Below are 121317 nucleotides of genomic sequence, written 5' to 3' on the forward strand. Positions count from 1 at the left end.
CTAATAGCATGTACGCCTCGATACATTCCTAACAATTGCCTGCTGTAGAAATATCTGATTAAAATCCGATCCACAAAGGCAGCTTGACGCTCTTACTCAGACTAGGTCTCTCTGGGGTCATTCAGGAAACCAAACTGAGCCTGGGAGATATTCGTTCGTTTGGGCCCAACCCACCACAAGCAGATCCAGACCCTGACATTGAATACCCCAAAGTTTGGAGGTTCAGAAATGAGGCCAGTGGGGATGGCGGGAAGTGGCGTGGGCAAGGGATGTGCTGGCTGCGGCTTCCCACCACCCCCATTGGCCTGGGACAGTGAACTGCAGCCAGTGGAAGTCGCAATCGGCCAGACCTGCTGACGCGGCAGGTAAACAAGCTGGCCCAGCCCGCCAGGGTCCGTGCCAGAGGTTGCCAACCCCTGTTCTAGCATGATACAATTTACTAATTAATTAGTGCCCTTAGACCACTGACCAATATTTATGTCTCATTGTTTCCTTGTGCTCCCCATCTGTATCACCTGTTGTCTCTTGCTGGGTTTTTTGTAAGAAAGAGGGGGGAAAAGAGCCTGCAAGTCTAATTCCCAATATGGGACCAGAGTCATAAATCACATATTTATATATTTCACAAGGCTGAAGATTTCACTGGACTGCCCAGCATTTCTGGATCAAGGCAACTGCACTGTGGCCTGTTGTACATATTCTATTTAGAGGACAGCTTGCTGCAGGGGCTTTGTGGAATGTGTCTGTCTGTGCAACAAACTAACTTTAAACTTTCTATGTACATGGCAACCTACTGTAAATACCATCTCCTGTGTGCATAGCCATTGTGCATGCTGGGACAAATCCTGGCACTGCTTCTGTTTTTAGGGCAGCAGTGACATTATAGTCGTCATGTCTCATTCCCGGGCCTGATCCAAAGCCCACTGAAATCGATGGGAGTGTTTGGATTGACTTTGCTGAGTTTTAGATCAGGTACCTTTCTGACCCAATCCTGCAGCAGGTACAGAATAATTCTTTACTCAGGCCTCATGTACCCGTGTAAGGACTAACTCACACACGTAAGGGACCAAAGACTGGGGCGTCAATCAAAGTCCTTTGCAAACAGTCAATTAGAACCTGATTTTGAGATCAGTGTTGACACACCCATTTCTTCACCTGAGCACGATCTGTCCCTCAGTCTTTGCTACACCCCTGAAGTACTGGTAGGTGTTACGGAGTGTGGGGAAGTCAGGGCCCTGCACCCCTCTTCCTGAGATTCACCATGCATGACTCTCAGCCAGCCAGTAAAACAGAAGGTTTGTTAAATGACAGGAACACAGTCCCAAGTGGAGTGTGGAGGTACAACCAGAACCCCTCAATCAAGTCCTTCTGGGGGGTTTAGGGAGCTTGGAGCCCAGTGTGGGGTTCCCTGTGTTGCACTACCCAGCCCAAGACTGAAAACAAAACCTCCTCCAGCAGCTCTCTTCCCCCTCCCCCCAGCTCCTCCTCTCCTTTGTTCAGTCTCCCAGGCAGAAGGTGTCACTTCTCCCAACCCCCTCCTGGCTCAGGTTACAGCTCAGGTAGCTTCCTTCAAGGGAAGTCCCCCATTCCCAATATAATGCTCCTGCAACATTCCCAGGTCAAATCCGCCCTGCTTCCTGCTCCGTCACAGTAGGCAGGTGGCGTTATCCACATTTAGCTGTGGCAAAGCTGACACAGAGAAGAGAAGTGACTCACCCAACGTCACAAATGTCATTGGAGTCAGTCTTAGAAGTCAGCTTCCCTGTCTGGGTTCAGGCCACCATACTCAGTAGACCGGATTCTCCTTTATGCTGACATCACTTTATATTACGATGGTAGTAAGGGGATCAGTAAGTACAATTACACTCGGGTTAGGTACGTCTTCACTGCAGAGTTAATGCACGCTCTTATTTGCCCCTAACCTCACTCTCCCATTTGCACACAAAACCCTTTCACCTAAGTGGTGCTTTTAACCCTGGCTAGCTGGCCCTGCTGGTTGGTTAGAGTCTGGGTTCTGCTTTCACTTGGGCTGGTAACCCTCCCACTTTGCAATGAAGATATAGATTAAATCACAAACCTGCTGACAGTCAGTCCTCCAACGCCTTCCCACAATTCCCCCACATGCCCAAAAAGACAGGCAAGCTGTCCCACAGCTCACTGAGACAGAATCATAGAGTAGCTTAGCTTACTTCAGGGCTAAGAACCAAGGGACAGATGTGCCCCCAGAAGCCTTAGGGAAACATATGAGTGAACACAGCAACACTATGGTCCCAGTAACTTGGGTAGGGCTTTGCAGTGTGGCTACTCACGTCTGGGTTAAGCTAGCCCTGGTGTCCACCACCTGAGTTAATGCTGCAGGGAAGCCATACTCTGTAAAGCCTCTTTACACTGCGGCACACCAGAGCAGTGTAAAGTGGCCTTACAGTAAAGAAGACTAAAGCTCAGCATGATTATTTTGGGAGAAAACAATCAGAACCTCCCTGAATTCTTGGTTTGAGCTATCTTGAAGCAAAACTTTCATGAACTGTCCTGCTTTAACTATCCACACGTGTAGTAAAGTGGTACAACCCCTCCCTAGTGGGGACCCAGCTATCCCTGTATAAAGATATAGCTCATTCCTAGATAGGAAGGGGAATAAGCTATCTCTGTATAAGGCACCTTTATAGTGACATAACTGCATCTCCACTAGGAATGAGAGCAATTTAACTACATTGGTAAAATTCAATAACAAAAGCCCTGCAGTCCTAAACTTAGTTATACCAGGACCAAAACTGTGTGCAGACTGGACCTGATATTCAGCTCCACATTTGAGGTTTTCTAGGAGACTGGAATTTGGGCTACTCATTGGCTAAGCCGCTTTCCACTCTTCCACATGTTATAAATATTGTCTTCCAATCATTATGGACCTACAAATCTCATTTTCTGGGATTTTGTGGGGAAAACCAATTGTGTTGATGTGGAAGTTTTGCAAAACCACGGAGATTAGAGGACAGGGCAATGCTGCATAAGAATCCTTCATTACAGATGGTAATGCCATTACTAGAAGAGCCCTACCCTTTCCTTCCTTCCTCCCTCCCTCTCAAGCTATTTTGAAGAACGAGACTATATCTGGGTTTTAAGAAATTAATGAAGTAGCTAGATTATATTACATTGACCAGATGTATCATGTTAAGATTTGAACAATACTGGGAGCAACAAAAGACACCTTTGTGAACTAATTGTAAAATAACCTGTCACCCTTCAAGTACTGTGCTAACTTACAGAACCAATGTCAAGGGTATTTAACCTCCTACAAGGCTGGAAAATGCAATGCCTCGAACCAAGTGACTCTTACTGGGTCAGAGCCTCAGCTGGTGCATCAGCGCAGCTTCATTGACTTCAGTGGAGCCCACTGAAACCAGCTGCGGAGCTTGCCCACTAACTAATGAATTCCTCCAATACCACTAAATGCCAAGTCAGTATAATTAACCTCAGTTTAAAAGGGGGAAACTGAGGCACAGGGTTTAAATGACTTTCCCAAGATCCCACAGCAACAGGGCAGCAGAGACAGGCTTTGTTCTAACCCAGAGTCCTGTGCTCAAGACAGCAGATTACACCTCTGATTCTTGGGGCCTGATTCTTCTCTGATATCAGTTTGATGTTACTGTAATGCCATTGACTTCATGGAGTTACTGCTGATTAATACCAGTGTGAGAGTGGGCTAGTCAGGCCCTCGGGGCTAACCTGACCACTGGCGTAAGTGAGTGTTGCAACTCCACCAACTTCAGATCATCCCTACTTTCTACTTGAAACCCAACCAGCCTTGAGTTACAACAGTCATGGCCAGATACAGTTGTAGTAGATAGTCTTGTCAACGGTTACCTTAGTAATACGAGACAAGAACCACATTCTCTTCTCAGCGGTAACCTGGAGCAAGTCAAGAGAGTCACTCTGCAGTTAATTGCACTACTGTAGCTCTGTGCAGAATCTGGCCCAGACTGTGATATTGAATTGTGGCAAAATTGTGTCCGGAGTTAAAGTCACACAACCTCTTTTAACTGGGTTGATATAACTGACAAGTAAACACCCCCTCCCCACCCTCACCCAATCCAAGTCAGTTACAATATGCACTTTTGGCACAAATCTAGATCCTGATCGGGCAAGCAGGTCCCTGCAGGTGTGCTGGTGTCTGCCTGCTTGGAGCCCCTTACAGAATCAGGGCCTCACACAGTCTGACGACTGCTAGGGTTGCTCAGAAGAGATGCTGGGGCTGCAGCAGCAAAGGCTGACTCTGGAGATGAAAAGGAAGGAGGAAGGCCCCCTGTGGCACTGTGGCCTGTTCCAAGGGAGATAAGGGGCATGATGTCACTGCACACACTGACGTAAATCTTGTGAGAGAAAACAGACCGGCAGCCCATGGGATTGTGACAAAGGCTGGGAGCCTCCTTTTGTAACCCTCTGTTGTGCTGCCTCGTTCAGAATAAAAACAAACCAGTAGTTGCAGCCGCTGAGTTTTTTTCTTTCCCCACCCTGCCCTTCCGAGAGGAGAACAGAGAGCAAGTTCCACCCTGCAGAGTTTCGCAGCCCCTGAGCAGGAATAGCTCATGCAGGGGGCATCAGATTAAGCTACCTTAAAAGAAAAGGCCTGTTGAAATCACAGGAGTTAGGCTCATGTAAAACAAGCATCAGGCCAGGCTCAAGTCCAACGTGTACTCCAATAATGCTCAGAGTAATTGGTAAACATGTATGGCAACTGGATTGGATGGATGTATATTGTATCAGTTTACACATGCTGCTGAGGACCTGGCCCAGAAACACAAGGATTGACCAGTGTCTGAACCCCCCTCCCTCCCTTCCCACTCTAACTATTTGGTTGTGCCTGGGCATTGTATTCTGCCTCATGTACATCTTCCCCCAGCTGATCCTGCTCTGCACATTGCAATGTACACTACGAATGCTTATTGACCAAATTATGCCCTCATCAAATATGTATCCAAAATGCCAAATACAATATCCAAATATTATGAAAACTGGAACTAAGGAGTGAGCACACGGAACCCATAACAATCAACTTGTTTTCTTCCCACAGATTCCAAACTCAAATTTCAATGTTCAAGGGAACATCTGAAACGCTGCAGAATTTCTCCTTGCCAGCTAACACTGACTTAATATTTGTTTTAGCTCTATGTTACACAGCTGATTGAATAAAAGGTTATTTTATCATCCTCTATACATTCTAGCAAATAACCCAAGAATGTAAGTCAATTGATATCATTTGGATTTACATTTACTGATGGTATGTACAGGGGTAGGAGTTAAGTGACTGGATTAAGTTTAATTTGGATGATTTCATGGCTGGGGGGATGTGCCAGATTTTCACTCTCAAACCTCAAGGAAAAAATTTTGAAAGCTTTATAGCGACTAATAAAGCTATTTTTGTCTAACATTGTTGTGTGCTAGCACTGTTGATATCAAAGATTCCAAACACTGGAAAAAAAATATGGCACTGGGTCAGCATAGATGTGCCAAAATAGCTATATAGGTTGTTACAAAAACACATGCACACAAAAAAAATTTGGCATTAAGCTTTAACATGAAATAACTGTTGGAACATTTACTAGATTAGGTAATATAGTGTTCTTTCCTGTCTCCCAATCAAATAAGACAGATCTTTTTTTAAAAGGATCTAAGCAGGATTCTTATGAACTTTGTGGAAGTGTTTACATTCTATATTTCAAAATGATTGTCCAGCTCTGAAGGTGCAATAGTAGTTGAAATATGATATGGATCTACTGATGAAAGAAATTATCAGGGGGAAAATATATTTAAATCTGATGAACTCTCCTGTCAAACATTAGGGAACAGCTCAGGCAACCTGCAATTCTCAGACAAATATTCCTTATGGGAGCAGATCTATTTGCAATGGGATTATTTGCATGCATGTTACTTGCATGAATAAGGGTGAGTCATCTGACTAAGGCTTACAGGATTGGTTCTAAGAAAATTTCAGGCTCCCTAAAGGTGCCCCACAGCTGCCAAAATATTAAAATTGAATTAAAAATTTCACATGCATGTAAGTAAGTTGATGCACTGGTTCTTGGAGTGCACAGGAGCAGTTTTGCAGGCAATATTCTCGCATGATCAGCACTACAATCTGAAACAACAGAAAGACTTTGAGGTCCAGGTCCCACGGAGTGCTGAGCAGCAGATTCAGATCCATTTTTGTGTACACTTTCCAGGTGCAGATGCAGGCAGGGCTGCCCAGAGGATTCAGGAGGCCTGGGGCAAAGCAATTTTGGGGGCCCCTTCCATAAAAAAAGTTGCAATACTATATTCGTGTGGGGGCTCCTGTGGTGCCCGGGGCCTGGGGCAAATTGCCCCACTTGCCCCCCCCGGGCGGCCGTAGATGCAGGGTTGTATAGCGCTAGCACATCATGGGCACTATCAGAAACAAATACTAGTGACATTCCACTTCATGCAGCAGAGATGGAACTGGGTTCCAGTCAGGAACTCCTTCGCGAGACCACTGAAGGCAGTGGGTTTGGCCAAATGTCAATGAGGGCATAATTGGGTTTGTCAGCCCTTTGTCACCTCTAAAGATGTGCAAGATGGAATGACTTGATTCTCAGAGTCCAGGCGGAGTTTGCTGGGCTGGAAGTTATTAAAAACAGATCTTTTCATGTGTAAGCCGAAAGCTGAACACATTTGATCTGCAACCCACTGAGATGCAATAAGCCCCACAATGCCACTTGCAGAGTCACTTTTCAGAGCAGAACCTCTCTTTGAGCCCCTACATGCCCAAAAGCTCCAGCTACGCTGGGTATTTAAAACATGTATTGGAATCGCACTAATGCCCGGATGCTATAGTGCTAGGTGATTTAGAAATGCAGCAAAATCCTTACAGAATATACACCAACATTCTACAGTAATAGTCCAGACAACCGAAATAACTGTGGTCATGTAAACTGCGGTGTTTGGGATCAGCGCAGTATTTTTCATAAGGCTGGAGAGACAATTCTCATTAAACCATTTGGAGTATGGTTTGCTTGGCCAGCATAGATGGGGCAAAGTAATTGCCACACTCTGATTAGAAGCCCAGTTCTAAATGCAGCTCACACTTTTAAAATGGTTCGGCTCCCAACCACGCTGGTCAGCCAAGCCATGCTCAAAACCATTTCAGCTGGAACTGTATTTCACCACGGTTCTAAAACCTGGTTAAAAGCCCAATGTAGATGAAGGCCTATCTGATGCTGGCAGGAAAAAAAGGTTGATTTCATTATACTGAACAGATTTCCAGAAGTGTCTCATTTGGAGAGAAGAAACAAGCTAAGTGGGTTTTGTTCTAACAAGATGGCACGGTACTGCTGCTTCGGGGCATTGTTTGCTTCTCTCTAATCTAGGCCTCTGTTTGGCTTGATCCTAAGAGGAAGAGCACAAACAACTAAGGACAAGAGTGTGTGGATACACTCCCACAGACTTTGGGGGATTTGTCTCAGGCACGACGACCTGCATTATTAGATTTAAAAAAAAAAGTCTTATTTTCAGGCATGACTTAAAAAAAGAGGCGCAGGCAGAAAGAACAAAACTCAGATTGAGAGCAGATTTTCCAAGTTGCATAGATTTGGACACAAAGTTCCTAATGGGATTCCAGCATCTAAATCCCTTAGACAGCCTTGATGGTTTTGGACAGAGTGTGTCTGTCTTCTCCCCCCTGGTAATGTTGCCCCTTGGTTTATTTATTTATTTTATTCTTGTGTTTGTTTTCGATATTATCTGTTTCATGATGGTTTTGTCATTGTTTGTGGCCGGCTGCTACATTCCCAAGGCTGCATCCAGCTGTGATGCCTTGGAAGAGGGAGATTTCAAACAGAAACAAAAAAAGGCCGGGCATGATTCAAACAGCAAGTGTCCCTCATTCTGAGAGAGAGAGACACTTTGAGACTGGATTTTAATTTCTTCCAAAATCAGGAAGGGCCCTTCCTTCACATTGCTGTATTTACTGTATTGTACAATGTTCCACATGCATGAACAAGGAGAGAAGGGGTTTTATAAATAACATTATGATGTAATTATTCTTTACTCGTCGTGGTCCAGACACACCAAAAGAAGTGAATTTTCTTGGAGCAGACATGTGCTGCTTAGGGCTTGTTGGAAAATGTCTATCAAAACTTTCCTTTTTTGACTGAAAATTGAGCTTTCAACTGAATGAAATTTTTCATAAAAAGGTGGTTTCTTTCCTTGTATTCTTTTTTTTAATTTTTGTTGGAAAACCCAATGCCTCCAAAATTATAATTTTCAGGTTTGGGCTGAAAGAAATTTATTTTTTATTTTTACTGAAAGTCCAAATTTTCAATGAGAAAAAAAGGTTCTGACCAACTCCCCCCCCCAAAAAAAATCCCAAGAACTGGCTTAAAAATCATGAGATTTTAAAAATGAATGGGGAATTCTTCTTATTTACCTCCTTTTGATTTGGAGCATATAGTGGTCACTCTGCCAAGCTTTTCTCTTGCAACCATGAGGGCTAGAAACGTACTTTAAATAAATGAAAGCTGAAGTCCCAGCTAACATCCTAATTCTTGCAGCTGAAGTCTTGGAGAAAAACAAACAGAATCTTAACCCTGACACAGGGCAATGCTGTAATGAGCCCATTTTTAAAGCTGGCTTTGCAGGAGTCACCCCAGGAATAAACTTGGCTTAGCATAGCCCCAGCTCTGCCCTGATTTACACGTGTGGGCATACACACGTGGGCATACCTCCAGGCAGTACTTAACCGAGTTTGCAGCTCATTCTGGACTCCACAGTCTTCGGGCTGCTGCTGCCAGTCAGGGGACAACTGTTGAGCGCTGACCTGCTCCTATGGCAAGAAAGCATCTATTGTCTCATAGGCCATTGGCATTTGCTTGTAGGGTTGACTCAGAGCTGTGACTTGGGCCCCTTCTTCCCGCAGATGGGAGAGAAGGGAGATGAAAAGGGGGTGTTCACACAAATCAAGGAGGAAAGAGAAATCAGTGGGGATTGAAGGTTGCGGCCAACTTCGGTAATGAGTCAATACCATAAATAAATGCAAACATACAGAAGTGTGTGTGTGCCTCTGTAGATCACCCCCTACCTCTGACAGGGACTCAGATCTCTGGAAACACCTGCATGGGCTGCCACACCAAGACTCTCCCTAGGCGTGTACTGGTGGGCATGTGGCGCAGGGAGCGCGTGTGCAGCTGTGTCTAGGTGAGGGTCTCCACGTGCCCGTGTACAAGTTGTGTGGGAGAGTGTGTGTGTGTGTCTTTACTCTCCCAGAATCCAGTCCCCTCTCCCTTTGCCTCCGGGCTCCCCCAGGGAGCGATAAGGAATGTTTACTTTGGCAGCAGCATCCAAGCAACACAGGAAAGACCAGATATGCAACCCCCTGCTCAGTCCTCTCCTCTGGCTCCCCCTCATTCCTAGCCACCTCCTCCCACAGCTCCCGCCCCACCCATAGCTTTTCCCTTCTGATCCTCCCTCCCCACCCAGCCTGCCTCTCTCCCCCATTGTCCCTTCCCCTCCTCCCACCCTGGAGCATCTCCCCTGCAGCTGCACAGCTCCTCCAGTGTCTGTGTCCCCCTGCGAGAGCTGTTGACAGAGCCAAGCAGCCCTCTGGCAGCTGTGAACAAGCCAGCCCCCCTCTCCACCCCTTTGCACTGTCCCCTCCTGAAATTGCATCGCCTCCTTGTAGGAGCCGGAGAGAGACACACAGCCAGCCCCGCTGCTCAGCCTGCTTCGCTCTCGCTCCCGGCCAGGGCTCCCTCAACTTCGCCCTCCCTTTGCTTTTCTGGGCAGAGCTGCCGGGCTGGAGCAGCCTCGCCCGTCCTAGGGCACCCGGGGAGCGGGGAGAATGCACAGAGCCAGCTGGAGCCCCGGGAAGTGAGCGCGGGACTGCTCCAGGCAGGAGGTTGCCCTGCAGCAAGGACTGGGGCTTTCCTTAGCCCAGTGTTTCTCAACCTTTTTGATACCAGGGACTGGCTTGCTGCCTTCCTCAACTGTGTCAGGGAGATCTCAGGGACCGGTGCCAGACCCTCTGGCTTTGGGGTGTCCTGCGTTCGCAGCCCCCAGCCTCGCTGGCTGAGAGTTTGCCCGGAGCTCAGCAAGAGTCCCCGGCCCCCCCAACATGGACACGGTGGCCAGCGACATCGCAGACCTCAGCAGCCAGGACGCGCAGAGCGTGTGCGAGGCGCTGGGGCGCTATGAGGACACGCTGCGGGGCGCCGTGCGGGAGATCCACGTGGACATCCAGGTCTTCAAGCAAGGGGTGGACCGGCAAGTGGATGAGGTGCTGCGCCTCGCCAGCCCGCTGGCCCGCACCGTTGCCGAGCTGCAGCAGGAGAACCAGCGGCTGCGAGCACAGGTGGAGCGCTTGGCCAAGCAGGTGGAAGCCCTCAGCAGGTCAGCGGGGCTACCGGACAGCTGGGCTGTGGAGTGCGGGGCAGCCGGGGGGCCCGTCTCTCCAGGAGCTGGCACAAGGCTGGCCAGGTTCTCCAGCCATGCTACCTTATCCATGATGGGCAAGAGCCAGGTAAGCATTGCCGGGAGCGGGGACCTGTGCTGGGGCGCCCCCTTGGGCGTGGCTGGGCATTGCAGAGTGCTTGGGAGGCAGGGGCACATACCCCCAACTGGGGAGCACCCGTGCACAGGAGGGACTAATCCAGGCATTTTAAATAATCTCAGCACCCCTCTCCACTTGTTTTGAACAGAACATTTGATAGACTTAGCCCATTTGTGAACCAGGCCTGATCAGAGATTTCACTCCCTTTAACAAAAATCAGCTGGCAAGGCCAGATCAAGGATAGTGCAAAGGTCCTGCCTCCGCAACACCCTGTTTGAAATCTGGTGATGTTACTCTCCGATGTCTCTCTGAACAGAAGCTCATCTCAAGATTGTTTCTATCTCTGCTAGTTCCCATCCATAAATGGTTTTAAAACAAAATCATTGGTCTTTATGCATGTGGGGCCAGGTCCCCAGAAGTTATAAATTGGCATAACTCCATTGAATCAGGCCTCTTGGGTCAAAGGGGGTTGTCTGAATGAGGAAAGACGTTGGGAGCGCCATGGCTATGTATCTAAGGCCCTCATGCTTGCCCAAGGAATCCTTGCCCAAGGAAACTGTGTGCGCCCCTTGGTGTGCTCCAAAGACAAAATGAAGCCCTCTCTGCATGAGCCTTTTTATGAGCAACAATTGAATTCCTCCCAGTCAGGGGTGATTTAGTGATCTCCAGAAGGGGGAGTCCCTAGGCACCCACCTCCCTGCAGGACAGTGGTATGACTCTGAGAATGGGCCCTGGAGGATAAGGCTGTTAAGCTGTCATTCCAAGGTCATAAATTTGAAGAGCAGATAAAAGTGCTTTCTCAGTAGCTTGGTACAGGGAAACCCCACAGAGTTGAGCACAAACTCTGCCCAAAACATGATACCCAGACAAATTGTTTATTACAGTATTAAGAACAGAGGATCAGGGGACAGCCCCTACCACCTGGAGGTTGCAGTCAGACAATAGACACCTTTCCCACCCCATCAGGACCCCCACGTCGGTCACAAGGATCACCTGATGCCCAATAGGTTATGCAGGGGCTAGGGAAGGGAGTCTAAGTCAGTGGAGAAGCACAAAACTGTTCTGAGGTAACTGAGGCTCTGTATCAGTGCATGAGTGAATACTAACCCTATTTAAAGGGCCTTTGGCTGGGAACAGTTGAGAGCTTTTTAAAGAGCTTGACCATGGGCAAATGTCAGCGTCACCGCCTCCTGCAGAGCGATCTGTAGGGTGATCTGGATATCAAGTGACTGTACTGGACTGAGTTGAGCCAAGATTGTTTTATGGGGCAGTTTCATTTGTTGCAATCTTCCAAAGGCATCGCCCTAGGAAGATTTGCTCACTCTTCGCAGTCTCACTGCAACTCATTTCATGCTGCCACAAAGGTCCAACAAACCCAGTTGCTACAACTAACTCCCAGAATGCGTTGTCAGACTTCACTCTGTCCTTAGGGAAATCTCTCGTTGAAGATAATGGAGATTTTCTTATAGACTAGATCAGTGGTTTTCAAACTGTGGGTCATGACCCAGCACTGGGTCACGGAATGGAAGGCACTGGGTCGCGGCTGCTCTGGTCAGCACCGCTGACTGGGCCATTAAAAGTCCCATTGGCGGTGCTGCCCAGCTAAGGCAGGCTAGTTCCTACCTGTTCTGACACCGCGCTGTGCCCCGGAAGCGGCCAGCAGCAGGTCTGGCTCCTGGGTTGGGGGGCCACAGGGCTCCGTGTGCTTCCCCCACCCCAAGCAGTGGCTCCACCCTCCCATTGGCTAGGAACCATAGGAGCTAGGGAATTGGTGCCTGCAGGTGAGAGCTGCGCAGAGCCGCTTGCACGCTTCCGCCTGGGAGCTGGACCTGCTGCTGGCTGCCTCTGGGGCACACCATGATCCATGGTGCCAGGACAGGCAGGAAGCCTGCCTTAGCTCCTCCGCTGCGCTGCTGACAGAGAGCCACTGGAGGTAAGCCCACACCCCAACCCCCTGTCCCAGCCCTGAGCTCTCTCACCCCCAAACCTGGAGCCTGCTTCTGCAGCCCAAACCTCTCATCCCCAGCCCCAGCCCCGAGCCCTCACCTCCATCTCCTGCCCCAGTCCTGAGCCACCACCAAACCTGGAGCCCCCTCCTGCATCCCAAACACCTCATCCCTGGCCCCAACCCAGAGCCTGCATCCCCATCTCAGAGCCCTGACCCCCTCCCACACCCCAAACCCTTGCCCCAGCTCACAGCCCCCTCCCACACCCTGAACCCCTCATTCCTGGCCGCACCCCTGCACCCCAACCCTCTGCCCCCTCCAGCCCTGAGCTCCTCCCACATCCCAAACTCCTCATCCCCATCTCCATTGGGGTGTGGGCATCAACAATTTTCTTTAACTGGGTTGCCAGAAAAAAAGTTTGAAAACCACTGGACTAGAGAAGTGCTTAAGGATTGGGCCTGTTGTATATACATAAGAAATCTCACAGCTCCTGATCCAAAGCCCACTCAGTTCAATGGGAATCTTTCCACTGAGTCCAGAGGATTTCAGGTCAGGACTATAGGCCAGAAAGAGATCAGCTAAACTCGGTATCATTAACCCCCACTATAAAAAATATAAATCACAAGATTTTAAAAAAAAAAAAAGTTTTTTTGTCATCTGGTTTTTGAACACTTGGGTCATGTTTTCAAGTTTTTGTCTACAGCCCTGGGAACCAGACTTTTTTATTAAAGGACAACTGAGATTCTTATGTAATCAACATGACTCCCAGAGCTAAGGCTTCATACATCTCAAGACTTGCAATGAAACCAAACCAAACCACCACACATAGGTAACGCGGGCAGCTAGAAACAATTTTTTAAAAGTCTCATGGCTGTTTAGTAATGAAGAGAGATAGCTCAGTCGTTTGAGCATTGGGCTGTTAAACTCAGGCTTGTGAGTTTAGCCCTTGAGGGGGCTACTTAGGGATCTGGGGCAAAATCAGTATTTGGTCCGGCTAGTGAAGGCAGGGGGCTGGGCTTAACAACCTTGCAGTTCTATGAGCAAGGTAAATCTCCATGTATTATTAAGAACCACATCCAACAGATGCAAATACGCTACTGGGAGGCCCTCAGATAGCATGGTGCTGGATAGAGTATCATTCACTGCCTGGCGAGAACAAACCAATATATGTTCTAGTTACAGTTCTATTATGATTAGCAATATTCCCTTTTCACTGCTAGACATTAAACACTTTGGAATCCATCATTTGGTGTTGAATCAGTGGAGATATCTCCAGTTCACTAGGGCTGTGCCTGATATCTGGGCAGCAGTGGCCTGACTCTTGTTCGTGAATTATGTTATGCAATATGATACAAGCAAATAGAAAATAGTTGGAGGGTAGTTCATATATTTTCTTTGACTGAGAAGTAGCTACTATTATTGTGGGACACGAGTCCTAGGGTGAAATTCTGGCCCCATTGACTTCACCTCCAGAGTAGGGAAAAGAAACACAAGAATTCCAAAAACTGATACACTAGTATTGGTTTTGTTTTTATTACTAATGCATGTATTTCTGGGTCCAATTCTGCTCACAGTAAGGATGAGAATAGTTCAGAGAAAAAGAATGGTCCAGTGATTCAGGTGCTAGTCTAGAACCCAAGACCTTGGCACAAGTCCTTGCTCTGCCACAGACTTCCTTTGTGACCCTGGGCAAGTCATTTAATCCCTCATCTGTAAAACTGGAATAGCAGCACTTTCCTACCTCATAGGAGTATTGTAAGGCTCAGTATAAAGATTGTGAAGTGCTCAGATACTGTGGTAATGGGGCCATAAACAGACCATGTCCACTGAAGTCAGTAGAAATATTTCACTTCAATGGGCAATGGATTGGGTGCTCTGACACTAGCTACTCTGTCTGCCTCAGTTTCCCCATCTTTGAAATTGGGGATGGTGGGGAATTGAGATTTAAGCATTTTCTTAATGTAGCAAAGGAGTGATTAATAGAAGTGTGCAAAACACATCTTAAAGGGCAAAGCTGTGCAAATCTCTTCCTGTACATTGTTATGAATTAAAAATAGGAAACGTTCACAATTCACTAAAGAACAAGGATGCTTTAAAAAGCAAAAATTGGCTCATTTTCAAACAAAAATGGTTTTGCATCCAGTAGCGTGTAAATGATCTTTTTGCATATTTGTGATGTTAATATCAGGCTTCTTTGAACACAGTTCTGCAAAATTAAAATATTGCATTTTTCATGTTATTACTATTAGGTGCTACTGTCATGGCATTCACGACTAAAAGACCCAGTTGAGAACAAGGTCCCATTGTGCTAAGTACTGGACATAGACACAGTAAGGGGCAGTCCCCATCCCAAAGAGGTTACAGTTTAGAGGGAGAAGATAGAGATCAAGTGACTTGCCCAAGGTTACACAGCAACCTAGCGGCAGGGCCATGTCTCCCAAATCCCAGTGCAGGGCCGTATGTAATTCACCGTGCTGCCTCACAGCTCTATTCCTCCCTCTTTAGTAAGTTGCCTAGCAGAAGAAACCCACCCTGTTTATTTCTCTGATGGAAGCTTTCTTCTCAAGGCATCACACTCCTCTGTTCTGCTGCCTCTTTATTTTGCCACATGCACGTGAGAATCGAATTTAACCCTCTGAGCACCGCCAAAATGCAAGGTTGGGCCCATCATTTTGTATTTTCCAAAGAAGATGGTGAAAACTTATACCAGAAGCGTCTTGGACTTCCATTATTTACAGCAGTACAGTTTCCCCGATCCCAGCTGAATGTTGATCTGCAGTGCATGCTGCTAGTGCTATGAAAATGGGGTTGGATTTCTTAGCTTCAGCTCACTGCAGGTCACTGGTTCTGTACTATGTTTCAGACAGCTTTTGGCCTGAGCTGTCATTCCCAGTTACCAGTGATGTCATTCAGAGCAGCTGGCTTTGCAGATCCCCTGGGGAAAGGTGAGAAAGCACTTACAGCTGGAGCTACCTTGAGCAGCTCTAAAAGACAACAAAAGTATTGAATTTACACCAATATGATGGATGGCTTTGACTTGTGCAGGGATGAGTGTGCCTGGTATGTTTCTGTAGTGCACGCTGGCTGCTGAAGTCTTAGGGAAACAGATGGAGGATACCAATTGTTGAAAGTGATTTTTAGGGATCAGTTTCATTTTTAAGCATGCACATCACCGGAGACCATCACAAACCCTCTGTGGAATTCTGCTCAAGTCAGCAGTTCAGTGGAAATGCCTCCAAAAGAGTCCCCCCTCCTCTATTGGTATGTCTATACTGCAGCTGGAGTTGTGACAGTAGCAGGTGTGGGCACACAACACACACATAAGCTTTCATCCAGCTACTGCAGCTAAAAATAGTAGCAACACCACATTAGCATAGAGCCCTGGCAGGCAGGCAATGGATATGTGCCCAGGGTTCTAGGCGGGCGTTTCCAGGGCCGGTGCTACCATTTAGGCGGACTAGGCGGTTGCCTAGGGAGCCAAGATTTGGGGGCGCCAAAAAGTGGTGCCCCCCAATTTTTTTTTAAGCATTTCAGCTGCTGCTGAGGGAGAGGGAGTCTGTACTGCTGCCTGCAGCCCAGGGCTTCCCCTGGGTCAGTGCACCACCGCCGGCAGCCCACAGCCCAGGGGTTCCCCTGGGTCAGCGCGCTGCCAGCAGCCTAGGGGTTCCACCGCACAGTCGCTGCTTCACTTCTCCCGCCTCCCAGGCTTGCGGCGCCAATCAGCTGTTTGGCCCCGCAAGCCTGGAGGGAGAATTAGAGCAGGACAGCATGGTTGGGGAGGATGCGGAGCAGAGGTGAGCTGGGGTGGGGAGTGGGGAAATCTGCCACAGGGTATGGGGAACTGCCACGGGGGCAGGGGGGCACACCTCAGGGTGTGGGGGGGACGGGGAGCTGCTGCAGGACTGGGGGTCGCAAGGTGGAAGTTTCGCCTAGGGTGTGAAACTTCCTTGCACCGGCCCTGGGCATGTCCAGTCCGTGCCAACATCTGCGCTGCTGCAATTTCACTGCTATTTTTAGTGGCGCAAGCTGGTTAAAGCTGTGTGGGGATGCTTAGACTAGCTGCAATCACTCCTCTGAATACAATGCAGACATACCGGAAAGGTGAAATACTGGCCCCACTGACACCAGTAGGGAGTTTGCTATTGACTTCAATACACCCTTGATTTCACGCTCTGATCTCATTCACCAGCCCTGGTGGAGAGGGAAGGAAAAAACGACTTTCTATGTGAATGAAAAGTTAACATAGGCCAGATTTTCAAACATGGGACCTTAACAGGATCCTGTCCATTTTAGGTGCTTCCAGGCCAATATGATTATTCAAATGAAAGATTAAGGTTCTCATGTCTGGAAACTCCCCCTTCAAACAGCACACATACAGCACCGCTGACATACTACCTTTTATTTAGGGTGATTTTTGGTTGCTCTGTTCTAGTGATGAACAGAACCGTATGCATGCAAGCGGACATCGTTCTTGTGTCCATATAAGCTAGAAAGAGGAGCCTGTACCAAAACTGCTGTGAAAGGCACCGTCCTTTACCCTGCTTGAATCCATCACATGCACATATGTGCGCACAGAATTAGTGTGTGAACACAGCCCTCGGCCTGGGGTCCCTTGACAGCAGTTGAAGTAACTGTGGGAAGAAAGCTAGGCTGTACTGGATTTTTCTCCAATGCCTCTCTGTCTCAGACTTTAGTTTCCTCTCCCGGAAGAGTCACTCTCACCTCCCAGGTGGAGTTAATGAGCAACACCTACCACAGAGAGTCAACAGGAATTCTGTGTTCGACACTTTACAAAGTGGATCAATAGAAGAACCTGCCCCCGAACTGTGAACTCTGGGGAAGTTCCGATCTAGAGTGACACACCCACGAAAGCTCATGCTCCAAAACATGTTAGTCTATAAGGTGCCACAGGATTCTCTGCTGCTTTTACACTCCCAATGTTTGGGAAAATTCAGGTTTGAACTTGTTAGACCCATTCTTTAAAAGTGTGATCGTGTCTGTCACCTCCAGATTTTGGTTCTTCACTTCCCACTGCAGATCAGGCAGGATTCTAGAGCTGGTTGAAGTTTTTCAACCAACACAAGTTTCTTGCCCCAAAATGGAGTTTTATCTAAACCAAAACCTTCCACAGGAAAATGTTAGGACTTTTGTTTTTCCAACCTAAAGTTTTCCAAAAATATCAGATTAGTTTCTCCTTTTTACCTGTCTCCCTTCACCCCCAGTACAATAAAACAAATAAGTGACAGAGTAAAGAGAAAAATGAAACTCTGTAACTCTAGCTTTTCAGAAGCTGAGGAAATTTTGAAAATTTGGACAGGAAAAAAGCAAAGACAAAGAGGAAAGCAAAAGATTCCAGACATACATTTTCAGAGTGGGGGCAGCAGGTTACCCCTATCTGCCTACTCTGGGGTTCTTACACCTTGCTGCTCCTGAAGCACCTGGCACCAACCACTGTGGGGGACAGCATCTTAGGTTAGATGGGCCTGGGGTCTGATCCAGTCTGGCAGTTCCTATGTGCCTAGTGCATTCAGTGCTAAGAAGTGGGGGGACCCCCAAACATCTGAAATTTTGATATCTATTTTTTGATAACTGAATCAAAACCAATGCCTCCGTTCCAATTATTTCAAAATTTTCCCATAAAAAAAGTCACTTTTTCAAAAAAGTTTAATTTTAATTTGAGACTGGACCGGGGTGGGGAGAACAGGTTGGAAATAAACAGGTTTTTCCAACCATCTCTATAGCAGACACTTGCAAGCACTTGGACTTCTGTTACAAGACTTTTCTACCCCCCCCCCCCAACCCCCGGCACCAATCCATTCACAACTTTGGGCTACCCAGAGAAAATGAGCCAACGAGGTAGATCAATATATCTCCCTCTGGCTCAGTTACTGCCAAGTAGTCCTATGCTGCAAATTGATGTGTTCCTGAAAAAAAATTAAAGATAAAATTATGAGTGAGCAAATGCAGCCATATACAGGGCCAGATTTAAGGGCAGGGGACCCAGGCAATAGCCTGGGGGTGCCAGGCTTAGAGTGCTGTTTTTGTTGTTAGTGATAAAAGGGAAAATAGGGAATACTTGAAACATGTTTCTTCAGACATTCTATGTGGATTCATTTTTCACTAACCTCCTAAAATGTTCTGGACCTTAGTAGAACCTTGTGGAACCTTCCAGACTTTCTGAGAACTACATTTTCCTCAAACCCGCTAGAATGTTGTCAGCCTGCCCTCGCGGGTATATAAGGAGCAGGGCGTTGCCAGTCAGATATAAGAACCAAGTGAAGTGAGAGCCTAGCTGTGATAGTGTGAACCTTGTTTTACTGTGTAATTGTGAAAGTATACTTGTGTTTTAAGATATGAAGAGTGTAAGTAGTGACTAGTAAAAGGACATATTTAATGAGATGCCAGAGATCTATCGAATCCCTATCTACACAATATAAAAGAAATACCGTTAGTTCTTTTGCTATGCTTAACACAAAATGCGGATCATAGACTTTTGCTCTCCCTAATACCGTTTTACCCTGCAGAAAATAAAAGATGCTCCTGAAGAAGTCTTCAGGAGCCCAGTATAGGAAGCGAAAAGCTCAGTTGCAATCTACTTTGCAGCAAGGTGCAAATTTGATGGGAAAAATATCTGAAACAGAACACCACACACTGGGCTTTAGGCAGTAGCGATCGTCCCAGTAGAAGAAATTGAGGAATTTATTTGCTTAAATATGGCATGAATAAATACAGATTTACAGATCCTAGTGTGCAAATGTATCATCTTATCTGACAAGGATAAATCATGCATCAAAGTTGTGAAATGGCCTACCAAGGCAATGCAGGGGAGGGGGCACCAACCTGTTCCTTGCCTGGGGCCCCATTTGGTAAGGATGACCAATTGCTCCTAAGGTGTGAGCTTTTTGGGAGGAGTGTTTATAGTGTTCATTACACAGTTGTCAGGAGGTGATCCACAGCTTAAACTTAGTACACCAGACCCTCGCTAGAACACACGTCTATATAGCGCGAATTTGCATAGAACACAGTCACAGCCATGGATCCCAAATGTAATGACTTTAATTGCAATTCATTTTAATGAAGTCCCCGCGTTAACGCGGTACTGCACATGGATCCCAAATCCCACGTTCTAGAGAGGGTCCGGTGTGTCCTGAGCTACCATGTACTTGTTGCTTGTTCTCCTGCTTTCCTCAGCGAATTAGATTTTAAGCTAATTGGAGTGGGGGCCCTGAGTGAAGATTTCACCTCATGTCTTTATGTCTGTTTGTTGCAATATCCTAGCACAATGGATCGCTGCTCTTGTCTAGGGCCCTTTGGTGCGACTGCAATACAAGTAATAGAAAATGTGCAGATACAGGTACAGCAGCTCCATGACAAGACAGGAAGGATGACCAGAATCCACTCTCGATACAGCTGAGCAACACTGCCGAGAAGTCACTAACCCTCCTAGCCATCTATGTGGGGATTTGAGTCACCTGACCACCCAAGCTGTGGATTTCAGTGCACCTGATCTGTTCTCAAGTCCTGCTCGGCACCAGCTCATTTGGAGCCAGCCTAGAACCTGGCACTGGAGGGCTGAGTATTCCTTTGTCTGTGCTCCCCCACGCAGGGATTACGTGGTACAGAGAGCCATGTCGGAGCCCATTATGTCAGGCTGAATGTCACCCTGACTGGATACAGGAGAGTATCTGGAGTTGGGAAGGAAAGCAGACGTGACTCCATCCATGTATTTTACAACAGCTCATGTGTAATGCCTTTTTAGGTCTGCTGCATAGAGAGATTTATTGTACTGATTAGGCGGGGGGGGGGGGGGGGGGGGGGGAGAACCCTCTGAGCTAAAGCAGGTTTTCTGATAAGGCTGTACGTGTATTATTCCACTGCAGAAAGGCCGCATGCAAACAATGTCAGGTTTGGGTTCAGTTGGGGCATTAAACCACAGCCTGCAGCAGGAACAATGCCCTAGTGTGTGCTGGGGAAGCACACCAGGCAAGCACAGCTGCTCTACCACCTTGGAATAAAGTACAAGGTGCACTCTTCCCTGTGGGACAAGCACTGCTGGCTGGCATGCTGGGCCCTGGGATCACCATGCGGAGGGCATAGTGAGGCTGGCACTAGCTTATTGCAGCACCCCCCTTATACTCTAACTTTGTTTTGAGGGTTTAGGGTTCAAGGGTCTGTACCGTCACCCATCGGTGCAGTACATGTTTGACTTCTGCTCTTCCTCCCTAGTGCACCTGAGCAGGGCTAGGTGCAACTGACCCCATAGGGATAGATTCCACAACATGCTGAATGCCTCCTATGAAGCATTCAGTGCTTTTGATCCCCACCGACATAGGCAGGGGTCACTGGGCACTGAGAGATGGTGCTAAGTACCATGCAGGATAGGGCCCTCATTGAAGGAGGCCGCAGTGTTTTGTTATAGGTAGTGTTGTTGCAGGAGTGCTCTATAAAACAGATCTCTTTCTCTCTCTCCTTACACAGGAGAGTAGTTATTAGATAAGCTATAACAGATTGCACTCAAGAAGACGCACTCTTACTTCTCTGCTGCCTTCAGAGCTGGGAGCCCAGCCAGCAACCACTGTTCTCCAGCTGCCCAGCTCTGAATGTGTGCTGTAAAGTTCCCCCACCCCCCCAAAGCTCCCCAGTTTGAGAACTACTGATCAAGACCATCTCTGACAAGCGTTTGTCTAACCTCTTCCTAAAAACCTCCAGTGATGGAGTTTCCACGCTTGTCCTCGGTGATTTGTTCCAATGCTTAACCACCCTGACAGTTCAGAAGGATTTTTCTAATGTCCATTCTAAATTGCCTTCACTGCAATTGAAGTGTAGGTCTTTACATGCAATTCTTAAGTGTCAACTGGAGCTGGCTTGTTTTTACTTCTGCTTTAGGCTGTCGACACACTGCCACTTTCAGCGCTAAACTTTGAGTTGTTCAGGGGTGTGAAAAGATCCCCCCCACTCCCCTAAGCAACAAAAGTTTTAGTGCTGAAAAGCGTCAATGTAGACCATGGTTTATTGCCGGGAGCAAAGCTACCACCTCTCATTCGGGGTGGATTTTTTTTTTTTTTAAATCGCTGGGAGTGCTCTCCCCTGTGATAAAGCAGGTCTACACTGCCTATATCACAGCGCTGCCGCGGCTGCACTGTAACCTGGTCAGTGTAGACAGACCCTTCATGCCTAATTTGAAGAAACTGATGCTCTAAAGTTCCATATTAAAGTGCAGATCTACTATGAACAGTGTTTGTGCTGACTTGGCACTTTATCCACCCACCAGGCCTGCTCCCTCCCTGCATATATTTTGGGTCTTATCTGTTTACTGACCAAAACAAGTTTCATTACACTTACTCTTGCTCACCCTGCAGAGAAACACTGCTCTGGGAGAGCAAGCCAGGCTCCGTTTTGGCTTGTGCCCAGTCAACAGAGTGATTATCCAAGTTCCAATGGCAAAATCTTGATTTATCTCCCAGTTGATAGGATCCATGCAAGGATTTGTTGAATTCAGTGATTAAGGCCTACCTGTGTACCATTGGGAATTAGTGCAGAGATGTGACATCCATTTACCAATCAGAATGAGCTCTGGACATTAAGGACCTGATTCCTCACTCTTTTACACTGCTGTAACTACTGCTTTCAGTAGCATTGCTCCACACGTACAGCCATGTGAGGAAGTGGAGAATGAGTGCCCAGTATTCAGAGACAGACTCTAATAACACTAAAATTAGACACTGGGTAGCAAAACTGTTCTGTAAGGTTAGTTATTAAGAAACCTACAGATCTCCACTTGTTTGGCTCCTAGAACTCCTCCCATTCCATTAGCTACATTAAACTGTTTAGTCTCTATAACATTCCTATTTGGATTTTTAAAAAAAAATCCTTAGGATTTTCTTTTTGAAGGATATAACTGATTTGACACCAGTTTTCCAGTAGGAGTAACTCCACTGACTTCACTTCCCCTGAGAAAAGATACAGAATCATAGCCCATTAGTGTGTCTTCACAAACAAACCAAACTCTGCTCTTGCTTATGCCACGCCAGTCATTCCAGCAAAATTCCTTCAGATAGGGCCAAATTCTGCCCTCCTGTACCAGTGCTTATTTACTTCAATTACATTTGAAATGTTGCAGTGAATAATGAAAACAAAATGGTCTCCAGGGACCCTAAGACACTTGCTCAATAATGCAGCAAATGTCTGAATCCCAATTTCTGTAGTTGAAGCCATCCAGGAACAAGTTTCTCTCTGTTTTTGCAGGCTGTTGGCCTGTCTCCAGATCACAGAGGATTAACACCACACCCAGAGTCTGCTCAGGACCTTTCTACAGGGCACTATGTACTAGTAGGACCAATAATCTTCAGCCCACCCCAGAACAAACCACTTCAACATAAATCCAACAGCTAATTTCCCCCGACCCATGGTCTTCCTTACCAGTCCTCCTAGAAAACACCTGCCAGGGAATTCCCATGTTCTAGAAACCATCGTACTTCCTGGAGCTTCTCCTATACCCACTCTTACAGCTTTTACAGGAAACAAAGTGCACCAGGAAATCAGCTGTTCCCTTCCCAGCTGGTTCTGATCACTCCCTCTGCTGTGCCCACACACCTGTTATTACAGGGGCACTGCCTCAGCACAGGGCTGGCTGGCTCCAGGGCCCCTCTTCTTCCTTTTGGAGGCAGACCACCCTGTTGCACTGATAAAAGAGTTAAATACTTGCAGTGAATTTGGTAAGAATCTTCCACCAATGTTTGAATTAAATTGTTTTGTGGTAAAATCTGGTCATGTGGCTGAGTGATCTTTTGGGGCCCAGTTCTTTCTGTTCCAAGGACCTGATCCTGCACCTTTTTTTTTTTTGGCTCAGGAGTGAGGCTATGGAGAGGCATATTAGTAATGTGTTGGCAGCATTTGTCTGGACTCATTTGAGGGCCATTTGTCACAGCCCCGCTGCATTTGGCCCTAAAACCTTGGCCATGATATAACGGCATCAAGCAGTTCCCAGAATCTTTTCCCTCCACATGAAGTTTGTTAGAAAGCTGCTGTCTTAATGCTGTACAAATTTCTGCCTTGAGGGTGCACAGTCTTCTAAAGTGGGAGCCAGATCATTTAGATAACCTTTTGTGGTACACGTGCTAGCCAAGCTGTCTGGAATCTGCATACTCTGCATGGCAGGCAGTGGGTCGACCTGGCTTCAGTTACATGAGAAGTTACACCAGGTGTGAATTCGGCCCAGTGGGCGCTCTCTCTGTCCTTGCCGCCTCTCTCTTTCTAGATAACGTTGTTTGCCTTGTTCTCATTTTCTTTTCCAACCCACGCCCCTCTACATTTTTGTACCATTTGTCTTTGCTTCAGCCCTTTACTCACATCACAGCTTTCCTTTTTTTGGTTTTTCTTTCTCCAACAGTGGCAAGCCAGCCCCTTTCACCAGCACTGAATTTGCTAAGGGCCCTGTCCTGAAGGCAACATTTCTCATGGGCTTGATTTTGAGAAGGGCGGATAAGCACCCTGAGCTATTCCTGAAGTCAGCAGGAGCAGTGGGTGCTCAGCCCCTCTGAACATCAGGCCCATATCCTATCTTCTAGAGCTGGAAGGGGCTTTGAAAGGCCATCGAGTCCAGCCCCCTGCCTCCACTAGCAGGACCAAGTACTGATTTTTGCCCCAGATCCCTACGTGGTCCCCTCAAGGATTGAACTCACAACCCTGGGTTTAGCAGGCCAATGCTCAAACCACTGAGCTATCATATTGATGTCAATGGAAATGTTGCCAGTGTTAGAAGTGCAAGATGGGGCCTGGAAAGGGGAAAAAAATAATCTTCCCCCTGATTATTTTCAGAAACAAGTGACAGTCTCACCATGAAACCTTATAAAAGCAAATTTGACAAAACCAGATATGGTAAAACATTCTGGGCATGATCCTGCCCTCTGGCCCCAACCCAGCGAAGCACTTACATACATATGCAGTCTCGTTGACTTCAGTGGGACTAAGCATATGGTTAAAATTAAGCAAGTGCTTAAGTGCTTTGCTGGATTGGAGCATGCTCAGCACCATCCGGGACTGAACATTTAGGCCCTTTTAGGAATCTTGCTCCCTCTGTCCCCTCATGGGTTAAACAGGCTGTTTGGGACAGGGACTGTCTTTTTAAATAAGGCTTTGTACAATGCCTATAACAATGTTATGGAATTTCTAGTTAGTTCACATTTGTAAGGTATTGTGCACATGAAAAACCAGTTGGAAGATTGCAGTGTGACATCCATTGCAAGACTGTCTCTCTAAATACCTGTTTATTATTATTCTATGACTAATTAAGATTTTCAAGCATGATTTTGCATGCCTCCATTTTTGAGTGGCCAACATGAGACACCTTAAAAGGGGCTGATTTTCAGAAAGTGCTGAGCACCCACTCTCTGAAAATCGAGCTGCTTTCAGTTGGGCAACCAGAATCGCTAATCATGTCTGAAAATCTGGGCAATTAGTAATCATTAATTATCCACCAAATCCTGTGGTCCTCAAAGCAGGCAAGACATCCATAGAAGTCTATGGGCGTTTTAGTCAAGTAAGAGCTGCTGTTTTAAAGAAATTGAAATTGTTTGCATTCCCAAAATGCCCCCAATCCATTAGTCTCTCAGTCAGTCTGCACCTCACTCAGTAATCAAGGGTGTATCTGCTCTCATAGGTATGTTATGGGTAAATTAAAGCTATATTCAGAAAGCAAGGCAATAGGTTAGAGCTGGTATGTCTACACTGTGATAAAGACCTGCAGCCTGGCCTGGATCAGCTGACTCAGACTGCAGGGCAATCAAATTGCAATGTAGATGTCTCCCCCTCCTTGTGAGGTCTTAGAGCCCGGGCTCCAGCATGAGCCCAAATGTCCACACTGCTATTTTTAGCCCCAGAGCCTGTGCCCCGAGAGCCGCAGTGAGCTGACCTGGGCTCTAAGACTCAGTGCCGTGGGTTTTTTATCACAGTGTAGACATACTTGGTGTGACTTCTTCTGAAAGAGAGAGCACACATTGTGCAGTAAAAGCCTTGATGAGGTTGCATGTTAGGTCCATGAACTGTAACTTGTACAATTGTATTTAACACCATGCAAATAATCCAGTATGGTGCAATCAATAAAAACAACAGCTGTGCTTTTCTGTCTGCAGGAAACAAATCCAAGTGTCACTTACTAAAACCCTATAGCTCCCAGGGTTTAGCGCTAATGTTTTATCTTTGCATTTGCCATGTTGCTACCCTGGCAGCAAAGGCCACTTGCTTTCTGTTTTTCTATGTGTAGGAGGTTTCTATGGATCAGTCCTGAGAATTCCTCCGCTGCTGAACATCAAGGGTCAAAACCTGGTTTCTGAGCCAAGCAAGATTTTATCTATGGATCCCATTACCGTTGGGATCACAATTACAAGTATTTCTCCTCCCAGTACCCCTGCAACGTAGGGAAATATTTCTGTTATCCCAGTTTTACAGAAGGGTACTGCTGTGATGGTTAATTTGCTATCACGTGTGATAAAATCTGATCCGATGCTGTGATGATGCCAGTGCTTTGGGCACAGGAGCATGCTGCACTGAGGTTTTCTAGTCTTGATAAGGTGCACGCTGCTGTCCTGCATTGATCACTAGCTAGGGGAAAAGTGTTAACACCTGCCTAAGCAGCACTGCATGCAGTCAGAGAGGTGCTAATACAATTGCCCTTTTGCCAGTATGGGCTGTGTGAGGGGATTTCCTCTGCACTGCACACACTTGCCTGTTGTTTAATCCTCGCAGTTCCTCTTTATTCTGATCAACAAAGCCTCTTGTCCTCAGAAGCCGGACGGAGCTATTTAAAGGAGAGACGGGCCAGTCCACACCTCTGTTTGATTGATTTGTGCACCTCTTTGATCCCATCTCTCAGACTTGAATTGGAGCTGGTGTCAGTTCATTAACCTCCTGCCATTATATCTCCTGCTCTACCCGACTCTGTTTTTCCACAACCTGAACAGTCTGATTCTTTCGAGTTCATCCATTTTTCAGTAAAAAGTATCCCCTGCAACAGTGGTTTTCAACCTTCTCAGACAACGGTTTGAGACTTGTCCCTTTCCCTTCCAGCCATCAGCCTACACGTGTGGCCACTTTCTGTTCAGTGAGCATTCTCCTACCTGTACTTGCCTGGGGAACTGGCAGTCTGATCTATTCAGCACATTTCAACTCACCATGGAATGTCAGCGTTTCCAAATGCCTGCTCACCCTGAGTCCTTCCCAAAGTTCAAAGGGGTTCAGATTTGAGATGCCGGGTCTGGTCTGACCCTAGCAGCTATTTTTCCTTATTTGCCATTATTTTCTCTGTTAGCACCCTAGCATGAAACTCTTCTTGCCAATAGAAACTGATGTCAGAGAACCAATAAGGGAAGCTGATAATTACTCCAGATGTCTGCACCTCATTGCAAATTTGTAGCTACCAGAAAACATGTTTCATGAAAAAAAGTGTTGATTTATGATGCTTCAGAATGAAGCTGAATATTGGTGTTAAAGGCCCACCAGGTGACAATGTTATGGGGTTGTGTAAGTGTTTTCATGTTAACTTAGCACTACTACCTTCGGCGATAAAGACTGAGATATTCAAAGCTACCTAGGGGATTTAGAGGCACAACACTCATTAATTTTGGCGTGAACCATGTGTCTAAGTTCCCCAGGCAGCATTTTAAAATCTCAGGTAGGTGCTTTCAACTGCATATTGAGTCTCGATAGCATATTGAAGGGTCCAGATTCATCTCTGGTGCAACACCATTGAACTTCCAGGGAATCATTTAGCTCATGATGGAATAGGCTGAGTACATCTGCGTGCTGACAGAAATCTAAATGAAGAAAATGGCAGGTCATTTATTTCTGACAGAAAGTATTGACAAGTGATTAATTTTAACTCCCATTATTTCACATACAAGTGAAAATAAACAAGTTTATGTTAGGGCTAGAGCTAATGTGAGTATTTCATTCAAGATAAAGATACCTTGCATGTATATAGGTTTCAGAGTGTTAGTCTGTATCAGTAAAATGAACGAGGAGTTCCTCGGATGCAGTGGGCTTTAACCCACAAAAGCTTTTGCTCAAATAAATTTGTTAGTCTCTAAGGTGCCACAAGTACTCCTGTTCTTTTTGCATGTATATAGCACCTTTTCACAGAGGCTGTCTAAGAACTTTGCAAAGGTGGGTAAGTATGATTACCCTTGTTTACAGGAGACGAGACTCAGACAGAGAAGGTCAGATTCTGAGCTCAGTTAAACTGGGTGTAGGCTGGCATAAATCCATTGTCTTCGGTGGACTGACTCCTGTTCTACATTGGTGAAATCAGAATCAGGTCCTGGGTGAATAAGTGTTTTGACCACAGCCATGTGATAAGCCAGGGGCAGAACTGAGAAAAGAACCCAGGTTTCCTGACTCTTCGTCTCCATAGCAAACCACTCACCCTGCCTCTGAGCTACCTTGACTTCTGGGATAGTTTGTAACCTACCAGCTCTTGAGAACTACATCTGAAATCAGTTTTTTAAAGGCCATTTTTCAAAACTTCCCATAAAAAAGGAAATCAGATGCTAACAGGTTTCATAATATTTTTGCAGACTACCTCTATTTTTTAAGAAAAGATGTAATGTATAAATGTAGCAAGAACAGATGTCAAGTCTGGCATCTTCTCCATCCCTCAGAGGGAATGCCCAAAGGTATAGCCACAGAGGAGGAACAAGAGGATACCAATATATAGTCACAGAGTTTTGTTTCATTCAGATTGCCATCCTTAAATCTGGTCATGCAATAAGATGAATATGGCATATGGGCAGAGAGAACACAGAACATGAAATAACTACCTCCAGTCTGGAGCTCAGCACTTTTCTTGCCCTGTCCTGCTTCTGCTATTAGAGCAGAAGCTTTTATCTTGCACATCCCTGCTTCTGCCAGTGATCTGCTTTCTTGGCATTAAACTTTTTATTTGACACCATAATGGACCCATATCAGGGGGCCACTGTTGTGAAGGTGGAGAAGAATGTCATGTGTTTGAAGGATGATTTTAAAAGCAGACTGCTGGAGCAACAGCAGTGCTGCTGAGGATCAACTCCTTGTTGGGAAATCTGTTGCTGTTTGTCAGATTTTTTAATCCCTACATTCCTCCTCTACCTACCTCTGATTGTTAGTGGAAGAAGAAGTCCTTTGTCCTTTCTCACTAATCATCTCTGACATGTTGGTGGTAACCCTATCGCCGATGATCTTTCTGTAGTGTTTGTAGTTGGGCTCCGCGCCTGTCTGAATAGGATAGTGAGTCTAAAAATGTAGCAACAGTGTTCTATTTGGATTCTGTTGTAGGAGAGTCCCCTTTCATCGTGTTTAACATGCCGTCCACCATTGCATGGCAGCAACTTCATGAGTCACTCCAGTGTTCCTCCGGCATGCGCCACATGCTTTCTTCACTCCAACTGGCAAACAAGCTTGGCTGAGTCAGGGATCACGGTAACTCCTTGCTTGTATGTCCCTTCTTGGAAAGGCCTTGGGACAGCTGTCAGGGCTTTCTATTAAATACCAACTGGTGGCATTGGATGAGGAGCGCCTCTCCCACCATTCCTCTTGCACCATTGCAAAAGCCATGCTCAGGGAGATCAGTTTGCAAAGCATTGCTCATAAGGTTATTTGGGCCGGAGCTTCAACTGGTCAATATTTCCGGAACCAGATGGCCTAATTGTCATTTGCATCCCTAACTCTGGTGACAGGGTACCTAGTTGGGTTGGCAGAAGATCAGCTTGTCTTGCATTTGCAGTTATCGAATGGTTTGCTGTAAAGAGATGGCTCTGTATGGGTAACCCAGTGAAATTTAATGGCTGGTGATATATAGGAAGACACACTAGACCACTAGTGGGCAACCTGCAGCCAACCCATGGGCTGCATACAGCCCGTCAGGGTAATCCGCCAGCGGTCTGTGACACTGTTTATTTACATCGACCCTCCACAGGCACAGCTGCCCACAGCTCCCAGTGGCCGCAGTTTGCCGTTCCCGGCTAATGGGAGTGGCAGGAAGCAGTGGCCAGCATATCCTGTGGCCCGCGCCGCTTCCTGCAGCTCCCATTGGCCGAGAACAGCGAATTGCAGCCACTGGGTGCTGTGGGCGGCCGTACCTGTGGATGGTCAATGTAAACAAACTGTCTCGCAGCCCGCCAGCGGATTACCCTGACGAGCCGTGTGTGGCCCACAGGCCGCAGGTTGCCCACCACTGCACTAGACCATCGAATGGTCCTTTCTGACCTTAAACACTATGAACTCTACATTCCCGTGTTTGCTACAGAAAACCTGGATAATACATTTTTCTTCCCAACATGCCATGTAGACCAATTGCCTTTTGTATATGGCATGCACAGTGCTTTATAAAAACAGATGGGGAAAGCCTGCAGGAGGAGTAAGGAATAAGCTTCCTGTTGATGTTGTCATGGAATCATAGGGTCAAGTTTAGCTCTCAGCTCCAAAATGGGAGAAACCTCACTGACCTAGGTGTGGTTTCTCCAGATTCACAATGGAGCAGCTTAGAACAAAATTTGGCCTTGTGCTGGAAAATAGCTAGTCCACTCCTCTGCCAGTGCAGGATCATGCCTTATTCTACACTTACTGCTGTTTTCGCCAGTCTAGCTTTAAAAAAGTGCCAGGAAATGGGCCTCATGTTTCATCTCTTGGGAGATCATTCCAAGGACAGTAGCAGTGCAGATACATTCACTGCTGAGGGCTTTTTCAAAGCTGCAGGGTCATTTGCTGCTGGAGAATATTAGTGTTATCTAATAGATCATTTCCTTTAATGGCTTCTTACTCTGACACATGACTTAAGAGGGAATGACCATGTCATGCTTCTTCCTCACCTGCTTGTGTTCCCCCCACCTCTTGTGCCCTTCCCCTTTTCTGTAGTATCAGTCATCTGCGATATGCCAGGCATAGAGGATGAATTCTTGGCATGGTTGAAATCCAGGGCAGTTCTGCTGTTGTTTTTTCAGTGCCTGTTGCCCAGCAGTAAAGTGGGGATGATAACATTTTGCTACCTCACTGGGCTGCTGGGAAGCTCCCTTCATTAAAGTTTGCAAAGCACTTTGAGCTCCTCCGGAGGAAGCAGTTAGAGAAGTTCAAAGCACCATTATGCCATATCGCCAATGCCAAATGTTCAAAAATCATGAATCAGACCCCTACAGTCATGAGATTTTTCCGAGATATAACAAGTGTTGGGTTCTTTTGATTTGCCCTCTGGTTTCTGAGCCTTGAGTGTGCCCTGAGGTCACATTTTCAAGCCTGTCTCTGCAACCACGAATGCTAGACACGTACCTTTTTCCAAGGGAAGCTCATACTGTCACTGAATCTTATGCCTCCAGGAGAGGGGGCTTTCATAAAAACACCAGCTATCAAGAGACTAACAATTGCATCACTAGAATTGGCAACAGGCAAAGAGAGATTACAGGATGCACCTAGGGGTGGAATCAGGAATATAACTCAGGAGCCTGAGCTTCTTCTCCTCTCCTGTAATCAGGTCTTCTCTCCCACTCCCATCATTATTCTGTGCATCCCAGTAGCACTCAGAGCCCCCAACCAACACCAGCACTCCATTGTCCAAGGGTCTGATTTACACACGTATGGCATATCAGAGACAGCCCCCAAGAACGGACGATCTAAATAGGCAAGACAGACAAAAGCAATATGGTTGTCCCCATGCCAGAGATGGGGAACTGAGACATGGAGAGGTTAAAGGCCAAACTTTCAAAAGATCCCAGGAATAGATTTTCAAATGCTAACTGCCAAATGTTCAGAATTGCTCAGCTCCCAGTTAGGTACCTAAATAGCAATACTCTGCCTGGATAGCAACAGAAATTGAAGCCAGATCTCCTGAATCCCAGATCACTACCTTAACCACAAAGCCAGCTTCTCCTTTAACACTACCTCAGTTTCCCCCACACTAAACTGATATATGGGACACTGTAATTGCCAAGTGTGCCTACAATAAATCCACGGAACAACGGTCAGCATGGTAGGAAATCAGTCTAATGGGTAGGATAATGCATTGTCTGCAAAGAATAACACCTAATCTGCCTGAATTCTGTCTTGCTGCTGTCAGTGAATTCACTAACCTATTCTCAGCCGTCGTGGGGTGCATCAGAATCAACACCTACCTCCATCTGGAATCTGTTTCTTTCTAAATGTTCATTTAAAAAAGAATGACTTCTTTTTAACTGGAGCTCCAGTGTCTTGGTAAATATGGATTTGAGAGAGACTGACAGCTCCAGGCTGAAAAGGGAATTTTCTGGGCATATAATTAAGTGTCTCTCAGGGTGTCTCAGGCAGATGTTTGTTCTCTCAGCTTTTCCAAACCATATAGCAACCCCAGGCAGCACATTCCTTGGAGAGCGATGTCATCATCACCTGTGTTCCTACTGGGGCTCATCCAGCTGAAACGAACCTTTCTGATGCGGCTTTAAAATAAAACCATTTCATCTGAGTGCAGGGGAGCTCCGGGGTGCAGCACAGAGAGAGCGGGAGGATTCGGAGCAGCTCTGTCAATCGCCTGGCTTTCATTAGAATTGTACCTTCTGTCCAGGGGTCATTTCCCAGTATCCTGGGCAGTAGGAAAGTATTGTTTTACATGGGAGGAGAAAAGCATTCTCAAAAGTGGTCTTTAAATTTGAGTGTATGAAATTTGAGATGCCCAGCTCTGGACACCTGGAGTTTACATTTCAGAGCCATTGAGCACTCATAACTCCAGCTGAAATCAGTGGGAGCTGCAGGGGTCAGCACCTAGGAAAACCAGCCCCGCCCCCCCCAATCTACAGTTGGGCACCCAAAAGTAGAGGCTACTTTTGAAAACTTCAGCACAAGTGACTTGCCTGGGGTCGGTCACAGAGGAAATCCATGGGAGGGCTGGGAATGGAACCCTGAATTATAGACAACCAGTGCCCTCTTACACACATTCAGGTCACAACTGTGCTATTCGTAGGTCTCATGTGGTCTGTGTACCCCATGCTGGTTCAGCGGACAAAGCAACTGCCCGTCTGCTCAGCCACAGCTGATTGGCAGACCCACATGGCAGCTGTGCTGTGAAGATAAAAGGGCAGCAAGACAGGCAGGCAGGGAGGCTGCCAGAGGGACAGAGGAACTGCAGAGAGAGGATCCCAGAGAGAGGGGAGACGCAGCTAGACAAACCAACCCACCAAAGAGGGAGACGCTGTGGGGACGATTACAGAGGTAGGAAGTAGCTCAGGGAACACCAAGGGTTTGAGGGGAGGCCTGGTCTGGCTGTCCCTGACAAGACCCCTGAGCTGGAACCAAGTGGAGTGGGTGGGCCTGGGTTCCCCTGTGTATCCCATCGAGGGGCTGTCAGAGAAGAAACTCCTAAGTCCTGGAAAACTAGAGATGATTAGCCCCTATTCAAGCCATGGAACTTCTGCTCCCCTTTATCCTACGGGGCAGAGTCCATTGAGGATCCATTCAGAAGGGATTGGTCCTTGACATGGACTTGACAAATGCAGAGTTAGGTGTGACGGCAGAGAGGAGGACAGAGTCAGGTGGGCAAGCCTCTGCAAGGGGATGCCAACAGATAAAGACCCCCCTGAACAACTCTAACCAACAATGAAAAATCCATTCTGCGCGTTTACCAGCCAAGGGCCAGTACGTCCCATCAAAGTCACCGTGAGTTCTGTATAGAGAACAGTAGCACCAGAGTGTTCTTTGGCATTTAAAAAAAAAATTCAATCCGGCCACTTTGTACAAAGTGAGTGAAATTCCAGCCCCATTGAAGTCAACAGGAATTTTATCTTTGACTTCAGTAGGACCAGGATTTCACCTTTCCCTAACTAAACTGTGTTTGAGTTGTTGCAAATTGGAGAAAGTGAGTGTGTCCACTGTCAGAGGCATCCGTTTCTGTGCATGCCAAAGCAATGAGCATGCTTTAGAAAAACGCTTGGGTAAGCTGCACTTTCTGTTTCAGTGGAGGTTTGCTGTTATTTATCTTGCGGATACAGCATCATGGGGGTGTTTTTGTAACTCCTATTCTGCTTGCCTCATCTGTGGCAAACAAGTCACATATAAATATTTTGTCAGATGAGAGAATTATTCCCTACAGTTTGTAAATTGACACTATCAAGGGCAGAAAGAGCCAGAACTGACCTACCTTTTTTGTGTCAGTTCGCAAAGCTTGTGGAATTCTTTGTTGGGGTTTCCTTAAAACAAAGAAAAAGAAAAAAAGTCAGTGGTTTTTGTAAAAATTTATTATAAAAGGATGGGATTTTCAGAAGCACTCAGCGCTGGTTTCCCTTTGCTCCCATTGAAGCTGATCGGAGCTTAATCATTCACTTCAATCAGAGCAGAATTAGGCCAGTACGGAGCACTTGTGAAAATCCCACCCAAACAGAGCAGCAGCAGCTCAGCATTCAGGAGGAGGCTGTCATCAATAATAAGCTGCTCTGCAGGGCTATCGAGCGAAGTTTGATCTTGAATCCTGATTGCATGCTGCCTTGTGCAGCACCACAGAGAGGAGGCAAACAACCTGGCCAAAGTGTAAAGGCAGCAAGTCAGAACAGCAGGGCATAGCCTGACCGCCATGTTACATCCCTGCTCACTGCATGGTCAAAACATGGGACCTCCAACACGTTAGTGACTATGAACCACTATTGGCACTGATGTGATGTCACTGAAATCAGTGGAGCTACACCAAGGACGATTGGGCACATCTTAATTGTGACTTGTACAGATGGGAACCATGTGTGGAGTCCACTTTACAACCTGTTGAAATCTGCAGGTAGATGGGCCATTATTTAGGATCAGACTGTCTCTGGCTGGTGCCAGAGTGCGATAGCCCTTTCTCTCACTCCTTCCCTAGGACCAAGAAGTGCAAGGGTAGAGAAAGCTGTCTCTAGGCAACCCCCAGGAAACAAATGTTGTTCCCCCCAGCAGCGCAAATGTGGAGTAACTTCACTAAAGTCAGTGGTGTTGCTCCAGTTTTACATTGGTGTAATTGAGCGCTGAACTGGCTGAGGACTGTCTGTTTACACTTATCACATAATTAATTTCAAACATGTGAGTAGTTCGATTGAAGTTACGCACATTGCTTAAGTATTTTGCTGGACCACGGTCTATGTCAGTAATGGGTGGAGGGCAGCATGCTCTTTAGACATCAGTGCACAGAGCCCTGGTAAAACATTCCAGTCCTCTAGGTGAAGATGCTCCATGTTGTTGAAGGCTACTCACTGCTGGTTCCATGCTTACAATGGATTTTAGTGGATAATAGCACATTTGGACCATGGGGCTTGCTACTGCATGGTGCTGAGAGGGAGCACCTCATCCAATGGGAGTGCTGAGCACTGCTGGAGAGGGAGCACCTCATCCAATGGAAGTGCTGAGCACCGCCTGAGAACGAGCACCTTGTCCAATGAGAGTGTTGATCCCCCTTCTTGTGGGGCACATAGTACTTTGCGGAACTGGGCACCATTAGCAGGAGTTAGCAAGAAAATAGTGATTCAATTCTCCAATTTTTAAAAACTGTATTTTGTTTGTTTTTAAATAGTCCCTTCAGATGCCAGCCCGCTCTGAACATTCTGGGTCTCTTTATTTTGCTTTTTTTTTTGGTTGGCTTTTAATTTCTCATTGACAGGGCTGGTGCATTTTCCTCTTAAAAAGACACATTTTGAGTCTAGAAACCAGGCCCCATCAGAGCATAAAAATTTAAAATCGCTTCTCATCTTTTGACAGCATCACTGTAAAACATGGACTCTGGGAATCAAAACTGTCCCTTAGTCAGGGCCTGATCTAGCTTGCACTGAAGACAGTGAGTGAAATTCTCTCTGCCACTTAAGCAGCACAGCAGCCTTATGCTGGTGCCATGCTCAGGGGTGACTAGCATCCCGTGGAGAACATGGTGCGGCCACTCAGTCCTTCCTCAGGCATAGCTCCCACTGAGTACAATCAATGAAACGGGAGACTTCCCTGAACAAGAATGTCAAGACTTAGCTCTTACAGGGCAAAATCTTATAAGCTGGATTCTCAGCTGATGTCAACCAATGTAGCTCCATTGAAGTTACTAGAGCAACTCCAACATACAGCGGCTGAGGCTCTGGCCCTCCTTGTTGTGTAAGGCATAAGTACAGAATAAAAATACGACTGAGGAAGGATGATGTTTGTTGTATTTTTCTCCAGTGAGTCCTGGCTAGTCACTGTGTTTATTCATGCAAAATAACTGCTGCTAATCTCAGGGTACAGAGAAGTTCCCAAACAACTTTTATTTTTAAAAAAGTTATGAGGTCCGTGTACAATGTTACCGATTTAGTTTAGCAGGAATAAGTCAGATGCAGTCTCATTTTTGCCGTGTAAGTACAAAGAAATGTTCACCTAGGGAATAATAGGTGCTCCAGTATTAGCAACAAAATGTTGTTATTTTTGATTATGAGGAGGGACAAAATAATATTTTGTTAAAGGTGCCATTTTCCGGCTATATTTGATATGCTGTAGAACGCGAAGTCTAAGGGCTGGATTTTCTAAAGCGCCCACCACCCATTCGGAGACCAAATTACGGGTAATTCTGAACAGCCCCCTCTTCAGAGCTCCTTTGAAAATAGCACCCTTATTTAGGTGTCTGTATGGGAGCAGAGCTCTTTTGAAAATATGACCCCGTGTAGCATAGATGGCCCTGGACAGGGCCGGCTCCAGCTTTTTTGCCGCCCCAAGCGGCAAAAAAGAAAAGATAAAGCCACGATCGGTGGCACTTCAACAGCAGCTCTACCACACCACTTCATTCTTCGGTGGCGATTCGGTGGCCGGTCCTTCCCTCCGAGAGGGACCCGCTGCCAAATTGCCACCGAAGACCCAGACCTGCTGCCCCTTTCCACTAGCTGCCCGGAGCACCTGCTTTCTGTGCTGATGCCTGGAGCTGGCCTTGGCCTTAAAACATGTCGGATGCTTTTAAGAAAGTTTGGATGCTGGAAAAGAGTGAGAGCTTCCAAACACACACACTTTTATGGGAATTATTTTCTCCTACATTTCTTACTAAAAAAGTAGTGAACAAAAGTTTCCTGTGCGCAGATCCAGTACACAGCAGCATCTCAGCCTGGAGCTGGAAGAAGTACCTCCAGGGAGGATAAAATTGTTGTTGTGTGTGACCATCCTAAAATCCCAGGAGCCAAGAGGATTTTGATGTGGCAACCAAGGAAAATCTGAGTGTGTGTCACTTTTGTTATTGAGGCTGTAAACAAAGTAGTGGTAAAAACCAATGGTGCCTTTTCATAAGCACATTAAACTAACAAAGGAGGCATGTGTTGCTCATGTAGATTGATGGTAAACAGTTTGGGGAATATGCTGGCACATTCTTTTATACCTCAGGCCTTGATCCAACAAAGTATAAAAACGCACGTGTAACTTTAAAAATGTGAAGTAGCCTTATAACTTCAAGCATGTTACCACAATGGGCGTGCCCAGGTGCTTAAAGCCGAATGTGTGCTTACATGCTTTGCTGGATCAGGGCCTTAGTCTTGATCAGAGTTCTAATTCCGTGTGAGCACGGGGCAGGGGTTTCAAGTGACTAGTGACTTTGGGGGCTTTGGAAAATCAGATCCCTTTAATGGTGTCTCAGGCTGGGCACCCAAAACCACGAGCCATTTTTAAAAATTGTAACTGTGTTCCCAAATTGTGCCATGCCCTTGCAAAGTGTAAGGTTCAGTCATGATTGGGAATATAGGACCCAAACCAATTCTCATTAAACTCAAAGGAAAGGCTTCCACTGACTTTAGTAGTGCAGGATTTTAACCATAATTTTATACTTTGTTCCCAAATTGCACTTAAACTACCATTGTAACAGGATCACCTGACACTGTAGGGTATAAAGTGCAGATGGGACTCCAATCCCCAGAACAGATCATTATGAGCTGGTGAGGATTTGGATTAGGACTAGTAAAACTATAAACATCTCAGGTAGTGGAAAATACAATGGAAATTCCCAGTGAATTAACACTGAAGAGAAAGAATGTGCTTCATTTAAAAGCTAACAGTAAGGCAGGAAAGGTCCTTGTCCCATGGTCTGAGTGTATGATGGGCGAGGATAAACAGAGGTACGCTAAAAATCAAATAAGGGCCAGGAAACCACATTTTCTGCAGACTTACCTTGGGTTGATTGTTTGGTTTCTGCATTTTACATGCAATGTGTTTTTTTTCCCCCCACCACTGAGTTATTTTAATAGCTTATTATGAAGCCACAGCATAACTATGTGAAATCAAACTATCACTTTGATTTCCTCCACATGAAAACCAAATGTGGATGCAGGGGAAAATTATTACTTATCTGTGCGCTGCCTCTTTCCTTTCTATTCTATATAGGTTCTTATACCGCCCTCATTACCATAGTATTTGAGTGTCTTCCAGTAGTGGATTAAGCAACATGATTAACATCTGTGCAAAGTAACTTACTGTATAGCAAAAGCCAAAGCAGAAAGCTTGGCTAATGGACAGAACACAAGTCAGAGGTGTCCCCGTTTATGTTAACACCTGGCCTTTTTTATTTTAAAATGAGCCTTAGGGTTCAATTCTGCAGGGTGTTGGGGGCACAGGTCCAAACGGGCTAACTACTTAAGCCCCAGCTTAACTTTAACAGGATGAGTAGTCCCACTGAGGTGAGGAGAGGCTGGCTTCTCTAACATTTTGTATAAATCACAATAAGTAAATAACTAGTGGCAAGGAATTTGGATTTTTAAAATTCTGTCACTTCTAATAATGTGCTAATAGCAACAGAGGTAAAATGTGTTTGTTTCTAATACCTGAGGCCAGATCCTCAGCTGCTCTGAAAGAGTGTAGTTTAAATCGAGTGTTATGGAGCTATGCTGATTTACACTGGCTGAGGATCTGGCTACTGATGTATAAGTTAACAGCATTCTAGGCTACGCCTACATTTACAGCAGGCCCCAACTAGCTAGCCCAGGTATAAATAGCAGTGTGGATGGTGAGGCACTGCTTAGGCAAACAGAGCAAAGATACACCAGAAGCTTAGGGTATATATATCCTATATGGCTCGCTCTATACGTACACGCAGGGCCGCCTATGTCTATGCTATTTTTAGCAGTGTGGTGTCAAACTGCCCACTGCCCTGCTGGAGCCTTTCACTGCCATGTGTAGCTACACACCACAGTGTGGATGCAGCCTGCTTTTTACTGTGGTATATAGCTACACCTATCCTACATGCTGTCACACGTGTAAACAATAAAGCGCTATATGTTGGGCTAAACTCTGCTCTCACTAACACTGCAGGTAAATTCTGGGAACACCATTCAATCCACTGAGTTGCTCCAGATTTACACTGGTGTAGGGGGGAATAGAGCATGCCCCCTATGCAGTTTTGCCAACTTCAAGAGTTCACAAGTTATGAATCAGGCCGTAAAATCATAACATTGTCTTAATCATGATTTTTTTTAAAAATAATAATTAGGAGTTATTTTTCTTTGTCTCCTGATTTCTGCATCTTTAGATCACACTCAGTTCACATTTTCAGGCTTTTCTCCACAACCATAATGGTTAGAAATTTCCATTTAAAAAGAAAATGAAAATGGAGACTCATAAAATCACCTGCCTCTAGGAGCTGAGGCTTTAAGATAAACATCAAATATTGTGAGGGTTGGGATAAAATGATGTGAGTGGGTAACTCTGCCTCTGGTGGGATTTTTTGTTTTGTTTAATCCTGCAGTCTGAATCCAGAGAGAAAGAAATTGACACATAACTTTTGCATCTAATGTGACAACCCAGTTGCACAACGGACTGCTTTTTTTTTCTTTCATCATTAGTTTAGATTGAGTAAACACACAAATGTGTTGCAGATTTTTAAAAAAAACTTTTGGGCCAGTCTGGTGTAAAGTCTATTTACAGTGGCCTCAAACTTTCCCATGGACTTTAACTTAGGGAACTCGCAGTTTCCCATAAACAGGTATAAGTACCACAACATTTTTAATAGAAGTAATCATGTGACTGCAAAAAATATTCTTGCAACCAAAAAGTACGTACTTTCTGCTGGATGATAAAAACAAAACGTTCTTGGCTGATTTGCCTGGAATTAAATTAGCAAACATCAAAAAGTATGTAGTTTTCCAAAAACAACATTTCAAAAGTTATAAGTGGTAACTCAGTCATGAAGTGCTAGGATATTTACTTTTCCCCTAATACTCTTTCCATATGTTATCTAATTGTAATGACTGTCATTTTAGCTGCCTTAAGTAGAGAGAACTTGTGTAGAACATTAAGTAGTTTTATGCAATGTCCTGCAAATGTTGTACGAAGAAGATTCATGTGTAAACATAAGGGACTCTTCAAGTTAATGTTGAGAAGAGTTATGGGCTTTACTCCACAGCTTGTCCCAGTGGAAAACTTTTATTGGCCATAAATTATACCACTGTTTTACATAAAGGCCATTAAATCATTCCTAAGGTAAAAATACTAGGTTAGGATTTAGACTTACAATAAGTTAGAATCAGCAATTGGATTGTATGTGTGGAGAAAAAGTTGTCTTTATTTTGCCCATCCTGTACAGGAGGGAGTACAGATTTACTGGGATATTGCTGTAATAACTTGGGCCTCACTCCTGCAGTCAATCCTGATGCACATGACTAACTTTACTCACAGGACGAGACCCGTTCAAGTGGATAGGGCCATTCAATTTAGTGACGTTTTACATCTGCATCAGCGCTTGCAGAATTGGGCCCTCACTCTGTTTCTGCATTTATTTTCATAGCGTGCATGCAAATCCTGGGTCTGATCTTGTGAGGTGCTGAGCACCCTAAACACCCAGCATCTCTTTTAGGCCCTGATCCTGCAAAGGCTTAACTTTACACATGTGAATGGGCCAACAGGCTTCAACAGAATTACTCACATTTGTAGAGATATGCACATGCTGTAGCTTTTGCAGGACGGAGATATTGTGTTGAAGACAGCACAGAATAATTCAGAGACGTGACATAGTTGACTATAAAGCAGAATAAATTAACTTTGTACAGAAGAACAGTAACACATTACTGATATGTGCATCTGTGAAGAGGATCACACTCAGTTCACTGAAAGGTACAGACTCTTGTCCTGGGGTGAGATCTTGGCACTCTTCAAGTCCATGGGAGTTGTGCCATTGATTTCAGTGGAGCCAGGATTTCACCTGTGGTGTGCATACCACTGATCTAAGGTAGACAGCACTGATTTTGGTCCTGCTGCTGCTCCCAAAGAAATCAACAGGAGTTTTGCCATTGACTTCACTTGGAGCATGATCAGGCTTTATTTTCCACACTGTGTTAAATTAACAGCAGATGTGCTCACCTACAGTTCCCCTCAAGTGGATGGCAGTGGTATTTGCTAATATTAAAAGCATATCAGACTTAGGTCTGAAACAGCCCATCCTCTCTGTGTAGCAGAGGGCTTTGTTTTAAGTCACAATACAATTCTGGAAGGTTGGAGGGGGGGAGCAGGGGGAGGAGCACCAGGACTTCCAATGTATTAAAGTAGCAGAGGGTGGAAAAGGCAAACACTGACCTGTGTGATGCCCCCTGTGATTACAGAAAATGCCCCACCTGAGCACAGTGTATCCTCTATGTGCCACAGGAAGGGAAACCCCTAGTGCTTAATTTGTCATGAAAGAGATGCCAGGGCTCAAGCAATTTTTTTACATTCATAACTGACAGCAAGCCCAGAGGTGCTGGGGCTCTGAACTGCTAAGCCTAGAGGTGCTAGGGCAAAAATTAAGCACTGGAAACCCCTCCTTTCTGCACTGGGTCAATCTGCCCTTGGCTACATATCCGAAGGTTGGATTTAGTTCTTTATCACCAGTGCTCCTTTTGCAGTGGGCAGCAGCCAGACCGTTCAGATACTCAGCGTGATCCTGAATGATTTGGCTTTTAGGGGTAGGTGCTGTCTCCCACTCTCTTGCATGGAGACTATCACAATGGGACCTGATTTCAGTTGGGACCTCTGGGTGCTACAGTGACAACTACCATTCATAATTTGAAAGCCAAACCATCATTCAAGTATTGTGTGCAATGTTTTGGCAGAGCGTGGACCTAGATGACCACAACGAACCTGAGACTAGAAGAGCTTCTAATTCCTCCATAGTTGAAAACGGACACCAGTCTTTGGCAGGTAAGAGAAGAGAAATGCTTGAAATGAGTCTTTTCAAGATCGACTTTGAATGCAAAATACTGCTTCTGGTCAAGAGCTCAATTCTGTCTACTGAGCAGCTCTCTAATGTCGCCAGTGTGTTACTCTGGAACTGTTTCAGCATGAATGCTGTGCTAAGGCCCTGATCCTGAAACACTTAGGTACATGCTTGATTTTATTACCATGAGTAGTAACCATTAACTTGTTAAGCACGTGCCTAAGGGTCTGCAAAATCGGGGCCTAAGACCCATCATCAGCATGACTTCCAGTTACAATAACAGGACTTTCTATTCTGAATGCCTTCCTGTCCATACATTTCAAAAGACTTTGCAAACTATTAATTAACTCTCACCACCTGTCTGTGGGAAAGGTCTTATTATCTCTATTTCTCAGAAGAGGAAACTGAGGCACAGACGCTTTAAGTGAACCAAGAAAGAACAAAGGAGTCCTGCCTCCTAACCCCCAGCAGCAGGGCATGAGACTTAGTGGCCCTAACAGGAAGCATAGTAGACTAGTCATCTGAAGAAGCTTTTCTAATTAAGACTATTAAAGAGTAGAATATGATCAGTTACTTCCAATTTACATCTGAGTCTGTGCATAAATGACATAACCGGCTAGGGGGAAATTTGGTTGTTATTCCCAGGCTTTCCTAAAATAAAATTAAATAAAGCCATGGTGCATAGATATCGTTTTGTATTTTTAAAGATATCTGTCAATAAAAGTATTTCTCTTTCCTTGTTTCCTTTAATACCCTAGGTCAGGCAAAAGTCTCACAGGAAGTGACCTCTTCCCTTCAGATGTCAAACTCATCCCCCGAGGAACATGCCCCTGCAGTAACCTTACGCATGCCCCACCTTCCTGTTACTGCAGTAACAAGAGTACCAGAGAAGTTTTCAGGAGAAACCTCTCTCTTATCAGGAATTAGTAATACTACCAGTGGCCTGATAGGGCAGAGCAGGAGCCAGAATGAGGCTGTGATGAAAACTTCCAGCCAATCAGGTAAAAGACATTTCTAGGTATGGAACTAATTTGCTCACTGAAGCCAGCTCTGATTTAAAAAAATAATGAAACAGAAGCTCATATAATTTGATTCTTTTTCACACTATTCAGCGTTCTTCTTTTCTGAACCGCACTTCATGCAAAGGTTAGCGGCTGTGATGTTTGTATTCCAGTTTATCTGAGCCTAAGTCACACACTGCAGATTTTACATAGACGTTGCTCCCATTGGGGTTAGATAGGACCTGATCCAAAGCCCGCTGAAGTCAGTTAAAGTCTTTCCATTGACTAAGTAGTTTTGGGATCAAGCCGTAGTGGTTTACGCACAACTTCCCCATGAGGAAGGTCTTCTTGTTTCTGTTTTATAGATGAGGAAACTCAGGTGCAGAAAGTTCCAGTGATCTGCCTGAGATTTCAAAGAGGAGTGAGCAATGCGGCGTGGAATAAAACAAAGGAGTCCTGACTACAGCGGGTTGGAAAATAGGAGGGAGGTTGGTGCATGGACCTGATTCTTCTATTGCAACAGTCTGACACTGATGGAACACCATTGAACTCCTGATTTGTGAAAGGAAGGGTCCAGCCCTGTTGCCAACAAGAGAAATTGTGTCCATTTAAATCAAAAATCCCTCCTAATCGCCCTTTTATTAAAACAAAGAAACAAGCAAACCCCTCCTCTGTCTTTTTTTTGCTTTTCAGTGACTGCTGTGAAGACCTGGAATTCAAGTTCCGTGAGAACAATGGGCACCTCCATAGCTGCAGGTGGGTGTTATTTTCTCTGCCCTTCAGCATGGAAGATATATCCCAAACCCACATTGAAAGACATAAATTCACACCGTGCAGAGGCCAAGCATAGGAGTTTATTACACATAGCACTGACGGAGTGTCACCTGGCTTATTAGGCTTAAAGACACTGTCAATTAATTGATTACAATAGAATATATAGATTTTTTTATGGGCGGGGGAAAGTGACAGGGTAGGTAGTTCCACACCCCAGGATAGGTTTTGCAGCAAGATAAGATAGCACATTAGCCAATGGTTAAAAGGTTACATAATGTCTCCGCCCATGGTCTTAAGTTAGCAAGTTAACATTTAATTAATACTTTGATAAAATGTTATTAGTATAAAATATCTATGTTGAATTTTGATTTGGGGTTCATAGGAATGGAGCAACTTCTTTGATTGTTCAACAGGTATATTGCTAGGGGCTAAAGCAAAGAAACAGTGAAAGTATATGACAATACAGATTGTCGTCTTTATGTTTTAAGGCAGGCATTGGTCCCTGGGAAGGGAGGTGGAAGGATGCCATATTTTATGACATGTGCCAACTTTTCATAAACTCAAGGTTGGATCTGTGGGAAGAACATTCCCTACAGAAGAGACTGAAACAATAGGAGCAGGGATCCTTTGTTCAATTTGCAACTCTGAATAAGACACAATTATTTAGTTCTTAGCTCCAACACCTGGCAATTTGCTGACCAGGCCTATTTTAGCAAAACAAGATTATGTTGTTTACCCCAGCTGTCTCTTAGCTAATTACTATTTGCTAGGCCTTTGGTCTCCAGACCAACCTCTGGACTTTGGGTCTGAGAAAGAGCTGGCACAATCCATATGCCAGGTTATTATATAAAGTGCACATGGATTTTAACCCTTCACACATAATTATGCTAAACAATACAAGGAAGCCAATGCTGCAGTGCTTGGGGCTTCAGATCTGGTCCCATCTCTACTGAGTAGGAGTTGTCTATCCACTAATCTTTAATTGGATGGTTATATTACATCAGTATGTAGTAACACTAAGAGCGTTACAAGGCTGCATGCAGAGGTCCAATTTGGCCCCACTGAAGTCAAGGTGAGTCTTTCTATTGACTTCAGTGAGACTCAATAAATCAGTTCTTAGCAGAGGGCAATGGTCCATTCAGACTCAGGGCATGTCTACACAGCAAAACCTGTTCATGGGCTAGCCTACCCAAGCTAGCTTGAATCTAGCTAGAGCAGGTAACGGCAGTGAAGATAGTGTCGCTTCAGACTTCAGAGATGGCTAGCGTGGCAAGTACATGCCCAGGGTCTGTGCTAGTCTTGAACTACTTGCGCTGAATCCGGTGCTATGCTGTCTTCACTGCTATTGTTCACCTGTGTTAGCTGGATTCAGAAGAGCTCCGGTAGACTAGCCTGCGCACACCTTTTGCTGTGTAGACATGCCCTTGGAGTACTTTGCCACTGGGGTCTGGTTTTACAGACCCTGAAGATGATCCAGACACAGCAAAGAAAGGCCTTCAGTTTATTTTGGATTTTCCACAATGCCCTTTGTCCTTACCACAAACACTTCATAAATCACACTCTTAGAAGGGAATTTATTCTCTTCACTTTCTAATGGTTTGTCTCGCACTGAGGCCAGGGTGCTACCACATCAGACTGATTTTTGCGTTCTTTGCTGTACATTGGGGCAAACATGATTTTCTGGAGGAGAAAACAACCAGACCTCTCAGCTGCAGGGAACGTGGTAGGAGTAAGAGCTGTGTGAAGCTGCAGCCCGGAGATCTGGTGGGAAAAGACTTTAACATAGGTGGTACACAAATGAAGGCAGATCAAACCCTGGTACATATCAGGAAAGCTGCTAAACAATGCTGCTTTGGGAGAGCAGCCACACAGCACTACCGTGGCATAGCAAATTCATTGGAGGAGCCTAAGGGATGGGTAGCATGGTTTGAAAACGTAACTTTTCAACATCTGACCCCTTCTTCAAGTCACGAATGTGTAAAAGGACAAAATGCCTCAGACTCTTAATTCATGGCTAAACAAATGACTTGAACGCTGTCCAAAAATGCTGTTAGTTCACATCACCAAGCTATTACTCTCTGTAGACAACAAAGCCATTTGAAACCGATTTACATTGTCAGTCCAGCAGGGATGCAAAAACGACATAGCACAAACGGCTCCCACAGGCTTGCAAGGTGAGGATCCAGATCAGCTCTGGGCAGAAGAGCACAGGAAAACTTGTCCCTTCACAGTCCAGGGATTAAACCTGAGATGAAGAATCTTCACATTCAGTTTCCAAAGGGCAATTAAACGTACATTTGAAAACGTAGGGCCCAACTGCCTTTTCATTTACAGTACCAGGGAGTATATCAATGAGGTCAATGCAGGTACATGCATATGAAACTGATGGAGAAGATAACCAGCCCCTTACTGTTAACGCTTCATGCCCGAGCACAAGTACTGAACAGGGCAGAAACCCTGGGCTGTGCCTCTAGGACGCATGACGCAGAAGATGCAGCCCAGGGAGAGGTAGGGGCAAAGCTTTGTTATAAGCCATCTTTGCATCCTGCTGAACCTGGGCTGCTCTGGGGGCTGAATGGCCCTTGGTGGAACTAAAGTAGCCTGCAGTGCAGCTACTTTAAATTATATTAGCCTCCCCACAGCTGCTTATGGCCTGCCAGAATGACCATAGCAGTCTGTGATATAGTACCTTTTCCCTCCTGCCCTGGCTTCATCTCCAGCATGCCCTCTACTCTGGGACTGGCGCAAGGGCCAGTGTAGGTCTGCCTGTGGAGTCCCAGCACAGTGTCTGCACTAGGAGAATTGTCCTGGGGTCCCTTGGGAGTCTTTATTGCCCCTGTATGCAACTATAGTGATGTCTGGTGCCTGGGACAGTGGGGAGAATCTCTCCCCAGGAAATCATTAGCTCATGCTGGCAGAGGTCTTTTATAGAGAAATCTGCAACTTTTCATTGCTGTAAGAATAAATGTGTGGCCACATGTCAGGAAATAGATTAAAAACATGTGTGGGAAGAGAAGAAAATACTTTCAACACTGATGCATCTTGTTTTTCTTGCTGTTTATACAGAGAAAAGCACTTCCGTCACAAAGTCTATGTCAGCCACAAGCTATGGATTGACTAGTGGAACCAAAACTAGTGAAAGGTAGGATCTTCCCTTGACTGTTTCAGTGAGACTTTTTCTGAATGTGTTCAACGTAGCCTAAATGCAGAGGTGCTCTGTTGACTCACCCTGGCAGCCAGACCAAGTGCGTCCTATTGGCTCCAGTCTACAAAAGGGTTTGAGTGTCTCTGAGGCAGAAGGAACTAGAGACTGGAACAAAGAGAGCTCCTGCAGGTTTTCTCAGGAACTGTCAAGCTCACGCTGATGCTTAGACTGAGATTAGTTTGTCACATAATTTAACAGTAAAGGCAAACCCAGAAATGGGTTACTGTGTTAGGAGCAAGTTGGGAATAGCATGTAGTTAGCTGCCCTGCATTATAGGATAAGGGAAGGATGGGCTTGTGTGTCACATAAGGCCGCATAAGTACCAAGATAATTTGATAACCTTTCATCTAGATGGTTCCCCCAGCCAGTGCAGGATTGTTCCCTGCAGTAGATACTTTATCATGCTTTAGCTAGGCTAGTGACCTATCTTCACACATGAAGTGTTCCACTTTCATACAAATCTCACTGTCAGAACGCACCAAGTTCAGAACCTTGCTACTGATTGCCACATTGCCAGCCCTGTTCTAATCCCAGCGTGAACAGGCACAGATGGGATGTAAAAAGCTTAAATTGACGTTTAATAGCCATGCCCGGGCCTCTGAAAACTCCTTTTAAAGCACTCAGCTGTGTAAAAGTTGTTATTTTGGGTCTATTTTTGGCACTTGAATGCATGACCCCTATCAACCATCCTTAGTTTGACTGGCCTCCAGCTTAGTTTACAGCTTTAAGTTTCTAAACTCCTTACAGGACACACTGTGACTTTCTGCCTTCACTCCTAAAGGCTGACTACCACACCTTTTTGAATAACTCAGTCAGTTGTTTAGCAGAGGATTACACAGTATCACAATTACTGTCGCAATATCAAGGCATCCTCAGCATGCAAAACCTCATCAAGAAAAAGGGTAGTACAGATTACATAACCCCCTTAAACTGGGCTTGCATCTGCCCTGAAAATTTCCCTAAACAGGGTCTTACATTTCTTATGAACAACTAATAAGTTAGGATGCGACACCAGCTCTTTGGTAGCTAAGTCATAGAAGAATGATCATCATGGGCTTAATATATGGGACTTAGAGTCAGTAGATCTGGGTTTGACTCACAGCTCTGCCGCAGATAATGTGTGATCTAGAGTCAGTCAGTGCCTCGATTTGTGCCTCAGTTTCCCCCGGTTGGAAATGGTGGTAACACACTCTCCTTCACATATGTGCTATGTAGCTTAAATCACTAATGCTTTGGGAACCTCAAATAGAAGTGCAAAGCGATATATAATTCTACATAACAGGGGTCAGCAACCTTTCAGAAGTGATGTGCCGAGTCTTCATTTATTCACTCAAATTTAAGGTTCTGCGCACCAGTAATACATTTTAACGTTTTTAGTAGGTCTCTTTCTATAAGTCTATAATATATAACTAAACTATTGTTGTATGTAAAGTAAATAAGGTTTTTTAAATGTTTAAGAAGCTTCATTTGAAATTAAATTAAAATGCAGAGCTCCCCAGACCGGTGGCCAGGATCCGGGCAGTGTGAGTGCCCCTGGAAATCGGCTAGCATGCCGCCTTCAGCACATGTGCCATAGGCTGCCTACCCCTGCTATATAATATAATCCAGCTAGCCTGCTGGTGTAAACTGGCCTGGGTCCATTGGAGGCAGTGGAGCTACACTGACTTATAGGAGCCAAGGATTGGGCTTGGTATGAGTGACTTAGGAGCCCAAGTACCAAAAATGTGACTTATGCTCTTAGATGCCTAAATCTCTTTGGAAATTAATGAGGATTCAGACCTTACGTGCCTAACACTTAGATTTTTAAAGAGATTTAGGAGTTAATCTGCTTATAATTACAATGCCTGATTTAGATGGCTAAGTCCCATTTTCAACAGTGACTTAAGCCTAGATATTTATTTAAGCACTTAACTCCCACTGATTTCAATGGGAGTTAGGCATCTAAATACCCTTGGGGACCTAGCCTTTTGCAGTCTACATCCTATTGACTTTCAGTGAGATCTAGGTTCCCAAATACCTAAGTTACTTTTGAAAATGGCTACGTTATTCACATGCTTTTGAAAATATTTATTCCATGTGTTTAGGTTGCTGAAGTTTTGCTGTTACTGATCTCAGTGCTTTCTGGTGATACCCAATGTTCCGGATAGTTTCTCTTAAACTGTTTTTGGTGTTCTCTTTCAGCAATACCATTGACAGTTACTATGATGTGACACCCAAATCCTGTTCCCCACCTCCGACTGTACATCGCCAAGTAGAAAGGAGACGAGAGCTCGTGCGGTCTCAGACATTGCCACGCACTTCAGGAACGCAGGCCAGGAAAGCGCTCTTTGAGAAACTTGAGCAGGACAATGGAAAGTATGTCACTCCTTAGTCCCTCTCGCATCCAAAGGGGGCTCAGTACTGGGAAAATATTCTGCTAATGACTTATAGCAGAGGGATCTCCAGACTTGGAAATTTGAGCAAAGGAAATCTGGGGGCCTGATCCAGCTCCACTGAAGGCAGTGGGAGAATTTCCAGGGGTACTGGCTCAAGCCCTTGGTGGACATTCCAACCGAGAATGAAGCTTCAGTAACGTCAGGGGGTCAACGGAAGACAGGAAATTCAGAGCTCAAACTGTTGAATATTCACCCTCCTGGCCCAGCGGGTGTTGTTCAGAAGGGAGTGTTGTAATAACATCCCTCTGGCTCGCTCATAAAAGGAGATGGATTTCATGGTTTTATATTGTTACTTGAGAGCTAACAATGTGTACTGTGCTTTACAGGACATGGTCCTTGCCTCAATGTTCATCCTGTAAACAGAAGCTAGAGGTGAAATTCTGACTCTTCTGATCTCAATAGGGGTTTTCCCTTTAGCGTGATTAGGGCCAGGATTTCCCCGATGCATGCCTCACATAGGCAAGGGGTGGCCAAAAAAAGGTTGTGTTTATGGGCTCTTTACTGTCTCTGTCAGGGCATGAAACTGCGAGGAAGATGTTAGGATTAGTCTGCTCTCGTCAAGGTTTTCTCCGTTTTCTTCTTCTAGAGGAAAAGGAGAGTCCAAAGCAAAGCTGAAGCGGTCACAGAGTTTTGGGGTCGCCAGTGCAAGCAGCATTAAGCAGATTCTACTGGATTGGTGTCGCTCCAAAACCATAGGATACAAGGTGAGAGGATGTCACTGCTTTCCATTTTAATTATTTCTGGGAACGTATCTGAGTATTTCTAGAGAAACTTCACTCAGAAAGTGTGTTCCATAGCGAGTGACTCTGAAATGCACTAGATAATGGGTTACATTTATCACTTTTCTCCAATCCCCCCGAGAAAATGTGTGTGTATTGCTTAGTTCATTTGAAGTCAATGAGACTACGCACATCATTGAAGTTAGTACTTAAGGGCTAGATTGTTTAAAATATGTAGGCACTCAACTCGCCCTAGGAGTTAGGCGCCTAAATAGCTTTAAAAATCTGGCCCTGAGTGCTTTGCTGGACTGAGGTCTGGATTGTGTGTGTTTACAGGATCCGTCTTACGTTTGTGCACTCTGCTAATTGCAGCGTGTGCCTCCTTTATTATATATAATGAGATGCGGATAGGGCTGGCGATTAGTCGGTAATACTATTACCTGGAGACCAATGTTCTGCCGTAGACCAGACTGCTCTATATTGGAATTAGAGATGTTTAATCAGATTAAATGCTTGAGGTTAAATTCTCCCAGTTTCAGCACATTGCCTATGGGATGGCTCTAGTGTAACTGAAGAGAATCTGGCCTGGGAGAGGTCCCCTTAGAGTTACATAGCATTAAACTGCATTGCCTAATGCAACTGCCAGGGGAAAGGGACAATTTCCAAGAATTATAAGAACAAAAGAATGCCCATTCCACAGTTTCATTCTGAGAAAACAAAATATAATTGTTGTTGAACTCTAAACTCGGGGTATATTCCAACCGATAATGAAACCATCAGGTCTGACTTCTGTACAGTGGGGAAAAGTCTAGCACTGCAAGGCAAAAGAGCCCAGTTCCATTTTGTTTCGTGGGTGCAAATACAGAATGACTGGCTCTTGGCTGTAACGGCCAAAGGGCCAGTTTCTGCATGGTCCTACCCTGTGTGCAGTTCCAGTGGGCCAAAGTGTCCCCTCATTTACCTTCAGACGACGCCCTTTAAGTTCACAGAGCTATTCAGAGAGCCAGTCAGTACTAATCTGACCCTAAATGTACAGCAAGCAGTACAGGTTAATCTTTATATGACACTAAGCACTGCACAGAAAAATACCATCCTCCAGTTAGTGACTACTCCATAGGGTTAAGTAATGCTCTCAGTTTAGAGTAGACAAAGAGTCTGATCCAAGTTAATGGCAGTCTTTCCATTGTCTTCATTTGGGCTTTGGATCAGGCCTGTGGACTACACATCTGCTTTGCACCTGCGCTTTCACAAAAGGGCTGAGGATGCCAATTCTCCCCTTAGCCCAAATAACGTAATGAGTGTACAAACAAGGAAACAAAAAACATAAGGCATCTGCTGTGTACTCTGCATGTTCCCTTTGGCGAGTCAGAGAAGGTCAAGTATACAGCAGTTCCCAGCTCTGTACAGAGCGCTGAAGCTCTGTTTGCATTCTGACAGCACCTTGATCTGCAGAACTTCTCCTCGAGTTGGAGTGACGGGATGGCATTCTGTGCCCTCGTGCATTCTTTCTTCCCCGAAGCCTTCGATTATAATGCGCTTGACCCAGCTAACCGCAAGCAGAACTTTGAGCTGGCTTTCACCATGGCTGAGTGAGTATCATTTTAGATCTCTCTGAAGTGCATCCAGTTAAAGTCTCTCTCATACTTTGCATCACAAGCTCCCACTTATAATGCCAAAAAAGGGGAGTAAGACTTTACAAGACATCACATAAAGCAGGAGGCTCAGGAATCGAGAGGCATTTTTAGCAGATGACTGGTAATCAATAAGTTGTTGCAAAGAAACTCCAGAGCTCTGTGTCTTTGGATTTATGCACTCAGATTCTTGCCTGCCTGCTCCAGTTCTCTCTATCAACCAGATTAATCCCAGAGTTATAGCTATTATATACACAAGGGATTTAGGAGCATCAGGACCATTTGAAAATCTCCCCTTCAGCTCTTAGGAGCATCTCCCTCCATGACGGTTATCTACGAAGCACTTACCACTGCAGCTTCTAATAGCTGGGTCCTGCTTCCATAGCAATCTATGGCAGTCTTGCTACTGACATCCATGGGAGGCAGGACTGGGTCTTCAGAGTGTGGATACGTGCACTAACCAGAAGTTCTGATGCACTTGATTTAGGTCTGGAAATTCATGGTTTTCACTTTAACACTTTCTGGAGACGTAACTTGATCTTTCTATTGCACACCATAGAACTTACATTCGGGTTCCATTCAGTAGCTTAAGTCAACCCGGGCTGTTGTCTAATTAGATGTTTTTCCCTCTAGTCCTTTGAGGGAAATAAGTTAAAATAGCTTTTACAACTTCTGCTGACAGTTATTACTGCATGTTCCCGACAGGTGCTTTTCTAAATCCATGTAAATACCCATCTAGAAAGCTCTAAAACCTTATAAATTTTATTAATTGAGATTTGGAATAAGACAGACATGGTCTTAAGATGGATTACTAGTAACTATGACAAAGTAACCAGATCAGACCATATGACTCTCAACCATTGACAGTCTATTGGATTTCAGTGTAGCAGAGGACAGAATACGTGCACTTTCCTTGAGACAGCTGGAGGGTGGGTTGTACAAGGTGACTTACATGCAGTGGAAAATACAAGCAAACTGAATTTAAAAGAAGTTGTTATTCCATTGTTAGAAAATTGGGTTGCTTTAAAAATTATTCGCAGCCAGATCCTGTAAATTGGCATAGTTCCGTTGACTTTAATGGTGTTATACTGATTTACAGCAGCTCCGGATCTGCCCCTCCAACTTTAACTTAGGTGGTCAAGGATTCTTTGCCTTTGAGTTGAAAAGTTTAGGATATGGAACCAGGAACCAAAACAACAGTCCCAAGAGTTGTGATACCATGGTGCCTAATCAGTCAAACTCACATTTACAGTACTCTAACTCGGCAGGTAGGACAACTGCCTTTTGGCATCCCCTGCAAGGGAACAAGAGTGGCTACTGCAAGGACACTTGCAATGAGAGATTTATCCCCCTCCCACCCACCTCTCAGCGAGCCTGTCATGGCAAAGTATGTGCAAGACACAGCCGATGTCTATTTTTCTATAGCTGTAAAAGGATGTTGATCTGTGAAATAAACACAATATTAAGTGGCAAAACAAATGTAAAACATGCATCAGTCAAGAGGCTGCATGTGAGTGGTCTTTGAGCAGACACTAGTTGTGGTGTTAACACAGGAGATAGCGAGTAAAGTGGAATGCAGTACCAAAGCTCTTTTACCGGTCCTGCTATGCATGCTTACAGCATGGATAGAACCAGTATGCCGCTGACATATACATAGCATGATTCTGTGTACTTGCGTTTCTGCAATGGAGTTTTCTTGAACTCAATTTCTCCTGACTTTTGGATGACTAAAGAACAAATGCTCAGACCCTCACGTTTTGTTTTTGTTTTAGTGGAATACCATTGTTATGTAGAGCAACACTTATTTTGCTTTGTGAAATACTGTTAGGAGGGAGGAAAGTTATGTCTGTACACTCTTATCATTGTAAATTAAAGCAATTAAAATGTCAACAACAGAGCCCTAGGCTAACGCACACATTTGTCTAAGGGCCCCATCTCTGCTGGGGAGTGATTTGTACCAGTGTAGTTAGACAGGCACAAATCTCAGTGTAGATGTGCTGCACCAGTGCAACTTAGTGTGGTTTGAAACTGGAGTAAGCTGCAGCATGGCTTGTCTACACAATGCGTTAGTGCGCATCAGTGGGGCGTGAATTGTAGTGTACACCAGTATGTTGTATGCTAACTGGCCCACATGCACCCTACACTGAAAGCGAACCTACACTAAATGTTCCTTAGTGAGTGCTGAGTCCTGTTTCAAACAGTACTATGTTAACACACACTAGGGAACTTCTAATGCACACCAGCTGGCTCCACACAGGCCAGTTACTGTGTAACATGTTAGTGTGCACTAGAATTTACACCCCACAGATGCAGACTAATACACAGTGTAGACAAGGCCCCAGTATTTATCAGTGCAGTACATTTACACTAGTAGTGGCACTAGTGTAGCTACATTGGCACAAATAGCCTTTAGGTTGGTCTATATTGGGGTACCTCTACACAGGGATAAAAAACCTTCGGCTGGTCCGGGTCAGCTGACTTGAGCTCATGGGGCTCAGACTCTGTAAAACTGCTGTCTAGATGTTCAGGCTTGGGCTGGAGCTCAAGCTGAAGGACCCTGCAGAGATGGAAAGTCCCTATGGTCTATGCAGCAATTTGTAGCCCTGGAGCCGGAGGCCAAGTCAACTGACCCAGGTCAGCTGCAGCCATGCCACGGTCTTTTATCTCTGTGCAGACATATTCTAAGTCTCTTAACTAGGACTTGAAAAATATTCAGTACTATTTTGTTCCATAGATGGTAGCAAGAAAAGAAAGTCTACCAAGAGATGCTGTCTGGTGATTATAGACCACAGAACTCTCCCAGTGTCACATGGAGCACAGGTTCACTTGCTATTAAAGGCCGAGCTGAGTTAATTGTGTTTCCCAGCTGCAAAGGTCTGCAGATACATCCCTCCAGACTCCTGCAGCTGTTTCTTCTATTGCAGGCCAGTGGGAACTTCAGATGATGTTTCCTCTCTTTCTTCCCAAGAGTAAACAGCAGGAACAAAGCTTTGGCATAGTCAGTACTGTCAAGACCAAATCCAGGCTAATGAAGGCACAGATGGCCTAATGGAGAATGTAGCATTAGCAGTATTCTTGTTAAAACCCTAGTATGTGCTAGCTTATTGTAGCTTCATAAAGGACCTGATGTCTGAAACTCTGTGCTGTGCTATAAAAGCTAATCTTTCCCTTATGCCAGAAGTCAACATGTACTGGGAGCGTTCAAAGTTAAAATCAAGAACCAGACAGCAGTCAAAGCAAATCACAAGGAAAGCTCTGAAGTGCTACAGTTTATGGAAGGTGGCTCATTTTAACAGTTTAAAGCATTCCATTATATTCTGTTCTGCTGTTTTCTGCATAGAGAAACATTTACTGGTCTTAACGGGTTTGACATTAGACTGAAGCTTTATTAGGTAATTGCTGCAATGTAAGTGTGTCATCTGAGTGGGATGATTTTATAAGCACTTCATTTAAACCAGCCTTACAGTGTTATTTCACTGCTCTTTGGGAAATTGGTTCTATATCCTGTATTTGGACAGAGAAGAAGAATCTATATCCTTTCTAGCCTTTTATGATACAGGTAATAGGGGACTCTTACTGAACTTTTCTAGTAACCATTAACAAAGAAACTGAGATTTACAGAAGCCTCAGGGAGTTAGGCATCCAAGTCTCATTGACATTCAGTGGGAAGTGGGCAACTAATTCTTAAACCCCTTTGAAAATCCCACACTAATACCCGATTTAGATGAGGTTTGCATGCAAATCTAGCCTCTCTGGAAAGATCAAAAGGATGCAGCAAGTGGTTTAGTTTTCTGGAGTGAGATTTGCAAGTCTCCTCCTATTGATGTTCATGAAAGTTGACTTCAGTGGGAGCAGAGAGTGGCTAGCGTTGGGCATTTCTGAAAAATCTCAGCCCTGGTTGTTAGGGGAATCTTTGTAAAACACATAGAGGGATAACACCATGCAGTTGCGTCATCCTGCGTGTTTTGGCACACCGACTCAGTGAATGAGACCAGCCAGGATTTGCTAAATTCATAACAAAGGGGAATTTTTCAGCTATTTGGAAATTTTGTTTAAATTACAGAAGGAAGGAATTTTTAAGCTGCTTGACCCAATGTAAACATGACTCATACGCAGTTGCTGTGCAGTTTAACTCGGGTAACAATAAGAATGCTCCATGGGGTACACAGTCAGGTTCAGCATGCTCTTTCCAAATAATCACAGGATGCAGTAATGCACGGCTACAGGCACCTACAACTTTTGACATACAGTAGGGCCCCCTCAGAGTGAAGTTTTTCAAATCACAACTTCACTAGAACTGGAATCACCATTTGCCATGAAGCGAAACTCTCACCATAAAGGCCATGCACTGTATTTGAGCTCGCTGCAAGCGAGGTCAGTCACAGATAAATAAAATGATAGGGGAAGATAATCTTTCCCACGCCTGCGGCTGATTAACAATCACGAGAGTGAGCGTCATGATTTTTTAGCAGGTTGATTTCTGACATGAACTGTAATAGAATGCCTTACGTCCCAAGTGCCTCTCATTGCACGGGGTGGCTCTGTACAGCCTGGTTTAGTCTTCCCCTTTTCTCAGGACTCTCTTAGGTTTCCTTATGGTTAACACCACCCCAGCCTAGGGCTGGTTTAATAATATTTGTGGTTCAAAACAAAGTCCTCAAATAAAGTCCATCACCACCACACATAAGTTCATACTCAGCTTTAGCATGCGCAGCCAGTTCTGGAGCAATTTTTCTGTGCCCATTGGCTCTTCACCAAGCAGCCACTCTCAGCCTTCCTAGCTGGAATTCAGCCTTCTCACGCACTAGCCCTCCCACAGCAGCCTCACCAGCCTGAGCTGAGAGAGATCAGTGGGTAGTCAACCTTCCCCTACTATTGACTGCCCCTTTATAAGGCCCATGTGCTTTCCTTTAAGCCCAGTTGGGTAGCAGGTAATCAGTCCCAGGTGCACTGGACTTCTCCCTCCCTCTCGAAGGGACCAGTCATCCTGTGGTCTAAACCGAGCTTTTTTCATAGCCAAGATACATGTGGGCTGGACCAGAAGAGACTCCGCAAATTCAGTAGTAACCTATTGGATAAGAGGTGCCTGTGGAAATGTCAGCTTCCCCCAGCTGTTGTTGAATCTGACCTTGGTGCTTTCTTTTAGAGAAAGATTGGTGTGTCTCATTTCCTTCCACGTCACTTGGGCTCAACTGGACAAACCTTTGTCTGCCCAGTGTGCATCATTCCACAGTTCTTCTGTCACCCCTGGCCTCAACAGACATCTCCCCTTCTGCCTGATCTTGGATCCTAGCCTATCAGCCCTTGATGCTGATGACCATCCAGGACTGCTGCCTGGGTCACTTCACCTAAAACAAACATCCAGGCCTTCCTCATAAATTCCCTTGCCACTTCACTTACCCCTGGTGTCCTCTGCAAGCATCCCTACTGGCCGACAGAACAGCCCCTGGGTTTCCCTCTGAACAACTGGAGTGACCCAGGCTTCCTGCCAGTGGGAGAAGAGGATTTGCAAATCTGAGGGACCCTGCTTGCTGAGGCCCAGCGAGAGGCAGGGGAACCGTGACATGATGAGAGACAGGGATGCATCCAGAAGAGCATTAGGGGCTTGATCTGAAATCTATTGCAACCAATGGGAAAAAAATCCCACTGAGCTTTGAATCAGACCATGAGTTAGGGTGACCAGACAGCAAGTGTGAAAAATCAGGACAGGGTGTGTGTGTGTGGGGAGGGGGGCGCGGAGGGGGGGGGGTTTAATAGGAGCCTATATAAGAAAAAGTCCCAAAAATCAGGACTGTCCTTACCATGCGAAAAGAGAGAGGTGGAACAGGAATTTTCTCTTGTTACAGAAAATGGCAGCCTTCAAACTTGACCGTTTCAGTGTTAACTACAATGTTATATAGATTTCTTTGAGAGAAAATTCCACTGTTCGATACAAGCCCAAGTGATTCCAATACTGGGGTAGCAAATGGATACTGGAAATAGTTGGCGATAACCCTTTGTTTGATGGCTCTGTTTTGGGGTTACTGCAGGAAACTGGCTCACTGCGACCGCCTGATAGAAGTGGATGACATGATGGTGATGGGACGCAAGCCAGATCCCATGTGTGTTTTCACCTACGTACAGTCACTATACAATCACCTGCGCCGCTTTGAATAAACCCACCGGGAAGCTTGAACACAACCCCATACTGAGACGACTCTGGTGTTCTCTCAACAAAAGGAGAGAGGTGTTTTGAGAATAGAGCGCGGCCATTATTGTTCACTCAGAAGCTTGTTATCATCCCTATGCTTGCATTCAGTCATGTCACTGCTTACACGGTTACCAAGCAGGGCCCCAAAGTGTTGATCACAGCAGTGGGCCAGTAACACACAAAGGGAAAGCATAGGGAAAGGCAGAAATCATCATTCTGGTGCTAGCAATAAGTTGTTTTAAATACAGTTGTGTTAAAAGATTGAAGAAAACTAAATTATAAGTCTCCTTAAAGTCAGCTTGGGACACATGTCTCTGTATGGTAAGAGCATCTTTGCTTCCAAGTCATTCTCTCCTACCATAGTTTAAGCCACACAGGATAATGTAGATACATTTTCTACTCCTCTGTCCAGTGTAGCACACAAGAAACAGAAGGAAGTTTACACCAAGACTTTACAAAGGAAGGCAGCCTCTGCTCTAGTGAATACAAGTTATCACTGCCCTCAGAGGTGTTTATTCTGTTGTGTGTGTGCGCACACACAACATAACCGCTGGTGGAGGTTCTTACAAATCAATGGCCCATATGGGGATTGAAACCACAGCACAGGCCTTTGCCACGTAAGCTAAAGGAGTTACACACTTCATTTGCAGCAGTAGTAGGCTATTATCTTTTATCTGCATCAGCCACTAGAAGCAAGGGACACAACGCACTTAGCATCTGAGCTCAAATCCCCATATAGGCTATTACTGTGTAACAAACTCCATCAGCATGTGCTGGAGGGGGGGGGTCAAACCTAAAATCTTTTGCTCAAGCGGTTGGTTGAGGCTTAAATCCTTGCTAAGGAGGCACGGGAGGAGCAGGGCTGTTACTTGTATGCATTTACGTGCACGTCATAACTTCAGTGCTTACAAAGCGGCGAAGATTAACTGCTCAGGAGTCCTATTTAACAGATATAACACAGACAGCAGCAGAGGAAGCTGCCCAGAAATGTGCCTCCATCCCAGCCCTAGGAGCGAACTCCATGACCCATTCCATCCTCGGCCTCCCTGCTGAGGGAGTCTGCTAAGGTGCCACTAAATGATTTGGGAGTTTTGGATCACCTTGGACTATTTCTGATCTCAGTTAACCCTCATTAACCCACAGTAACCCCATTAATTTCAGTGGTGTTATTCGAAATTTACACCTGTGGAAAAAAGATCAGATTCCACCCTCTGGCTTCTGTTCACTAGATCAGCAGCTTTGCTTTTTGCAATGAATGTAAAAAACTCAAGTCCCATCCCCCACAAAACAAACTAATAGAAAGTACAATAGAAAGCCAGGCAAGCAGATTGCTCTTGCTAAAGGATGTTTTTTTACCTGCATCTGTTCCTGTTCCTCACAGATATTTATAAAAATGACTTTGGTTCTGTATTGATGACCATTTATAATAAAATATATGTCAAACTCCTTTTGGCTGAGTGCTTCTGGCTGATTGGAGGATACAGTGGGAAAGAGATTCCCGAGAAGTTTTTTCAAAACGGAAATATATTCAGAATTTAAAGGAAAAACAACACACTGGGACCCATTGTGATCTCAGTCATAGGGCTGTAAATCCAGAGCAACGTTGTTGGCTTCAGGACATGACTGAAATGGCTGGGTCCTACTTCAGTAGGAAGGATGGTATATTTAGTAGGCTACAACTATTTGCATGGTAGAGACTATCACAGCTGCTCACTCTCCAAGTGTTGTGCTCCCTTCTAAGTCGCCTCCTTCATCTACACTGAGATGATCCACTGCAAAAGATAGCAGCCTAGGACTCAGACTGAATTCAAGTCCCTGCTCTGCCACTGACATCCTGTGTCCTGGGCCAAGTCACTCTCAGCCTCAGTTTCTCATCTGTACAACGGGAAAAAACAGCACTGTCCTACTGCCCAGGGGTGTTGAGAGGATAAATATAATAAGATGTGCAGATACTATGGTGATGGGAGCTGTATGTGTAGCTAAGATAGATACAGCTCGGATTCTGTCCCATAGATCTTCCTGCGTCTCCTCAGTTGGCTTCTAGAGCCAGCAACTGCTGCCTGTCCCCCTTCCCCACTTTACAGAAAACTGGCAAGATTTTTTTAAAACGTAAATCTTAGTTGAAACTACAGTTTTTAAGCATGTGCAGCTCAAACGCCAGACCTGCTAAGTATCCCAGGCCAGATCCTCGGCTGGGGTCAGTCACCATGGCACCAAGTCAATGGAGCTACAGAACTTTCCAGTGTTGGAGCTACAGCAATCTGGCCCAACTACGTCACTGCATTTCCCTTCTGCACAATGCACAAGCGTACTATTGAGTCATCGTAGAGGGACAGGAGGCTGGACTGTCACTGCAGGGTTAGGAGCCAGCCCAGGAGGGATAATGATGCTAACACTGATTGCTAAATGTACCATCCCTGGAGAATTTTCACTACTTTGGCCACACTCCTATTCCTGTTGAAGTCAATGAAAAAACTTCTGTTGGTTTCAATGGGAGCAGGATCACACTCTTCCTTATAAGAACTACACTGCCTTAGCAACCACTACAGAACCAGTACGTGTCAACGTCCATGCAACTGTCGAAAAAAATTACTAAGCAGGCTGAGATGGTTCAGGAAGGTCTAGATCTGTTCGTCCAATGGATTGAACTCAGCAAACGAATTTATATGGTCGGGTCATAGTTTGCTGAGTTACAGATCTTCTCCCCCTCACTGTCATGTTGTCTCATCTTATCCAGCCTCTTTTGTTCCAATGTCTGAAGCAGGACCTACAGATACCATACAGAAATAATTACATCACAAGCCTAGGGCTGAGCCCCTCCTGTGCCCACTGCATAGCAATGACCAGGCAATAGCTATGTATTCTCTCACTACAACAACTTTCTAAAGTTTGGTTGTTCTAAATTGTGGGCCAGTGGATAAGCTGGTGTAAATACGGGAAACTCCATTAATTTCCAAGGCGCTGCTCTCAGTTACCCAGACTACATTTGGCCTGAAACTGTGAACAAACCAACATATGGGGATAGGGGGGAGGTCAACAAGCAGAAGAGCTGTTGACTATGTAGTTACAACCCCCCCCCCCACCACCACCACACACATACGTCCCTCATGGTTTTCATAGAGAATCCCTCAAACAGGAAACACACACTGAAGTTTCCTAGTTGCACTTCAGATGTGAAATGCTTTGTAACCCCTTCATACTAAAAAGTGTTGCATCAATTCAATCAGAGAGATGAGCTCAGGCTACACCATTCCAATCTGGGTTTGAACTTCCCCAAAGTTCAGAAGGATTTGGATGGAGAGTTTTCTTCCAATCCAAATAGTTTGGACAGAGTTTTGGATCAGGTACCAAACAACCCAACGTTCAATGGCGTTTGGACTGGGAGTTTGGCTCAGGCCCCATCTCTTGTAGAATATATTATTGCCCAATATAAACAAGGCGGGAGCTCTTGCTTTTCCAGCAGACTGAAAAAGAATAAGGAAAAGCCATTAACTGAATACGTGAACTGACAGTTCAAGCTGGGGAGCATCCTGCTGTTTATAATGCAGATATCCTGTTGCTAATGTCACAGTGGAAGCAAACAATTTGAAAGCCTTTATGCACATCTGAAAAATATAAGGTGCCACTGGCGCCGCATCCCGGTTACCGCTACCCTTCTAGCTTTTACGGAATTGGACAGAGGTTTGGCATACTTTTGCATACTTGTCAGATAACGTTTTGGTGTTCAGAGTTTTAACACTGTCTTGAATGACCAACATCATGATGGAGATTAAATGTATACACACAACTATTGCTCAACAAAACGTGTTCTGAGTAAGAAAGCTCTAAATTTCTATTTCACAGTAATAGTCAGTCTTTTTCCTGTTGAAATGCTATGAGAGAAAACTTGTCTTTAGAGCTGGAACTTACTGTGGTTACAGACCCTTTCTCACAGCACAGCAACAGTATTTTCTCTATTAACATGGTCAGTAGGGCAATACAGTGTAATTCTTACTAGCCATATACCTTGCACCACCCCAGATTCATTCATATAGGCCCCCACTCAAAGGGCTTGCGCTCTGTTGATTTCAATAGGACATAAGCATGGAGTTAGGTGCTTTGCCAAATCAAGGCCAAATGCAAATCTACTGAGGCGCAGAAACCTGAAATGACTTGCCCAAGGTCCTCCAGCAAAACTGAGTTATATTCCTGGCTCTGCTACTTGTATGCCCCAGTTTTCTCATCCGTAAAAACTGGGATAATGATAGTGACCTGGTTTGTACAGGCGGTAGAGATCGATTTTTCAGGGATCAATATATCATGTCTCATCTAGACGTGACTTATCGATCCCCGAACGCGCTCCCGTCGACTCCGGAACTCCACCGGAGCGAGCGGTGGTAGCGGAGTTGACACGGGGAGCCGCGGACGTCAATCCCGTGTGGTGAGGACGTGAGGTAAGTCGGAATAAGATACGCAACTTCAGCTATGGGAATACCGTAGCTGAAGTCGAAGTATCTTACATCGACACCCCCCCCCCAGTGTAGACTAGGACTGAGATACACTGATGAAAAGCATTACTAGACAGTATTTGGTCCTGCCATGAGGGCAGAGGACTGGACTCAATGACCTCTCGAGGTCCCTTTCAGTCCTAGAATCCATGAATTAGAGAGAAGGTATATTCATGAAGCAGTCACAGGACAAACATTGTGCAGCACCAGACTTCCTCTCCTTCACTGTTTCAGACATGGCCACTGACTTTGTCTTTTGCATTTAGCTAGCAGCAAGTAACTATTATCTTACAATTAGGTTATATTCTTGGACATCTGTTTAAAAATAATAAAAATATTAGCGCTCATTATAAAATATGAACCCATTTTCAACTAAATTTACCTTTGTCTGAAGTTCTTTTTTTTTTTTTTAAATCAACATTGGAAGTTTTGAAAGTTTTCAAACCAGCTTTAAAAACACACACACACACACACACACGTACGTATGTTGCACTGGCAACTTTTACTCATTCTTCATTTTGTCTGCTTTCTCAATTTGTTAATAGTATGTGATCTAATTTATAATGAAATATAAAACTAGTTCTGCATGTGTTTGCCCTAAAACTGAAGCCTTTAAGTGACACCTCTGCTGGATTTCTTTATATTATTTTTCTGGCACCACAAATACCTATTCTTAGAAAGGGAGAATAGGAGACCGGCATCTAATGATGAGTATAAGATCTAGAGATGAATATAAGTGGTATATATCAGATTCAATCGCAAATGGCAGTTTTGAAATAGATGGCTCAAGGGTTTTCTAATGTCCTTCTAAAACTTCAGAGCCAGCCCACAATGCATACAAAAGAGCAATCATATTATTCAGTGGCAACTCGAGCCTCCTTGTAAGGCCAGATTGAATGCAAAATAATTTCTAACACTCAACATGTTAATTTTTCCTTTTCAGAGATTTCCTGGATCACACTGCAACTCATTAGGGGGCCCAAGCCTGCAAATCCTCACTTTTGGGAGCAGGGTTTGCAGACTGAGGCCTTCAGTAAATATAGTTATCAAATTGTAGGCTCCTTAGGATAAAGATTTGTCATGTTTTGTTTGGTTGTAAAGCAGAGGTTGGCAACCTTTCAGAAGCGGTGTGCCAAGTCTTCATTTATTCACTCTAATTTAAGGTTTTGCGTGCCAGTCCTACATTTTAACATTTTTAGAAGATCTCTATAAGTCTATAATATATAACTAAACTATTTTTGTATGTAAAGTAAATAAAGGATTTTTAAATGTTTAAGAAGCTTCATTTAAAAGTAAATTAAAATGCAAAGGCCCTCTGACTGGTGGACAGGACCTGGGCAGCGTGAGTGCCACTGAAAATCAGCTTGCGTGCCGCCTTTCACACACGCGCCAACTGCCACAGGTAGCCTACCCCTGTTGTACAGGGTCTGCCACACTTATCTAAACAATACTAGATCAGCTGCATAGTACCAATAACAGTTACTGAACATTTCCCTGCTGTACATCTAAGCATTTGCAGTAGAACACTGACCTCTAATGGCTAGAAATCAGTTCAAGATCACTCTGTGTAGTGCAAATTCAACTATGCAAATCATCTGAACACATTCCCAACCTGCATGTACAGTTTAGAGGATTGTTTGAAATATCTGTAATGATGTTTAAACAGTGATCAATAGTAACTTTAATTATTATATCAGAGACAAAGTAAGGTACACGTGCAGCACCAGGGGGATCTGAATGAATAAAGGAGACACGCCACATTGCCAAAAACGCCAACCTTCAGTGCAGCCAGACCCTCACTATCGTGCCTGCCTCCCATAGCGAGTGCAACAGGCAATACTCAGAAGAACATGGGTTTCACTTTCCATTCCCCCAGACTCTCTCAAACCATACCCCTATGCAATCCTGCTAGTGAGAGGTGAGAAACCCATTACAAGACGTTTGGGAATGCATTCATAAAAGTTGTGTACACACTTCCATTTGGAGTGCTTGAACATTGTAATCTGATCAGTATAGGTTGTGAATATGCATATTCATACAATAAATTTCTATACGTCAATTAGTGTGCAGCCTACAAGGAATCCCCATATCTAGATTTCAAGAACCAATTACCATTGTATCTATTTAAGGGCCCCAAGTGTGTCTCCACAGTAAAAATGCAGGGATAGAACAAGTAAACAAAATTAAAAAAATATTCACCTTCAATAGCTGGATAGGTGCTTCCTCCCTCTGTTCCATCCAGTAGTTATGTGGCGTTTCTAAGGAGAACACTGGCGGTGATGCTGACTGAGAAGATGATGTCCAAGCATAATTACTTCCCCATCCACATAATTTTACTGAATTTCTGAGATGGTTTCCTTCTGCACCATCCAGCTGTGGAGAATACAGAGGTATATAGAACAAATCTCTTTTGCAGCAGGGATTCTGCTTTAGTTGGATATATTTACCCAAATAATATGAACTACATCACTAATCAGATTACAGTGCGCAAGTTCTGCTCTATTTTATTTGTGAAAGCAACAAGATTGCATTGGTTTAAAGCAAGAGCAAAATTTGATCCATTATCTTCTCACCCAGTGATTAACACTTCTGAAATGTATCAAATTCTCATTTGTTTTCCCTGATGAAATCCACTTAAACAGAAATTTAAGAAGCTTCATATTTAGATGTTTTTATTTTTTTTTGCAAGAGAGATAAGATTGAACTTGTAAACAATTATTTAACATTAAAAATGTAGCAAACAAGTTAGGAATGTTGAAGAAACACCAAAAAAGGCAAACATTAGAAAGTGGCTCTCCTTGAAACATTGATCTATATAGCATTCCCTTGTTACGTTGCCCAGTAATAGATAAAATTAGAAACCTTCTAGTAATTGCATGTATTACTTACCAGACCAACTGGCAAGTCCCTATTCTACTGACCCAACCAATACTAGGTATTGTACAAATAAGCTTAACTATGCACAGTATTTTTACTTGCCAATGTATAAAGACGCTGTCTGTAGGTGAACACAATCATTCTGATTTTGCCACAACTGAAAATGATGTGTTTTTGTTTCTGGTCCAGCAGATTCAGGATTTCAAAATAGGTGGCTTATGAGCCAGTATGACTAAGTGAACGAATCTAAACACTAGTCCCCAAACCCACATACAGCTGTGTTGAGTTGTATTTCTAAAAGTCACCACCCTCAACATTTAAACTTCATGATCAGACTTGATGCTTTCCTGTCACTTCCTCAGCTCTCCTGTTTAAGCTTAACATCCTAGTATTTAAAGTTTTATTGTTATTTCTATTTGATAGGCCAGAGTCAACTCCCTTCACATAGCCACTGTTCTAACTATTTATGTCACTGTAGTTTGTCACCTTAGGCGTTGCTTCCTCCTCAGCTGAGCTTTGAAACTAAATGGCCACTAAAGCCATTTTTAGCAATGAATCATACTTAGGCTCTGTGGCAATGAGGAACTTGGACAACATTTACAAAGGCTTTGAATTAGTTACCTATACCAGAGTTGAAGTGGCTGATGCAGCTATAAATGGCAGACCGCTTAAGGTTGAAGATAGAGCTGTAGAAACAGAGAACAGTCGGCCAAGACAACTCACCTGGTGTCCCTTTGATGGCGCAGTTAAGACAGACAGGTCACTGAGGATCAAGAAGTTTTGGCAACTACAGAGTGATTTTAGTGGACACAATTTTGGTCAATGTGCAAACTTCAATCAGTAGTGCATGAGGACAGCCTTGCTGTTTATTGAGACAGTAAAGAGGGTTGTAATGACTTTGGCAATAAAATTATTCTTTAAGTTATGAAGGTGAAAGCCCTGCCTATTCTGGAGGTACCAGTGACTATGTAAAGGAACCATGTTATGGCAGATATGAAGTAATGCATATAACTTTAGAGCTTAATTTTCATAAAATTTGAATAATTCAGCAGAAGTGTTAAATACAGTATACCTTGATGGCCAGTTAAAAGCAACACCTGTTATATGTCTTAACATGGCTCCCAATTCTAGAGGAGTTCCTAATATGCTTTGTATGTCCCCAACCTCGACAGCATGTGCTTTGTATTCAACAAAATCCAGCAGCAAATTATCTGCAAGTCTCAGATTACAGAAATACTTTGATATCGAATGTAAATGGCCAATTCACAGAGAAACATGCACCACTCGGTTGGCCAATGCTTGCTGAGAGCAAGTGAGAGTAGACTGGTACAAGTTTCCTGTACAGTAAAGGAAGCTTCTACAACCAAGTTTCCAATTTTAATTGATGCAATATGGCACTCTCTTGTACTTGGTGACAAATTCAACCAAATGTTAGTGATGAGAACCACAAGAGGAAGGGATGTTCAGATACTATAGGGATAATAGGAGACAGGACAGTACCTTTGTTTTGACATGATCCTTGGCCTAAATTGTCGGGAGTTTAGCTCTAGTTTGACATTTTCTAGCTTGTCCAAGCCTAAATGCCACAACAAGTCTATGCTATAGGATACAGTACGTTAAATGACATTTTATCTACACTGATTTGGTCCTTTCCCCAACTTTTTTTTAATGCTTGTCTTTTTTTAAACTGTATGCACCTCGGACCCAAATTATCTTTAGATTCACTGGTGCAACCCTTGAAGTAATTCTGAAATTACACTAGCGTAAGAGAGAAGTATTTCCCCCACCTCCACTCCCCGGAGGATCCGTGCTCACAGATTAAAAAAATGTCTTCAAATGCCTTAATGATTAACGTACCACCAAAATAAAGAGGTCAGTTGGGATCATTTTTGAAGAACAAGTATTATAATGTCTGAAGTTTATTCTCTCTTTCAGGGACAAAAACCCCCATCTGCCATGCTCAGTGTTCCAGTTTGGCAGGCTGATTACTAAAGCATATATTAAGAACCAACGTATTTATCCATTCATAAATATAAATACTACAAAATATGTTTTAGGGCATTATCTAACCCTTGAAGATGCAGCTCCCTGAGTTCCTATTCCAGACAGAACATCAGAGCAACTTTCAGTGGATGTCCCTCAAGAAGCTGGAAGCAGGGGCTAGTGAAATCTGGGGCCAGATCTCTAGTAAGATTGCAATGGCAAAATAAAGTTACTAGAATACAAACAGAGCATGAAACACTGTAGAAGTTTTGGAAACTTTATTCTGCAATTTCAGAATAGGGCTAGACCTGCAGTCCTTACTCAAGTAAGACCCACTGAATTCAACATAAGCTTTACTTAAGTAAATATTATAAGGGCCCAGTCGTGCTATAATAGAGATGTAAAAGGTTAAATGGTTAACCAGTAAGCATTAGGCTTACCGTTAACTGGACCTTAACCGTTAACCCTGGGGGCTGGCTGTGCTGGGCCAAAGCAGCCCGAGCTGTGTCGGGCTAGCTGACTGGTGCAACCCCAGTCCGGCCGGCTGGTGCAACCCCAGCCTCACAGTCCCAGCCAGGCCCTCAGACCCAGCGGGACCCCTGAACTGGAGTGGCGTCTGTTAACCAATTAAATGATAAAATTTTAACAGTTTAACGGTTCACTTTTTTAACCGATATTTACATCCCTATTATATGCCAGTGATCTGGTCCCAAGTATTCCTTGCCACTTCTAGTGCCTCCCATCAGAAAGGTGGACCAGCATTTTCATAGCAGGAGCCCACAAGGCAGTTTCCTCCTGGCCCAGAAATCAAACTCAAAAGTAAAAATAAAGAAAGAAAGAAAGTTATTTACACAGTTGCTATTCAGCCTGACAGATGCTGTCAGTCAGCATGGAAAGTGCGCTCCCTTCTCCAATTTTTCAGAATATGTGATCTTTCAAGAAAAGCGTGACAGACTCTGCTTTCAATTATACTAGTGTAAGTAAACAGTAACTCTATTGAAGGCACCCAAGCCTTGTCTACACACAGAAGTTGCACATGTTTAAGAATCAGATTACCTAAATCTGTTTTGGAACCAGTGCACTTTTACTTAGACATAAAACTAGTTTATGTGGTTCACACTGCCTCAGGGTAAATTTAGCTATACAAGTCTGGTTTAGATTAAAAGAGAGAGTGTCCATATACAGCTTAAAAGTTTAACTAAAATACATTTAAAACCCAAACCAAACAAAAAACTTTTAGTTGTTTAACACAGCATTGTGTTTAGATGGGGCTTCTTTGGAGTTTAATAGTCAACAAAATAAATCCAGAGATACACACATGTAAACAGCAGAATCTGGCCAAGTGTTTTTACTTTAATTGGTTTTCTGCCTACCAAGATCACCAATTTCAGCTGTGTTAGGAGCCAGCACGTACGCAGTTAGTAATACGGCTCTACTAGCCTTTTCTCTACACCATACAATTTATAAACTTTGAACTAGTGTAATGTCTGGATTACAGGTTTGTCACTTTAAAGAATGAAGATGGAATGATTGCGTTTGCATTTCAAACACCTTTGATAATAAACCATAGGCAGTAAATTCAATTGACATTTGCACTCATTGGGCTTGGCTAGCCAGCTATCCAAACTGTCCTTGTTAGCCTTATAACAGCAGCATCAGGCAGTTTTCCAGACCTTGTTGAGAACATTGACCACTTCTTCATAAATAACAAACACAATTGCTACATCCAAACAGACTCGGCCAAGACGGGGAACTGTTCCTTTGTAAAATCTGTAGGTAGAAGAATTATAAATAAGAAAATGCTTCACAAAAGTAAGAACATATTTTTCGTTTTGGGAATAAAAAGTCAGACGACTTGAACAATGAAGTTTCGAATACAGCTATAAATCTATTCCACAAAGTCAACTTCAACAGCAAGTTGAACTTTTACAGTTTTGCAAATAGTTTCAATAAGTATTCCTAAAACAAGTTGCCTACAGTAACTGATTGCCAGTTTATGAATCTGATATAATCAGTCCCATTTGCTGGAAAATAGGCAACAGTTCTTATAGAAGATCACCATCATAAACTGTTCCAGACGCGTGTATGGAAAGGAGTGAAAGCTATCAAATATGCTTCCACCTTCTTTTCCTCTGTGATCAGCGTGCATGTGACAGATATAGTCATTTGGGACAGGGGAGGGTAAGGCGCAGTAGTTGTAAATGGTATATGCTAGTTTTAAACTGCACTAAAAGTGAACTCATGAAGAAAGACACCAAAACAACAGTACTAAGATAAATTCCACTTCAGCAAAGAGGTGTAGGCTGGGCTAAAAAGCATCACCCATCAAAATATGGAAAACAATAGTTTCACTGAAATATTGCAGCTATAATATTGTACATATATAGACAATAGTTGAATCTACTTACGCTAATAAGCCCTCCTTTTTGAGGATCTGATAGGCACAATCTAGTGTATTTTTATATTTATGGGCTTCCAGGCCCTGAAATGCAAAATATAAATGAAGTGAGCTGAGAGATTAGAGATCTCAGCTTTTAGCGAATTCCAGTATGAACTGTAATTAAGAAATGGCTTTTTGGAAAAATGTCACCTCCCTGCCCCTCAATCAGAATCCCAGAACTGTCACAGTACCACCTGCTAAAATGATATGAACAGTGGAAAAACGTGGGCGGCCCAGAGAGAAAACTGCAGGATTTCCACAAAATTCTACCTGCCACTTTGGATTCGTTTCTCTGTGAAAAAAATCTCAGTCACAAATTTTGAAGCTTTTATGCCTAGTTTTCATTTTTAAAGACAAATCCAATGACATGCCATCACTAATACACCTTTCCTTGACAAATGGAAATTAAGCTTGTAAAGCTTCAGCAGAAACCAAGTAAATCCAAGGATTTCTTCACAAAATGTGGTTCCCTTTAGGGTAGCTGTGATGCAAAGTACCTGACAAAGCCACTAGCACAGCACTATGCTAGATCTTTAGTCAAATGGAAACTTTTTGGTTAAATGAGTCTTTTTGCACACTGTTCCGTGCACAGCACAATGGGGTACTGGTCAATGACTAGGGCTCCAACATACTACAGTAATACTAATCCTCAAGGGTCACACTAACCTAGATAGAGCGTAGGCGTAAGAAACCAGCGTACGAGGTTTTTACTGCCTTCTTAAATGAAACATCAGAGCTCTGCTAAGTGTCCTGATATCCAGGACCCAGTTTATTTTAAAATTAGTTTCTATAGTGATTTTTACCTGCATTCTGGTTTTGATGACATCTAATGGAGTATTGCCAAAGACACTGGCTGCACCTGCAGCAGCACCAAATGCAGCTGTAATAAGCGGATTCATCTTTCTGTGGGGATTATCACCTGATCAAGCACATATAGGAGATAAAGCAATTAGACCATATACCTCTACAAATGCTAATGTTCTTAGAAATAATTTAGAATATATTCTCATATTCAATTAAGTGGTCAACCGTAGGAAGTACTGATCAAACTTTTATAACATCGCCATTTAAGCAAGTTTAAAAAAAATATTAAGTAAGATTTTATCTACTTCTCATAATACAATTAAATTGCCAGCATGACTCATTTTACCTAGATACCAATTTCGAAGGGAAGTCATCACAAAGAAACGGATAGCCTGGTTTGAGCCTTGTTTGAGGACTGTAGCTGTCAGCCCCTGATATGTTCCACGTAAACCTGTAACAGATTACATAATTTTCATTTTATATATAAATTTTAGAAGTGTGAGTGAAAAATCAGACAGCCAGAATGAACCTGCCAGTCTACTGAAAGACTGGATAATTCACTGGAACAAACCGTGTTCTCTCTCAACACATTTATCTTATATAATTAGATTCAAATAGAACAAAGGATGTTTATGATTCCCCCATTAAGTTATGTGGAGATAAAAACCCACAGTAGTTTTTGCTGCACGATTATACCTTGTTCCCGAACAATCTCACGGACACCTTGGAAAAACCCTTTGTACTTTGGATTTAAAGAGGACTGATCATGAATGAACTTCACCTGTAACAATTTAAAACAAAACTTTAAGCACAACATTGTTTCATGACTATTATCCTCTAGTCCAGTGGTTCCCAAACTTGTTCTGCCGCTTGTGCAGGGAAAGCCTCTGGCAAGCCGGGCCAGTTTGTGTACCTGCCGCATCCGCAGGTTCGGCCGATCGCAGTTCCTAGTGGCCATGGTTCACCGCTCCAGGCCAATGGGAGCTGTGGGAAGCAGTGGCCAGTACGTCCCTTGGCCCAGCCTGCTTCCTGCAGCTCCCATTGGCCCGGAGAGGCGAACCACGGCCACTGGGAGCTGCGATCGGCTGAACCTGCGGATGCGGCAGGTACACAATCTGGCCCGGCCCACCAGGGGCTTTCCCTGCACAAGTGGCAGAACAAGTTTGGGAACCACTGCTCTAGTCCATCATTTAACATGAATAGGGGCTATTTTGTTAGGTTTTGGAATACTGCCAACTTATGGGAAAAATCCCTCTCCTGCCTTTTAAACAAAAATATTTCATAAGCTACACAAGTTTGCACAGTAAAGTGATAATATTTTTGTCTAGTTGCCCAAAGATGGATGAAAATGGCCTACTACATTTTAGCTTGTGGTATTTTAAAAACACAATGAGGAAACAGTAATGGACTTGTTTAGTTGACAGGAAGAAGTTTCCAAGAAGTAGATGATGTTATAGCCTATGAATATTAACATTCTGCCCACCTTTATAGTTTCCATTGGACAGACTACTAGGACAGCTTCTGCAACACCAGCTCCAAGGCCACAAAGCAAACTCCTTTTGTTGTCTAGTTTCCCACTTGAATCCTTTGCAATATTGCTGAGGAACTCAAACATGCCAAATCTGCAGGAAACAGAAGAGCTTTGCTTTCCCCATCACAGATTTTCTCGAATGTAGACAGGTAGCATCTTGAACGACAGTGTCAGAAGTATCCAGCCCACTGCTCTATCCTCTCTCTTTTTCAAAAAAAGGTAATATCCTCAGCTATGGATGTTCAATTACTTTTAATGAGGACTGGTATCCCAGCAACTCACCAAGACTAAAAAACCTGTGGTTTGGAAAACTTCTCTCTCCTTCAGTCCCTTAATCAAATCCTTCTATTATGAAAATAAATCTTTGCCAATCAGAAATGAAATAGCTAAATTAAATGTGCCATTCTCCTCCCCAATCCAGTGTTAGTAAAGTGGAAATGAAGACAAGTTGGGGGTGAGATTATGACTTTGCCACATGCCCTGAGTGAAGGGCAATGAACAAATAAGCTGCCCAAGGAAAAGAACAGACCACAGTCCTGCTCATAGCCACAGTATGATTCCATGGTCCCACCATACCCTGGGAGGGAAAGGGAGCAAAAAGAGACGCAATCTGTACCAGCCCTATACCCAGGACAGATTACACTCCCCTCTGTATTGGTAGAACACTGGGGAGACGGAACCAAGGCTACACTGACTCCCCACCCCTGCCCTACCACTCCTTAACTACTTACACGGGAGCCGAAGCACTGTCCAGGCCCACATTGCTACTTACAATCAAGGTAACCCACACAGGGACTGAAGGGGACACCTAACACCACCAAGAAGGGAGAGTAACAATCTTACCCAGTGTGATTTGGTATGTTTCCCTTGATATTACTGAAGTAATAACTATCACAAACAAGTCAAAAGGAGACTGTGCTATCATAACAGCCTTATTCCAAGTGGTAAAGCTCAGTAAAGCACCAGCTAAGAAATGCAAACAGAAGACAAAAATACAGAATGAAACAATATCACGTCTAAATAGTAAAAATGTCATCTTATTCTTACCAGCAGTAGTCAATAAGATAATGAAACTGACATTTTACAGCCATCACTATCCGACCCTGGAACGTTTGATCCAGTGCATACCACAAATAGCCTCGCGATGTTAAATCTATAGTATCTACTACTTCATTTAAAACACTATGATCCCAAACTGGGTCTTTATTAAGAGTGAAAGAGTATAAAATGGACCATTCACACTATTTTCCCCTTTCAAACTGTGTAATAGTCAAACTAAAATTATGCTTTTTTTTCAGATGTTCACCTGGCCTAAGAATCTGCATAAAGTTTCGATACAGAACATTATTTTTCCAAGACCTATATTGCAAAGCCAATAAAATACAGATGGAGCTCAAGAGAGAGAACTGAACTGAGCACATCAGTCCTTTAGAAAATGGGGGAGGGGAGGTGAAAATGGTGGCAAATGATATAGTTACAAATAAGATAAAAAAGCAGTCTCATTTAGCACTTTGAGATCTATAGGTGAAAAAGCACGCTATAAAATTGATAAAAACCTATCAGTGAAGTCCTTCCACAAATTGGACATGTTTATTATATTTACGAATAATAATTTAGAGATCACCTTACCTGACAGCAGATTTTGGAATAGAGCCATATAACAAAGAACTTAGGCCCCTGTACAGACCCTTCACACCATGCTCCTGAATGGTCAGCCTCACACAGTGACCTGCAAGACAATTTCCATGTCTAGATAATCAACTTTTACTTTACAAATGAATTATAGAGATTTTCCTGCTAGGCTAACAGTCTACTAGAAACTTTGTTTGATATTTTAAAAAGCACACACATAGGAGTTGTTATCCTCTTACCAATGCTTCTATACCGAGGGGGATTTGCTCTTTCATCCAATTGTAACTGTGTTTTCACATATTCTGTGGGAAACGTGATACAGATTTCAATACCTCCAGCAATGCCACCTGCACAGAACAGAGAGGTAGAAATGTTATGCTGTTATTTTTATATAAACAAAAAGTAAGCAACACACAAATTGTGCCATACTGCACTGCGCCAATCCACGTTGAAAATTATCCTATTAACAGTTTTGGCAACAATGCAGTAAGTACAGAAACACAGCAGAAACATTTCAAAACCAGAAGACACCCAGGGGAAAAAAAAAAACTGGCTAACTATTACAAACCAAGCAGCCAAGACAAAAGGGGAGAGGATCAAAGAATTCCATAGAGACAATGAGAAATAATTCCTAAATTACACATGCAATACACCAACAATCCAAAAACAAAAAGAGTGGTTACTTATAGTGAAGTTTAAGTGTAGTTAGAGAGGAGAGATTCCATTAAAAAGTCAAAATATTAACTATGGAAATCACAAGGATGGTGGTATGACTTTAGCTTAACACCCAGCTCACATAGATCATTCAACAAACCAATAAACATGACATAAAAACCAACAGACACACCAATACAAATCCAGTGGACACACTTCTTGATTTTAGTGGGAGTTGGATCAGGTGATTTTCACTTTAGACTTCAGCTGGAGTTGTGGGTACTCGGCATTTGTGAAAATCTGGCTCAATATTTTAGATACTCATTTTTGGAAATTTTGTCCCCTCGCCCACTTTGACTCTTCCCAATATTCAATTGAGTTTTATTATTCTTTGGACCACATCTATACAAACTTTAAGAGGTCCCCTTTCTCTCTTCTTCCACAGAATTCTTCGAGTAATACGTTACTCAGCAACAATTAACCAAGGAATATTTCATCTCAGGTTTCTGCTAAATTCAAAATAACCTTTTAGAAGCCCTCACTGAAATGTGAGATCACTTTTCAGGATCTCCCACTGAAATTAAAGGCAGGATTCCAGTTGACTTTAATGTTAGAAGTATCAGGCCCCTAGTCTGCACACATGCTATCCACGCTTTTCAAGAGATCAGTCCTGATTTTTAAGCTAACTTACCATTTTTACCCCCGTTCCATTCATCCAGAAACCCCTCCAAGTCATTATATTTCAGTTCAGTTCAAGGGTGTGTGTTTCCATCTTTCAAATGATGGATATGACTGCAAATCAATTTTTTTACACTTCATTCTCCACTGACTTGTAATCATTTATTCCAGTACAAAACAGTAAAGCTCTACTAAAGCAAAACAGTAGAGTTTACATGCACTCTGAATATGAATTAGTGATTAAACAAGGTGCAAAGCAAGGGAGATTACGGCCCTTACTTGGGTCCCTAAATGGGAGTTTTGAAAGTCTGGCCTTCAGCACCAGGGACTGACAATTTCTTGCAGAAGGGAGAATGAAGGAAACCCATATGGCTCCACTCACCCCAAAATTCTCTCTGCATAACACAGCCCCCTCCTTGAGACCATTCCTTACCCCTTGGGTGAAGCTCACTCTATGTCACTAAAGGAAATGAACACAAAACGAAGGGGGACTCAGAGGCCAGGTCAGCACCACTGTCTTTGGAATGAAGCTAGAGCAGCAAAGAACCAGGAGCAACATCAGTGCCACCTTCCATAGCTCTCCTAGTACACGGTACATTACAGCTATCATGAGCCTGCCATCACCCCCTTTCACCTCCAACCAACCACCCCAACCCTACTGAGACCAGTTCCCCCCTTCCCCAACAGGTCCTCCCTTGCCCAGCCCCACTGAGACCAACCCCCTTCACCTCCAACAGGTCCTCCCTTGCCAAGCGCCTCTCCTCCAGCCCCATAGAGACCACCCCTCCACCTCCAACAGGCCCTCCCTCACCCAGCCCCAGTGAAACCAGCCCCTTACCCGCACTGAGACCAACCCCCCACCCTCAGCCAACCCCACTGAGACCAACCCCCCCACCTCCAATAGGCCTTCCTTTGCCCAGCCCCACTGAGACTAGCCTGACCCCCAACAGGTCCTCCCTTGCCCAGCCCCTCTCCTCCAGCCCCACAGAGACCACACCCCCACCTCTAACAGGCGCTCCCTCGCCCAGCCCCACTGAAACCACCCCCTTACCCGCACTGAGACCAACCCCACACCCTCAATCAGCCCCACTGAGACCAACCCCCCCCACCTCCAACAGGCTCAGCCCCATTGAGACTAGCCTGACCCCCAACAGGTCCTCCCTTGCCCAGCCCCTCTCCTCCAGCCCCATAGAGACCACACCCCCACCTTCAACAGGCCCTCCGTTGCCCAGCCCCACTGAGACTAGTCCCCCTCCACCAGCCCCCCCACACCAACAGCCCCACTGAAGCCGAGCTCTCCCGCCCCCAGCAGGCCCCCCCTCGCCCAGCCCCGTTGAGACTGACCCCCCCCGCTGCACCCCGCACTCGAGCCAACGCCCCCTCACACCAGCACGCGCTGCCCGCCCCCCAGCGGGGACTCGGGAAAACCGCGGCCGGGGCGGGCGACACACACAGTGACACCCCTGGGGTGCGGGCGGGCACTGGGGGAGTGTGAATTCCCCCGGCCCAGCTGCCCTCTCCTTGCGCATAGGGCGGGGCGGGCAGCGGCTCCGCCTCCTCACTCCCCGCGCGGGAACGGCCGGGGAGGCGCCTTACCGGCCAGGATCGCCTTGCCCGGGTGGGTGAGCTTGGCTTCGGCGGTGGCTGCCGCGGCAGCCACGGCCCGGGGAACCGCTGGCTGAGCGGACATGGAGGCGGCTCTGTCTGCGCCCTCCCGCATCGCAATTCAATCGCACCCGCGACCGCCCAGCTGTTCTGCCCGCCAATGTGGGAACTAGCTGGGCTGCCCCCATCAGCCACCTGTATTTGCATATTCATGAGGCCTTATGAATCTTGACGAGTGGTGCAGGGGGCGGGCTCAGGCTGGGGGCAGCTGATTGGCTGCGGGGATAGTGCGGCTCTGGGATTGGCTGGCTGTGGGTGAGGCGAGGGGGGCGGGGCGGGGCGATGCTGCAGGGGCTATGCCTTGAGGGGGATGCTGGAAGCAAAGCCCGGTGCGTGGAGGAGATGGGGGTCTGGGAAGGGGGCCTCATCAAGCTTGCTTGCTAGCATATATATACCTGCCCCTGGAAATTTCCACTACCTGCGTCTGACGAAGTGGGTATTCACCCACGAAAGCTCATGCTCCAAAACCTCTGTTAGTCTATAAGGTGCCGCAGGATTCTCTGCTGCTTTCATCAAGTAACGTGCCTCATAGGACAAGGGGTAATGGGCTGAATGTGCAGCAAGGGACATGTAGGTTGTATGGAGGGAAAATCTAACCCTGAGGATAGTTAAATAGTGAAACAGGCTTCCAAGGGAATCCCCCATCCTTGGAGGTCTTAAGAGCAGGTTAGACAAAGGGCTGGTCTACCCTTGGGGGCGGGGATTGATCTAAGATACGCAACTTCAGCTACGTGAATAGCATAGCTGAAGTCGAAGTATCTTAAATCGAGTTACCTACTGTCCTCATGGCACGGGATCGACGTCCACGGCTCCCCCCTGTTGACTCCGCTACTGCCGTTTGCTCCAGTGGAGTCCCGGAGTCGACAGGAGCATGTTCAGGGATCGATATATCGCGTCACATCTAGACGCAATATATTGATACCCAAGAAATTGATTGCTATCTGCCGATACAGCCGGTAGTGAAGACGTACCCAAACACTTGTCAGGCATGGCCAGGTTGCCTCAGCACGAGGGGATGGACTAGCAATGAGCTCTTGAGTAGAGCCCTGTGCGGATGCAGAATGTATATCTGTGGATGCCAATATCTGTATAAAGTGGAGCTCTGTGGAGCTGCAGGGCTCTAGCAGGAACGGCAGCAGTGAAACCATCAGTGTGTGAGGCTGCTGCTCGCAGGAGCCAGCACCCAGCCTGGGCAGCAACTCCGGCATGGCTGTACTGTCCCCCCAGCCTTGCCCACTGGGGTGGGCACCACGCTCATTGGCAACTATCTCATGTCACGCTAGCATTCGTGAGCAGCTCCCAGACAGGCGTCCCTTCCACACAGCAGTGTGTGCAGGACTGGCTGTAGGCACCAGCAAAGCAAGCACGTGCCTGGGACGGAACATTTCCAGGGACAGCATTCCAGCCATCCTTTTTTTTCGGGGCAGTTGCTTCTCTCTGAGCTGCTCCACTTAGATGGGGCGAGGGCGCCACGCCCCTGGCCGCAGTGGGAAGGGGAAGTTCCAGACCCAGGGTGCTGAGCTGCCAGGGCTCAGCTGCTACCTGGGGAGGAGAGGGTGAGTCCTGCAGGGGCTGCGCCGCCTCATCTGCACACTGGCTGCTGTGCTGCCTTGTGCCACCCCTTATATCGGGGCTTCTCTGCACAGCCAGGTGTGAGAGGGGTAAAGCCCCTGCAGGCTCTGGGAGAAGGTGACATCACTACTATCTGAGCTTGGGGTGGCAAAAAACCTAAAGCCAGCCCTGAGAGTGTGTCTCCTGTCCGGGAGCATGCGAGCTGTTCACACACAGTAGTGTGACCAGGGACAGCTGCTGGTGAGCCTGGTGCCTGCCCCAGTGGGCAGGGCTGGGGACATAACAGCCACACTGGAGGAGCTGCCAGGCTGGCTCTTGTGACCAGTGGCCTGACATGCTGCTGCTTTCGCCGCTGTGGTTTCTGGTAGAGCCCTGCAGCTCCGCAGATATCTGCTTTATATCCACGGATGTCAGCATCCGTTGATATAAATTTTGTATCCATTCAGGGCTCTACTCTTGAGGTCCCTGCCAGCCCTACATCTCTATGATTCTATCTGAGATTATTAAATACCTTGTTTTTATTTAATTTTTAAAAATTATTAAAATCAGAAAAATTTGAAAGATCAAATTTCCTTTTCCCTTTATGCTGTTCAATTGCTTATTTTTGTTCATTTATTGTTACATTTCATTCAAACAGGGAAACTTGACCGCTCAGTTTCTCTTTCTGGTTCTTGTGGATTAACATGAGATGGTATCTGGGTTCACAATCACCTGGGAATGTTAAAAATTGTTTTAATTATTAAAAATAAAATAATTCTGATTGTTTTTAACTTTAAAAAAATCCTCTTCATCCATATTACGTTTAATTAAAACTTATGTTAACCATAATTTAAGTTAGGAAATAAAATTACTTGACGGTGTTTCTTTAAGGGTTCCCTGTGAGGTTTTAAAAATAAAGAGGAAGTTTTAGAGACATAAACCAATAAACAGGATATGTGTAGGCTTGATATTTACAAATAAATATGTTTTACAAACAAAATATTTTGAGAGTATTTCCTCTTGGACTTTAGTTCAAAGTTTTATGTTGTCTCTTCTCCAGCTGATGGCATTAACACAGGTAAGGATGAAGGCTGCAAGAGAAATACAGAACACTTATTTCAGGTAAAAAGATTCACCGGTTCTTAGTGGTTTTACATAATAGATAATAAGCCAGGGCCCAATCCTGCAAAATACTGAGTGCCCTTAACTCTGAGGAGCAGGAGCAGGCTTGAGATTGTCAGTGGAAAAGTTCCAGAACCAAAAGAAAGATCATGGGATACCACTGCGTCACACTAAAATATTTTCAGGTGGATTTTACAATCTGGGATGACAGAGACATATGGACTTTAGGTCTGTGTGCACAGTCTAGCTCTCAGGGTGATCTGGAATATTTCCCCAGTTTTTAACTTTTTCAGCTCCATCTTCTTTCTCCTTCAAAGCTCCACATCTCTCTTTCCTGTCCTCTCTTCTTCCTTCTTTCCATCTCTTAAATACCAGATCCTTCTCCTTTCAGGTAACCTATAGCTATCTGATGTTTCCAGAGCACTGACCGTCATAGTATCTAGACTAATCCCTTTTTCAGTTCAGATCCATCTTTTCTTGTCTCTGGCTCCTGATCTTTTATTCCCTGAAAGGAAAAAAAATATAACTGCCTGTTTAAAAACAAAATAGTGCTCACAAAATATTGTTGAAAGTATTTAATTGGTTACAATTTAGACAGTCACTTAAAGCTCTTGTTACTAGGTTTCAGTACAAGGTAGATGATAATTCATTTAGTTAGTTAGCTAGATTTAAAATAATAACACTACTTATCCCAGGCTGCAGGCACCCTAACTTAATTAATTGTAACAATAAATCCAAGTGCATTAAGTCTCTGTGTGAGAGATAGATAGATGCTCATGTACTGGAAGGGAAAGCACTATTATTCTCCAGCCATGTGCCTCTTCCAGAACTCCGCCTCTGTTGCCAAGGTGAAGTGTTCCCTTGTTCCCATAGGAACAGGTTTGTGTATATTCCAGGCTGTTTCTGAGTCTGCTCCTGGAATAGTCAGTCTCAGGGAAAAAACATACTTCACTGCTGCAGCAACTGAGCTGAAGTCACAATCTGGAGTGTATCTGCCGGTTAAGGGAAGCCAAGATCTTAGAACGTGGCCAGCTTTTGCCATAAGCAACAGTCAGGCCAGTAGCCACACCAGCAAAAGTATATGTGTGGTTTGAAGGGACAGATTGGTGTGGGTGGGTTTGGTGGCATAGACTGATTTATGTCTGTATTTGTTGGGTAGCGATGGGAGTGGAGTGGATTTAAAGGGAGGGATTGGTGTGCTGTGTGTGTTTAGGGAAGGGATTGTTGGGGAAACAGTCGGATGGAAGCACAAAATCACGTTTTCAGCACAAGGGTATATTATAATACAGTTATGTATTGTACCAAATTCATGTATTTTTTCATGACCTCTTAGCATCACCATTTCCATATGTAACAAAAATTACCTTAGTTGGTCTTAGTTTTTGTTTTATTTTCTTCTGTCCTTCCTTCCACTTTCTCCTTCCCTTGTACCTCTTGGTGTATTTTATCCTCCATCTTTTTAAAGGTCTGTTTTCCCTTAGTCTAATGCTTCTGCTTAATTCTTTTTAAAATGTTCAGCTCCTGTCACTTCTACCCCGTTCCTACATCTCTTCTTTCTCTTCAAGAGACTTTTTCTGATTTTGCCTTCCTCTCTTTTTTTAATTTTCCCTATTTGTCCTTTGCGTAATTTCACTCTCCTTTTTCTCCTTTCCCCATGTTTTTGCTTTCTTTCCCTGTGTTATCTCTCACCTTCTTCCATATTCCTTTTCAGTTTCTCTCCCTACTCCTCCCTGCCCTACAAGCCCCATCTCTCCCTTTATTCCATCCCCCGGATTGCCATGAGCCATGATTTTGCTTTATGTGGTTTAGCGTCCAGTGCCTTCCCTCTCCCTCATCATCCTCCAAGCTGACCCGAAGTGTGGTCCATGTAAAGTCTTCACCTACTTCATTCAGGGGCTACTACTTACCCAGTTTCCACCCTATCCTCTCTGACCTGAAGGCAGCTTGTTTTGCTATCTGTGCCCAAATGACCTGATACGATATTATCCCATTTTCAGATTCTCCATCCGAAGAGCTAAGCTGCTGCTTTACGTTCAGGATCTTTCAAAAAGACAATGGCCAAACTGTTGCAAGCTCCACCCAAGTTCCTCCCCCCAGAGTGGCATATTGCAAGCAAGACACAGTATGCCAGTGCGGAGAGTCAGAGATCCAGGTCAGAGCGACTTGTAGCTGAGAGCCAGAGGCTGGTGGATGAAATCGAAAAAACAACTCAGAAAACCCAAAGTGATGTTAACAAGAAAATAGGTGATCATGTGGGCTTTGTGGGCTTCATTATTTTATTGGACTGTTTAAGGGAGACTCACAAAAAGCAGGAGATATTAAATAGTTTTAATGGCTTATTTCTCCTTCCCTTAGAAAAATGGGGATGCATTTCCAAATCCTTTTAAAAATACCAAAGTATTTTTGGATTTTATATTTTAAAAATACCAAAGTATGATGGATTTTATATTTTATGGGACCAAACAGTTTCAGGCATGTGTTAGATATAGGGAGACAAATTCAATCCTGGTGTAATATTTACTAACTAATTGTTAAGGCAAGAGTCTGGACTGAGAAAAGAAAAGAAAACAACAACACTGAGTCACACATTACATTGCCCCACCATGGAAATGGTGTAGCTTCACCATGTTCCATAGGGAATTCAGAGAGAGATTGTGCATCAGGATGCTAGGAGTAAGGTGGATGCAGTTGTGATTTGCACTTGAGAATCCTCTTTCTTACCTATGTATCTCTGCAAAGGCCAGTTACAATCTGACCCTTTGAAAGCATTGTTGTTTTTATTACAATAGTGCCCAGAGGCATCCAGTGTGGCCAGAGCTTCATTGTACACTGTACATAGATATAGTAAGAAGCAGCCCCTACCCCAACTAGCTTACAGTCTAATGAGGTAAGACAGACAAACGAAGTATCATTATCATCACCTCCATTTCACAAACAAAGAGCTTAGTCACAGAGAAATCAAGCAACTTGCCCAAGGTCACACAGGAAGTCTGTGGCAGAGGCAGGAATTGACCCACATCTCCTGGCTCATAGTCCAGTGCTTTAGCAAAACCATTGCCGTACATCAGCATACAGAGCTATGTGCACAGCACTTTTGGTGGCTCGCGTCCCTTTCTGCTCATGGCTAAGGCTGGGCCGTGAGGCCCTGTAGAAAAAGCCGGGCTTTTATTTCTAATTAATTTGAAATGTCTCTTCATTCTGCAGAACAGAGACTTGATGAAATAAAATTCTGGAAGCAGGAATTAGATGACAAACTAGAACAGATTGTTAATGAGACAGAGGTGCTGTTGACTTTTAAGACACGGCTAGAGAAAGCATTGGAAAGCTGTAAAGAGCCACTATTCATCACTCAAGAGTGTCTCTTGAACAGGTAAGGGTAATAGCCAAACAACAACAATAATAATAATTAAGGGGGTAAGAAAATTAATGACTAAAATGTTAAAAAAATGAAAAACCTGACAGTGTTCTGGATAAATGATATGTTGGGGCCTGGGATGTATGACACGTAAGGCCCAATCCTGCAAAGTGCAGCGCCCCTGCAACACCTGCTAAAGATGGAGTTTCTAAAAGGTTGTCTATGGGAAATAGGTCTGAGCTCCCATGGATATCCAGTGGGATTTGGGAACTTTGCTCTTGTAGATATCTTTGGAAATCCCAGCCAAAGTCAGCAGGATTTGCAGGTGCTCAGCACTTTGCAGATATAGGCTCTTCATAAGAGAGGCAGACACCCAAAGAGAAGCAAGTGCTTTGTGCCCTGCGGTCCAGTAGGGGAGATCTGGGTTGGAGTCCCAGCCTCCGTCTCCCATATGGCTCCAGGCCAGCAGGAGCTGGGAGTGCAATGGAGGCAGTGCTTTCAGGCCTCTTGGGAAAATAAGGGAAATCCAAGAGCATCCCATTGGGCTGAGTGGAGAGCAGCGCTGGTTGGTTTCAAGTGCACTGCAGGCTTCCTCCTCTGGAAGGGTGGTGACAATGAAGCAGGTCATCAAGTTGCAGGGTGTAAAGTGGATGAAACTTGAGGAATTCTAGGACTTTGATAGCAGGAGGCCTGCCCTCAGAGCTCAGGTCCGGATGGATTCTCAACAGTGCTGAGCACCCACAGCTCCCATCGGCTTCAGTGGGAATTAAGGCTGCTCAGCACCTTTCAAGGTGAGGCCCTAAATAAACGAGTGTGTAAGAAACATGACCAATATATGAAAACAAGGTGAACAAGTCACAAAGCCCAGTCCTTTTTGTGCTTCACTGTGTCTAAGCATGTGAAGAAAGGCTGCAGGGCCAGGCCCATCCGTCATGTGTTCTGAGCAGATTTCCTTGCTTTATTCATCTTAAAAAACCTTTGTAAAATAAGCCAGGAAAGAGAAAAGCAGCATTATTCCTGACTCTGCAAACAAAGAGCCTGATTTTCTTCTTGGTTGCCTTCCGTGGAGTCACTCCTGATTTACACTAATATAAACCAGAGGAGAATCAGGTCCTAGGAGTGGAAAGGTGACTATGTCCAATCAGTTATAACAAGAACAAGGGTTTTGGGTCTCCAGAGCTGCAATACTCAAATGTTCGACACAGAGTGATGGCTCTCTCTTCTTTCTCTTAGGCAGAGGCGAGTTGGGATTGACTTGGTCCATGATGAAGTGGAGCGGGAACTGATAAAGGAAGTTGAAGTGCTCCAAGGGGTTATGGCTTTGCTTGAGCGCACACTGGAACAAACCAATGAGCAAATTAGGTATCTCAGCAGAGGAACAAACCACCAGATAGCTCAGACTGGGGAGTGCTTCTGGACAGGTTGTAGGATGGCTAGTGTCAAATCCTCAGAGGTGCTAAGCAGCTGCTGAAATCAGAGGGGAGTTGCAGGAGCTAGTACTTCTCAGGGCCTAGACCATGCCATTCGATTTTTAGCAGCACTGATTTCAGTGGAGAGTTCTGTTTAGACACTGACCGCACAATATGCCCCAGCAGCCGTTGACTCCCAGGGCCTCTGTCCTGATCCCACACCACTGAAGCCTGTGGGAGTTTTACCATTGACTTCAATGGCAGCAGCAGCATGCCCTAGATTTTTACAACTTGTAACTCACAGTATTGCCTATTATGATAATAACATTCATATTTTCTTATTTACCTGTTCCTGCCATCAAGCTGCATGGATGCCAGTGGGATTTCTGAGGGCCAGCGGATGGCAGAATTTGTCCCTTTAATGGTGGTTTATCTCCATTAAAAAGAGAAGGGGATAATTATTTTGTTAGGTTTCAGATTAACAGAGTCTAATTGTTTTCCCCCAAGGTTAAACCGTTCAGCTAAATACAATCTGGAGATGGATCTGAAAGACAAATTCACCGCCTTGACAATTGATAACTATTGTTCCAACCTGACAAACAATACACCTGATATAAGATATGCCAGAAATGTAGTGAAGGTTGAAGGAAAGTAAGTGGTTATTTCCCTAGCTCCACATCCAGTGGTTATACAGACATAATATAAATTGTCCCTGTAATACAAGGCCTAACATACCCATTCCAGTTTATAGTAAAGCGACCTGTCTGACTGTCTGTCTGTCTATCTTAGGGATTTATACTGTGGCCCATACCATAGTATCTGAGTGCCTTTCATCTAAAAACAATACTCATAACTAATGGACTGTAGTTCTGTTGAATGGCTCTGGCGCTAATTGCTAATGAAAGCAAAACTCCATGTCACTGGAAACCCACACTGGATTTACTAATCTAACTTCCAGCTCCACATCTTAATGGCTGCAGAGTGTGGTCCGGTAGATTGGCCACTGGAGTAGCATTCAAGAGATCTAGGTTTAGTTTCTGGCTCTGTCATTAATCTGCTGTATGACCTTGGCAAGTTGCTTCCTCTGTTTCCCCACCCAACTTTTGTCTATTTCATTCTTAAGCTAAAGTTTTTTACTATGTGTTTGTACAATGCCTAGCACCATTGAGCCTGATGTTGATTGTGGTCAATAATTATAATGTTGCTTAATAATGATTAACATAATAATAAACAATAATAATACTGCTTCTTTCGTATTACTAGAGATCTTCCGTTGTTAATGCACATTTATGAATACACAAAGAGGGCTGAAGATACATAAAGAGACCTTTTTTATTTTATTATAGTTCTGTGAGCCCTGAAGACTGGGTAGATTTCTCGAATGTAAATATTGAAAAGGCCGACAAGCAGAGGAACAACTCTTTGGCACTCAGGGCCTTGATTGACCGAATCTTATCCCAGACAGCAAGTGACATGCGCAAGCAGTGCGAGACGGTGAACATTGCTTTTAAGAACAGGGTGAAGGAGACAAAAGATGCAAAGAACAAACTGGAGATCCACCTTGCTAAGGTAAACGCTAGAGACAGTCAGCAGAGAAAATAGGACAGGGATATCAGCCAGTTCTATTGATGCACTGCCTTGAGCTATTGTGCCTTAAGAATTCAAACTTCGCAGTTATAAGCTGGACAAAGCCCAGTGCTTTTTCTGTTTTTATAACTAAAGTACCATTAGCTTTTCCATTCCCAGTTATATAAATCCTCATGACTGCATGTGCTACAAGGCACATGAAAGCTTGGAGGCTCTTGGTGATAACACAGTGCTACCTATTAGTAGCCACTCAGAGGCTGCTGTGGTCTAATGGCAGTGTCTGGACCTGGGAATCAGATGACATGGCATCTGTTCCCAGCTCTATCACTCGCTTGCTATGTGACCTTGGACAAGTCATTTAAGCTCAAATTTTCAAAAGTGGCCTCTAATTATGGATTCTTCAGTGTTTGGGTGCCCAACCTAAGACCCCTGGAGTGAAATCCTGTCCCATTGAACTCAACAAGAGTTTTGAGACTAACTTCAATGGTGCCAGGATTTCACCCTTTGAGTTTTAGAGATGCTCTACTCCACAAGTGTCCACAACTCAAATAGATTTCAGCTTGAGTTGTGAATGCTTAGTACAGTACCTCTGAAAATCAGACCCTAAGTATCTCGAATTGGACGCCCAAAAAATTGAGTGTTAGAGATGACTTTTGAAAATCTCGACCTTAATCCTTCCCTCCCCACTGTGCTGCAGTTATCCCATCAGTAAATTGGGGGTAATAATCCTCACTCACCTCTGTACTTTGAGATCCATGAATGAAGTAACACTTTAGAATTGCAAAGTATCATTATTAAAGAGGATATCACGTTTTCAAATGGCACTGTGCAGCACTTCCCTTTGTTGATTTACTAAGGTGATGGATGAGATTACATCCCAGGAAAAGAACATTGCGGCCTTAAAGAAAGCAATAATCGATAAAGAAGGACCTGCCAAAGTGGCTCACACACGTTTGGAGACGAGGACCCATCGTCCCAATGTGGAGCTGTGTCGTGATATGGTGCAATACAGGCTGATCAGTGAGGTTCAGGAGATCACAACTAATATTCAGAGGTAAATGAAATGATGAAACAGCAAGAAGTCAGTGGTGTAGGTCACTGGGCAAATGTAACCAGCCAAAGAAGTAATAAATCCAGGCACAGGTACAGACATGTATGTTCGCACACAGTTACCACGTTTTCAATATTCTGTATACCTATTTTTCTAGATCTGATGGTAGGGTACCAGAACCCTTTTTAAGGGTGTGTCTACACAGCAAAAACTATGCATTGCCTTGTCTACATGCGTTAAGTTAAACCCAGCTAGTGAGGGTAACAACAGGTGTGAAGACAGCGCAGCATGGATAGTACAAGCCCAGCCCAGGCCCTGGCTACATATTTGTCTCACTAGCCTGCTCAGAAGCTTGTGCTACGCTCTCTTCATTGCAGTCATTACCTGTGTTAGCTGGATTCAAACTAGCTTGGGTAGGCTAGCCTGCGCACCTCTTAGCTGTGTAGACATACCCTTTGTGTCATGTTGTTTTCCCTGAGAGAGTTATGGATATTAATATGATTTTTCCACTCGTTAGATCTTGAAATGATTAAAAAGAATATGTGATGGGAATGCCTGGAGCATCCGAGCCCCAGCTCCGCCATTATTGTCAAGAAAAAAATGATACTTTTTACATAGTTTTGTTGTCCTTTCATTCTACCATTTCCCATCTGCTTCTGCTTGAGGAGCATGAATGGGGTTGTAGGGTGTTGTGGCTTAGCAACCTTCTTCAAATCATTTTAATTGGGAGAGTCAGTTCTGCAAAATTGTCAGCACCCAGCATGTTCCCAATCCAATGGTGCTGTTTACAAAGGGAGGGAGGTCGCGCCTCTTGGATCGTATGTGGAAGAGACCTTGAGCCAATGGACGTATCCCCTCCCATGTGGAAGTGGGGCTCTGCCACTTCTGGGCATTGTCTCCCAGGCTATGTGGAGTGCTCTTTGCTGATCAGATGATATATCTGGGGGAAGGGCTGGCAGGGTTGTTATGGGGATTTGGGGATTGGTGGCATTCCCCTGTACCCAGCAGAGTTTATAAGGAGAAGGTAATGGAGCCAGGAGCTATAGTATCTTGCCATTTGAGACCCCTTTTTAAGAGGGAGAGGGGAAGGGCTCCTGGACAACCATGGCCAGGAGGAGTCCCTGATAGTGTGGTTCCGAAAGAGCTGCATTGCTGGAGAGCAAAGTGGGACAGAGAGGACCAAACACCTGGAGGCACCGGACCTCCATGAAGGAGGCCACGGGACCAGCAGGGTATGGGGGCATCTATCCTGCATGGATGGGCCACCCCCCCAGTGGAACAATGTGGGGAGAAACCAAAGGGGATCTTCACAGAGATTTCCTCCTGCCACATCCCATCTTGTGGGTTTCACGTTGGGAGGAAGTGATGCCGCTCAATAACAAGGAGGTACATGTAGTCAAAACTAATGTCGCTCTTTGTTTCACCCCTAGACTAAAGGACACGTTGGCACAAGCTGAGGTGGAGCTGAAAGGTCTGAGCCGTCGACAGCTTTCGCTGGAGGAGGAGATCCAGGTCAAGGAGAACACACTGTACATCGACGAAGTGCTATGCATGCAGATGAGGGAGTCCATTTCCATTAACAACTTCTGAAGCCCTGATGTCAGAGACAGCATTCCCCCACACTGGGCCAGATTCTGCTGGGAGATACACCAGAGCAAAGCCGGAGGAACTCCACTGAACATTAACCTAGCGACTCTGTGTTTACACTAGTGTGACTCAGAGCAGAACCTGGCCTAGGTGTGTGAATTAATTAAAAAAGACCTAAATGCCTCCTACCCAGCTGCTTGTGTCCCAGAAAGTCTATTGTAACTTTCCAGTAGATATTAAAGTTATGGAACAACAAGAAAAAATCCTTCATTCCAGCCACTTAGTGTATCTTGGGTGCTGTCAGTGTCACTGCTTTTCACTGACAGATTTTTTGAACTACATAAACTAGAACAGATATTCCTACACAAAGTGACTAGTTATGTTAGAGAGACAGGAAGCTAGTTAGGGCCAGCTGTGGTGCTGTGTACACCTATCCACTGACAAATGGATGGAGAATATACTTCAGCCAAATGTAAGATAACTGCTGGCAGAAGCAGTGTTTCCTAATGGATAGGGCACTGGACTAGGACTCAGGAGACCTCAGTTCTATTCTGGCTCTGTCAGTGGCCTGATGGGTGACCTTGAGTTAGTCACATCCCTTCTCTGGGCCTCAGTTTCCCCATCTCTAAAATGGGGATAATGAGTTCCTTTGTAAAGCACACTGAGCTCTACTGATGAAAAGCATTATATAAGAGCTAGGTATTATTTTAAATGTGACTGTCCTGGCAGAATAATATTCTCTGCTTCCTTCAGTGCCATTGCAAAGAAAGACAATGATGAGACACTGCGGGCCATCTGCGAAAGCCAGGATTTTAATATGTGGGCCTCTAAAATTGCCCACTGCTTGTTACAGTTCTAGAGGGCTTTCCCTTTCAGTGGCTTTCCCTTTCAGGGACATTGCTAATACCATTAGTCTCTGCACAGACTTCCTCAGAGGAACAGATCAGACATTTCCTCGTGTGACTGGTTTTTATTTTAACTCCTGGCTCATCACACACTGCTCACACCATTGGGTAGGCGATGACAAAATAATTAAGCTCTGAGTCGATCAGGTTTCTGAACTTCTTGTAAATGTCTCGCAGCAGTCGGTCCTCTTCGCTGGTCTCATGCCTGGTTGTGTAAATTCTCACCTGTGTGGAAGAACAGCAATCACAGACACACAACGCAGCCGCTGCAGTTAAGCTAGTAATAGGGAGAAGCCCGGGTGGCTGTTGAGACTGCTAGATAAGCCAGCCAGCTAATAAATGGGGTCAAATCCTGAAGTCCTTACTCAGTTTTTGCTCAGACAAGATTCCCAGGGCCGTCAGTGAGAACTTCCTTATTACAGACTGAGTGAAAATCTAGGCTTCCTCGCCTTTTGGGATTTAAACAGCAGAATAGCTGGGAAAAAGAGTGCCTCATTCTCTGCCCCCAGATCCCCTTGATCCCCAGGATCAGCTCTTGTCTCTCTGCTGGAGGCACAGGGCTCTAGGGTTCTGCTATCTCCCTGGCAGGATGGTTTCCCCTGGCTGCAGCTGTTCTTGCCCACAATTCAGGAGAGCATCCCTATTCAGGATAGACTACAAGCACATGTTTAAGTCTCACTGAAGTCAATAGGACTTAAGGATGTGTTTAAATGTTTTCTTGAATAAGGGCCTTCTTTATAGGGGGCTCCCCAGCACGGAGTGGGATTCTGGAAGAGGTGACATCGGGGTTATCATGACCTTTTCTGAGCATTGTCTGTGGGGCTGGTCAGGACTTGGGAGACCCGTCTCTGCGAGTGGACCTTGGGAATACACGTAGGATGTAAGAATACCTCCTCACAACCCCTTTCCCTGGATATTAATGGTAACTTTCAAACCACATTCAGAGGCAGGGCTGCATTAGTATGTTCGTAAACTACATTTTGACGGGGTGGAGGATGGGAGGTTTGAGAAGAACTTTTTACCTTCATGGTACACAAGACACATTTCCCTTCTGCCCGATATTGCAGCAGCCTCTCCACAAATGCCACACTGAGGAAGGCCCAGACTTTGAGGAAGAACAGCCTCTCACACAGTAACACGAGCTGCAGCAGCTCCTCATCCAGCAATTCATGGTCATTGTTGAACTCTAGCGTTAATTTCTTGAAAATAAATAACAGTGTCAATGTTGGTATCAATGAGCAGGGCAGTTATGTATGGGACTCATCTCTTGTGAAAACTACCTTGTGGAGCTCTAATGACTTCATGGATCAGGGTTTCACTTTTACACTGACAATTTGGTACAATGCCCACATGGCCACCTGGTTAGATTAGTGACAAAATGATAAACTATTGCTGTTCTCACCATACCTGCAGACTGTGCTTGTAGGGTGGTAAGAGATTGGTGAGGGTTGGCCTCATTGACCAATCCGGGTCACTGAAATAGCAGCTCCGTAGACTGATGCTTCTGAGTGGGATCTCCGCTAAGAGTATTCTGGCTAGACTGTTGTGCTTCATGACTCTTTCAAAGAAGAAGTTCACTTTCAGTTTGGGTGCTCTCTTGGCTAGGTTGGCCCAGGACATTCCCCAAACCACCTGCCCATGAGGGTCATGGATGTGGCACTTGATGTTTATAGTCCAGAGAGAATGGGCATTGTGCTCACACAGGATGTCCAGCAATTCATCCGAGATGCAGTTGTAATTGAGAGTCAGGATGACCAGGTTGCGGAACGTGGACATAGTCTGGTGGAACAAGGGGCTGCTGTAGATGGAAAGATGGTGGCTGAAGAAGTCTTCTATGTTGATTTCAGAGGCAAAACTTTTGTTTTTCAAGTAGCTCAAAGAGCTCAAAATCTCACAGCCTTCTTCCAGCATCACTCTTGCTCCTTTCAGGTTGAGATAATCAAGGTGCTTGCTCATTCTTTTCAGGAAAGTACTTATGTTCTTGATAAACTGAGTCCTGATCCCATTTTTCCAGACCAGTCGGTCCAACTCCAGATGCTGAATAGTCAGGGATACCAGACGGCTGTTACATTTGCCCAAGCGTGAGAGAAGCCCCCTCATAGTCACTTGAAATTTTCGGGTCAACACAGCATTGTAAGGATTCAGAAACTTGATTTCTAGATGTTCCAAATACTTGCCAAATCTCTTGACGTACCACAGAGCAGATTCAAACTCGGATGTGTTTGACCTGGATGGCCGCCCACTGAAGGTGATTGTTCTGGTTCTCCAGAGAGAGCCTGAGTACATGGCTTGATTCCATTTTTTACAGACTAAAGCAGCCCGAGATCTGTCTCTGTCATCTAGCCACCAGAACATGTTGCTCAGGCAGACGTCAGGCAAATAGGCCCAGCAACTCTGCTCTTGTTCACTGTCATCCTCCATGAAGGAGACAGTCAGTTCCTGTTGGGTGCAGAATCAAACCTAGATGGTGGTTTCTAGATCAGCAAGGCTGTGGCTAGTTTTGTTTGCTGCAATGAGAACGTCCCAAGTGAACAGCAAAAATCCTGCCTCTTTACATCCGAACGATGGTGACCATATGAACTCTTGGATCTAAACTGTGATCTAACCAAAAGAGAAAATAAGCATAATACTGTTATGCTGAAAGATGCTAATGGCTGCCTTCAAGTGGGTCTGTGATCCAAAAACAATGGCAGACCAGGTTAAAGCAAGGTGTGTGCTAAGTATCCTTCTTTCAAGCTCAGTGGAAGGAACAATTAACCCCCTTTATGTAGTGATAGCTGGAGACAATAAAAGGCATGAGGACTAAGAGGAGCTAAATCACATGGGTTGAAAGGCTTACTTGATTGCCAGTGTAAGGAGCTAGGGCATTGTTTTGTAAGGTATACACACAAAAGCATGCACATGTATTAAAGGAAGGCAGCAGAAAGCCAGAGACCCTGCTGTGAGTGCAACCCTGAGGTTGAGTGTTCATTAGGAAAAAAAGGTTTGTTAACTTGAGTTAACTAAAGTAAACTAGGGAAAACAAGGCAGTCTGTAGTTTTCACGCAAGTTAGCAGGTCGAGTTAAAAAGCACCTGCTCACTTGTGTGACAACTTAAGCTGCCTCATCTTCACTAGGATTTACTTCAGATTATCTAACTCATGTTAAGAATATACCTCGTTTTCTCCAGCAAAGACAAGGCCTGAGAGGAAACAGAGAGACAGAGCTTCTGGGCACAGAACTTGCTGGAGTGGCAGTCCTGGGAATTTCTGAACAAGCAAATTGCCTGTTGTTTGTTTCTACTTTGTTCCGGGAGACAGGACTTTATGTACATTCTTTGTAAGTTAACAGGATTGCAACAAAGAAATACCTGACTCATATAATCAATTTCTGCTCTCAACAGAAACAACCCGGCAAAGCTCCAAGCGTTGACTCACTGCTCAGGCCACAGGTGCAATGGTAAAATTATAGCAACAGCAAAGGACACTCTTTCAGTTCCTTGACCTCCAATAATGCTTAAACCTTCAATGGTAAAATGATATAGAAGTTCCAGATCAATTTGTTAAATTTTCTGTCTATGCAGACTCCAGAAGCTCCTGGAAAATACCAATGTAATTGAAGGTGGCTTTGCTGCATGATCAGTTATTTCTTGAGCAGCCTCAACCCAGTGTGCTTGGTACTGTACAAAGAGTTGCTTTCCTTTGCTCTGCACAGATTAACTGCACTGCCTGAGATAAACCAGCAAAACCTGCTGATTTCAGCTGCTCTTGTGGGTTAACATCACAGCCTATTTTGGGAGGCACTGTAAAGGCCTGCTGACACTTTCCAAAAAACTTTGAAAATTGGTCTATTGAAACATCACATCCAGGGCGTTAGGGAAATAAACATTAAGCTGTTCAGCCAATGGAGTGATCCAATTATTCAGTCCATTTTAGGAGTCCAGTGTGGTCCAATGGCTAAGGCACAGGTAGGGAGTCAGGAAATCTGATGGAGGGCTGTAAAAATGAGATGCACAAGGCATGTGATGCAAGAGGAATTAGTTACCGGTTCTGATTTCCATGCTGGACTGGTGGGAAGGCATTCATACCCCAGCACTCTTCCCTCTCTGAGCTTGTCCTGGCAGGTCTCAGTGAGCACGGAGACATGTCATGTGCCTGCACTCAGCCATTATGAGGGAACAGCAGATAGCTTCTGTGATGTCGCAGGCACAGCTTGGCTTTATCCCAGTACAAATGGGGAGGAAATCAGTTGAGCAGTGTCCTTGATGTGAAGGCAGGAAGTAGAGAAAGATGCATTGCTTGGGAGCTCAGTGCAAACAGCACCCAAGGTACCTGGGGGGCTGCTGCAGTACATCCTCCTTTTCCCTCTATGAAACCAGGTGATGCGTCTGGAAGCTGAGCCGCAAACTGCAAGGGAAGAAAGTGGTGTGTGCTCCAGCTTTTAACCTAGGGGCCCCAAACCTCATACATCCAATGCAAGCTGGTTTCCACTTATGACAGGACAGTGCTTCCATCCTTTTATAGACTACTCCACGCAAAACAAGTGTATGGAATAATCTGCACATATTTGCTCAGTTTTCTGACACTGGGTTTTTATTTGCTTGAGGAAGATGTTAGGCCATATTTTCCCACATAGTTTTCACTTATTTAATGTGTTATGGATCAGATGATTCTGAAGCTGGTGGATTGTGAATATTTTTGCAGTCATCGGAGCGTGAATTTATCTTTACACAAAATAGCCCCACAGCATTCAAGCTTTAGGTTAAGTAGCTAAATTCACTTTCATCCCTGAGGCAGTGAAATTGGAAAGAAAGCTGTACTCTCTCAAGCACCACCCACAAGTTGAGCCCCGCCCACTCGTGACACCAGTATAAAATGCTACTCACAGTATACTGTTCAGATTTGCCTAATATGATCATCCCTACATGCTTTGATTAGCCGTGAAAGTAAACAAGGCTGACATTTGGACTGTCAGTCTTAACTTCAACTGAAACTTAAACTTCAGGTTTAACACCCAATTGAGATGAATGAGAGCAACTCCCAGCTCCCTGCGCTATGTCCACATACTCAAGCAGACTTGTCACTGCGTCAGTACAGCTTTTGCAAATTCTCTTTGTAACAACAAGGGGTATATATTTATATTTACACAAACACTTAGTTGCTCCATTCAACCCCAGCCCACTTGGTTTAATTGTTGTACCACAGTGTCTTGTTTCACATGCGACCCACGTGCCGGAGAAGTTAAAAGCATGAGTGCACCAGGGTTCTACAACCTTGCTTTTAACTCTGATGGGCCTGAGCCAAAGCCTGTGCTCAGCGAGGAGCGTCCCAGGGTTGGGAGGACGAGGGGTCTGATTTACAGCTCAAGTTCCATCTCTTGTTTTGTGATGGCTGTCCTTATGTTACTAAACCCAAATGGCTGCTATTAAACAGAAAGAGTGGTTAGCAAGATAATCCCATTCTGCTCTTAGACGTCAGTGGGAATTGCACACGCGTTTGAAAAACAAATTCAGCCCATACAGAAGATTTAGAAGTTGGTGGCAGGGCCAATCTAGTTATTGTACTTATCAGCTCTCCATTACTGTAGTTATCTGAGTACTTCACAGTCGTTGACGTTGTTATTCTCACATCCCTGCGAGTTAGGATAGTTGTAACAAGGTGGACTGCTCCTCTAAAGCCCAAGGGGCACCAGCCCTGTTCCATTATCACACCCAGCTGGGAAGGGATCAGGTGATCCCTATAAAGGGCTGAAAAGGGCCTGTCGAAAAGAAAATTACAGAAAGCAAACAGGCTTCTATGGCAGGCCTTGGAACAGAGGGTGAGACCTTTGTTGTTTGTTTTGGTCAAGGGACTAGCTTTGTTTGGTGAGTTTTGTGTTTGAATAATAAAGTCAGGAAGAGGGCCTATTCCAGACTCTGGGAAGGGGGTCAGGCCAATGGGCTACAGAAATGCTACTGATCATTGTGCTCCTTGTACAGATGGTAAATTGAGGCCTAGAGAGGCTAGGTGACCTGCCTGAGCTCGCACAAGACATCTGTGGTAAAGCAGGGATTTGAACCTAGCTCTCCCACTTCCTAAATTGGAGATTTAACTTTTCCACCATTTGCCCTTCTCAGTTCGTGGTGGAGCAGTTTGGGCTCAGTAGCCAATGAGGGGCTAAGCCGTGTGGGCTATAGTCCTGCAGTCCATGGCTAAGCCCCCATAAATTTCAATGAGACCAGTATTTAGCCCTTTGTTGTGCCGGGTCAAACGCTATGAGTCAGTGAGGCTCTCATTGAAGTCTCATTGATGCTCAGCATCGGGCCCAAGGAATCTATAGTGCTTCTAAATTCCTTGAGGGAAAATATTTCCCTTCAAGGAAAGTGACCACGATGCATAGGCTGCTCTCAGGTGTGTGTGTGTGTATGTGCTGGAGGAGGAGGCCAGCGGACCTGAGTACAACCAGTCTAGTGGTGTGGGACGGATCACTATGGGACGTTAGGGTCAAAGCTGAAAGCCAACACCTTGAAAGCATCAGTGGAAGCACTGTGGGCCAAGTACTTCTGTTACGTTCCTGCACCTTCAGCCACGACGCACCAGTATAGCCGAGAGGAGAATGGGATCTTTAACCTCCTCTCTTGTAACAGGCAGGGCACAGAGAACAAGTGAGTCCCTAAGGAAGGACTACATGTTAATGCCCAAAAGGATGGCACTTGTTGGGGCACAGCTGTGCAGAGCTTTATGGGAAAGCTTGACGACGATCCCATTTGGTTCAGAATAAATTTCCGAGAATGCTTCTTTGTTCTCAGTCTAGTGTAGGAAGCATGACGCTTTTATTTGCTATGTATAAAGCCATGTGTTTAGAATGCCGTTACTTGCGCTGAACTGAAGCCTGGGGTCTGGTGGGGCATCTCTGGTTCCAGTTTCTTCCAGGAGTCCCTTAGAAAGGCTTCTCTGTAAAATAAACAAAACCCAATGTAAATTTTTTTATTTTTACAATGAATAGGTAAGCCCATGAAGGTATGCCCTTACTTCCCCCCACCCATTTTGACTCAGTCCATTAGAACAGTCCAAAGGGCAAGGAAACTGAATACAAACTATGTAATGAATGGGTAAGTATTTCAAGGTACAATCCTGTAGTCCATAGTCAGCCAAAATTCCCTTTAATTTCACACCGTGGGGCATTCTCTGTTTTAGTTGTATGACATCTTTCAGTGTGTAAATATGCTGCCTACAGAGAAAGGCACCCATTTTGTGTTCAGGTTGGTGCAATCTGTCTGAGGAAAGACATACACTGTATGCTCTTTCATGGACTTTTGTTTTTGTTTTTTTCCCCTTGATATAAAACAAGGATAGTTCTGGCTAAAAGTATAAGGTAGCATTTTTGTCTATGGAAAATATTATACAAAGCAATGGGAGATTGTTCTGAGTAAGGACTGCAGGATTAGACCCAAGGTCCTTAAAGTTAGCATCACTTAGGCCCAGTCTGTGCACTGCTTTTGCACTGGTATAACTGTCAGGGGAATTATTATTATGGTTTTATCAGTACAGTTACAGTGGTACAACCCCTAGTGTGGATGCCATTATACTGGTATAAAGGTGCCTTATCACTTATGCCCCTTTGCATACAGAAATAAACACCTTTAGACTGGTATAATTGTGCCCATTCTAGTGGGGTTGTACTGTTTTTATTATAACAGCATAATTCAAGTCGTATAACATGGGTGGGTGCACAAGCCCCTAATTAAGATGCGATTACTAGAAACTTGTTAAGTATCAGAGGGGTAGCCGTGTTAGTCTGGATCTGTAAATGCAGCAGAGAATCCTGTGGCACCTTATAGACTAACAGACGTTTTGGAGCGTGAGCTTTCGTGGGTGAATACACACTTCGTCAGATGCATGTAGTGGAAATTTCCAGGGGCAGGTATATATATGCTAGCAAGCAAGCTAGAGATAACGAGCTTAGTTCAATCAGGGAGGATGAGGCCCTGTTCTAGCAGTTGAGGTGTGAAAACCAAGGGAGGAGAAACTGGTTCTGTAATTGGCAAGCCATTCACAGTCTTTGTTTAGTCCAGAGCTGATGGTGTCAAATTTGCAGATGAACTGAAGCTCAGCAGTTTCTCTTTGAAGTCTGGTCCTGAAGTTTTTTTGCTGCAGGATGGCCACCTTAAGGTCTGCTATAGTGTGGCCAGGGAGGTTGAAGTGCTCTCCTACAGGTTTTTGTATATTGCCATTCCTGATATCTGATTTGTGTCCATTTATCCTTTTCCGTAGTGACTGTCCAGTTTGGCCGATGTACATAGCAGAGGGGCATTGCTGGCATATGATGGCGTATATTACATTGGTGGACGTGCAGGTGAATGAACCAGTGATGGTATGGCTGATCTGGTTAGGTCCTGTGATGGTGTCGCTGGTGTAGATATGTGGGCAGAGTTGGCATCGAGGTTTGTTGCATGGATTGGTTCCTGAGCTAGAGTTACTATGGTACGGTGTGCAGTTGCTGGTGAGAATACGTTTCAGGTTGGCAGGTTGTCTGTGGGCAAGGATTGGCCTGCCACCCAAGACCCGTGAAAGTGTGGGATCATTGTCCAGGATGGGTTGTAGATCCCTGATGATGCGTTGGAGGGGTTTTAGAAACTTGTTGTTGTTTCTCAGTGTTGCTGTGCATCTTGAGTACCTGAAGTCCTGTCTGCTAGGACAGCTGAAGACCTCATACTATATACAAGGACAGCAGGGAGCTGATTTTAAATTCCCAATGATATGAAAACGCAGATATGTTTGTTTTAAAGTCTCCCACAGGAGAGTGGCTATAAAATTCAATATTGACCTGTGGCAGCTTATTCAAGTGGAAAGAACATAAGGCTGGATGTTGAGAGCACCTAAGTTCTAGTCTTTCTGCCTTAACGTGTAGCTTTTGGCAATTGCAATGCAGCTAGGGCCAAATTTAAGCATTCCTACTGAGTTAGCTTGACAAGGGCCTGGGGGCCTGGGAGATCAGAGCATGGTTTCTAAACATGGAGATTGTATAGATACACATACCACTATCATCATTGAAATACCCAGCTGCCCTGTGATTCTTTGATCTTTAACGTTTCCAGAGGCACCTGCTCTGGGAAATGCCCCATCATCCTGACTAACCCAGCAACTGTAGATGTCTCTAACTGAGTTCTACTGTATTTCTTAGAAATATTATAGTACCTTATTTTCCAGGACTCCAATTTGGTTTCTTCCTGAGACTTTGCAAAGAAGCTAGACGCAGACATTTTCTCTGAAGAAATGAATTATAATTACAATGAATACAAAAGAACCTAGCCCTGCATCCTTAAGGTATCCACACTTGGTTAGGAGACAACTCGGTCCCTGCACCAGGCCTTGAGACCTGAGGCTAGCTCCGTCCCCGCTACAGCATAACCCTAATCACACTCCCCATGATGTATTTATGTATTGGGAAGCATATTGGGAAGTGAAGGGGGAAGAAGACAAGTACCTTGCAGGATCTGACCCTAGAGTCAAGGGGCCTGACTCTTAGTTACTCCATTACTGCATTTGAGGTAGGGATGAGAGGGAGATTAAAGGAGGTTTTAACCCATCTTTGCCACCTTTGGCGCTGACTTACCCTCTGCTGAGTAGGTGCTCAACCCCTGCTGCCCCTGCCCTGACCTTGCCTCGCCCCCATTCCACCCCTTCCCCAAAGTCCCCACCACCTTCCCCCAAACCCCTGCCTCTTCTCCGCCTCCTCCCCAAGTGTGCTGCATTCTCACTCCTCCCACTCCCTCCTGGAAAGTTCTAAGCGCTGCCAAACAGCTGTTAGGTGGCAGGGGGGCGGGAAGCGCTGGGAGGGAGGGGGAGGAATGGGGATGCGGTGTGCTTAGGTGGGGGGAAGGAGGTGAGGAGGGAGAGCTTGTCTGCTGGTGGATGCTGCGCACCTGCTAATTTTTCCCCGTGGGTGCTCCAGCCCTGGAGCACCCACACAGTCGGCGCCTCTAGTTGTCCCCAGCACCCCTTCACTGTCCACCATCACCAAGAGTGTGCAGTGGGGTACATAACATTTCTCACCTCGTGTTTCCTTAGAGTTGGACCTGGGAGGAGGATATTGCACTGGGAACAGGTCACCAACACATCGTAAGTCACTGGGTCTTCAAGAGCTTTAGGCAGTACAGGATCCACTGTGGCAGTGAAAGCAGGGCGGCCTGCTGACTTTTTGTTCTTCAGTGGCTTGAGGGAGGGCCTGGAGGCAGAAGATAAGTCCTTTTCCTTCCGCTTCGGGCGAACGTCCTTCCACGCTATGTCTGCATTCTCACGGGGGGGAGACGTAACCAGAGAGGAAGGTAGGAGCAGGCGGGATTTTGTAACTGACTGGCTGGCGAGAATCTCCGCGAGTTTGGAGAGCGGACTGCACTCATTCTGTGGTGGACAGTTAAAAAGAATGAGAGAACAAAGGAAATAGCCAGATGGTGAACCAATGATGAGTGCCCTTGATGGTGCTGGGAAAAGATATAGTCTGCACAGCGATTTAATATAAGAAAGAATTAAAAACATCAAATGAGATAATGGGAGACTAAACGCCAATAAAGATGGAGGTCTTAAAAAACAGTGGGGAGGGAGAAAAGTTCTACAAAACCAACTACCAACTAAAAGTCCCCTCTGGGGTGGAGGAGTCAGTGTTTGCAGGTGGTTTACAAAGAGAGGAGGATGGAGTCCAGGTAGATGCTCCAATGGGGAGTGAGGTTCTCAGTAGAAGCTTCTGCAGCAAAGGCACCATCGAACTGGCTCAAAGGTTAGTGGCAGCCTTTTCAGAACAGAGACCCCCTCAGGGCAACAGAGCTGGGGCCTGCGTGCTTCAGGGCTTTATTGACCAATCTATCTCAACGTGCCACTGCCTAGGAAGTGGGTGAGAAGGCTGCAGGGGGCATGGAATGTCACAGCTGTTTGCATTCTGCATCAGCAGTGAGAGGCTAAGAGCCCTGGAGGAGCCCTGCCAAACAAGGACTGGTGCTAAGGGCCAAGCTCATGGTCACAAGGGCGTGTGTAGCTGTTGCCAGCTGGCCGTGGGATACCAAGGGCTGTGCAAACTGCGCAGCCAAAACATGTTGTCCTACTGAATCCAATATGTGGATTTCAATAGAAAAGGCCTGGCTTGAGTGAGGCCCAAGCTCTTTGTGGGTTTAGCTCCCAAACCACTTACCAGGTGTTGGAGGTACTGGTCATCTGGGAAGCACTTATTGCACTGCTGACAAAGATTGTCCCTGAGATCTTCAGAGGAAAAAGGGAAAGGATCTATCAGTAATGCGCAGAGCTGGCACGAATCAGAAAAATACCGTACCCAGGCTCCCCAAACTCAGGTCACGCTGACCAGTCCTAGAGGCACCCGATCCAAACACCACTGAACTTCAAGGGACCAGAGCCTAAGGCAGATATGGATCTGGACCTCACTGTTGGCTCCTATTAAATAAACTCAAGTTCTTACCTTCCTTCCCTGCTGAACTTTGGAGTGGTTGAAATCTGAGTCTGGATCCACATTTCACACCTCAGGCCCATCTCTACTTAGTGCTATGCTACAAAGGATTGTATATTTCCCAGTGAGTACTGTGGCAAACTCAGGACAATTAGCTACCAGGAGAGGGGTAGTAATTGGTCCCGGAAGGCTTAGCCCTGGAGGAATAAGGTTCAGCTGGGACAGGGGTTAGCAGGGAACTAATTAGGTTCAGCTGGCCCCAATTGCTGGAGACCTTTTTGAAAACCTCCCTGGCAGGGAAGCAAAGGGGGGGAGGAAGAGAGAAGCAGGGTAGCTGCCAGCAAGTAGGGGCAGCTAAACTCTGAGACTCTTCTTGCAAGGCAGATTGCATTCTCCCCAGAAGGAGAGGAAACTAGAGCAAGGGGCTGGCTGAGAAGGGGTCAGCCAGACCCTGTGAGATTGGGAAGGGATTTTTTTTTTACTTTTACTTTGCCCAAGCCTGTGTCTCCGAGGCTAAAAGGGACTGAGCTAACAAACGGAGAGGCAGGTACTTTGCCACAGTACGTTCTTGCTCTGTATCCCCCATTGTTCTTCATGGTGTCTACCAATGATTCTGAGAAAGGACAGTGTTCACAAATGATCACCCACTTATCCTGTCACCCTTTGGTCAGGCCTCTTCTCTTACCCAACAGAAAACCATCCACAGCCCCAAGGGACTGTGATGCTATTGAATACTTCAGTAATGTGCCTGCCTGTTGACACTTCAGTAGGAAGAAAGCCCATCGCTCAAATGTGCTACTTTTAAAGGTCACTATAACAGGCTGGCAACATGGACTCTAAATACGCTACCAGATTAGCAGGCGCTGAACCTGGTGGGACAGGCTTAAGTAGGGTTTGCTTCTCTGAGATATGATATTAGGAGGTGGCACTGCCTCTCTGGAGGGAGAGGCTCTAGGGCATGGGCTCCAAGAGCAGTCAAGCTTGAAGATTAAGCCAAACCCCAGGAAGGGGGTGAGTTTGTTGCGCTTTAGCTAGTGTGTTTGCAAAGGTGCTCGTTTAGTCACTCTCGGCAGTTTGCAGTAAAAGCAGGATTGTTATGCAAACTTAATCAGATTGGTTTACTGGTATTGGGGTCCCTGCCTGACAGAGAACACTGTCCTCCAGTTCTTGCACACCAAAAATTGCCCTTAAAGCCAACAGGAATTTGGGGGAAAATAAGGAATGGTTGATCAGGCCCTAAAATGTCACTAGCTGAAAAATCAAGGGTGTGACTCTTATTTACACTAAGGTCCTTTTACATTGCCAGGGGCCTCTTGTAGACAAAAATAAGGCCCAATGTTTGAGTTATGCCGCTATACATATAGAGCAACTCTACTGACATCAACAGAGCTGCTCTAGATTTACAGTTGTGGATGTAATTCAGAGCAGAAACTGGCCCTTTAGCTGTGGCTGGTTAGGCAATAACCCCTTGTGGGGACTTTCACACTATACAGGACAATCTGGATTATCAAGAGTCATAGAGAATTGTGAATAGAGTAATTACAGATAACTGGGAATTTCCAAAGCAACAGGTGCTGGAGTGACGTGACCCTGTTACAGATCATGAGGGATTTTGGGTACCTGAGGGTGGGAGAATCGAGGTTTGACGAGCAGACTCCTCACTGGGTTGATAATGCATCTCACCATTGCTTGATAGCTTCTTGCCATTCTGACAAATGTCTTTGTGCTTGTCCAAGTCCTTGTACATAATGTATTTGTTACACTCCCAACAGAGCTCAGTGCGACTACCGCAGGCCTCCTGGTGTCTCTGCAGCTTATTGAAGGGCATTTCCAGCTCACAGAATGTGCATTTCAGTGATCGCTCATTACATTCATAGGACTGCATGTGAGCAGAGGAAATTATTGCAAACAGTAAATCAAAGCCGAAAGCATAAGGATGTTGGGCTGCAGCAATCACTGCTAGCTCTGAAAATGTCCCCACTCACAATAGGCACCAACTTCTCCTGGCGCTGGTGGGTGCTCAACCCCCTGCTCCACCCCCGGTCCACTCTGCCTCTGCCCCCATTCCAACCCCTTCCCCAAAGTCTCTGCCCCTTCCCTGCCCCTAATGGACCCCTTCCCCAAATCCCCGCCCTGGCCCCGCCTCCTCCCCATAGCCCACTGCGTTCCCACTCCTCCCCCTCCCTCTCACAGCTTGTTATGCCATGAAACAGCTGTTTTGCGGCAGCAAGCAATGGGAGGATAAGCGGGGACGCGGTGCACTCAGGGGAGGGGGCGGAGGTGAGCTGGGGTGGAGAGGGACAGGCAACTGCCGGTGGGTGCAGGGCACCCACCAATTTTTCCTTGTGGGTGCTCCAGCCCCAGAGCACCCACAGAGTCGGCGCCTATGCCACTAACTTCTCCATCCTCACCTTGTTCCACATCTCCTTCCTAACCATTCCCACTGTTTGCTTCTCCCTCCTCAGCATTGCACCTTCTTGCAGGTCATCCCTATGCTTATAACGGCCTCTCACTTTTCAAAGCCTCCTCCCTGGAATTGTGAGAGACGTCAGCTTGGACGACAGGGCAGAAGTGCCACTGTCCATGAAAAGAGTGGGCCCCAGGAGATGTGCAGAGGTCATAGGCTGTCCTAGACAATCCCTGCAAAACTATGTGGGAAGAGAAGGGTAGGGACAGTGTGCACCACGCTTGTTTAAATGTAAAATGTTCTGTTAAACTAAGGAATGACTGTCATGCTTATGCTGTCTGACTTGGGCGCTGTTACATTTCAGCAGGCAAGATGTTTATTTTGCAGTCGTTCCTTTTCAGTGCATCTCAAGGTGATTTGTCAGAGATGATCTGAATAGGATTCTGATATTATACATCATTCTACTCACCTCATGATTCTCCAGCAGGTATTTCTGCATGCTTTGGTGACACAGTTTACATCTGACCTGAAAGTGAAGAGGGAAAAGATTTAGTAGGTTGCTTAGGAGAAAATACAAAACAGATCATGGGGGAACCCTACCAAGATGTCTGGCGGCATCTCATGCCAACTCTGCTTCAGGCTAATTGCCTAGGATGGTGTCTCTGTTTTCATCCCATTTGATGAAAAGCTGGTGGAAATTGTAGTTTTTGCAGCAGGGACTGAACTATGTTATGCATGATTTAATGGAAAATACAATTCTGATCTGTCTGTTCAAATGCAGCATTTGGCCATTTTATTCAGGCATCCAAACCTGAAAGTTCACCAAGCTTAGGGCTAAGGACAAGAGCCACAAAGTTATTTAGGGTCTTAACTCCCATTGATTTCAATGGAAGTTAGGAGCCTATAGCCCTATCGATATAGGGACAGATGCTCAACTGGTGTAAGATATCATCTCTCTATTGACATCAGTGGATTATGTTGATTTACACTTGCTGAAGATGGCTCCAGTAGGACCTGATTCCCCGTTCCGTTACGCTAGTTTTATGCACTGAAATCAATGGTGTTACACCAGCATATAATAGACGTAACAAAGTGGAGTCAGGTCCATGTGTTCTCTAGGCCACAGACCCTCAGCTTGAGCATGTAAGTGCCATGTGGCTGGATGGGAGCTGTGAGCCTGGAGGAGAGGATATTTTCTGCTCTTCAGCTATAGACGTTCGTTGCTATTTGACATCCAATAGCATGGCCGGGCTAAAATGAAACCTAACTCATAGCTGGGAGCTCTTGTTATTTCAGGAAATAAAGCAACTCTCACCTGCTTATGTTCTTCTTCCTGATGCTTCTCCATCTCCTTTAGAGCAATAGGTTCATTGCACTCTGGACAGATAGCAAGAAACCGCATGCAGTGGGCTTCGTGGAGAGAGAAATTGGCAGCAGACACATCTCGTTTACTGTGTGGCATGGAAAAGGGGAAGGAAAAGAATGTTACTGGACCTCCTTTAACTCAACTGGCTTGTCCCTGAACATTAGAGATTAATATTTATAGTTGTGCCCTGTTTGACTGAGACATTTGGACTCCATTACTGAGGTTGTGCTGTTCTACTATGAACATCTTTAAAGGGGACAGGCACCTTCAGTGGTTTTAGGCCCAAAATATCTGGGTCTGATTCTCCTTTCACACGTGTGTGAATCAGGAATAACTCCAACTAAGTCACACAGTGGTAAAGTTGATGCAAGAGGAGAATTGAGCCCTATATTCAGATGGGGCGCTGCGAAGTTTGGAAGTGGATTCTAGCTGTCCTCAGGTTTGGAGAACTTTGGTCTTCAATGGATCTAGGACACCGTACATCAGTTGAGGATCTACTCCATAGATTTTTGGTCACGATTATGATAATTTGTTTAGGGTTCCTAAGGCTGGGAAGATAGATATGAGTTCCCGCTAGGCCAGTGGCTCTCAACCTTTCCAGATTACTGTATCCCAAGGGTTCTTAAATTGGGGGTTGGGACCTCTCAGCGGGTCGCATGGTTATTAAATGGGGGGTCATAAGCTGTCAGCCTCCACCCCAAATCCCACTTTGCCTCCAGCACTTATAATGGTGTTTAAATTAAAAACAATTTTTATATATTTTAAAGGGGGTTGCACTCAGAGGCTTGCTATGTGAAAGGTGTCACCAGTACAATAGTTTGAGAACCACTGCTGTACCCCTTTCAGGAGACAATAACAGGGTTCAAAAAAGAACTAGATAAGTTCATGGAGGACAGGTCCATCAATGGCTGTTAGCCAGGATGGGCAGGGATGGAGACGCTAGCCTGTTTGCCAGAAGCTGGGAATGGGCGACAGGGGATGGATCACTTGATGATTCCCTCTTCTGTTCATTCCCTCTGGGGCACCTGGCATTGACCGCTGTCGGGAGACAGGATACTGGGCTAGATGGACCTTTCGTCTGATCCAGTATGGCTGTTCTTATGTTCTTGGGAGTCTGATTTATATTGCGTACCCCTAAGTTTCACCTCGTGTAAAAACTAGTTGCTTACAAATCAGACACAAAAATACAAGAGTGTCACAGCACACTAGTATGGAAAAATCACGGACTTTCTTATTTTTACCATATAATTAGAAAATAACCCCCCTGGAATATCAATATTGTATTTACATTCCAGTGAAAAGAGCAGTATGAACCAGTCAATGTCTGTATGAAATTGTAATTTGTACTGACTCTGCTAGTGCTTTTTCTGTAGCCTGTTGTAAAACTAGGCAAATATCAAGATGAGTTGATGAACCCCCTGGAAGACCTCTGCATACCCCTGGCTGGAGAACCACTACCCTAGGCTGCCATAGTGACCCCTGCTATTAATGGGAAGATGAAGAGATTGATTAGCCTGGATGGGGGAGCTTTTGGGGACTTAGCCAGAGAGTTAAGTCATTTTGATGGCAGAAAGAACCATTGGGCATGAGGGGAAACTGAGACACTGGCAGGGTTTGGAGGCACCTTGCTACAGATCCCTATTCCAGATTTCATGAAAACTAACTTTCCCTGTAGGCCGGTTAGTCCATAATCAGGAAATTCCCTCCGCTTCTTTTGAAGCAGTTGGTACTTGCTTTTGCCAGAGACAGATGAGTCTCTGGTCTGACCCCATGTGGCATTTCCTGTGTTCCTACATGTGTGCACAAAGAAGCAGAATGTGGACAGTAACCAATGGGGAAGGACAGTAACCAACGGGGAAGGATCTGTCCATGATAAAGAAAAAAGTGTGTTTTTTAAAATACAAAAATAGTTTAAAAACTCTTGGCAGCTTGTTTGTAAAGTTGAACACAAAGCAGATAACCCTTCCAACTGCCTTGCTGCTGGCTGCCTCAACAACCTGCTCTGCCCCTGCCTTCCTCCTCACTGAAAGAGCCTAAGGGGAGCTCTTTAGAGCAGTATCAGAGTGGTAGCCATGTTAGTCTGTAGCCACAAAAACAATGAGGAGTCTGGTGGCACCTTAAAGACTAACAGATTAAGCCCAAATAAATCTTAGTCTTTAAGGTGCCACCGGCCTCCTCATTGTTTTAGAGCACTGGCTCTCAATCTTTCCAGACTACTGTACCCCTTTCAGGAGTTTGATTGGTCTTGTGTACCCTCAAGTTTCACCCTACTTAAACTCCTTGCTTACAAAGTCTGACCTAGAAATAAAAAATTGGCAGTGTACTGTTACTGAACATTTGCTGACTCTCATTTTGCCATAGAATTATAAAATAAATCCACAGAAATATAAATATTGTACTTTCACTTCAGGGTATAGAATATAGAGCAGCATAAACAAGTCATTGTCTGCATGAAATTTTAGTTTGTATGAACTTTGCTAGTACTATTCCTGTATCCTGTTTGTAAAACTAGAAACTTATCTAGATGAGTTGATGTACCCCCGGAAGACCTCTGCATACCCCTGATTGAGAACCATGGGCTAGAGCCTCCATAACCCTCAGATATAAATATCACACCGGGGAAATAAAGGATTTCTTACCAGTTTTTGCAGAACTTGCTCTCCTCCTCCATGGTTTCTCTGGGGCTGTGCCCCTCTTTCTCTTTCGTTATTTATTTGGTCACCCTGTAGGGAGAGAAATGAAACTGAGACTGCCTGTCATACTAACCCAACCCTAAACCACAGGTCTGCCAACAAAATCTGTGAAACAGGAAGAGTGCATGTGAGTAGGGAGGGGCATTGTTTGGTGGTGGTGGTTGTTCCCCAAGAGCTGGGGTGAGTCCCGTCCTGGAATGGACTCAAAGCCAACAGATCCAACCAAGTCTCCAGGTGCTGTATGTGGGATGGTATTTCCACCTCCTTCCTCTGTATCCCAAATTAGTTTGAATACAATCAGTTAGTGGCTCTCAATTTTTCCAGACTGCTGTACCTCTTCCAGCAGTCTGATTTGTCTTGCATACTCCCAAGTTTCACCTCACTTAAAAACTACTTACTTACAAAATCTGACATAAAAATACAAAAAGTGGCACCGCACACTGTTACTGAAAAATTGCTGTATTTCTCATTTTGAGCATAGAATTATAAAATAAATCAACTGAAATATAAATACTGCACTTACATTTCAGTGTGTAGTATACAGAACAGTATAAACCAGTCATTGTCTGTATGAAATTTTAGTTTGTACTGACTTTGCTTTTTCAGCAGCCTGTTGTAAAACTAGGCAAATATCTAGATGAGTTGCTGTACACCCTGGAACATCTCTGCATACTCCCAGGGTTATGCGTACCCTGGTTGACAAGGACTGCAATAAGTAATTTGCCTAATTGCATGCAGACATTTTCTATGGGATTGTGAAAGCCTCCAGAGGGAGGGGGAGCTCTTCACCCGCTCAACTCCAGCCCTGAGGCTGCCTATGATCAGATGGCCAGTCTGCAGAGTCAAACTTCCTTGTTGCAGGGTGACAGCACACGGATCTATTCCTCCACCCTCTTCCTGCCCTTTGCTGTGAATTCCTTTCCTGAGGACAAAGAAAACATGAATGGCCTTCAGTGGATTCCTTGGTCCTTGGCAGCCAGCCTTCCTGGTGACCACAAGAGGGAGTTAGAATTCCCTTGTTTTCCTCTTATTTTTCTCTAACCAGGCTTTGTGTGGCTTGCACTATGCAGTAGATCCCAGCCCCGGTCTAATGGGTCTTTCCCATCTCCTATTTAGTCCAGAACCCATGCAAGTGCAGGATATGGTCCTCTAAGAAAAGGTGCATCAGAAATTGAAATGTGAACCTGCCCAATATTCATTTGACTTGGGACAAAGCCCTGACAGATGAAGCAAGATGACCAAAAGGAAAAAACGCCCAGCCTGTTTTCAAGTTGTCACTGTGTGGGAAACTGGTGGAATGTTTCACACGTAGGGCATTTTCTCAAAGGTCTTAGAAGGAGCCCAGCATCCGCTGGCTGTTAAACTGACCTTGTATGACATTTTGCTTATAAATGAGCTGCAAGTTTCCCTCCACCCATAACGTTTTATCCTAATGGATGAGCACAGGGCTAGGAGTCAGGAGACTTGGTTCTAGCTGTGTTGTAGATGAGCCCTACTTTAAGTGAGTTTGTGTGGGGGAGAACGTAGACAGAGCATCATAAAATAAAAAGCAGATAATCTAACACACCCCAGGCTAATCTCGAGATGAATCTCACTCAGTGGGCTTCAGGCTGTCTTGTTACTAGTGTGGAAGATTACTTACAGCTTGGGCGTTGGTAGGTAGCTTAGAAAGTTTACCTCCACCTCACCAATCCCCCATGGTGTCTGTATCTCCTCCAAGCCACATCCTCCTTTGTTAATACAGCTCACTGGTCTCTGACCATGTGACAATGTCCATTGTTATCTTAGCCAATCAGAAAGAGCCCTATGGCCTGGTTTCCAAGTTCAGTTTCCCATTAGCATTTGGGCCTTGCATCAGGGCATGGGTCTGAATCCCTTTGGGGTGACTTTGCTTTCATTCATTCTCCCTTTGTCTGTCCAGAGAACTATCAATGGGAAAAAATGTGCATGTGGCTCCAGGGTGCTTCTCACCTCTGAAAGATGATTGGTACCCGTGGCACTTCCTATTAACTCCTAGTACTCACAGAGCACCATTTATCATAACTCTCAAACCACTTCATAAAGAGAGATCATGATCCCCTTTTTACATACACAGGAGGCCCAACAAGGTCACCCGGCAGGCCAGGGGCAGAGCTGGAAATAGAGCTCAGGTTTCTCAAGTCCCAGTCCAGTACCTCTAAGCACACTGCCTCCCTGTAGAGACAAGTCCTGGGTTTGGGGAGTGTAACACTTCCAGATCACTCTTGGGATGGCTTTTTGTTTTGCCTAATAACCCTCAATCCATGTCAGGAGAACTTTTTTGGTATGAAGAAAGGCAAATCTGTGGGCCTCAAGCCTCCCCTTTGCCCTAGTACAAATATTGTGATGGTTGGGATCAGCGGGGGGACTTGAACTTGCAAATGCACTAGATTTAAAGGGCAGAGGTCGTGACAGGACATTTTCAGTGATTGGTTCTTGATTGTGGAATTCACTCTCTCTCATTGGTCCAACACAGTTGGGATCTATTGATGTTTCCAGTCAAACTGCAAATCGTCTTTTTGTTGTGTAGCGAGCTGACTGGGATCTAGGTGATTGCGGAAGAAGGCTTGTATGTGTGTTGTGCTGGGATATTTCTTTTTGGCTGCTGATCCACATGAAATTTGGACTAAGCGTAAATCATTGTAAGGCTCTAGATTTCTAGAGATGCACTTCTAATGAATCACTGGGAATAAGCTAGGGGGAAGAGTAGTAGAATTCTGTTCCATTGCATCCCTTCCCCATTTCAATCCTGGTAGAATTCTTTTCGTTAGGACTTCCTGGTAGACAACCTACGTACTGACGACGAAAAGCTTGTATCAGTGAATGGAAACATGAGATTACTGCAGCACTAATAATGGAAACAAATTGTCACACTTTACATTAAGGTTCAATTTATAAATAATTCATAAAGAGTTAATAGGTGTTATAAGTACGTTACAGGCACAACATTATGTTAGAGATAATAATAAGCACACCAGAGGAGAGTGATATAGATGTTTATAAGCTATGTATTGACTTGTTGGATTCTGTAAGACTTTCTAGCAATTGATGAACCATCTATTACAAATATATCGGTTAACCTTTAAATGGGCTCTGAAGATACAGTGGCTCAAATATTAGTTGCAAAGGATAATATTTCATATTTATTATTTATTGTAATGCCCATTATCTGCTAGGTGCTTTCCAGTTATATAAAACACTGAGAGGGGCTCAGTCGAAGGATGGACAGTTGAAAAGGTAGATAGACTTCAAGGAAGGGGATTTTCTGGGCAAAGCAACAAGATTTGCTATAATCTGGATTTCTGCTCTTGTACCTGGGCAGCCTAGAGCAGGATTTCTGCAACTTCTGGGGTCCCACTGCCACGCACATTTAACCCAGCTGTCATGATGATAAGAGGTCGGGTAGGCCAAATTTGAGTGAGTAGCCCTGCAATCCTATGAGCCAGGTCACAACTCTACTCTCATGAATTTGGTCATCAGGGGGACAGAGCCAAAACTGAATGACACTGCAGCCCTGGAGAGTGCAACACCTGGAGTGGAGAGCCACGCCAAGCCGGCCCCACAGCACAGAAATTGCAGAAGCCATGCAGTCTGGGACCAGGACTTGGACTCTGCATTTTGGGACTGTCCCTCCCAATTCAGGACAGATGGTCACCCTATTTCACATGTGCTTAACTTTCTTTACTCATCAATTAGACCCATGCAAATCAATACTTATGAAAATGAGGTCCTAAGGTTCAGATTCTTCATTGCTTTGCCCTGTGTCATTTGCACCCGTGCAAAGCGAATGACTTTGCACTCCTTTTGCAGTGGTGTAATTGACTACAAGGTGAGTACCCAAAATCACTGGACACTTTGAAAATGTTGAGACTTTGCCTCTGTCTGTAATATGGGATAATGTTCATTCCTCTACTGGGGGGTTGGGAAGAATCTTTAGTTAATGTTTGCAGAGCGTCTCCCAAATGCCACACGTGGGCTAAGTGTTATTAAATCAGAGTTCATTTCACTCTGGTTAATTTTCTGCCTCCATCAAAAAACAAAACAAAAAAATCCACTTCTGCCCAGACATGGAAATAATTAATGTTCATTTGGATAAACACAAATTATGTAACACAGCAGAGAAAAGGCTTTTGAAAAAATATGTAAATGAGATGGCAGCCATCAGGAAGTAATGGAAGGACAGGCAGACTACAATGTTGCCAATTACAATTAAAAAATTTTTTTTTCAATCTTTACTCTGTACAGTATTGAAACTCTCCTTGGGGTTTGACTAAACTGTACTGGAAGTACCATCTGGGGCTCAAAAGTCTGGTGAGCAAGGGACGGTGACCGAGAGGTTCATAATGAAGGCTTTTATGTAGAAAGTTATTGGGCACAGGGCTTGTACCGAAAGAACTGTAAGTTCAGAGTTACAAAAGCTCTTCTTGGAAAAATATCAGATGCTGCAATAGGAACCCAGTCAAAAGATATTCCTAAAAGAACGCTGTGGACTGGCGGAGGCTACAAAAAGTACTTAGTGTGGCAGAGGAGGGGAGAAGAAACAGAAGGTAATGAACAGTGGTGTCCCCTGAATGCCAGTAATAACTTTCTTTCAGTTTTAAGGCTTGTACGATTACGTTATGCACTAGAAGGTTTACACACAAGACATGTTTTAGGCATCTGATCAAATTAAGCATCATACAGAGAGGTAAGTTCTGAACCAGTTGTTTTTTTCAGTGTCAAAAGACAGGGTAGTAGAAGTTTTCTGCTAAAACCTAGTACATTTAAGCATCAGATCCCTCCCCGCCCCCCCTGCCAAGCATCAGAGCTCTTTCAGGTCTTGGTGAGTTTAATTTCATTAAGGTTTTGCACTTCCAAATGTTGTGTTGAAGCTGCAATGTTTTAATTGTTTTAAAAAATTGATTGCTTTGACACCAGGATATTGTGCTTGCAGGATGTGTGCTTATGTGGTTGGCCAGTGTTTGAACTGAAGACGGATGGATTAGGGGAGATTTCTGTCTCTAAATAAGCCCACTGCTACCTGTAAGCCGTCCCTGTCTAGTGATAACAGCAGTCATTGGAATCCATGGGGCAGGAGGAGGACAAGATATCTCTGAAAAGCAATTTCTTTGGAATGAGCCAGATTACACCAAATAGTCTTTATTTTCTAAATTTCCCCACCTGGAACTCTTACCTCCCAAACACTGCAATTGTCTGACCCTTTGACAGATATTTTGCTGCAATGTCCCATTCGCTGGTAGATCTGTGTTGTGCTATGGTTCTGAAGAGTACTCAGATCAAATGAAACTAACATTCATGGTTGTATCTATAGAGTAAAGGATGGACTTGTTAAATTGCAGGTCTCAGGAGGCTGGGGTTCTCTTACCAGCACTGCCACAGATTCTGTGTTAGCTTGGGCACATCACTTAACCTCCCTGAGCCTCAGTTTGCCCATCTGTAAAGTGGGGATATGAATAGCAAGGGTTTTATAAGGCTTGATTCATTAATGGTTGTAAAGTGCTTTGAAAGACTCCAGAAAGGTGGCTCTGTAGAAACACAGTGCACCACCGGCCTAATCCAACACGTATTAATGGAAGCCGAGCTGTTTAGTCCAAAGGCTTTGGATCAGGCCCCTATATTTGTTTTTGCACTGAATTTAAAGTTTTTGCTATTGACTCTTGCTAGGAACCACGCTATTCTATGGAAGGACATCCTAGTCTAGCCCGAATAGTCTCCGGCTTCCAAACAGTCCTTTAATGGCCGTTAAAGGCTGGGGAAGTCCATGGCTCAGCTTTGGAAACCCTGCCCTGCCCTTAGAGCAGTGCTGACTTGTGGGAAGCAGTTCTTCACATGCCTGCATGGTGGAGTCATTCATGCTGCCGTGGGTTTCAGGTCTGTGGGAGGGTCTGGCTAAAGCCTGTTTTGAAACCTACCCAACTCCTGGTGCTTTGGCTTTGCAAGTGCAGCCATGTCTCTGCAGCAATGCGAACAGTCGTGGGTGCCCCTTAGCCTGCAAGCAGCCAGGGGCCAGGCTCGTGTGGGCCATGTGAAAGAGATGCCATTCTCACAGAACCCTGGGATCCGGCCAACACCGGTGTCTCTATGCATGCACAGGCTGAGGGGGATGGGGACAGGATGGAGAGCTGCCAAATCAAATATGTTCCTCTCAGCCAGAAGCGCTAGCAACCTCTCAAAAGCAGCTCCTGAGCATGGGCGGCATTGTAAGCCACTGTCCTTCCCCATTCTGTTCAATCACACTCCCCCGCCCTCTACCTCTGCTAAACACTTCAGTAGGCTGGAAGTTATCTGGCCATAGCTGTCTCCTTTATTTTAATTTGTTCTTCATACCCACCGTCCACATCTTCTCTAATCCATGTTTTTATATAGATAAGTTTCAATACCAGGTCCAATCCTGATGGGCTAGACTGACCCATGTGACAGCTGGGTTGAACTTGGCCCATTGCCTCTTACAGAGAGAATTATCTGACACAGTGAAATAAAAGTATCAGAGGGGCAGCCGTGTTAGTCTGGATCTGTAAAAGCAGCAAAGAGTCCTGTGGCATCTTATAGACTAACAGACATATTGGAGCATGAGTTTTCGTGGGTGAATGCATCCGACAAAGTGGGTATTCACCCACGAAAGCTCATGCTCCAATACGTCTGTTAGTCTATAACAGGGGTCAGCAACCTTTCAGAAGTGGTGTGCCGATTCATTCTAATTTAAGGTTTTGCGTGCCAGTAATACATTTTAACATTTTTAGAAGGTCTCTTTCTATAAGTCTATAATATATAGCTAGTCTATTGTTGTATATAAAGTAAATAAGGTTTTTAAAATGTTTAAGAAGCTTAATTTAAAATTAAATTAAAATGCAGAGCTCCCCGGACCAGTGGCCAGGACCCAGGCAGTGTGAGTGCCACTGAAAATCAACTTGCGTGCCGCCTTCGGCACACATGCCATAGGTTGCCTACCCCTGGTCTATAAGGTGCCACAGGACTCTCTGCTGCTTTTAGTGAAATAAAACATTCTCTGGGGAGGTGTTTAAAGGCATGGAGGATCTAGTTTAAATGGGAAGGGGCGGGATTGGCTTGCTGGGGTTATAGCAGCGATGGGATAGGGAGCATTTTCACTTCTCTGAGTTGTGGGTTCTAATTCAGCAGGCCCCTAAGTGATTGAAGGCTAGTTCAGTCTAGCAGCTGCTTGGAGGCTCACCTGTAATGGCTTGTTTGGTTTCTGTGCACTTCCTAGTGGAGAGAGAGATCCACCTCACAGTTGGCGCCACTTAGCACCCTTGTTCGCAGCCTCAGCAGAGAGGTCAAGCAGTGGATCGGCCCCTGTAGGTGGCCTGACCCAGGTCACCCTGGGGCTGTTTGAAGAAACTTACTCATTGCCCATGCAAACTTTTGCCACCACTGAACGGAATTTCAGAAACAAAATAAAGTGAGCCACATCCTCCACTAGTGTAAATTGGCATCGCTCCATTGACTTCAATGGATCTCTGCTGGTTTCCTCCAGCTGAGGATCTGGCCCTAAAGGTGGTAGTAACTCCAGGGAAGAAACTGTGATCTGTTTTTTTGAGATTGGCACAGTCAGCTCCCAATGGCTTTAATTACCAATAAGTCTAATTTATTTTCGTGGACAGGCAAGATTGTAAGTCTGAATTTTGCAAGCAGGGTGCCTAAAGTCCATGTCCAGGCACCTCAATAGAAGAGGCCTGGTTTTCCAAATAAGCTGGGCATTTGCAGTCCCATGGGCTTCAGTGTAAGTTGGTGGGTGCTCATCACTCGGGCAGGTCAAAGCGTTTAGTGATGTGCCTAACCCAGATTTTGGAGCCTAATTTTAGGCATCTAAGTTTGCAAATGCAGGCCTTAGGTCTGCCATGGGTCCTGCCTTTTAAGATGTTGTGTCTGGCTGGCTCCTGGCAATATTGCAAAGCTGGTACTACCTGCCTGTTAAAATGGTATTGAGGCAGATCTCTGTTTTTGTTCTGTCCTGTTGGAGATTGGGTCTGAATTTTATAGCTGCCCCCTCTCTTTCCCCCAAATTCGGCAGTGTCTGGACTCAGGATTTTGGTTCTAAGTTCTCGCTATAGTTCAGCTGCATCTGGTCACGCAGAATTCAGCCCCTTCATAAACTCCAAGAGTTACGGTAAGGTCACATCTTTTCAGGTGGATCCATCTGTCTAGATTACTCTCTGCCAGTTTCTTCTTTTGCTCCTCATCTGTTTCTCCCCATAGGGATCCTACTCCCTCTCTCCTTAATTTTTTCCTATCTCTGGAACTGCCCAAGACCAACTGCCATTCAACACTGCAGGGAACTTTGTGTTTCCAACATTCCTTCCCTTCCTTTTCCTATTGAAGACATAACACTCCATTTTTTTATTCAAACCACAGTAAATGGGAGGATCGTTCCATTATCCATGTGTCTCCTTTTGTGTATCTTGTACCTCTTGCTCTGATTTTTCCATTGGTCAATCAATGAAGATTCCAAGTCTCAATTACTTGGGATTTTTGTTCCTTTTCATAGAATATAGGCAGTTAAATTATCTAAGGCATGTTGAAGACTGGTTTGAATGCAGCCTCAACACCCCTCTGTAGTAGATGGAGAAACTGAGGCACAGGTTGGCTAAGTGAATTGCCCAAGGCCACATGAGGACTCCTTGTCAGAACAAGGAATGGGAGCAGCCTCCTCAACCAAGATTTTTTCCCTATATTGATTTAGCTAGTCCATTAAAAGGGATCTCCTACTGCTTTGTTGGTTTTGTTTTTTGTATTCTGTGTTTACTGGGCGGGCACAATTGCTGCCTCTCCACTGAAGCCACAGGCCAGTTAACTATGTTTGCATTAGTTGCTTGGGTACAGCAAACAGGACAGCTTCTATAAGGACAGGTTTCAGAGTAGCAGCCATGTTAGTCTGTAAGGAGTTACCTATTTGCAGTTAGGTTTCAGATTAGCAGCTGTGTTAGTCTGTATCCGCAAAAAGAACAAGGAGTACTTGTGGCACCTTAGACTAGCAAATTTATTTGAGCATAAGCTTTTGTGGGCTACAGACCACTTCATCAGATGCATAGAATGGAACATATAGTAAGTGTGGTGTGGTGTTATATATATATATATATATATATATATATATATACACACACACACACACACACACACACACACACACATACAGGACATGAAAAGGTGGAAGTAGCCATACCAACTCAAGAGGCTAATTAATTAGGGTGAGTTATAATCAGCAGAGAAAAAAACTTTTGTAGTGAGTATAATCAAGATGGCCCATTTCGACAGCTGACAAGAGGTGTGACGATACTTAACAGGGGAAAATATATTCAATCTGTGTAATGATTCAACCACTTCCTAGTCTCTATTCAAGCCTAAATCAATGGTATCTAGTTTGCATATGTTAATTCACAGGGCTTCCGCAGTTCTCTTTGGAGTCTGTTTTGAAGGTTTTGTATGAAAATGCCACCTTTAGCTGTTACTGAGTGACCAGACAGATTGAATGTTCTCCTACTGGTGTTTGAGGTTTTTATTGATTCCTTAGCAGATGGTGTCCATTTCTTCTTTTGTGTAGAGATGCTGGTTGGCCAATGTACATGGCAGAGGGGCATTGCTGGCACATGATGGCATATATCTCATTGGTAGATGTGCAGGTGAACGAGCCCCTCATGGTGTGGCTGACGTGATTAGGTCCTATGATGGTGTCACTTGAATAGATATGTGGACAGAGCTGGCATCGGGCTTTGTTGCAAGGATAGGTTTCTGGGTTAGTGTTTTTTTGTGTGGTGTGTGGTTGCTGGTGAGTATTTGCTTCAGGTTGGAGGACTGGTCTGTCTCCCAAGAGCTTCTGACACTTTTATCTGCTGCTGGAGACTGGACACATGAATACAGGTTTGAGCTGATTCCAGCTCCCTTTCAGCCTCTCCACCGCTGTGGAATCTTTTCTGGGCTCATTATGTTACTCACAGGGGCTGCTGCTGGGGCTCCAGCCTGCTACTCACTTCCTTTGTGGGCATTCATCGTTTTAACAAGCAGAACAGAGCGTCTCCTTTTGTGACTCTGAGCCTGGAGTACCTGGTCATAGAGGCCAAAACCTGCCAATAGTACTTAAATCATCAGCACAACCCTTTCACAGGGCGTGCAGTTACTCACATGAGGAGCCCCAGTGACTGCACTGGCCCTGTATCAGGGTTTGCAGGATTAGAGCCACAAGTCCTTGTTCCCCATAGCAATGCACTTCGGATTGTTGTCGACACCTGCGTGCGAAGCAGGGAAAATGCCACTCCACCAGAATTCCCCACTCTCTCATACCGGCGCAAAGCAGTGGAGAATCAGACCCCTTGGTCTTCGCTTGAGCAAAGCTCCCCTCTAAGTGAAAAGGACCTGGCTTGGCCCCAGGATAGCCATGTTTCAGCACAGCTGAGCCATGACCACATTGGAGTAGAGCTCATGCTAACTGGAAGCGTGTGTTTAAACGCTTTTCTTGCTTGCAGAATCGTAGCACAGTTTTCATGAGCAACGTGGTCTCTAAGGTGCCACAAGGACTCCTCCTTGTTTGTGCTATAAATTACAGCCCGCAGCTGAAACACACAGAGGTCTGCTAGCCAGCATGGCTTTATAACATGAGTTGTTAATAACAGCCCAGCTAACAACAGCCATGAATATGATAATTGCTTGCATGGTTTCAACTGTCGTGTTGGCAAAACCTGGCTTAGCCCCCTTCCCCTTCGATCACAACATAACTCCTCTTTTCAGGCAGCTAACGTGGGTAACATGATGGCACTCCAGGGCATTCAGTGAGCTGTCATGCAAGTACAGAGATAGTTTCTGCCACAGAGACAAGGTGTATGAGCTAATCTCTTTTATTGGACCAACTTCTGGTCTGTTCTGACCTGAAGAAGGGCGGGGTGTAAACTGGAAAGCTTGTCTCTCTCCCCAACAGGTGGTCCAATGAAAGAGATTAGCTTGTCCCTCTAACAGCCTGGGACCAGCAGGACACCACCGCTGCATACAAAGTTTCTGCTGTGCAGCCACGAGGGGGCTCTATGAAGCAAACTGAGCCCTAGCTCCTTCTTACCAGTGTCCCTGTAGGGAAGGGGGGCAGGAAAAGTGGAGCGGGGGGGGATCTGAGCAAAGGAAAAGATGGAGCAGGGGCTGCCCGGCTGCAGGAGAAGAGGGCTGGCAAGGGTGGTCGGAGAAGGGAAGGGGGCTTGGAGTTACCATGTGCCCTGGGCGATCAATGCTTTGTACTAGCAGGTTGCTTGAAGGAGTTTGATTCCAGTCATCATTCCCCCAGCGGACTCTTCTCAGCGGGACCCAGAGAGCAGGCAACCAGCCAGGGCAGAGATTCCCCATCACTCCCCACCCGCCCCACATCCTTACAGGGCCTGGGAAAGGCAGCTCGCAAGAGTACTCGGGGCTGGTGGCTGCATTTCCCATGGTCCCAAGTCCCACTGCCCCAGGTTACTGGGGGTGGGTGGGTTTGGGGGCGCGGCTAGTTGAAGGGAAGCCTGGCTCAGGATCACCCCCTACACACACGCCCCCGGTCCCGGGACGGCCATGGGCACAGGGGGCTGCGTGGGATGGGCACTGGCGGGAACTAGGTGGGTGCCTGGTTGGTACATGATTCCCCTCCCCACACAATGCCATTGGCACCGGGCAGGAATGTGTGCATGGGGAGAGGGGAGGCTGGCACATGATCCCCGCCCCACGGGCACGGGATGGTGCTGGGCCGGAAGGGGAGAGCTGGGGGCCGTGCTGGCGTTTGACACCTGATCCTGCCACTCCCCCCCGCGGGGCTGTGAGTGGCTTACAGGGAGGGGGTGGGTTGTTGGGGGAGGAGTGGATGTGGGGTGAGGGGCTGTACAGGAGGGGTGGGGGAGTACAGGGAGGGATGTGGATGGGATAGAGGGCAAGGGGTGGGGGTGGATGTGGGAGCAGGGGCTGTACAGGGGGAGGGGTGGATGCAGGGGATGGGGTGGATGTGGGAAGAGAGAGGTGGATGGAGGGGTGGATGTAGGAGCAGGGTGTGTACACGGGGTGGATGTGAGAGGAGGGAAATACAGGGGGTTAGGGCTGCCCAGAGGATTCAGGGGGCCTGGGACCACCTCCGGGCCAGGGCTCATGGGGCCCGTGCAGGGCCTGGGGCAAATTGCCCCACTTGTCCCCCTCGGGTGGCCCTGCAGGGGGTGGATGCCAGGGGAGGGGTGTGCAAGGGAGTACAGGGGATGGATGTGGGAGCAGGGGATGTACAGGATGAGGGGTGGATGCGGGAGGTACGGGGGGTGGATGTGGGAGGAGGGGGCATGGATGCGGGAGGGGGAGGTATGGGGGTGGATGCTGGGGGAGGGGTGTACAGGAGGTGGATGCAGGGGTGTGTGTACAGGGGGAGGGGTGGATGCAGGAAGAGGGAGGTACATGGGGGGGTGTACAGGAGGAGGGGGTAAATGAGGGTGGATGCTGGAGGAGGGTGTAAATGAGGGGGTAGATGCGGGAGCAGGGGGTGTACATGGGGGGGGCATACTCCCAGGGCATTCAGTGAGCTGTCATGGCAAGTACAGAGATAGTTTCTGCCACAGAGACAAGGTGTATGAGCTAATCTCTTTTATTGGACCAACTTCTGGTCTGTTCTGACACTGAAGAAGGGCGGGGTGTACTGGAAACTTGTCTCTCTCCCCAACAGGGGTCCAAATGAAAGAGATTAGCTTGTCCCTCTAACAGCCTGGACCAGCAGGACACCACCGCTGCATACAAAGTTTTGCTGTGCAGCCACGAGGGGGCTCTATGAAGCAAACTGAGCCCTAGCTCTTCTTACCAGTGTCCTGTAGGAGGGGGGCAGGAAAAGTGGAGCGGGGGGGATCTGAGCAAAGGAAAAGATGGAGCAGAGGGCTGCCCGCTGCAGAGAAGAGGGCTGGCAAGGTGGTCGAGGAAGGGAGGGGCTTGGAGTTACCATGTGCCCTGGGCGATCAATTGCTTTGTACTAGCAGGTTGCTTGAAGGAGTTTGATTCCAGTCATCATTCCCCAGCGGACTCTTCTCAGCGGGACCCAGAGAGCAGGCAACCAGCCAGGTCAGAGATTCCCCATCACTCCCCACCCGCCCCACATCCTTACAGGGCCTGGGAAAGGCAGCTCGCAAGAGTACTCGGGGCTGGTGGCTGCATTTCCCATTGGTCCAAGTCCCACTGCCCAGGTTACTGGGGGTGGGTGGGTTTGGGGCGCGGCTAGTTGAAGGGAAGCCTGGCTCAGGATCACCCCCTACACACACGCCCCCGGTCCCGGGACGGCCATGGCACAGGGGCTGCGGGGATGGGCACTGCGGGAACTAGGTGGGTGCCTGGTTGGTACATGATTCCCCTCCCCACACAATGCCATTGGCACCGGGCAGGAATGTGTGCATGGGGAGAGGGAGGCTGGCACATGATCCCCGCCCACGGGCACGGGATGGTGCTGGCCGGAAGGGGAGAGCTGGGGGCCGTGCTGGCGTTTGACACCTGATCCTGCACTCCCCCCGCGGGGCTGTGAGTGGCTTACAGGGAGGGGGTGGGTTGCAGGGGGCTATGTGTGGCTCACGGGGGGTTAGACGGGGGCAGCGGGGGGCTGTGCCCGGGTGACAAGGGGTAGCGGGGGCTGTGCCGACTCATGTGGCGGTAGGGCGGGGGGGCTGTGCATGGCTCACGGGTGAGGTTAGACGGGGTACCGGGGGGGCTGTGCCTGGCTCGCGGGAGGTTAGATGGGGTAGCGGAGGGGGCGTTGCCCGGCTCACAGGGGTAGCGGGGGGGGGCTGTGCCTGGCTCACGGGGGTTAGACGGGGTAGCGGGGGGGTGGGGCTGTCCCGGCTCACGGGAGGGAGCGGGGGCTGTGCGTGGCTCATGGGGGGGTTAGACGGGGTAGCGGGGGGGCTGTTGCCCGGCTCACGGAGGAGCGGGGGGCTGTGCGTGGCTCAGATGGGGGGTTAGACAGGGTAGCGAGAGGGGCTGTGCCTGGCTCACGGGCGTAGCGGGGGGGGCTGTGCCGGCTCACGGGGGGCGTTAGACGGGGTAGCGGGAGGGGCTGTGCCTGGCTCACGGGGGTTACACGGGGTAGCGGGGGGGGCTGTGCCCGGCTCACGGGAGGAGCGGGGGGGCTGTGCGTGGCTCACGGGGGGGGGTTAGACGGGAGGCAGAGGGGGCTGTGCGTGGCTCGCGGGGGTTTAGACGGGGTAGCGGAGGGGGCTGTGCCTGGCTCACGGGGTAGCGGGGGGGGCTGTGCGTGGCTCATGGGGGGGTTAGACGGGTAGCGGAGGGGGCTGTGCCCGGCTCACGGGGGTAGCGGGGGGCTGTGCGTGGCTCATGGGGGGGTTAGACGTAGGGTAGCGGAGGGGGCTGTGCCTGGCTCACGGGGGGTTACACGGGTAGCGGGGGGGTGCTGTGCCCGGCTCACGGGGTAGCGGGGGGGCTGTGCGTGGCTCATGGGGGGGTTACACGGGGTAGAGGGGGGGGGTGTGCCCGGCTCACGGGAGGAGCCGGGGGGCTGTGCGTGGCTCGCGGGGGGGGGTTAGACGGAGGCAGCGGGGGGG

At 45.5% G+C, this 121317-nt stretch overlaps 5 protein-coding genes across 11 annotated transcripts; 2 read left to right on the top strand and 3 right to left on the bottom strand.

Annotated features, from left to right (window-relative positions):
- The first annotated feature begins 10040 nt into the window (after positions 1-10040).
- On the top strand, positions 10041-59013 carry SMTNL2 (smoothelin like 2). The gene is made up of 9 exons (XM_032774459.2): positions 10041-10522; positions 41508-41595; positions 42370-42612; positions 43306-43368; positions 46453-46528; positions 48773-48946; positions 49613-49730; positions 51183-51334; positions 57406-59013. Exons 1-9 carry the CDS (start codon positions 10118-10120, stop codon positions 57530-57532), a joined length of 1446 nt encoding a protein of 481 aa, XP_032630350.1. The 5' UTR covers positions 10041-10117; the 3' UTR covers positions 57533-59013.
- On the bottom strand, positions 33623-76454 carry LOC116821346 (tricarboxylate transport protein, mitochondrial-like). Of its 6 annotated transcripts, XM_075073983.1 has the most exons (12): positions 76249-76421; positions 73560-73667; positions 73318-73417; positions 72532-72576; positions 71641-71779; positions 70854-70938; positions 70504-70608; positions 70157-70272; positions 69322-69395; positions 68587-68683; positions 64253-64426; positions 33623-33671 (listed from the first exon to the last, which is right to left on the bottom strand). In XM_075073983.1, the coding sequence occupies exons 1-12, from the start codon at positions 76370-76372 to the stop codon at positions 33633-33635; spliced, it is 1206 nt and encodes a 401-aa protein (XP_074930084.1). In that variant the 5' UTR covers positions 76373-76421; the 3' UTR covers positions 33623-33632. The 6 variants fall into 6 exon arrangements, with proteins under 6 accessions (XP_074930084.1, XP_074930087.1, XP_074930085.1 ...); XM_075073986.1 differs by lacking the exons at positions 33623-33671; positions 69322-69395 and having other exon boundaries at positions 64350-64426; positions 76249-76418; XM_075073984.1 differs by lacking the exons at positions 33623-33671; positions 64253-64426 and having other exon boundaries at positions 64699-68683; positions 76249-76417.
- Positions 76248-88171, top strand: TEKT1 (tektin 1). Of its 2 annotated transcripts, none has more exons than XM_032774470.2 (8): positions 76248-76270; positions 80988-81234; positions 82195-82360; positions 83579-83707; positions 84262-84405; positions 85101-85323; positions 86199-86395; positions 87823-88171. In XM_032774470.2, exons 2-8 carry the CDS (start codon positions 81045-81047, stop codon positions 87980-87982), a joined length of 1209 nt encoding a protein of 402 aa, XP_032630361.1. In that variant the 5' UTR covers positions 76248-76270; positions 80988-81044; the 3' UTR covers positions 87983-88171. The 2 variants fall into 2 exon arrangements, with proteins under 2 accessions (XP_032630361.1, XP_032630360.1); XM_032774469.2 differs by lacking the exon at positions 76248-76270 and adding an exon at positions 78943-78990.
- Positions 88172-88980: 809 nt separating this feature from the next.
- LOC116821345 (F-box only protein 39-like) lies at positions 88981-91305 on the bottom strand. Its single transcript, XM_032774460.1, has 3 exons — positions 90292-91305; positions 89907-90083; positions 88981-89109 (listed from the first exon to the last, which is right to left on the bottom strand). The coding sequence occupies exons 1-3, from the start codon at positions 91303-91305 to the stop codon at positions 88981-88983; spliced, it is 1320 nt and encodes a 439-aa protein (XP_032630351.1).
- A 4345-nt stretch (positions 91306-95650) lies between these two features.
- Positions 95651-106820, bottom strand: XAF1 (XIAP associated factor 1). Its single transcript, XM_032774471.2, has 8 exons — positions 106709-106820; positions 104019-104154; positions 103173-103229; positions 101917-102175; positions 100027-100094; positions 98898-99245; positions 98040-98109; positions 95651-95795 (listed from the first exon to the last, which is right to left on the bottom strand). Exons 1-7 carry the CDS (start codon positions 106738-106740, stop codon positions 98041-98043), a joined length of 969 nt encoding a protein of 322 aa, XP_032630362.1. The 5' UTR covers positions 106741-106820; the 3' UTR covers positions 95651-95795; position 98040.
- Between the last annotated feature and the right edge of the window lie 14497 nt (positions 106821-121317).

The sequence above is a fragment of the Chelonoidis abingdonii genome, chromosome 20 (assembly GCF_003597395.2).
Source record: "Chelonoidis abingdonii isolate Lonesome George chromosome 20, CheloAbing_2.0, whole genome shotgun sequence".
Taxonomy (NCBI): domain Eukaryota; kingdom Metazoa; phylum Chordata; order Testudines; family Testudinidae; genus Chelonoidis; species Chelonoidis abingdonii.

Bases quoted from the DNA above. Each gene is read 5' to 3' on its own strand.
- SMTNL2 (XM_032774459.2), top strand. From the start codon at position 10,118: ATGGACACGGTGGCCAGCGACATCGCAGACCTCAGCAGCCAGGACGCG. The intron at 48,947-49,612 runs GTATGTCACTCC...TTCTTCTTCTAG, and splicing joins CTTGAGCAGGACAATGGAAA to AGGAAAAGGAGAGTCCAAAG. The intron at 51,335-57,405 runs GTGAGTATCATT...GGGTTACTGCAG, and splicing joins CTGGCTTTCACCATGGCTGA to GAAACTGGCTCACTGCGACC.
- LOC116821346 (XM_075073983.1), bottom strand. From the start codon at position 76,372: ATGCGGGAGGGCGCAGACAGAGCCGCCTCCATGTCCGCTCAGCCAGCG. The intron at 70,609-70,853 runs GTATAATCGTGC...AATCTGTTACAG, and splicing joins TGAGATTGTTCGGGAACAAG to GTTTACGTGGAACATATCAG. The intron at 70,273-70,503 runs GTAAAATGAGTC...GTGCTTGATCAG, and splicing joins CCTTCGAAATTGGTATCTAG to GTGATAATCCCCACAGAAAG.
- TEKT1 (XM_032774470.2), top strand. From the start codon at position 81,045: ATGGCCAAACTGTTGCAAGCTCCACCCAAGTTCCTCCCCCCAGAGTGG. The intron at 83,708-84,261 runs GTATCTCAGCAG...TTTTCCCCCAAG, and splicing joins CAAACCAATGAGCAAATTAG to GTTAAACCGTTCAGCTAAAT. The intron at 85,324-86,198 runs GTAAACGCTAGA...TGATTTACTAAG, and splicing joins TGGAGATCCACCTTGCTAAG to GTGATGGATGAGATTACATC.
- LOC116821345 (XM_032774460.1), bottom strand. From the start codon at position 91,305: ATGGAGGATGACAGTGAACAAGAGCAGAGTTGCTGGGCCTATTTGCCT. The intron at 90,084-90,291 runs GTATGGTGAGAA...TTTATTTTCAAG, and splicing joins CCTACAAGCACAGTCTGCAG to AAATTAACGCTAGAGTTCAA. The intron at 89,110-89,906 runs GTAAAAAGTTCT...TCTTCCACACAG, and splicing joins GTGTCTTGTGTACCATGAAG to GTGAGAATTTACACAACCAG.
- XAF1 (XM_032774471.2), bottom strand. From the start codon at position 106,740: ATGGAGGAGGAGAGCAAGTTCTGCAAAAACTG. The intron at 104,155-106,708 runs GTAAGAAATCCT...CATGCCACACAG, and splicing joins AGCAAGTTCTGCAAAAACTG to TAAACGAGATGTGTCTGCTG. The intron at 103,230-104,018 runs GTGAGAGTTGCT...CTTCACTTTCAG, and splicing joins AGGAAGAAGAACATAAGCAG to GTCAGATGTAAACTGTGTCA.